This window comes from Anguilla anguilla, chromosome 1 (assembly GCF_013347855.1).
Source record: "Anguilla anguilla isolate fAngAng1 chromosome 1, fAngAng1.pri, whole genome shotgun sequence".
Taxonomy (NCBI): Eukaryota; Metazoa; Chordata; class Actinopteri; order Anguilliformes; family Anguillidae; genus Anguilla; species Anguilla anguilla.
In genome coordinates, this window is record NC_049201.1 from 66,848,566 (window position 1) to 66,992,744 (window position 144,179).

A 144,179-nucleotide genomic window follows, 5' to 3' on the forward strand; every position below is an offset into this window, starting at 1 on the left:
CTTTACCCTATACAGCAAAGTCCCTATACAGCAAATATGAAACTAATCACAGGGGAGAATCTTGTGTAAACACAGAATGCTGTTTGCTCAAATGTGTGTTTGAACGTGGCAAGCCAAGTGTTTTATAGCCAATGTATCACAAAATGTCAGTGGTGACACCATCGAGATAACATAACACAGTTCAGACAGGTTCTCTCACTCAGTTCCTCCCAGTCAATGATTCCACTCTATCTGAAGTCATTTCAAAATGCAGGTCAACCACATGTCAGCTAGACCCAATGCCCACCTCACTAGTCAAATCTTGCCTCCCTGCCCTCCTTCCCCTGTTGCTGGCTATTATCAACTCCTCTCTCACCTCTGGCACTGTACCTAGTAGCCTGAAGGTGGCAGCAGTCACATCTATTCGTAAAAAAACAGGAGCTGACCCTGAAAACCCACACAATTTCAGACCCATTTCAAATTTGCACTTTTTAGTCAAAACACTGGAGCGAATAGTTGCCATTCAGCTTCAGGACCATCGTTCCACCAATCAGTTACTTGAACCTTTTCAATCTGGCTTTCACACAAAACATAGCACAGAGACTGCCTTGGTGAAAGTTATCAATGATCTTCTCTGTGCAGCTGACAACAGACTCTTAAACATCTTAGTGCTACTGGATCTGAGTGCTGCTTTTGACACAGTCTGTCACAAAATTTTGCTTGAACGCTTGGCTAATCTTGGTATCACCCATCTTGCACTTTCCTGGCTGAACTCATACATCTCTGATAGGTAGCAATACATATCTGTAAAGAATCACAGATCTGACTTTGCTTCTGTCACTAAGGGTGTTCCACAGGGTTCGGTGCTGGGTCCTCTCCTCTTCATTATTTATATGCAACCAGGTCATGCGTCGTCATGGTGTTAGTTTTCACTGCTACACTGATCACACATTGCTTTATATAAGTTCCAAACCCTCCTCTGCACTTCCTTCCCCATCTCTCATCAACTGTTTGCAGGACATTAGAATCTGGATGACCCGTAATTTCCTCAAACTTAACGGTGACAAATCTGAAGTAATGCTTATAGGGTCTAAATCCACACTATCCAAAACTCCAAACTTTTCCATTACTATTGACGGTTTCCCCATCCCACTTTCCACTCATGTGAAGAGCCTTGGTGTCATTCTTGACTCCACTCTCTCATTTGAACCTCATGTAAAACACATCACCAGATCTGCCTTTTTCCATCTCCGAAACATATCAAAACTCAGGCCCACCCTGTCCTACTCGACAACAGAAACTCTAATCCATGCCTTTGTAACATCTCGGCTGGATTATTGTAACTCTATTCTCACTGGCATCCCAATCAGATCAATACGCAAACTTCAGTTAGTTCAAAATGCTGCAGCACGAATACTGACCCACACTAAAACATACGATCACATCTCTCCAATCCTGTACAAACTTCATTGGCTGCCAGTAAAATTTTGAATACAATTCAATACCCTCCTGCTAACCTACAGTGCACTTCATGGTTTAGCTCTGGCCTATCTCACTGATCTTCTCCTGGACCACACACCCACTCACTCGCTTCGCTCCTCCTCTGCAAGACTTCTAACTGTCCCCACATCTCGCCACTCCACTCTTGGTGATCGGGCTTTCTCCTGTGCAGCACCCAAACTCTGGAACACACTCCCTCCCCACATCCATAATGCTGAGACTCTCTCCACTTTTAAGAAACATTTAAAAACTCACCTCTTCACACTAGCTTTTGCCTGAACAGGACATAGCTATCCACTCCCCCATGGCACTTGTATTTATTTTATTACTATTATTTTATTTTATTTTATTTTATTATTATTATTATTATTATTATTATTATTATTATTATTATTAATAATAATAATAATAATTATTATTATTATTATTATTTATTTATTTATTTTTTATCTTTTCAAACTGTTTTTAATATCATGTATGTATCTGTAGTATCTTGTCATTCTTCTATCCATTTTAATACCATGTAAGGTGACCTTGAGTGTTAAGAAAGGCGCCTGATAAATAAAATGTATTATTATTATTATTATTATTATTATAACACAATAAAGAATATATAAAAATATATTTTTTAAATAGCATCCATTACTACCATGCAGGTGGGTGTATAGACACTAGGAGTGTGTGAGTCCCAGCAACTTATCCTTTTCTCTAATTCTCCAAATGTAAAAATAATGTGATATTTCAATTAAGGATTCTGATGTCAGATCCTGGTGTGTAGTTGCCTCGATATTAACAGGACTGTAAAAGGAATCATGAATATTCATGTGGCTTTCAACCAGCAGCTGATTGACATGTGGGACAGTTACTAAATCAAGTGATTCAAGATGCCAATTAAGTAATCAAATGCAGAGTTGAAATAAAGAAAAGCTAATACAGCACTGTATTCATAAAGTAGGAGTGCCTATATTGGATCAGTTTCTCCTTTAAGAGCATAATGAAAAAGTCATGGACATGGTCATGAAACATAATCTTTGATCAGCACTGCTACCCTGACACATGTTACGAGTGCAGGCCCAGAAACACATAGATCTCTAATGAATGCCACTGTCAAGTTGTGTAGGGGTTCATACCTGTTTTAAGGCATGCTGTGCTCATGCAGGGTTTTGTGCTGTATCATTAGCATCCCTGGGAACCTCCACTGCTTGTGGCACTATCAGGCAGACAGGGAGGGGTTGTGCATCTTCACTAACACGAGAGAAACTGAGAGGCGAGGGGGAGGGGGTGTCACCCTTCTTCTCTGAAACATGATCCCTGCAGGTTTAAAAATAGCTCATCATTGCTTCCTGAAGGCTATGAGGAGCTCAGTACTATGAATGCAGTATGATGTAAAAATCATTTGATGAGCTTTTTTTTATAAAACAGTCCCCTCTGGACTATAAATTTCCTATGATTGCACTATGCCTTAATTCAAACTTTGTGTCTGTTGGACACACTCATCACTGTTCTAGCATGCAAATGTGAAAGGTGACACAAATGACACAACTCTGTGATAGGATCATAGTCTCTGCACTTTGCTATTAGAGAAAAGAAGGGCGTGGCTCTGTGCAGCTCAGGCCTTGTGTTGGGACTCCTCAGAGAATCTGATGCCTATCCTGTGTCTAGCCATAGCAAAGGCTCTGGAAAATATGGATACGACTTAAATAATATGCAAATTAATACATTTTCTTCTGTATACAGCAGGTCAAAATTTGTGATCAATTCACTATTATGTAATATAATTATATCAGCAGAAAGTATAATCAGATATTATTTGGAAACAGCATACCTAAAATACACAAACTGTAACAAGACCTAATACCGATAGCTTCTGTATTTATCAAATGCTTTTGTTACTACCGGTGATGTCATGTGTGTCTGTAAAGGGTATGAATAGTACAACACTTTTATTTGTCCTGTATTGCGATAGGTCAATATTAATCTGAGAATATTAAAGCCAAACAATGGACAGTTTTCCATATAGCAGGTGTGCTCCACCCAGATGGTGCAGAATGTGGACACAGTAACAAACACATGACTGAGCGCTTTCCAAATGAAGAGGGACAGATGCACACAGAAAGCAGGTGCAAACCTGGTTTGACCCTAACTAACTGCAATTGAATAAGATTGTTAACTATGTACAGTAATATACAGTATTCTTGTCTCTGTAATACATTCAGATTCACTGGCCTTGCATAACCCTAAATGCATTGCCATTGTTTTGTCTTACAAACCATTTTTTCTAACTACAGATCACATGGAGTTGGCTGCATTTCAAGGAAACCAGACAAAAAATATATATGTCTTGAGCCAGAGAAATACTGAAAATCTTTTTAAATTTTGGAAGCAGTGTCAATATGTGAAATTAAACACGCTGAATATTGCATTTTTATCACAAAATCGAACAGACAGAACAGAACAGAACAGATCAATGTAAATTTTCATTTAAACTTAATTAGAATCTTGCTCCAGGTCAGGGTAACTGGACTACAATATGTACAGTTGATCTCCTAATCTGAAGATCTAGCTTGCTCCTGATGGCAGCTGTTCTGGCTCTCCGATTTAGTAAAATAGGCAGAAGCTGAGTGGCTTTGACAAAAATGCTGTCAACTCTGCAGAAGTGAGGGCGTTCCCTGCTTCCCACTCTCTGGATTGGTATTGTGATGTGAATGTAAAGACGGAACACACACACACACATGCTTGTATTTTATCCGATTGAAGATATCAGGACTTGTTGTGTACAAGCCCAATACACTACAATCCACAAAAAATAGATGATGGTGATTTAAAGCAGAGCATCTGTTCTACTTTTATGTGCTGAGTCATGTCATACTTTCTCTTCCAAATTTCCTTGACATGATTTGCAGTCAAGGCAAGACAAACAGGAAAAAAATGATCCAGACCACAATTGTTCATCTGAAGAGCGCAGAAGCAATACTGTATGATATAGTATCTTACATTCAAAGGGCACCTTGCTTCCTCCAGTCTTAAATTTGCTGCTATATAAATTTGTATTACTTACTGGACCATTTAAAATCACAAAAATGAATGGTCTTTGCTACTTGACACTCTCAGCTAAATGTCTGACATTGGTTTTTAATAACTTTCAGTGTTTAATAACTTGTGTTCAAAACCTTGGATTCAGAACCTTCACTCCCACGTGCTTTGGAATGCAGAATTGAGTTCAAGAGAACAGCCAAATAATGACTATTTTTAGATAGATGTTCATGTGAAAGGTGTCTTTGGAATGTGGTAGTAGTTCTGTAAGTGCATTCTTGGGAGTAGGCTTAATTTATTCTTCTCATATACTGTAAAGTCAGCACTAAACTCGTGTTGGTCTTTAATACAGGGCAGCAGGTCCTGGGAAGGGTGTACTGTACACTGAGGGAGACTCATGAACTTTTTTCTTATTTGGCTTCTTTCCTTTAAATTGGGACTGGCCTGCTCTTCCTGTAAATTGTTTATTGGCACAAAAATCCCTTCCTGTCTCATTCAGAGAGAACAGGGCAAAAAGAACACTCATTCTACGCACTCACGGAAAGACAGGTCTTTTCCACAAGGCGGTATTCCGAGCTGCTTAAATGAGACAATTTCACTGATGCACTTTACTCTCTAATGCCATCACAGCTGAGACCAACCACTTCTCTCTGGCAGAGAGAGAGAGAGAGAGAGAGTGAAAGAGAAAGAGAGAGTGAGAAAGAGAGACAGCAGTGTAATCTGTCTGCATCTGACCTCAATATTGATGCTGTTTCCCCGTTGGATTTCACAGGTCTGATGTTTGTTAAGTGTATCCCTTCTTTAATGGTAAGTATTAAAAAAGATGTTTAATACTTTTATAAAGTGTGTGTGAGTGTGTGTGTATATGTAGTTCAGGCTGTAACAGCTTGGCTCGCATGTGTGGGCGAGTCCAGTCTGACTCCTCCCTACCCCTCCCCTCCCTCTCTCTTCTCTCCCTCTCTCCTGAAATACATGAGCTGGGAGAGACTGAAAGGCACTAAGGCAGCCAAAGTAGAGCAGGAGCCAGAGAGGCTGACGAAGGAGAGAAGAGTTTTCACAGGGCGAGGGACACGCTGCAATACTGGGACTCTAAAAGGAGGAGAAAGGTCCAGTAAATTCCAGGAGCTCTGCTTGAGTGCACTGCTAACTCCCAGGAAGACTGTGCCGTTCAACCTGCCACGTACTTTCAGAAGGTAAATGCGTGAATGTTTAACTTCTCTCCTGAACTTGAACTCTTTATCAGATAAAAAAATCTGATGAAAATCATATTTGCTTTCGGTATGCAGTAGAATAGAATAGGAAAGTAACTATTCAAAATTATGCTAAGCAAAAATATACCGTATCTACGTGCTATATTTTTTCTTCAGTGTGGATATTGTTATATTTTGTGATTCTATTTGTGGGTAAAATAAAATGTACTATCAATCAAGGTAATGGAAGACACTGTTAATAAGAAATTATCACAAGATACAGACCTTCTATAGCCTTCAAATAGCTAAAACACAATTTTTAAACCTGCAGCATGTAGCAAATAGTTGGAAGCTCTTGGTAATATAAATCATATTGCATCAGGATTTATGTATAAATTATATCCTCCAAGCCCTGAAATTATTGCTTACTAAGTCCTGAAGAAATATGTTATCATACGACAGGGCTGCCTTTACTAGCTGTCAGTTTTTCTGATGCTTCTCTTGAGGTAAATATTCAGACTTAACCTTCCATCACCACATTGTGTTTTCAGTTTAACTATCTATGATATATGACTATGAACTATGCTCCAGAATGTATTCTACTCATCAGAGGGGTGTCCTCTGACAATGCCAATGATTGCAAGTTTCCAGCTGGAATAGGCTGCTTTATTGTACAAACTTGCGTTTCAAAGGAAACAACGTCCAGTGTGAGATGTACAATAATGTACGACACAACAATCAGTGTGGGATACAGACAACTAGCCCTCATTTGTTCTTATACAGAAGCACACTGTAGAGCAAATTAATTCTAATTAACTATCTCTCTGGCTGGCCAAACAGATGTTAATCACTATCCAATCCGATTAGGGCTGGTCAAGGCACAAATAAATTAGTCTCCATTAGCACATTGCAGCTTGCTGCCATTTTCTCTGTCTGATATTTACTTACTTTTGCAGCAAGTTCAGTGGTCAATTAAATTATCCTCACAAGAAGCCATGGAGACCCCTGGCAAGAAACGAGTGACCAGCAGTGGGGCCGCGTCCGTTTCTCCAACCCGCATCACCCGTCTGCAGGAGAAGGAAGACCTGAGCAACCTCAACGACCGGCTGGCGGTCTACATTGACAAGGTCCGCTCGCTGGAGGTGGAGAACGCCGGACTCCGCCTCCGCATCACCGAGTCGGAGACCGAGGTCAGCCGCGAGCTGTCCGGCCTGAAGGCCGCCTACGAGGCGGAGCTGGCCGACGCCCGAAAGACCCTGGACTCCGTGGCCAAGGAGCGCGCTCGGCTGCAGCTGGAACTTGGCAAGGTGCGCGAGGAATTCAAGGAGCTGAAGACCAGGTAAGACATCTCTGGAGGGGTCAGGACTAGGGGAGGAGAGGGCATCCAAGTAGGACATCACCAGAGGGGGTGTGGCTTATACAGAATCCAATTCCTCGTGTGCTCACCATTTTGCTTCTGCTGTATGTTTGGTTTCTCTCAACGGGCATACATTGAAACCATCTTACTGCTGGTTCATGGTTGGGGGAAATGCATATGCAGATGCATATTTTACTTTGATGTTCTTAGTTTGACTCCCTATGAAGTTTGTAGGTTTTGTTGATTACGATTTTATTTTTTGTCCAGTGGTACTTACACTTTAACCAACACAGCAGCCTATATGTGAATTTCCCCAATTTTGTACAAGTTATCTAAATGGAAAGTCTGAAAAGAATTTATTTAAAATTCCAAAAGAGAGGGCACTGGATTAGACAAAAGTAGACACAGGTGACCTTTCCATATTAAATGGGTCTGACACGATGTGAGTTCATTTGCAGTGCATCTCTCTGTAATACAGAATGTCATGGGAATTGCTTTTCCAGACATAAAGCAGGTGAACAGGTGGTCTGCAAACATTTCTCAGTCCCAGGTGAAAATTCCAGGACACAACCCATCATTGTTAGCATTGGGAGACCTTGAGTCCTGCTCTGCCCTGCTGATAAATATGGGTTGAGTCCTGTGGCTAATAATTGTTCTGTAAACATGTCACCATGATATATTGATTTTGTTTACTTCCACTTGAAGTGTCAGTACACGTATAACTGCAAAGAGATATTTCAGACTGTAATGGAAATTGGTTCTAAATGCCCTTTCTCATATCTAGACCATCAATTTCTCAGGCGTTCTGCTCTCTGTTGCTCTTGAGATATTTTTTTTACATTTACCTCAGCCTAATGCATGCATGCTGATGTGAGGACGTTAATGTGCTTCATGTCTGCACCCTGCTTTAAAGGCAAATTTCACTTTGGCATAACACAAGTAAGTTGGTTGATCTGACCCCATTGTATTTGCGCAGCACGAAGACTAGCTACATCAGATGTCCCTGTTCACCATTAACGCCATCGTTGCTTCTCCCGGTTTTCTGGCTCCCAATTCACTTCCATTCATTTTCAGGACTTCACTGGAATTGAATGGTTTGAAACCACACCTAACTGGGAGGATAATAGATTGATAAAGTAGAGTACTGACGAGTACTGACAATACATGCTCTATGGATTTTTGGCTGTTTTTGGTTTTGGATAGCTATAAATAGAGGAAGAATTGTTGAAGAAATATAAGCCGTTTGATTTGTTTTGACATTATGACCTAAGGCTACTCAACTGATGTGCTTCTTCATGGATTACCAGTATATTCTTTTGTCAAACAATAATTTGAGACGAATATAACATGGTTAAATCAACAGTTTTAAGTAATTTTTAATTAATTAATTTTTTAATTAATTTTGGTGAAGTCAAATGGGAAAATGAATGGGAATGAGTCAGGGGCTCCAGAAATTACTTGGGTTATACCAAGTGAAAGTGAAATATCCCTTGAACTAATTTAAACCTGATGATAAGGGAGGGTGGACTTTGCACTTTAAACAAATCAGGGGATCAGGAGTACTGGTTTGAAGGACTTTGCATTAGAACTTTTTTTTTCAGTTGTATGCAGGAAGTACTAGGGAATGTGCCTAGTCGTGCTGGTGGATGGAAATGTGTGCTCTGCGAAGTTAGTAAGAGCACGAGTGAGACGCCATGCCCTGCCTATGTTTCTGTTTGGGCTTTTGGATTATGGTATGTCTCCCACCCCCTGGGAATTTGCCGTGACTCCATGTGCAAAAGTGTGTTTGCAAGACAACCTGATTTTTTAAGCCGTGGTTTATTTAAAGAGCGGTGCTTGTACAGTAACGTGAAGGCTGCTGCTTCAAATAGATCTCAATGTGTCACATGTAAGCATTCCAGCAAGGGAGTCTTTGAGTAGCAGCACATGGCTAACAGTGAGGACCTCTAGCTTTCATCCCTATAAAAAGTGTTTTTCAATTGGCATACATTCAGTTTACATGAATAATGTGAGTACAAGGCATATAGAGTCTAATTCGCTGTTTCATTGCTTGGTCTGTGGTATTTACATAATTGCAAATCTTGGGTAGGCAATGTAAACAAGACTGTAAAAACAGATTTGAGTATTTTAAAATATTGGACAATAGATTTTTAAACAGTAGAGTTTTTAGACTCATCATTACATTAAAATATAAAAAAATAAGAAAATTACCATTTTAAGGTGGTCTTTGATCCATGTAGGTCTACAAGTATTTGTCTGTATTACACAGAATTAACTGAAAACAAAATAAAGGAACTGAAGAGAGTTTTTAATCCCTAAGAATCTGCAGAGTTTTAATCTAGAGCAGTATAGATCACCCTTATGAGGTAACATACTGGAGTGCAGCACTGTCAGTCACATACTGTGGGAACCTTCCTTGTTTGGGATTGTATCTTTCTGAATAAGAGAAATCTAACTTTGTTTATCTGAAAATATAATTTATCTGAATATATCACTGCTAATATGCATTTCATTATGTCTTGAATTGGTGAAGCTGAATAAACAGTATGTGGGCTTAGGTAGATTTAAACATTGGCTGGATATTATTTTTGTATATTTGTTGCTTTGTCATTGCATTGGTGCAGATAGTGGGATCCATTATCAAAGGAGGACCAGATCATTTCTATTTAAAATGCATTAGCCTGCTCTGAAGAATGTCTCCCTCAGTCACACCCCTCTGACGTTGCGGAAATGCAGCGCACCATTCCGCCACAGCCAGCCTCCTTCTCTTGCTTTGCAGGCTTCATGTTTCTCAGTGTTTGGTTACCATGGCGCCCATGGCAGGGATGTTTGAGAAGGCTGGTTGAGCTCTGACTCACAGAAGGGGGCGGAGGAAACAGCGCCATTTATGCTGGGAAGCTTTAACGGTCATGCGGGAATACATCCTGCTGTCGTTTGCTTTGGTCTGAGGCTACTGAAGGCAGTTTCAGTCCTGTCAGCTTGTTACATAGGCGAGATCTGTTTTTGTATGGACTTCTGTGACAGTGCATAACAGCTGTGGATCAATTGGCTGTAGTAAAATTTCTGTGACACCCATAGAAGAAAAAAACAAAAAAGCTATACAGCTTAACAGTGGCTGTGTCTTCACTAACGTGTGCAGTCACATTGATTGTGTCAACATAATGCACAAATACAATAACTGATCACACAAAATTATATTGAAGTTATCTCTTGTTTATATTATTACATCATGTTCACTATTTTACTAATAGCATGATTGTGCTTGGCTTCTTACCTGAACTAATAATAAAAACCAACTATCATTATCTTTATCATTCGTGCCAATATAACAGAAAGAACTTATTTGAATATATACTATCTAGTCTGTAGGGAATCAGAGCAATAGGGTCAATTTAGTATGTAAAATGTTGGAGTGTTGGCCTGAATGGCCTGTTCTTGTCATTATGTTATGTTATGTTATTTGCATGTGCCCTTATTTTGTGTACAAATATCTTTTTTTCCTCTGACTCGCTGGGCTGTGTTTAGTCTTTGAAAACTCATAGACAGCCCACTAGTAAATACTGCTTGAGAAGTCACATAGGCCCTCATTTTGTGTTGTGTAGTACAGATCATCTGTTAGGTCCTGTAAACACAAGCATGCTGGTTTAGATATCCCTGAGGCAGGCAGAGAGACGGCAGAATGACAGCTGCACACTGGCACACCTGTTGGCAGCAGAGATTACATGGTAATCATGAAGCAAAGCACTGACTGCAGCACACCTGTTCTGACCAAAAGGCACTGCTGGGTTCACAACATAGCAGCCTTTGTGGGAAATGACAACACCACACACATATGGTTCCCTTGGGCAATGAACACAAGCTCCTGCATTTGGCTGAAAATTATGCAGTTTGAAATGCCCATTTCTAGATGTGTTCCCAGTTTGCAGACCTCTGTTCAGTAAGACAATAGCTGGTTCTCTGTGCCAGCAAGTTAGGGAACCAAAATCCTGACAAGAACAAGAGTGTCCTGTTAGGACCTCTTTCTTCGGGAGGAGGATAGTGGGAATTTGTGTGAACTTCTCTAGATATACCTATTTCCCATCACTAACTCCACATTAGTAATGTTTTCTGAAAAGTTTTAAGCTAGGATCACTACACATTTTGTGCCTCAGTCAATACCTAGATCTGAATAGAACTGCTCACCTTTATTTCAATTAGAAGGGCTTAGACATTATTTGAATATATTTATCAGTGATTATTTATTGGTAATTTGACACATAATATCATATCAAATTGCAAATGATTATAAATCTATAGTAAAAATCTATCACCAATTTTAAAAAGTCAGCTCTTAATTGCTGCACTGCTGTCCTTGTATATATTTACTCTAAGCTGTTTTCCATGATTTAGTGCTCATTTGATCTGATGTTGCTACCTACTTGTCCAGCTTATCGTGTTTTTGCACTCATTTTTTCAGTAGTTCAGAAACTCACTTAACCTCCTGAAAAGTTGTGCTTGGTCAGTGTTCCTGCTCAGATGCATTTAGCATCAAGTGAAGGGAATGGCATCTATCTGAGTCCACACCAGGCATGGCACTTATCATATAACTGAAGCATATTTCCTGCCCTTAGGGTGTTCATCCTTACAGCTTCCTCTTCATGAAATGGAATTACAAGTTGGTGTCGTAGATAATGCTTTATCTCCCTTTTATTTATGCAGAGTCCAAAACATTCATAACAGCTTTCATTTTTATTTTAATATTAGTATAAAGTGAATGAGCAAGGTTGGAATATTTACACAGTATGCGATGTTACATACGGCTGAAATAATGTTTGAATATTTTTTATTGTGTTATTTGATAACATTGCTACTTACAATTTTGAACTTTAAATTTTAGTTATAATGAATGCATTTTAGTTATAATGAAATAATTTCCCTTGAAAACATCTAGAAATATTGAATGATCTGGAGATTTATATAAATACTGGCCAAATGTTTATCCTTTATTCATTTAGAATAACAGAAGGACCATACAAGGTAGATATTAAAGTGTGAAAGTTTTAGTCTTATCTTAACTGTAAATATTTTGAATGACAGTCATTCTGGAGTTCAAGGAAGCTATTTTTATCTCAGGAAAATCATATCAATTCAGCAATGTAATATGCTAGCATTATCCCTTTGGCCTACCATTCAGTGAGAAGGCTTTGAGATTCAGGGCAGGCATTACCTTGGCAAGCTCCTTAACTTTTTGCTCTGTTAGCTGTAATTGCTAGCGTGTTATGCTGATATTGGTTATGATTAAAAGGCTTTGACTTTTTAAATTCCAAAACATAAAATGAACAGAAACTGATCACCCCCTGCCAGTCTACGTCTGGTGCATATCTGCTCAAACTCTTCATAGAAAGTCTTTTGCAGTCAAATATTTGACACTCTTTTTCCTCCCCCTCCAATATTTACAATAATAATATGTTTTACAGAACGGTCTCAGAACCTCTTGTATTTTCACTCACACAAGTTAATGAATAAAGAAAGATATTTGTGTTTCTATGATATTGACATGCTCAGTGCCTTCAATGCTTCTTATGGAAATTCCCATAAGACACTTTCTGCAGACTCAGTCATGCTTTACTTGTTCTCATTTGATGTGTCTAAAACAATTCTTATTTAATGTGTCCCTTGGGTGGTTCCTAGAAAAATTACTGTAGTTTCTTACATGGCCAATACTGAGTGGTTTATCTCCTTTGGGTACTGTAGAAGATAGCTTTCAAAGCTTTCAGCTAAATCATATTCAATCACAAAACCAGAAAACTATATTTAACGATCAAATTTACTAAATGTTCTACATTACTTAATATTTAAATTATATGAATCTATAAGCCTTTGCTTGACAAGAAGATCTGTACCATGTCAGTAGAACACATGACAAGAAAGTATTAGTTGCCTCAATTACTATACACGTACTCTGTTCTTAACATTTAATACTTTGTGTGTGTTAGTCAAAATACATGGGTTCAAAGTTTGGCAAAAGAAGGATTACTAAAGCAGTTCCAATGAAATTATGGACATACACTGAGATATAATTCACACTGAAACTGCATAGGCAAATTGTCAACATCTTGCATGAATATATAGGGTGGTGATTGTACTTCTGCATAGCCAGCCAGGGGAAAACACAAACAAGAATGTGAACACTGTCCAGTGTCCACCAATGCATAAATAAAATAAAATAAAATAACAAAAATACAGGGTTTAGAACGTGTGTGCAAAACAGAGTAAATACAGTTTCTGTTCTTGCATGTTTTTGGTCTTTCTAGGCCTTTCTAGGCATGTGACAGTGGCATTCCCAACCCCTGTGTGGCATCAGTGTAAATAATGAGCTCTCACTAGTTTTACTATTCCCCCACTCTGCGAAATCCAAATTACTGAAATGATTATGATTAGTACTTTTTTACAGTGCATTTACAACACCATTTGAGGTGGTAAATGGTGAAAACCCTGCTCCTGGGTTTCCCTGACCAGGACTGCCCTGTCTGATTTGCAGTGGCTCTTAGTTCAGAGCCAGCTATAGGACTTCATATTACATACAGTACTGTATAACTCAACAATGCAGATTATGAGCTTTCAATGTCAAGCTAGGTGAGTTTGAATTGTACATGACATTAATTATGCATGCTTTGATTGCTTATTTTTTGATGGGCACTACTGTTAGCATCAAAATGATCAAGTCCAATCCTGCATACCTCTGTTCTGTGTGAACTTGTACAACTTTTAAAGGAGCTCAGTGTTGACTATAATCAACTTTAAGCACAATTTTTGGATACAGTATGCCTCCAGTAACCACTGATCATGACACAACTCACAATTAGGTCTTCAAACAAAAAAGAAACGTCACAAGACTGAGGAGGTTTACTCTAGAATAGCTTCCTTGTCTACTTGATTGTGTAACCTTGGCTATAATCTTGAATGAATCTGCACTTTAATTCAATTTAGGATGCCTGTGATACTGGGCAGGAGGTCACACAGTATATTCATACTAAAATTAGCAGACTACATCCTTGAAGGTAGTTTTATTTCAGCGTTCACAATGTTAGCAATGTGTAATAGCAGTAATGTAGCAATATAATTTACATTGAATTAAATGGATAAATTATAAGATTGTTATTGTTGTTTTCTTAGGATGTACCCAATTTTAGCAGCAATTTCAGATAATGCAATCTGCCCCTGCTGCCTTGTATGTGTTTATAGTTTGCACAGTCTCACCATTTATGCTACTCACTCTATTCACCCTGCAGGGCTAAAGCAATGGAAAACAGATGTGGAAAAAAAGCTGGAAATAGAAGCTGCTTTGTTGGTTAGAGTGGTATTCCCAGGTTTGGCAAAGAGAGAAAGGTGGTTTGGGCATCACTGGGCTAGAGCTGTGCTCTGCAGTTGTATTGGTGTGACCGATGAAGTGCTCAATGTGTGTGTGGAATAGGACTGGAATCATAGTTTCCATGGCACTTGATTCCTTCCTAGTCAAAGTCAAGCTCCATGACTCACTCATCAGGCAAATTGCTTTAAGATGTAGGAGCCCTAAAACCACAGACAAAAAATCTCATTGGAGGTGGGGCTATGGGTGGAGTTGGCTGGATTGTTATATAACTACCATTTTGCATTTCTCAAAACATTTGAGTTCAATTTTGAATTAAAATTGAATGGCAAGGTTTGAGTCTGTAATGTGGCATGATGACTTTATAATATTATAATATTACAGTACATGCCAAAAGTAGTATACAGTCTAGTAAAAAGGCCCTTTTTTTTGGCCCTTGCAGGCTTCCTTTAATCAATGATTAGTTTATTTGATCAATTTGTTGATTAAACTAATTGTTGATTAAAGGAATGACAGACATGTCATGGTGAGGATTTACTTTTAATTGTATGTTTCCACCCGCACTCCCACAAAGTTTTTCTGCTTTGTTTGAGTCCTGCTAATGTTTTCACACAATGATTCGATATTTTATAGCTACACTGTGAGCATATTCTTTAAATTCAGGATTTAAGTACAGCAAGTATTGCTTCACCATGATTCCTAGACCACTGTAGGTCAATATATAGGTAAGTTTGCTATGATCTTGCTGGGTCACTTGGTGCTTGTAAGAAAGACAAATCAAAGAAAGCATTTAGAAAGCAGGCTTGTCAGCTACCTCAGGGCTTCACTGCTGTCTTATCTGATAAAAATTCACATGTTGCTGTATGAGGAAAATGAATACCCAGTAGTGTATTACAAAGACAGAACTTGAAATCAGCTTGGTCTTGGTGGAAAAGCGTGGTGTCTTTGGTGGGATGCAGTTGTTGGTTTCAGCTAGAGCTTGCATTTGCAAGTGAGCCCCTCCATTATAATTCTCATGTGTACTGTTGATCAGTATAATGAGGTGTAACTTATTTTTCTGTTTTCAGAACTTGCGGTTTTTTGTTCTTGTTCAAGTAACGTACCTCATTAGGGCTGTTTTGACTTTGCTTGCATGACTTAGTTTAATGGTGAATAGTGCTGTTGACAAGTTCCCAGCAAACCTATAAAGAGAAAGTACATCTTGGGACGACGCTTGTGTTTGGATTGTAAATCACACTTGCTCTGGTGTACATACACTCTGAGATGGGGTTGATTTCTTTTCAATATCTTGCTGTGTCATATTGTAGGAACAGCAGTGCAGTGTGTAGAAGCATGTGAGAAACAGCTGTTGTCTTGGGTATGAAAGGACAAGGACCTCTTTCATTTCCTTTCACTGTATTCCTTACACCAAGGAAGTGCTTACCAAGGAAGTGCTCATTCATGACTGTCGAAATTTCTGCCATGAAATACGGATGTCTTTTACTTTCTATGTCTTGGCACTGCTGGCTTTAAGATTGTTAGCCATAATGAAACAAAGTCACTCTTCCTTTGTGTTAGTAGTCCCAAAAACAAAAAGGAAATGCTTCTGTGCAAGACAGTCCAACTTCAATTGTTTTTTAAAATTAATTTAAAAAAATAATTTTAAAAGATCTTTAGATCAATTCATATAGTTTAATTTAAAAATTTGTTTAATTTAGCAATTTGTTTTAACTGGAGAAAATGTCAGGCCTGATTAATCTCTCATTGGCTTTGACTATGTGGTTTGTTTTTAAACTAATGACATATAGTATGTAATATCCTCACAGCCTTTTTGCTGAAATTAAAAAAAAAAAAAACGTTCAATTTGTACTGTTCCTTTAACTGGGGAACACCCTTCAAGGTGTGATTCAGAAGTGAAGGAGTAGTGAATGAGTAGGATATAAATAAGTGTGGAAACAGACAGATTGTTCTCAGAGAAGGTACCCTCCCTGTAGTATCTTTTTAACGGAGATGTCAGAACTTACCCACTTTCGAACTGCGGCCATACAACAGGTGTCCACCAGACAAGTGTCCACCAGGCCTGAAATTTTATGAGTGTAAAAAACATAGCTATAGCCCTAGCTATAGCGAGTGTGTGTGTGTATGTCTGTCTGTGTGCACGTGCATGTGTGTGTGTGTGTATGTGTGTGTGTGTTTTAGACATTAAAAAGTTTTTTTCCCCAGTTGTATCACAGTGTTTCTCATTGGAGTATCTGTTATTTTTTTAAGTCTATACTCTCAGTTTGAAGCTCTAAATTTAAATCAAACTTCTCTAGACTATGTCAAAACTATATAGGGAATACACCTAAAAGGGGACTGGTGACTAACTCTTTCCACTTTTGTCTCATTACAGTTACAGTCAGGGGTAGCAATGATAATTCCACTCTTCAGTTTCAATTATATGGAAAAAAAAAAAAATCATTCATACTCCTTGCAGCCTACAGACTAGACCTCGTTGTCATGGTAGCCCCACAATTAAACAATCAGAACAATCCACTTGCTAGCAGCCTGCTTCTCGCTGTGGTGGACAAAAAAAAGCTATGAGTCACACAAGATTGGAAGCTTAACTGAGACATTCCTCTGTGTTTGTTCTATAGCTATCAGTCCCATCACTGCACATTTCTCTGTTTTTTGTTGTTTAATCTCTAATATAATTCATTTACACATATACATACTTCATTCTGTATCTTCTCTTTAAGTTGTTTATTGCTATACACTCCCAGCACCATCTCTCTTGTGTGTTCACTCAATGAAATGCTCCAGAATCTACGTCTCTCTCTCTCTCTCTCTCTCTCTCTCTCTCTCTCTCTCTCTCTCTCTCTCTCTCTCTCTCTCTCTCTCTCTCTCTCTCTCTCTCTCTCTCTCTCTCTCTCTCTCTCTCTCTTTCTCTCTCTCTCTCTCTCTCTCTCACAGTCACACACACACACTCACTCACAGACCAGTATACAGACAAAGGACGAATTGGATGAAACAAACAATGTGCGCCTTGTAACAACCAGCTTTTGCCTGTTCCCATTCAATGATATTTCCATCCATGGGTTATTGGACCCAATCCACATAGCCTGTCTCCCATTCAAGATCCATACAGTTTTGCTTAGTATGAATGTTTGTATTTCTCATTTAAACAAGGAAAATAGCTCCCCAGCTCCAAATTAAAATAGTTTATTATTCCAAAACAGTCATGCTGTGGGGCTCTTTCCAGCACTTGTGCTTATTTTTAATGCATGTTAGTGCCTCCAAGTTTCATATAATGCAAGTTGTTTACTGTGGAGCTGTTGTATAAGGTTAAGCAAACATGGTGATGCAAAGAGGTGCAATGGTATTTTAAATAAATTCATACTGAGCTGTTGCACTGGTGGCCCGAAAAATGCTACGCATTACAGAAATATTGGAAGTTATGAAATTATTGTTTTTCAAATAGACTGCCGAACTGTCATATTGTTTGTCCAGTTATTCAATAGAATTTTTAGGCCATGTCCAGCTCTGTAACTGCTCAGAGGGGAGTTAGCTAGACGTAGAACAGTGTCCAAATCCGTCCCTTCACGAGGCCTATGTGAGTGACTGTAAATTTGTAAAGAATGTGACTAAACAGCACTGCTGTTGTAACAGAGGACCTGACCGAGAGGGAATTTCACAGCGCTCTCCCAGAAATGCCTTCCCCTCCAAGCCATTAACATAACATTCCACACAGCACCCTCAGCCAGCCTACACATAGCTCTGTTTCTTTGTCAGTTAATCAGAGATTGCCGTAACACCCACAGGTGAACGTGTATGCTATATTTTAGCTTATATTTTATTGGTCAGTTCCATAGAGGCTACTGTTTTTCATGTAATCCCTTAAGTAGATCCATATGTACAGTCAAGGTGAAAAGCACAATGATATATTTTTTATTTGTCTGTCCTGTTTGGCTTTGGTGTCACCTGCAGTGTCTTCCAAACACGTATAGTGGATACGCTGAGATTTTCTCTATGGGTGCGTAATATTAAGTGGCCATGCTACACTGTGCTGCTCTACGGTGAGTTTAAGACTGAAGCAGGCTAAAATGCAGCATTTATTATTGTCATAAATAATTTATGTGCATATTGTCCATTTAAAGACGTGTATGTTTGCAGAAGATCAGGTTATGTACCTGGATGATTAGGTATAACAACAGGACCTCATTCAGAGGTCCAAAACAACCAAAGCAACCTATTTGTTTGATGGGGAGGATATACTGTATACATGCAATGCTGTGTGCTTGTGCTCATGTCCCAGTATTTGTGGGTGCATACGTACAAGAGCAGATGTATCATGTATCTAGCATGGCATTTACAAGTCTGGTTCTGCTGGTGCATGTTAGTTGCACTGGGCACATTTATCTTGATATAACTGGAAGTTGCTGGCAATAGTTGAGGGACAACAAAAGAGATTTTAGAGGTCTGGAAGCCATCTCTGAAACAAGCAGACCTCATTAATGTCAATCCGAATTGGACTGAAAGCAGAATACAAGGAAACATACAGTGTATGCTTCCTGTTCGGCTTTACTTCTTTCCAGACTTCATATAACATAACCAGTTATCATTCTTCTTATTTTAAATATTACTTTTAACTCATGTATTGATCCTTGTTTTCTTCTAAACTACTGGCAGTGAGTTGATACACCGGCAAACTGTACTCACGTATTCACAGGAACACCAGGAAAGAGTCTGAACTGGAGGGGGCATTAGCCCGGCTGAAGGATCTGGAGGCCCTTCTGAACTCTAAGGATGCCTCCCTGACCACCGCTCTGGGGGAGAAGCGCAACCTGGAGGCTGAAGTTCGTGAACTGAAGGCTCAGCTGGCGAAGGTGAGATATCAGCGCGTTAGCACAAGGTAAAATGTACACATATGTGATGCTGGGTGGCACACCCTGTTAAGGCACAGTTCTAATGTGCGGATGGGTTCTTTGTCTTATGCCAGGCTGTTACTGTTTGCGTATATCAGGTGGTTTTCTCTTCACCTGAAAAGACTTGCAAAGCGGAGATATAACTAGAAAACAGATGGCCTTCTGATGTTCAATGATGATTAAGGATTTCACTTTTAGCAGCCATCATACATACACGGTACGTGTATTGTATGGGTACTGCGTGCTCCTGGTTAAATCGGTTATCCATTACAGTATCTCTGCTTCCTGAATATCACGCTGATCAAAAGGCACACCAGGCAACAATTACTTCATTCTGGCTTCTGGCACTAGAAGCATTCTTTCATACCCTGTGGCTGTATCTGATAAACTAGGCAGATACAATTATTTGTGTAATCAAATGGAAAAACAAATATATATATTTGATTAATTAAAAAAAAAAAGAAAAATGGATGGTAGATATTTAAGCTTAAACAGTCTGTTTTACCATGGTTTGATATCTTCCTGTGCTACATAGAACATTTACCCGAATTTAGTACCCTTAAAAATGTGTAAAGCAAACAGAATTTGGTCTGACAGCCTGAGGTCTGACCAGTTGATCATAATCATGTGTGTCAATTGCTCTATTAAAAAATAAATAAAACAATTAATTGGTACCAACTTTCAACTTACAAACATCATTTTGAGGTTTGAGCAAAGTAGTTTTTATTGATATAAGGTGACAGATTAATTCAGAAGGTTTTATAGCACATCCCCTTGAACAGTCTCAATGCATTTGATTGAATATGGCCCATTGTTTCTGCTGGAGACTCAAAGCTCCATCGTGTGGTACTATGAGGAATTACAAAATATTTATTTGGTTTGAATATTTTCTCTGAAACAGCCAGCACGTTCTCATTCTGTGCAGCTGAAGAGCTCTGTAATTACTTTAGTTTACAATAACAAGTGGGTTCAGATCATTAGACGTAATGAAAGATTGTGATTACTGGAGAGAAGAAAGAAATTTTTTCAAAAAACTGAAAAACCAATGCATCTCAGCCATGGATTTATGCCAATCGGCATTTTATTTAACCACAGTTCAACTGTTTAATTCCATAAAAAAAGGAACTGTATGAGCGCACAAACCATGGTTTGTATGTCTGAGCGAGCTTAGCTTGTGTGGGAGAACTAGAGTGGGACAGTTATATGAAAGGTCTGCATGGTGCAATAGGTTTTTTTATGAGGGGCTACACATGAAATTCCCACCATGTGATCTGTGTTTGGGAGGCTTAAGGCATTCAGAGAAGGCCAAGGGAACCCAGCTCACTGCTGCCAGTGTATCCCTCAAGCCCACAGTAGCCGCCATGCAGCGCTGTATTCAGACGTGTGACCCATAGCCTCTGCCTGTATGAAACATGCTGCTCCCTGCCCATGCTGCTGCTCTGTTACCACGCAGCTGGAGGGCAGCCTGGTCGATGCCAAGAAGCAGCTGCAGGATGAGATGCTGCAGAGGGTGGACGCCGAGAACCGCATCCAGACCCTGAAGGAGGAGCTGGAGTTTCAGAAGAGCATCTACAGCGAGGTCAGCACTCCCCTCCAGTCCCACTCCCTGAGGCCCAGGGTTAGGGCAGATTCACACACAGCTCTCAGAGCCCTGTGTGTGTGTGCGTGTGCGTGCGTGCGTGCGTGCGTGTGTTTGTGTGTGTGTATTTCAGAGCCCTGTAGCACTTATAGCCCTGATACACAGTACCTGCCGCTCAGTATACAGCCCCACAAGCAGACACAAGCAGTGGCTGTGAACTCTTCCCAAAACTGATACAGGATGTTTGAGAGAACAGTTGGAACTAATTTTGATGGCATATAAACATGCACTGTAAAGGCCTTATTTTTATGTGAAGAATTATGTTCAGTCAAATTTTAGTGTAGTGGCCTCTTAATTGTATAATTTCTCATGTAAGTGCACCCTGTTACCCATTACTTACTGTATGGAAAACCCTCAGCCATATAATTAGCATACGGTTGTACATGATACTTACCAAACATTACAAACACAAGGACTATATGACATCTAGTGTGACTTCTTTGTGGAAGTAGAATAAAAAATAAAAAAGAAGATGGATAAGACTCTAGCCTAGGCAAAAGAAATTCTAGAGGGGGAGCCCTAGGCAGAAAATCCCATGGGCCCCTTCTGACCGGTTTCCACTGTCATCATGTTTCCCAAAACTCCCAAAAACCCCAGCGCTCAGGGCCACAGGCAGGTGTCTGCCTTGCCTGTTCATAAGATTCACTGTGAGCCCAAGTTATTAGCTCAATGAAGTTAATTAAGGCCTTCAAGGCCCCACTACCATTTATTTTTCCATTCTCAGACATTTTTGTTTATTCGTGTGCTAATTAGCACAACATGACCTTGACGAGGAAACAACAGCGATTTGATTAGTACCTGCCTCGTTTGAGCAGCAGTGTTTCCGAGGCTCTGTCCTGACGCGCGAGTCGCCCGTCTCTCGCAGGAACTGAGGGAAACGAAACGGCGGCACGAGTCGCGCATGGTGGAGATCGACAGCGGGCGGCAGCAGGAGTTCGAGAGCAAGCTAGCCGAGGCACTCACCGAGCTGCGCGCCCAGCACGACCAGCAGCTCAGCATTTACAAGGACGAGATCGAGAAGACCTACAACGCCAAGGTACGGGAGCTCACGGCTAGCGCTGCAAGCGCAACAAGCGCTACGACATCTCGCAATGCAGCGAGATGCCAGTCTGAAGGTATGGAGGGGGTCAGGCTTGCTTTGTGCAGCTTTCATTATTCAGTTAGCTGGTTTCAGGGAAACGGTTACATTCTGAAGCATAATCAATAGTTTACTTAATGATTAGCATTCAACAGGTTTAGATTATTTAAACGTGTCCATTTGACTGGAGCTTGAATTTAATTTTGCAGTTTTTTTCTGGGGCTAAAAGAAAAAAAAAATCAATAAAAAATCTATTCTTTGTAATATGTGTATTTGAAATCCAAGCAAGCACCACAGCCGTTACTAGCCTGATTTATGAATGCTTGGACATGTATTCATGCAAACATATCCCCTGCAATTAATTCTCCAGTGCAACTGCACCAGAAATCTTTTTTAATGCTTCATTAAGTGAGCACTCTACCCAAAACTGTGCCTTGGATTCAATCAACTGTTTGTCCTTAACTTTGACACACAGCACAATTTAGGGGTCCTGTCCTCACCAATGCAAGTGAGTTCAGCAATCACCAAAACTGGAAATTTGAAAAAAATGTAGCAACTGAATTAAATCGCGACTCTAAGTTAAGGACAAATGTTGATTGCATCCCGGCCTGTGTTCTCATTGTACTTCATCCCACTGGAACAGAAGCACAATGAGAACTCATTATGTTTAGCATAAAGCAGCCTATTGTTCTTCAGAGGAGCCAACAGCCAAACAACTTATGTCACATGCGCTCGTCTTGGATACAAGAGAGCATCGTGGGACATGGTTCAGGGAGCTGTCCTAATGCGGTGTTTCCCGAAGGAAAGTTGTGAACGTGTAATGACGTGTGCGTCGCCGAGTGTACTTCAGGTTCCCTGACCCCGCCCCCTGGCTGATGTCACTCTGCTGGTGTGTGCCCGTCAGCTGGAGAACGCGCGGCAGTCTGCCGACAGGAACAGCCACCTGGTGGGGGCGGCCCACGAGGAGCTGCAGCAGACGCGGGTGCGCCTGGAGACGCTCTCTGCCCAACTGAGCCAGCTGCAGAAACAGGTGGGCTGTTAGCCAACGGCACGCTGCTCTACTCAGGCGCAATTACACTGAATCACTGCAGAGTGACATTTCATTTGACATATGCCCTGCCATTTTAGAGAAATATGTACAATGCATTTCTTGTGCTGACAGCTCCTCGGCTAATTAGCTCTTAAGTGATACAGTCTTTTTCCCTCATAATTTTTATCAGACATTATCAACCTATCAGCGTAACATTCACATTTATAGGCTTAGCAGACTCTATTAGCTGGCTGACTTACCTAGCATGCATTTTGTACTACAGGATATTGGCTAAACTGATTCATGGCGAGTGCTCCTCAGAGCATTCAGAAATGCTTATGTTCACCATTGTCTTCTGACACATAACAGTCATCATTCTTTCTGAATGACTTTACATAATCATGATTTTTAATATTATTTTTAAATCAATTATTCGTACCACTTGTCCATCACTAGGCCAATACTCCAATGAAAAAGTGCGCTCATATCTCAATGGGAAAAAAGAAACTGTATGACAGTAATAAGCGTGGTGAGGTTAAGTGTTGAATTACTGGCCCATGCCCCTGCCCCAGCTGGCTGCGCGGGATGCCAAGGTGCGTGAGCTGGAGGAGGCGCTGTCGCGGGAACGGGACGCCATGCGGCGGCGGCTGGAGGTGAAGGAGAGGGAGATGAGCGAGATGCGGCAGCGCATGCAGCAGCAGCTGGACGAGTACCAGGAGCTGCTGGACGTCAAGCTGGCACTGGACATGGAGATCTGTGCCTACAGGAAGCTGCTGGAGGGGGAGGAGGAGAGGTGAGAGGAGCTAACAGACATGTACATGAATACACACACATGCACGTGCACGCACGCACACACATGCACGCACGCACACACACATGCACGCACGCACACACACACACAGGCACACACACACACACCGACATACACGTACACACACACGCACATATTTACATGTAGACAGAGTTGTATGTACACACATGCACATATACTGTACATATACACAAACATACACACACACACACACACACACACATTGTCTACAACTTCAGCTTTCATAATGATATGATTTTGCAGAATGTTATTGCAAAGCCTCACAAGTTTTTTATAAAATCTTCCCCCTCCTGTTGCCAGGCTACGTCTGTCCCCCAGCCCACCCCCCACTCGGGTCGCTGTGACTCGCAGATCGGGTTCGGGCACACAAAGCCGCACCGTCCACACCCACAGCGCCCACAGCTCCTCCGGCAAGAAACGCCGTGTCAATGACAATGACAGTGAGACCTCCAGTCTAGCAGGTGGCGCTGTTGCACGTACCCGAATCGTGCAGCAGGCTTCCGCTAGTGGCCGTGTCACTGTGGATGAGGTCGACCTGGAGGGGAAGTATGTGCGGCTCAGCAACAAAGCTGACCAGGTGAGGAAGGAACGGAGGCAGGGTGTAATGTACTAATACTAAAGTAAATTGTAATACTTAGCATTGCATGTTGGGCAATATATGTATAACCAGTAAGCACCATGCTTTGTCTAATGCCATAACCATAGGATGATATACCTGAGACCAAGGTTTACAGAAGATATATAATAAACAGGGTAATATGATAATGGAAATCGTTCCTCAAAGCTTCAGTGTCATCTGGGCTCAGATACTTGGGTTTATCATGGGTGGATGAATATATGTAATCCGTGTGTGTGATCTCCCTCCCTTCAGGACCAGCCAATGGGCCACTGGCAAGTGAAGAGGCAGGTTGGGTCACAGGAAGCCATAGCCTACAAGTTCCCCCCAAAATTCATCCTGAAGGCTGGACAGGCCGTTACGGTAAGCTGAGTAAATAGCACCATACCAGCTCCCATGGCTGTCACCATAGCGGCGGATGACACTGTGCACTATACAGAGTAATATAACATAAGAAAATGAAAGATATTATACTGCACATTGTGTTATGTGCGGTAAGCCTGTGGAATTAGAAATTAATTTGTACCCATGTATGTGTGGAATTTTTATTTGGATTAGCCGATTAAGCCTGTGTGATAGAATTATACAGAACAGTCAAAGGATTGTACTCAGGGGCATTGCCTGTTTTGATGCCTACTTGTGCCATGCAGATTTGGGCATCAGGGGCAGGGGGCACTCACAACCCCCCCTCTGACCTGGTGTGGAAGACCCAGAACTCCTGGGGCACTGGAGACCAGTTCCAGACCACCCTGGTAAATGCCAATGGAGAGGTGGGTGCCACCAGTATTAACCCTTTGTGTGTGGTTGTGCGTGTGTCGGGTAGGTCATAGACTTCTTGTGTGAACAGAAAGCTGTAGAATTGACATTTTCTCTCTCTCTTTTCAGGAAATGGCAATGAGGAAGGTCACGCGTACACTGTTTCATGATGATGACGATGATGATGACATGGTAAGTGAGATGATGCAACAGACACAGGCTGCTGGGAGAGTGAGTCTGAGGTGGACAGTATGTTCACAGCCTGTAGCACACTTGTATTCCTGTCCTAAAGGGCATATTTATTTTATAAATTCCAAAAAATAATTTGATGGAAAATATATTAGCATCTTACAGACCATGATGCCAACTGTGACATTATTCCAACAGTGGTTCCCAACCCTATTCCTGGAGATCTACTGTCCTGTATGTTTTCGTTTAAACCCTAATTTGACTCACCTGATTCTACGATTCTAGCCATGGAATGAGCGTCGCTTTGTTAGGGTTGGAGTGAAAACCTACAGGACAGCAGACCTCCAGGAACAGGGCTGGGAACCACTGCCATAATGGGAAACTGCTCAACAGCTCATATGTTTCTCACATGTCCCCTCCCCCTTCCCTCCTGTCAGGCCACTCACAGCACCGGTGGAGACAGCGAGTACAACCTGCGCAGCCGCACGGTCATTTGCGGCTCCTGTGGCCAGACGTCCGAGAAGGCCAGCTCGGGGGTGTCGAGCGCCTCCCGCTCCTCCTTCCGCAGCAGCGGAGGAGGTCTCCCTGAGGGAATGGTCCCCCACTCCTTCCTGATGGGCGACAACATGCCCCGACAGGTACAGCAGCGACCGCGCATCGACCTGGTCACTGCGGTCACACCTGCATGAAAACCTGAAAACTCACTGGCCAACACAACTGTGCAGCGACTGTACTACTGAGCATAGTGTATATTTATATGCAGATAGTGTAAAACTGATTCATAATGTAATGTAGTTTTAATCTTCAGAGGGACTGTCTTGAAGCATGACAGAATATATGCATACATCATAATACGTGCAATAATTAAACGTTATAGTCTGCAGCATATTTGCTGCTGTATTCAGTCCTCTTCTAGAACCTACAGAAACATATGCTGTATTTTTGTGTTACAGGCCATGTTTTTATACAGCATGCTGACACATCCAACTTAGTGTTTGTCTGTATGATCCCTCTTTTTCTACTACTTACCGTGTCCTCCAGGGATCCATTTTGGGCCATTTTTGTATTCCTTTGCTGCCAGAAAACTTTCCGGTCTTCTGACCAGAAATTTTTCCAGAACTTTTTCCTGTTACATTTTTACATGATCAGATACTGAGAAACTGGAGATACAGAATCTTAGTGTCATCTTGGACATTTTTTAAAAAACATTTTCGGAAGATAACTCAAGCAGTCTACGAATAAGTAATGAAAATTTCCGCAAATGAGATCACTTATATCCATGTATTAATTCAATGAAGATTAGATTACTGAAATTTCCCCATTCAAACATAGCCAGCCTTTGTTCTGACTGCACCTGGTTCAAAGACATAGCCAGAGAAGCACATAACTCCCAGTCTGACCTCTGGTTAGATGATTTAAGGTTACTTTAAGGTCACTTACTTCGAAAGGTTTACATGGCTTAGCCTCTGCACATCTCACAGAACTGCTTAGCCTGCATCAGACCAAGATAATCTAAAGTTCATGATTAAGTGTCTCCACAAACAAGGGAGTCTTGTTTCTGGAGGGGGAATTTGGGGAATGCCAAACCAGCTCTGCAGACTTTTATTTTGTTATGTTCTTGTTTTCTTGTTTGCTTTTCTTGCTTGATTCTTGATTCTTGCTTTTCAGTATCGCTTGGGGCCCAGCTCTGTATCGAATTTGAAACAGGTCACATAATGCAGCTCCATACAGATGTAACTAACACTGGAAAATATGTGCTACTTTATGTTATCTGAATCCTTGACAGGCAGGCATGTTGCTGAGAATTCCTGCCAACATAGGCTACACCCCTGTCCCTCTTACGCCGTACCTCTCTTTGTACTTCCTCCCCCCTCCCCCTCCACAGAGTGGTCCCAGAGCGGAAAACTGCGCCATCATGTAGACCCCAGGACAACTCCACCGGGAGGAGATGGACTCTCACTCCTGAGGACCGAAAAAAACACATTTTTCTACACATGGAAGGAGCATTTATATTTCTGTCTATATATTTGTGTTTAAGGGACTTTCTATTTAAGTCTTATTTTTTACTGCATAATCTGCAAATATTTTTATATGTACAAGTATTTAGTAGATTATACTTAACTTGCTTACATGCGGCAATAAGCTTTGCACTGTGGCTGTTTACCAAATAAAAAAAAATAAAAAAAATATATATATGGTGGGATATCATGCATGCAGAGGACCCATTAGCCACCTGAGTTCTGTAGATGCTTAAAAAACAGCTTTATTCATGGAGAGAGGGAGAGAGAAGGTACTGCCTTGCACGGCAGTTTGATTCAGCCTGTGGTTTAATGTCTCAGATCTTTGCTGTCATTGCTGATCACGCACAGGTTATACACCCTGAACTGAATCAAACTGCTCTGTGCTTGGAGAAGAGTCTGTCGCCCTGGCATGCTGCATATCTGAGTGAATGTCAACTCTTAAACATAACAACACATACACAACTGTAAAAAAAAAAATGTGGTAGGGATATTTACCTTTTGAGATTCAACCTAAATATCTGTGTTAATTTCCGTCTTTTTAAAGAAAGAGGGAAATTGGAAGAGAATAGATATGATGGCTCTGTGTGGATAACCTTCCTATTGTCATAGGAAGAGTATGACAGAATAAGGAATTTAGCTCTAAAGTGCACAGTTTTCATTTTAGGCCCAAGTACAGTAAGACAGAAATAACAGATTTACAATACAAAAACATAAACAAAGCCCTCAGATCACTTCTCTTTCAGGTTTTAAGATTTCAGGTTCATTTTAAAATTGGATTGGTTTACTGTGGAGTTAATTAATTGAAATTACACTCAGGTTATTCATTAGGTCTTGTTCTCGGGGTAGAGGAATGGTTAATGGATTGGGAGATGTTGGTTGAGTCTAAGATTATGGCAGCTTAAAATATCTGATTTTCCATGTTTTCACACTAAACCTGCAACTTTTTGAGATTGCAAAAATGAAAGAATTAGGACAGCAAATTGAATTGTCTGACACAAATTAATCAAAATAATACAGACAATAATGTATTTCTGTCCTCAGTAGATTAGTACAGCATATTGCTATACCAAAGACATAAGTACTTTCTGTAAGTTTATGAAAGTGCGAATATGACATATCAATTAAACTGATACAGCAATGACATTCCACTTTTGATTTTTGAACCCAACCCACTTCTCCGATGTCAGTGTTGATTGTCAGTGTCGTTCACAATACTCTCTCCCACAGCTGTGGATTGCGAAGTTTAAAAAATGTTCTCAAGCTTCTTGCTTGCTTTGATGTACTGTAAGGTCAGTGGGGGCAAATTAAATTAAGGCACGCCATTTTTTTTTTGTTAAACTGTTCCATTAGGTCAGCGTTTCCCAACCGGTGTACCGCGGCACTCTGGTGTGCCGTCAGGCGAGGTCAGGTGTGCCATATGAAAAATCCTGTAAATTGTAATGTAAAATTTTAATGTTAAAATGAATTTAAAAAAACTTAAATAAACAAATCCCATTCACGAAAGCCAAAATAAATGTCATTAAAATGCATATCGCTTAATTAAAACCCCAAAAGAACATTTAGGCCTACTGTTGGCACGTGTGGAGGGGGCTGCAGGGTGTTTATTTTTTTATGCTTTTGAGAGTGTTGTGCCATGAGATTCTGTAAATTTGGAAAGTGTGCCGCGGAAGGAAAAAGGTTGGGAAACGCTGTGGATATTATTAAACACCAATAATTTCAATCACACAACATGTTTGCATTTAGAAAAAATATTTATACGCCTCTTTAATTGCATATGCAAGTAGCTCAATGGCAAATAGCTTCTGAAAATATTACTTTGGCCTTATGCTCTTGATTCATTTTTGTTTCACTTGTATTACCTTAATATGCTAACAGCTGAAGTCACATTCAACTTTTGAGGATTTGGCCAAACATAAAGAGTCATTGTTTTAGCATAATACAAATCAAACACAATATTTAAGTCCCCATTGTGTGTTTCTTTCCAACATTATTTGCAATTTAACATTTTACATGACAATATCAGAATTTCAGAAAAGGATCATAATATATCCCAAAGAGAGCTTCTGTAAAACCAATAGCACCAGGTACATTTGAAATGTGGAGGTAACATTACATATTGATTCAAGGACTAGCCATGTTTTGCAAGTCTTTGGCATATTCAAGTCTTCTTAGCGAGACACAGTTATATATTCATACAGAAAATGAATTAGAATATCATTCCATCACAAACTAAAACTCCATTTCAGTCTGATAGAACTGTTTTGTGGCTCTTTATGATGGGCCAAAAGTGTACCTTCGCCCGTAAACAAAGAGTATTTCACACAAATTTCCACACACAATGTTATCTTGAGTTTGGGCCAGAATGGAATGAAAAAAACCTGTTTAAGAAAAACGCACACAATTGTTTTTTTCAAAAATATATTTTTTTCCTGATTACTTGAGGTGATGCTTCTTTGTCGAGGCAAATTTCATTAACAACAGCCAGTTTTACAAATTGAAGGATTATAATCAACTGAAATGTGTGTCACCATATTTATTTTAATATCAATTTTAAAATGTCATGTGGCTGTGGTGCTTCACTGTTAGCTCCCAAATTTTAAAGTACAATATGGAATCATTTCAATTTAGTTGATAAAAGCCTAAGAGAGCATCTGTAGAAGTTCTACAGTGCTTGCACTGAAGAGTTCAAGATTTACTAGTACTGTATATTCACTTCATATTTCTAAAAATGGTACCAGTTCCACTGTTAGACAGAAGTTGTTCTTTCCATAAAATTAACCAAAGACAAATGTACTGATTGACATGTTTTGTCTGAAGTAACTGCTTAAATGCTTCCTTTGTTTCATACATTGCATTGAATGGAAAACAAAAAAGAATGAATAAATGCTTTTTCTCACAAATCAAACAGCTTGTATTTAATCAAACACTTACAGGATGTGGCTATTTGCTGTGATATCTTTTTGCATCTTATGAATTTGTGTACCGAAACAACATCTACAAATGAAAGAATTCAAACATTTTATATACATTATTTACAAGGAAAGGGCTGGTTACATTCAGCAAATAACATTCTGACCAAGGGTACAGCTGAAAGAAGAGCAAAACTTTGCCCACTGCTCCACAAATAAGGCTCTGAAAATATGTCCTTCTTTAGGTTGTGTAGGTGTCCTGAAAAAATATGGGACCTACAGCATACCAGGGACTTAACTGTTTAAAGTGATATGAAACCATACAATAAAATATTGTGTTAATTCAACTTGAAAAGTTAATATGAGTTTAAATGTGACCAAAGTACTTTTTCAGTTGATTTAACATGACTGTGCTCTGTAAGGTTACAAACCCACTGTATGATTTCAACTGAAATGCCAAGAGGAGTCCATGCCTCAATTACAAGTAAACTATACATAACATTTTTTGGCTTGGAACAGTTGCCCTATATCTTATTTACAAGTAAATTCAGGTGTTCTTTTTTCTTCACAAACACTTTTTGGCAAGGTAATTTAAGGAGTAAATGTGACCCAAAGTCAAAGAGAAATATTGATTGGATGACTGAATTCGGTTTGTATATACCACTGTATGTCCCAAATCCATGTTAAATGCACTTGGCCCTCTCTGGATCCAAGGTTTTTGTCAACTGATGGCTGAAATCCATCCACCAGGTGGCAGTGTTGCGCTATCAGAGAATCCCACAGTTTTTGGCTTCCTGATCCTTTTTAGTTAAGCATATGCTAGTGGTCTAAGGCAGTAGGTTTCAAGCACAGTCCTGGGGACCCAATGTGTATGCTGGTTTTCCTTCCTACCATAATTACAACCCTGAACAGTAATGAGCTGTTGACTGTTCTTAACTACTTGTTCTTACACAGTGTCTACCAACATAATGTAGGCATGGCTTGTTATTTAACCCTTCATTTTTCACAAAAGGTTTAGTTTAAATGACCAGAAGACCATTCTTTCAGGAACGATTTCCCCTGTGAGTCTACAATTGTATCTATTCAGTAATGGTGCAATAACAGCATATTACAAAAAATTAGAGCATGAATTGATCTGATTGATTAAATGTCCATACAATTGAATAAATATTTATTCTTCATGGCAAACAGCTATTTCTCACATAATGTGACCTAAAGATGGTAAATAAACCTTCAGTAGACATTAATTGCCTAATTAAGAACAATTAACGGCTCTATTACTATTATGAGTTGCAATTGCAGTAAGAAGGAAAACTAGCACCCACAGTGGGACCCACTGGGCGGAATTTGAAGGCCACTGGTCAAGGGAGAGGACTGTCAGTGGGGGGGTCTCCTGGGTGTGGGGGAGGGCGGGCGGCGAACGGGAGGGAGGTCATAGTGGCCAGGGATGTGGCTGTTGACAGGGAGGTCGTAGTGATTCTGGGGCTCCTGCTCAGTGACATTTCCCAAGGTACAGCGTTCTGACAGAAAATCAACGAAAGAAAATGAAATGATAATACGGTTAAAACCAATGAAAGAAAAATGTAGGCACAATCAGTTTTACACGTACGTTTGCAGTAACCGAGTGGAACCGAATCGAGTGCCGATGATTAGGCTACCTATTGGGCATGGATTTTTGCTTAATTTACATCATCAGTCGTACCTCTTTCGCACATGTATGCTGCATCCTCAAAACTCGCCCATGACATCAGCCATTTTTATCATCAGGCTGATGCCGACTAGTTTGTCTAAGTTATTATCGGCCAAAACCTATATGGCCCCGATATCTTAGTGCCTCCCTATAATTAATCTCTCTCCTCTCAAAGCACAACACATCTGGCTCCCTCGTCTCCCCTCCTCATCCTCTGCTATGTCTACATGCATAAGCCTATACGGCCGATCTCAACAGTGCACTGCCTCCCTTTCCCCACTCTCCCCATCCTTACCCATAACCGTGGAGGCAGGGTGTAGGGGCGGCGACCTGATTTCCACATATGACCTCTCGCGCTGGATGGGCGACTTCATCTCCATGTAGCTGCTCTCCAGGGGGCGGGGCTGAGGAATGGGCAGGTCCTTGATGGTGGCGTAGGGGTTCTCACTGTTCAGGGAGCTGCTGCTCACAGCCATGCATGAGTCCTTGGACAGTTCTGTACAGGAGAGGGTGGGCCGCAGTGTTCACCATCAAATAACAAGGAAGCATGCTCACATCCTCATTTTAGTCTATCATTTTATAACCAGCAATCAACATAGAAATGGGGCAACAGTCCTTGAAGCTTGCTTCAAGGAGACACATGGTTCTAATTTTTTTTGATGCCCACACAGTCAGTAACATCCAAGCTAAGAGTAGCTCTTCAGGACAAGACCGACTACACAGCCTCATTATTGCATGCGTCATGTCATAATAACCCAGGATGCAATCATATTCTAAGATAATGGTTACATGCTAGCTCATTATTAGCCATACATTCAAAGGAATTTTAGCATTATGCAGTAAGCCAAAGAAATGAAGCAGAAAGAAAACACAGAGATATTCAGACGATACCTTTGTCGTAATATTTGCCCAGGCTGGCACTGTAGCTATAACTGCGGTCGATTCCGAATGCTCCTGTAATTAGTAATTAGTAAACAATCAATTCAGTGTCATCAAGCTGATTTAGAACTGCAGGAAAAGGGTTTTAATCCATTCTTATAATTTTACATTTCTTCTAATTTGGGACAATGATTTATGACAAATTATTATCTGAAGTAGTCATTCAAATTGGTTAAGCTTAAGACTTTAAATGGTGCTCTGACAGCAATGTAGAGACTGAAGGTAATATTAATAAATCATTCTCTGACTGAAGCATCCTCAATGATGGTAATGAATGGATGCTGACAGAGAGGTTCTTACCACTAATGATAATGAATTGATTTCGTTTAGACATGTCCTTAATGATTTTGTACAGAGAAGTCCACAGTAATAGCAGTGATTGTACAGTATGCCTGATAGGAATGTCCTCCAGCTGACGGGGGCTTGCTCAGTGTGGCAGTGATGTAACTCTGGAAGGAGGGTGGAGGGACATACCCATGTCTTTACGGGGCGGGGTCTCGTGGTGCTTCCAGTCAGCGGGCAGCGAGGCATTGCTCTCCACCCCAAACAGCCCCAGCCTCTCCCTCTCCATGTTCTTCACATTACAGAGGAGCTGATTATTCGTGTTCTGTTCAGGAGACAATCACATCAGTCACATGAACTCATGTTCTTTGTCATTGTCATTGAGTAGTCATTGTGTTCACTAATGGTATCAACAATTCAAATGTCCGTGAGTTCTTAAGTTAACATTAATGGGATTAAACGGATAACTGAATAACCAAAATGAACATAAATTAATATATTATTACTTTACTGTGAGGAAAACATAACACTTCATAGAAAAAAAAACTAAATGCCAGAACCATTATTATGCTGCTGCTCAGTGTTTATTCAGTATCCTTTGCCAATCAAATTAGCGTTGTTCTCCCGAAAACATTTCTGCAAGGCGACACTGAGTCCTGACCTTGTGACCCCTGTTTCATGGTCCTAAATTGTGCATTACTGAAATGATTCCCTTAACTAAATAGAAAGAAATTCAGTAAAAGCTGGCAATATCACTGACAGCATCCAATATTCAACTTGCAAATGACTCAACGGGCTGGATTTGATTTCCTTGAAATGATGTCAGCTTCTGGCAGAGAGAGGAGTGCTGGCTGAAAGGGGACTGGACGACACGTGCGCGCCGAAACAGAGGAACACCTGCCTTAACGTGGGTGACAGAGTGGCCCTGGTTGTTGGGGACGTGGGGAAGAGGAGGTCTGTTCTGGGACAGGGTGTGGTAGCTGGGGTTGGAGTAGAAGTGGTGGTAGTTGAGAGGAACATCTGAAACACATAGTGAGTACATAAGTCAGTGTGACTCATTCCTTACAGATCAACTGTAAAATGCACAATTCCTAGTTAAAAAGCCTGAAATATTCTGCGCACAAACAGAATGTATTTTCAGCACGGTGTCGTTCCACATACTGTAGGTGCTTTATTGGTGGTCATGGTAACTGACCCCACAGGCGCAGGGGGCGGTGCAGTACCTGGCAGGGCGTACTGGGAGTTGACCATGCGGGTGGAGGAGAAGGCCACGGTGGGGGTGCGGCTCTGCTTGTCCTTCTGCCGCCGGCGGTAGAGCAGAAGCAGTCCCAGCAGCAGCACCACCAGAACCACCAGCACGATTATCCCCCCGATCGCCCCCCACGAGTCCTTCTCCACCGGGGACATCGGCACCATCACGCTTATGCCATCCTCTGCCGGGACAGGGACAAAATTTAGCCTCCCCCCTCTCAGGATGCCTCCATTTCACTGTGCTCCCAGTGAATTTTACACTTTCGTTCATTTTGTTCAGTCTGTTAACTAGTCTTATTGTTGGCATGCAGCCAGCTTTTTATACTATTATTTGAACTCAGCAGTAATATGCATTGTCAGCACTTTAAGTAATAACTGTACTATAGTAGAACAGAGGCTGTGTATGTCCCCGCAGTACCTGTTCTGCAGTCAGGTCCCCACCCTGACTCACACACACACGCTCCAGTGTGCGGGTCACAGCTGGCATTAGGGGGACAGGAGCAGCTGTGAGCACAGTCTGGCCCAAACAGGCCGGCCCGGCATTCTGCAGACACAGCAGAGTAGGCATCCATCATTAATGCATCAAATTACATTATTCATATTATCTGTTACAAAATTTTAAAAGAAGAAACTGTGGTTTTTATCGATGGCAGTACAAATATTGGATAGTTCATTACCAGTTCATTAATTAATTCTGGGGGTGAGACTGTGGTACAGTCCATAGGACAGCCTCTCTTGTCCTCAAAACAGATCACACTCATATAGTCAACATCTGACCAAAAACAGTCAACTCCGTAAATAAAAAGCTCAAGATCCTTTGCTTCAAAACAATACATAATACATACTCAATGAATAATTAGACTGTATTACCAACCACTTGCACGAAAGGTGCAGAAAATGAATAGCACTATCGCCAAAATGGTTCTTATTTTTGATGAAACCATAATCTTGACATCTTTATTGTAAAAAAGAATACTTTAATTATTGGAAGTTTGCTCTTGACTAGAATTCAATCAAAGCATAAGGACACAGTTTTGATGTTTCAAACAATTTTGACAGAAAATAATATGATCAATCAGAATTTTCATAAGAACAATGCAGTGCATATGTACAGCTGGCAGGTGGCTCATCTCGCTACAGTAATACACGGAGTTTCTGTGCACTGACAGTCAATGGGGAAGCTGCCATCTGCCAGTGCCAACTGGGCAGAACAAAAATAGTGTCGGTACAAATGGGATGTGAATGAATTCAACTGGCAGTGACTGCTAACAAATAGGAAACATGTTTTCCATGTAAACACAAGACACTTTATTATGCAAAATGTTCTAAATGTGATCATGTGGGTTAAGAAATCCCAATTTGGACTTGCCCCAATTTTTCCCCTTCTCTCCTAGTTTGGAATGTGCAGTATCATACAGCAGTTCTCATAAATGAATTCTCAGCTTAGATTTGGAAGAACAGCCAAGCTCTCCTCCAAAGCACACAGTGTCAAGCACCATTTCTTATTACAACACAGCTTACTGGTTAGACGTGTACACAGATGAGCAGTTCCAGTGTTCCAGTGCACAAACAATGTACAAAAAACGGCAAAGAATTCAGAAGACGACATGAATTTGGATAAGAAATGTGACAAATGCCCTCCCAGTAATCAGTGCCACTGCTCTTTGCTGTGTGTAGCACAGAGACATACTGTAGAGACGGTAAAATGGCCGGTGACTTACTGGACTGGCAGAAGTGGCCTGTGTAGCCTGACGGGCAGACACATGCCCCCGTCACATGATCACAGAGACCTTTGCAAAGGCAGCGCTGGCTGCAACCAGACCCATAAGTCCCTGGGGCGCACCCTGAGAGAGAACCACAAAGGATTGGCTTTCATACCCTGTCAACTGTACCACTGCAGGGGTTGACACTGATACCCAGGGAAGGATTCATCAGCATTGTCCCACATTACTGCCACTGTGTGTGTGTGTGTATGCACACGCGAGTGTGTGTATGCACGTATGTGTGTGGATGTGTGTGTGTGTATGCGTGTGTGTATGTGCATACTTGTGTGTGCGCATGTGGGTATGCGTGTGTGTATGCGCATACCTGTGTGTGTGTGTGTGTGTATGTATGTGCGTGTATGCATGTGTGTGCATGTGTGCGTGTGTGTATGCGTGTACTTGTGTGTGTGTGTGTGTGTATGTGCGTGTATGCGTGTGTGTGCGTGTGTGTATGCGTGTACTTGTGTGTGTGTGTATGTGTATGTGTATATGTGTATGTGTGTGTGTGTGAGAGAGAGAGAGAGAATGAGACTCACGCTGGGAGCAGTCAGGCCCAGTCCAGCCGGGGTTACAGTGGCAGGAGCCATCTTGATGATGGCATGTAGAGTTGTTGGCACAGTGACACACCCCAGCACACTGCCTCCCATGGTGTCCCAGCGGGCATGCTGAGTAACACACATGCAACAACTTTCATATGTCAGCCACAAGCAAAGTTATGGCACTGCAACAACAGCCAAATGAAATATCTGCAATATGAACTCTGATAGAGCATTTTTAACTAACAGAGTACACAGAGTACCCCCTACCAGACTCATAAAAACTCTATTTATCACTATCATTTTTTACTGTGCCTTTATACAAACTACTGTATTTCATATTGACTCCAAAGGAAACATCAAGCCATAATTTCAAGAATATGTAAAAATGTGCTTTATGCTTGTAACACTAGATAAAGACAGCTACAAAAACAAATGAAAAAAGAATACTATCTGGGTAACTGTGGTGCTTACAATATCGTAATGTGAAGAGGTGAAATTAACATATTGGTTTGCTAGTATTTGCTGTTGACTGAAATAACTTTTACATTAACTAGGTCTGATCACCCTGTACCCTGGATCACACACAGTGCTGTGATGTGGTGACTGGGAATAGAGTGGGCACAAGGAGGACAGGCCATACTGAACTGGGCACCGTACATGCCAGCGTTGCAAAGTGCTAGTGTTTTGGGAACTAAAGCAGGACATACGTTACCCCTGAATAATCTATCGGCTTTCAGAAGTCCCTAAACTGTAAATAGACCTCTAACAGGAGGCAATCTATTGCACAACTCCATCAGATCTGAGCAAAGAAAATAGATTTTCAACAGATTTAAATGGGAACACAGCCATCACTAAAATGAGGAAGATAATACTAAGGAAGATGAACAATGCAGAGACCACAACAAACGGTAGTAGAAGAGTATGCTGGAAGAGGAGCAACTGAGCTGCAGCCAGTTGCAAAAACATCCCTGTTAACTAAAGCCCTCGCAACCAGGAGAAAACTGCGCAGACGGAAACGTGTTTACAGTGTGGTGACAGCCCACACTTACTGTGCTGGCACTGCGGACCATGGTATCCAGGACGACACTCGCAAATGCCACTGTCTCGCAGACAGGTGGCGCCGTTTAGGCAGGAGCAGCTTTGGTTGCACTGGCGCCCCCAGAAGCCTTCTGGACAAGGCTGGGTACAGCGGACACCTGGGAAGGAACAGCCATGATTTAGGACAGCATTGGCTCAGAAGCTGGGATGTGCAACAGAGCTCATTTTGAGCAGTTAGCCTTCTTCTAATCTGACAGAAATTTGAGGACGTTACCAGTCCAGCCTGGTAAACACTGGCACTGCCCGCTGGCTCTGTGGCAGCTGTCTGCATGGAGGCAGTCGCACTTCTGCAAGCAGCCTGGTCCGTAGGTGCCCGTCTGTACACAACAGTAACAGAGTCACACAATGTGTCACGTGACATCATACAATGCTTATGCAAATGCAGACAAGCTCAGCCCAGCACGTTTATCTTGTGACAGTCATTTCAGGGAAAATGAATGAGCTTTTATCCTGGCACAATGGTGGCACAAAGAAACATTAAGCACTCATTAAGAACAGAGTCCCTATACAGGTGGGGATGTTCTCTCCAATAGAAACGAGGAGCTTTGTGAAAACACTCAATGATAGGAAGGTGGAAGAAAAAATGAAGTACATGCATACAATGTCACCTCAATGTAACTCACCGGACAAGCTTGGTCACACAGCGCCCCCTGCCAGCCCGCTGAACAAGTGCAGGTTCCATCCACTGGGTTACACGAAGCCCCATTCGCACACTGGCATGTACCGTTGCATCCCGGACCCCACGTCCCAGCAGAGCACGGAATGGAGCAGTCCAAGCCCTTCCACCCTGGACACAAATCAGGCCTTTACATTTCAACGATAGTAAATTATCATTAAAAAATTCAAAATATTATTATACAGTAACACTGTATATCAAAACCCAGATCAGGAGGGAGTCAGCCACGTGAGTGCACAAGCTGCACATGTCATTACCTCAGCGTATTGTAAAGCAACAGCACATCTTATAGCTATAACTGCCTGGGACTGTGTCCAGATGTGAGGCTTTCATGTGACTGCATGCATCTGTGAACATGTGTGAGAGGCTGAATGGGTTCACAGATACAGTGTCTGTCCTGATGTGACTGTGTATGACTATATGTCTGTGATCGAAAGCATCTGCACTTGGGTGTGCTGGTTATTGTATGTTTGTACATGTGTCTGTGTACAGTACTTGCATATGATTGTGTGTCTGTATGAGATTAGAAGTGTCTTTATGACACTGTATCACATCTGAATATGAGTGGGAATGTCTATATATAGCTCTACAAGTCAGTGTATGCATGAGTGTATGACTCTTTGATAGTATGTGCGCCTGTATGTGATTCTGTGCAGATATACCCCATAACTATGTTTGGTTTGATATGGCTGAATGTGTCTGAATGTCATTTGTTCATACAGATGTGACCAAGTGTGTCTACAGATGATATATGCGACTGCATGTCCGTGTGACTGATTGTCTCTACATACCATTTGACTGTGTAAGTATGCATGTCCATGTGACTATGTCCATGAGACAAAGTGTGTCTACATACAATAGGACGGTGTGTTATCATATGTGTCCATATGAAATTGGGTGTGTGTGTGCGTTTCTCACCCTCTTTGCAGAAGCAGGTGCCGTCGATAGGGGAACAGGCCAAGGAGTTCATACAGGTGCAGGACTGTGAGCAGTTCTTACCGAAGAAGCCTTTCTCACAGTGAATCTCACAGTGCGCCCCCTGCAGGACAGACACAAGCACAACCAAACCAATCACCACTGCCATACTCTTCACAGGCTGATCCTATCGCTCAGACCCTTCTGACACAAGCAGAGGCCATCAGAGGGAGCAGACCACAGACAGGGTGGGCTGTACATCCCAAAACACACAGATAAGCTCCCAATCCAAGAAAGGACCTTCAACAGCAGGTCTGAAATATCTCCCTCAGTCAAAGCCTTATCACCATTACTATAACATTCATGGAACATAGATGCTGACATTCAAAGAAATATTGTGAAAATGTAACATAAATCATGATTAAAACTAAAAATCTGAAACATTAAAATATATGTTTTGACCCATGACCCATGACTTGGTGATACCTATTTATTTTAGCGGTGCTCTTTGTAAATCTCATCTGCAAGATGAGTAATTTATAAATGAATATTTAACAAACAATAGGCCTGCATGTTATTATTCTTATACACAAAGGGGTCTCACAGAATAAAAAGAGTAATTCAGAGCGAAGGACTTCCACGCTATACCGGAGATCCTACCCTGCTGATCTCAGGCACTCACCCTGTACCCCGGGGCACACTGGCAGCGCCCGCTCACGCTGTCACAGACACCTCCATTCAGACACAGGCAGGTCTCTAGGCAACCCTGGCCGTAGTAGCCCCATGGGCAGGTCTCATTGCAGTAGAGCCCCGCCCACCCAGGATGACAGGTGCACTCCCCCTTCATTGGGTGACAGCTGGCCAGTTAACAAAGAGACAAAGCCACATGTAAGTTGACATAAATCCAGTTTGGATCTAGATATAGCATATGGTTTAAAAACATTGTGTTGGTGTGTGTCACTGTGTGTGCGTGTGTATGTGTGTGTGTGTGTGTGTGCATGCACTGACCTCCGTGTGTGCGTGTGTGTGTGTGTGTGTGTGTGTGTTATGACTCAGTTGCACTGACCTCTGTGAGTGAGTGTGTGTGTGTGTGCGTGCACTGACCTCTGTGTGTGCGTGTGTGTGCATGTGTGTTATGACTCAGTTGCACTGACCTCCGTGTAAGTGAGTGTGTGTGTGTGTGTGTGTGTGTGCGTGCACTCACCTCTGCGTGTGCGCGCTGTGGCACAGGCACTGCTGGTTGCAGCGCATGCCGTACGTCCCCTCTGGACACATCCTCTCCCTGCAGTGGGGGCCCTTGAACCCCGGTTCACACAGACAGCCCCCGTGGATGTTGTAGCAGCGCGCTCCATTGGCGCAGTCGCACACACCCTGGCAGTCCTGGCCATAGCTGCCCACTGCACACTCCTCACTGCATCTGCAGCAACAACACACAGACCGCGGGCTGGTGTCACACGCAGGCCCAGACATGCACAACTGCAATCACATATCTGAGAATTAAAAAAATAAAACATGCAGGCCATACTGTGAGTACACACAAGTCCATTTCACTCCAGCAGACACTGAAGGTGTCTCTCCCCGTGTCTTCGGTGTCACACACAGGAAATGTAAGTGTTTCTGCAGTTACTGAATGGATACAGACCTGGCCCCTGTGAAGCCTGCTGCACACTGGCAGTGTCCTGTCTCCGGGTCACACTGACCACCATTGTGACACACACACTCCCGAGAGCAGTTCAGCCCAAAGCGGCCCACTGCACAGTGCTCTGTACACACCCTTCCCTGAGAGAGAGAGAGGAGATACAGAGAGTGAGAGAAAGAGAGAGAGAATACTTTTACCTTTGAACAGCATTTGTAGGAAGTGCAGACTTGATTGAATCGAATCACATCATGGCCAACAGGTCAAGTGCTATGGTAACTGCAGCATAGTCCAGAGTATGTCAAAATAGGTTGTGGGTAAACTGCATATAAAAAAATCTATAAATGCAGGAAACCTGTTTGCTCCATCATAGATCAGCAGAACGACAACCAAAATGTCCCTCAAGAAATTCCAGGTATCTCTGGGGACAACATTTAGGCAGCGAGGACGACGTTACCGTCCATCCAGGTCGACAGGCACACACGCCCTCTCCTTGGCAACGGCCTTCGTTCTGACAGGGGCATCTGTGGGGACAGCGTCCCCTGGAACAGGGCTGGTCACAGCTGAGGGAGAGGGACAGAGACAGTTTAGCACAGAGCATCTCCTTATTGTATCTTTTTAGAAGAAGAAAGCAGGAATCTGAACATTGAGTTCTGCTAAAAGAGATGAGACACAAGTGGAAATTCCTCATTGATGCCAGGAAGACATTCCATACCACATTTGATACAGTGATACATTCACTATTGCCACTGAATGATGAGCTAAGATTTGCAGACTGGCCCGGGCTTATCATTATACTTGCCATTGTTCAGTTATTATATTTTTACACGTCTATGTCTGTGGTAAGATAAAGAGGATAGTTTTTAACATTGCATGAGTGCTGAAACCTGACATGCCGTTTCTAGTTCATGGTACCAACTGCATTACTTGCATTGCAAGGCTCACTGTACAGAATAAGCTGCCAAATTAATTTCTTCTTCTTCTTTCATTACATAAATATTTTGTGCAAAAAATTAGACAATGCGCAAGGGTAGCGAACACACTGACACTCACAGTGTTCCAGTGAACCCTTCTCTGCATCGACACTCCCCAGTCTCTGGGTCACAAGAGCCACCGGTTCCACACAGGCACTTTTGCAGACAGCCCTTGCCGAAGGTTCCAGGAGGACAGGGGTCCTCGCAGCGGGCGCCGGTATATCCTCGGCGACACTGACAGGAGCCCGTGAGGGGGTCGCAGTGGCCCCCGTTCTCACACGCACACAGCTGCTTGCAGTCCGGGCCCCAGTGCACCTCATCACAGGCTGAAAGGCAAGGATCACCATGAAACAGGACAACACTTTGTATCTGTCCCTCAGCAACAGAGCATGAAGGGAAGGTAGGTACCAGCTGTCTTTCAGAAGTCACTAAGGGAAGGGGAGGATGTATTGGTCAGGTAATCTAGCTTTTTAACTAAAGCTAACAGGTAACAGACTATAAACCCTAGCCATCAAATATAGCCTCACTTGACTCAGCAAACAGCAGCTGCCATCAAAGGGTAAAGCAAACCACAAGAAAGTCACTCTGCTTAAGGAGTTCTGCTAATTTAAGAAGTCATGAAATATAATAGTGCTTCACTCTCTTGATGGAAATCTCCCATCCCAAAGCACAAACGCAAATGGCTTTCAGCACACAGCGACAAGCATACTATATCTGCACAGGCTTTAGGATATAACATTACATACGGGGATACACAATTGACAGGCCAATTTGCATGGAACTAAAAAGACAGATGAGTTTCTAATGTGGAACTTAACAAGGGGAGCTGTAAGGCTCTGGATCTGTATGAAGCGTAGGATTCACACAGGGCTAAGATTTCACTCCAGCCAGTGACAAAGCTGTCGACTGAAGATGAGGGGGCTCTTTAATGCACTGTGAAGCAGGACATATCATAAATATTCCCTCTGATTCTTCATCCTGACAGGGTCACGCTAAAGCTGTTCAAAAAGGCATGAAAAATAATATACCAGTTTAAATAACAAAAGCTCTCTAACAAAATGTAATATCTTTGCATCTCATGTTTCTTCATTAAAGCCTATCCATACAGAATTCAGGATAAATAATATCATAGCCATGCTAACATTTGAAAACTGCTCATTCTGGAGAACAATGTTTCAAACAAGTGGGTTATAATGAGTTAATTCGTTATTTATCAGTGCATGAGGGTTTAAAGTCTAGTCGCGTGTCAAGTCTATGCTAGTTTATGTGTTAGTAAGTGCTGAGCTTTTTTTTCAGGTTTCTTTTTTTGCCCAAAGGGCCGAGATAGCGATCCAGAGGGGAGGGCTACTACAGTGGAGACTGACAGTTTAAACAGTCCTACACAGAGAAGCTGTCTATTCACAAGTGCACTCGGTGAAAATATGTTGGAACTGGTTGGCTTCGACTGTCTCCAGGGCTGACCCTATCTTTGCAAGTTCACAACCTTTTTATTGTAAATGTGCATCATGGGAAATCGACCCTGAGAATTTCAGCCAACACACGCAATATCATTGTTATATGAGAAAGTGATTGGCCATGTGTCTACCACGGGACTCCACCCAAATCCTCTCCGTCGTTTGTGTTCACATATGAATTACCTCAGTGAACTAAAGTGAAGTAATTCCAATGCCTGTCCATTACACTGGATGAGGCAATCCTCAGGTTCTCAGTATCGGTGGAATGTTCCTGAATGTGGGAAAATTCCAGTACTTCTCTAAATGCGGTGCGCACTGAGGAGCGATGAACATCCTATCCAACATCAGATACTCTCCACTCAGGAGAGCGTACTCCCCACTGTATTAGCTTCAAGCCCTCCCTAGTCCCACAGTTAGCTCAGTAATCAGCCATTCAGGAACCAGCAATTCAGCGGTTCTGCTCCAGCCCCTGGACTCCAGCACCAGCGTAGAGAGCCAAAACTGTCCCAATACCACACCGCAGCCCTCTGCCCTGGGCTGAAGGCTCAATTTTCCATTTCCTGTTCTCGGAACCCCACTCCGAAGGCATCAGGCAGCAGCAGTGGGCTTCAGCGTACTCCAACAAAAACCAGTGACGTCATTCACTGGATCTGGACCGTTTTTTTGCTTGTATAAAAATGAGTATCCAAATGGGAGAGAGGGGGGTGAAAGGGGGCAGTCGCTAACTGGAAACCATTTTAAACCTGGCAGGAGGGTGCTAATGTTGGTCAGGGTGGGTGATAGAGTAACTCACCGCTGGAGCAGTCTTCCCCGTGCCAACCGCCCTCACACTGGCACCGGTCCGGGGCCTGGCATCGCCCGTGGACACACTCCTTCGTACATCGGGCTGTCAAGGGAGGGGCAGAGAGAGAGAAGTTCTGGCACAGTCAAGGGAGCATGCACAGGCATGCTGTGAAAGGCGAACGTTAAACAGTCAGTGCAATTAAAAGCAAATAAAACACAGATGTGCAACACCTTTGTGGGGAGCACGAGCCAGCGTGACGGTAGCAATGGATAACAACAGCACTCTTTAAAGAGAAGAACACCTAGGAGACCTGAGGTAAAACCAACAATGTGTTTTGGCTTTTAAAATTGAGATGGTTTTTCCTTACTCCCGCCACAAGATAGGTTTTCTGAATTCACAGCAGGTTTATGTTAATTGTGTAACCTACGTGTAGCTACATACAAAAGTAACAAATGTTGTAAAATAATACTTACGGACACATTTATTGCTGCTCTCATAATAGCCAGGACAGCACTGGTACCTCCTGCGGTAGGCCATCTTTACAGCCTGTCGATATGCCGTCTTGTAGGTGATCCTGTGACACAAGCACAGTCCCATAAGGCCCTGGGCTGCCAGACAGCAGGTGCCCCAGCCCTGTGTGAGAGAGGTGTACTGACCTGTGACGGGTGCACTTATAGAAACTCCAAGCATCAGAACAGGACTCCTCAGATGGCCAGTCGTATGGGCGGGCATATGATTCCTTGATTGAGGTAGTGTAACTGGAAAAGGACAACACACATGCACACACATGCGCGTACACACACACAAACGCGCACACGCACACACACACACACTATAAATAATAATACAATAATTTCTTATTCACAAGTTAACAGCAGATTGCACTTGAACACATTTAGTAAAAGTGGAAATGCCAAATAAAACTTCTGAACAAAGTGTGCCCTTATGTCTTGCGGTAATCAGATCTTTCTTACAGAATACATGCTGCCTGTCTCACCTCTCCCATTGGCTGCACACATTAGGGTCACCGGGATTCAAGGGCCATGTGAGGTCCAGCAAAGAGCCTAGAAACAGCAGGGTGGCGCATCCTTTTAAAGACCACTCCATCCTATGAGACAAAGGGCGGTAAACCTGACAAAACACACAAAAAATGGTGTGAGGTACTATTATCCTGTTCTTCTATTGGTTCAAGAGCTACTCTTTTATGATGCTGGTAGGATCTTTCAAGAGGAACCACATCTTATTGGAGTATTAAACTGTCACTAGGATACATTTAACCGAAACATTCCCAGTTAAGCTGTACGGAACTTTCCCCATGTGGAACTTCAAACAAAGGAATACGAGATGGAGAAAACAAGAGAGAGCTCTGGATGGGAGAGCAGAGGAACGTGGCTCCAGCTGATCTTGTCCCCTGCCTGGTTTGGCAGCAGCGCAGTCCCCATCCACACGCACGCTACGCGGCCATCTGGTCTCAATCAGCGAGGAGATCATTACGGGAGTGCACAGAGGGGGAGACTCCAGGGGCCCCCAACAAATGCTGTTCCAAGCCCAGCCCTGTTGACGAAGGTCTCCTTTAAACTCCCCCAGACCCTGCCACACAGCCCCACACAGGCCATGTGGCCAATGTGGGAAAACTGTTGCATTTTGCATATGCTATGCCAAGCTGAGGTGCTGGTCAACGCTATTACCTGTTTTAAGTACAGTTTCGGTACCAGTATACTTCATACTGCTAACAAAATCTCCCTTATATACCAAGTACCATCGATAGGAAATTTCTCAAATAACAAATACAAGAACAGCTTTGCAATAGCATTACACCGTATACTTTAAACAATGCATGTAAGCAATTTTTTTTAATGTGTGAGGGAAGTGAAGGAAGATTATGCCAAACAAGTTTGAAGAAAAAATACAATGAAAAAAACAATGACCTCTGTAATCAGCAATGTATACCAATGTAGCAATTCTGTACTTCACAGGCCTACTCTACAGTATATGCTGAGAACACTGACTGCCATCTATGCAGTAGTGCTAATTAAAACAATGACCTTAGTGTTCTGGGAATATCATTATACTTCAATACTCCCTTCTTTAATAAGGAACTAATTTAGAGCCTGGTCCAAGAGTCAGGACGTGAAGTAAAATAAAACAAACACACCTAAATATAATTATAAAGAACCAAGGGAATGTATGGCTTTCATTAAGAGGGGCAATTGACTTTACAAGTGGAGTCATTTGAGTGGAGTAGATATTTTTAATTACTCTTTTTCTCATTTAATTGTGCCTTATTTGAGGAAAAAAAGACTCTTAATGGCCGTAGGATTGGTATGTGATGAGAAACAGCATGTGTTTGAAATGACTGCACGGCCACAAAGAAAAGCCCCAAGGCTGGGAACTGTGCATAGAGTCCGATCTTTTTGTCTAACGTACAGTGGAGCGTGTGGATTTAATACCGCAGTTCTATCTACAGTATAAAGCATACCAGGTGAACAAAATGCACTTCCTATCCTTAATTCAACATATTCTATTTTAGTTTCACCACTGCTCTTTAAGGCTAATTTAATAGTCCTTTGCTGGATTCTGTGCTTCATCAGATTCATTTCTGAGAATATTCATATTTGAAACTTGTAGTGGAACAGACCAGCTGGCAATGTAGAGCATTCTCTTAGACTAATTTGCTTTGTCTTAAAGTAGTGAATTACAAGTAATATGGATTAAACAATGCACACAGAGGCATATTTTTTTAAGTGACTACACCTAACTCATTTACAGTTGTTGTTCTTGTGGTTAAATATCCTTAACCGAGAGGCACCTTTCACCAGCCTATCTGGGGCACTACGAAACTGCACTGCTATAAATAGTACTCACTCCTTATTGTGTTTACACTAACATTAAATCTAAGTACTCTGACCATCAAATTGCGAATGTCCCACTCAATGCATGCTGCATGCTGCCTGTGTCTGGAATTTGTAAGAGTCCAATTACCAGCCAGAGTCAGAGACACACTAATATGTGGTTATGGTACGGTTTCAACTAGCAAATAAGACGATCTCACTCGACCCGCCTTTGATGTGGAACAATTAAACAATGGAGGATTACACATTACAAGGCGCACGGAGACATGCCCAAGCTTTCATCAACGTAGCCTGCAAGTCTTTTCCCAGTCCTGGAACCTCATTTCGCGCACAGGTTTTTGAAGTGGATTAAAATCAGTACCATATGATGGAATGAGTGTGAATGATATTTTTAGCAAATGCAAATAATTAAGTACCGACTTTTTTGTGTCCTAGGATTGTGAATGTGAGCCACTCACGAACCAAATGAATAGCCTACGCACAAGAATATTCTAGTAAGCATGGCCAAGTTTCTAGACTGTATATAATTGTCTAACTAAGGCTCCAGTATCAGTGAAATCAAATGAACAGAAATTCACTTCTTTAGAGTCTGAAATTTAGACACTCAAGCAAATCAAACAAATGTACAGGTTTTGTCCAGAACACAGTTCAAGTGAGTATTTCAATATTACAGATACACTTCATATTTATGTAGGAATTTCATTTTAAACTTAGCTTTGCTATGGCATAATCTTGGAATGAAGTTCAAAAGGAAATTATTGCATGAATATAAAGTGTAACTATAATAAAGGACAATCTTAATTGTAACCAGGCTTTAGTAAGATTAATAATGTTCGCTGTGCCAGATTATCAAATACATGAATCTTTGAAAAATAAAAACAGATATATATTGCTCCAATCATGTTTTAGCAGCAAGAACATGAGAGCATCAGGAAGTGGTTCCCTTCTTTTAAACGTTGACAAATCCAGTACCCAAAGCACATGGCATTGATCATAACATCACTCCTCTTTTTTCTGTCTCTCTCTTTAAATGTTAATTGAGGTAGAAAATATTAGTCATGCTCTGGAAAAAGAGAGAATTTAGGAGAAGGAAAAATAAACGAGGTACCAAAATGGAGTTGAGGGAACAAGAGACCAAGGGACACAGGCTGTAGGGAGTGCAGCTAGAGTTAGGCCTACAGAGCACTGTCATAAAAGGACATAGCCTAACACCTGCCGAAACCCGCCATGACAGTCTGTTAAATTTATGTAAAAAAACGCCCATATTATAGGCAGAGGCCATTTTGAATCGATTACATTGAATCTGTTTTGGAAAAAAAAAAGTTTCAAGTACTATGAAAATGTTATAGCACTGCTCATAAGCCTTAATATCTCTTCTTGACTCACAACAGGAGTTGTCACACTTGTGGTGACATTGTAGGCATAGAGTTTAAGCAAAGTGTTACAGGTTAGTCTTGTGTGTTCATGCTCTAAAAGGATTTCATAAAGCCAGGTGAAAGAGGAAGAACGTGATTACATTATGACTGAAATGCTAAAACAAAAGCAAAACAGAGCTGCAGAAAACTCTGCTTAAACCTAACATGACACTGGATGACTGTTTTCCAATAAAATGCAACTAAGGTCTTTCCATCACAAACTATAAGTGCAGATAGAGGAACCTGTCTAAGCAGTGACCTGGGGAAGTTACTCAGTAGTATCCTTAACACATGTTTCTTATTAAACTTCCTTAATAAAAAAGATGGTGTTGAACAAGAGCCAAATAGTTTCCAAAATCACTGAACTACTGATCACATTTACAAAATAAACCCATAAACATGTCCACCTACAAAGAAAAAGGACAGAATACTTTGGCTTGAAAACTATTTGACTACGTCATGCACTATATAATGTAAAATAAACATCTTCAAAGTGTAGGAGTATCATATCAGATATAGAAAGCTCAGTAAACCCAGCTATAAATGCTTTGTCTTCTTCACACAGTCATGCAGTATGGATCCAGTTAATCCATTAAATAAGTGTCCAACTGACATACGCAGAGTAAAAGATGAAGTAAGAGATATCAGTAATGAGGTAATGGTGCATTTGGAAAAGTCTGGGTCCACCAGGCTCACACTACATAATATGGAAGTCAAAGTCTGGTTTCACAGTTTTGTACAGGATATGTGTTATTCAGCAGAATAAGGCCTCGCTAAAAGCAATAATTCTAGGCTTAGGCCATGGCAGTAATTCAGAATAAAATTAATGATCTTCCAGATGTCAAGAAAACACTTATTACTTTAGGCAACACTGCATTAAAAGACCCACAGACTTACCTTGTTCTGACAATTAGGGAATGTAGGTACAAATCCTCTGCTGAGTTGGAAGTCTACTTAGCATAACACCAAAATCAGATCATCTACCGATTCTCAACTATACATGCTCTACTTTGCAAATTAAATGTATATAAACAGTATGTTATGAATTTAAATAAGCAATGCATCCAAAGAATGTGGTCAGTTAATTTACATTCTGATTACTTCCAAAAGTCCCCTGCAATTAGACGCTCAGGGACATCAACCTGGCCGCTGAAAAGAGGCCAATTACAAATGGCTGGCATAGGAGAAAACACAATGAGTTAACTATGGGACAGACTGCGAGAAGCTGAGATTCACTTTCTGGGCCTGGATTGCAGACTCAAACAAAAAGAAACAAATGCACTTACACAGTAATCCAAAATTAAACAGCTAACATCAATATATGGTGCACAAACAATGTCAAACACATAACTGTGTCAAACAAATTAAATTCAATTAAATAAAAAAATTAAGTTAAGTGAATAAATGAACACCAATTCACACTTATCAATATAATTTCACGCAAGGCTCAATCTGCCAGTTAAATGAAATTTGACCGAGCCCTCCCTGACGCCCCAGCCATGGCCGCACCCCAGCAGAACTTCGGCGAGATTACGTTCCAGTCAACGAGAATGAAACCCAAGATCCCTTGCAGCTGGGAGCTTGTTATTGTTTCACTGGTGCGGGTACACAACCTCAGCTGCTGCAAGTCTGTCAGCTGTGTATAGTCACTAACGCTGTGGCAAAAAGAGACACGTGAGCTACACACTGCCATGTGTAGTTCACCAACCTGAAGACTTGGGCATCTGGGCCAGTTTTCGCAAATAAAACACTGCATGTGAAACCGGCATGATATTGTGCTTTCTGGAGACACAGCTCAGTTGGCTAGCATCACAGCTGGATAAGGACATATTAACAGTAAATATGAAAGTAATAATGATCTTATTGCTCACTGAATTGGTGTTTCCCATACAACGGATTTATTTGTACAGCCTGCCCAAATAGATTTCCCCCTGTCCAAAAATATTTTTTGGTATTTAGTTTATTATGTCTATTTCTACACAGTTGACCTCCACAAATAAAATTCTCAATCTGCAGGAAACACTATTTCATCCAAAGGTCAGAGTGGTATACTGTCTGAACAATGCTGACATATATTTTAAAAAATTTACTTTGTAGTAAATAACAAGTGATGCTATTTCATATCAGTTTTAATTTGCACAAAAAACTATTGAACATTACTCTTCTGACAACTATACCACACTATACATTAATAAATGTGTATTTTACACATTATAGAAGAAAACATTTCCATTAATTATCCAGAAGCAAAACATACATTTTGTTTTGTGTATGGTACTATTGTGTGTGGTATTTACTCACTAGTTTGGAATGGACATGAGACATCATTGTTATTGTTTTGCTTTTTCATCGTCTGTGTGACAGAGTTGTGCAATGGAAAGGAAATGAGTACATTAGCATGTCCTCTATGGAATTCTATGGCAGTCATAGGTCACACTGTTCTCTCCAGTACCAAGGTCATAAAACAGGCCTCTGTGCCACTGGGAGACTTTTTTTTGCCTGTTTTTGGAACAGTTGGGAAATTGCATTAGTCAAACAGGTTGAAGGAAGATGATAAAGAACTGATAGTGACTTCATACTGCTAACCTTGTCAAATTACTCACAGGAAACGTCATTTCCGCAAATCTTTTGCATTAGTCATAAATAGCCAAAACAATAGAATGCATAGTCATAAGTCCCTCAAACACATAATCCTACTGTACTATCACAATATCTCCACTGGCAGGTCTTTACACAAACGCACGCACGCAGAGACACAATTTTCTCTCTCTGATTGAAGGTTCACTGAACCTGAACAGTATAGAAAAGCTCTGAGACCTAAGACTGCAACATGCAGCCAATTTGTGGTAATAAAAGTGACAGAGCCAAATTCTCAGTTAATTCACTTGAGCTGTTGCGATGGACAAAGGTGCAGGACCAGCTCTGCGTCTCTGTATTGGCTGCTTGGCCTTTCAGCCCCGCCCCCCGCCCTGCCTAATAAAACCACAATAACAGGATGCACATCACGCCCGTCCCCCCTTCGCCGGCTGCTGATAGAGGCTCCCGCAGGAACAGAATACGCTCTCCCCGCTCGGCTGCAGCCCCAGTCACCTCCGTTACAGGATCAAACAGGTCCGAGATCCGAAATAAAAACATTGCTGGGCCCCGGGCCCCGGGCGCTAAGCTACACCACACCTTTCTCTGTCTTTTCCAGAAAGCTCTTTCTGTGATAAAACTTGGAGCGAGCTCTGATGTAGGGAAGGGTCTTGTAATGTTGATCATGAGTCTCTGGTGTAGTTAAGTCATACTTCTGGTACTGGAGATAAATTGACTACGGGGGTAGTGAGGCAACATACTCCCACACAATGTGGATGATGTGGATTCCACAGATATGTAGTTATAATCTGACTATTACAGACAGGATTCTGATGACTAAAGGAGGTCAACAATCTGGACCATGCAAGTGCTGACAGTGGCTGGCAGCTCCATAAGGCAGGCGGCATGTAATTGGCGTTTATGGAGCCCAGGGGACAGGAGGGTTCGGTCGGTTAGGGGTCCACATTTCATCACTCTGTAGCACTTCATGGCCACTGGACCGCATGCCAAAGCTGCACATGCTAGCTCTTCCTCTGACTCTGCTCTATGCAAGCTCAGCTGTGGTCAAGCGGTGTGAAAAGAAGCAGGCTGGTGACATCACGTTTTGAGGAGAACCGCAGATGTCTTCATTCTCCTGATTGGACAGTAGGAAGCACTGGACGTGGCTGTGGTACTGGACATTCCAAAAGAGGGTGGGAACTAGACACGTACAGCCTCACATTGGCGCTAATATTAGAAAAAGAGCGCAAAACGTTGACAGTGCGGCACAATTTTCATACATTAGGCCTATGATGTGGTTATGACTGAGGATATAAACAGGCGAGTGGTAGAAAATAAATAACAAACATTGAGTGAATAACAAGTAAATGATGTGGTGTCATTTTAATATATTTATTTGTTTGCATGATTTAATACAGCCATGAGCTTCAAAGGAAGGCCAATGCCCCAGCTATTGCTCAACAGTTTGTTTGAGGCTCTACAGTGTCAACCACTTCTACACTTCAGATCCAGACCACAGACTGAATGATTGTGGCTTCACTGGCCATGATGGCATAGGGTGACCACACACAATAATGCACCCGGGCATGTGGACCTGCACGCATGCACAGACCCGCACACGCATGCACACGTGCAAGCACATCTAAATTCATGCACATGCAAGCACATCTTCGCACATGTAAATTCACACACGTGCACGCATGCAAGCGCGCACTCACACGTGGGAAGTCACAAACACGCCTCGACTCGAACAACAGAGCACTCGACACCACGAGAAAAGCTATGAATCCAAACCAGATGTGCTTAATCGCTTCAGACAGCACAAAAGCACAACAGGCAAGGGCCCTGATTAAGGGTTCAGCGTTTCAAGAGGGCACAAGCAAACAGAGCGGTTATTCCGCTTACAATAAAGAGATGTGGAAAAATATGCCTCCACTCATTTTTGTCCCACACTTTACTTCTGTACTACATTGAGATGCATTTTGCACAACACCACGCTGAAAATGTACACAAAAGTAATGTAATTAAAGATGTGCAATTCCATAATTTGACTGCTTCTGTTTTGTGCTTTTAAGTTAATTTGCAGTTACCGGTAGAAAAATGATTACTGTGATTTAGGTTGCCTCTTCAAACTCAAATTTAGAACTTACATGAGGGTGAGCTTGAGTATTTCGTTTCTCTAATACAGTGTATATATTTTCTGTAAATGGTGAAGCACCCTAAGAAAACTTTCCTGTTACAAACAAAAATAGAGGCAACCTTTACTGTTATATTGCATGTTCCCATCAGTAACCTCACCTGTCATTCCGTGTGAAGCATGCTACATTTCAACACTGAAAATGATCATATTGGTGCTTGATTAAAATTATCTCAGTTCAGCGTTAATCTAGAAAAGCATGGTCCAAAGTGGTCTGGCAAAGCAATAAAAGTATAAGTGAAAATAGATATGAATGAGGTGTCAATTCAAGAGACACTTGGACAGGAATGCTCAGAAGACTACCAATCCAGTTAGGTGATTTCAACCTCCAGAACTACACAAAAACCTCTGAGTCCTATAATGGAAGAGCCAGGGGGTGCAGAATTAATGAAGGTTTACTGGTTTGCCATTGAGCGCATATGAGAACATTAGGGTGTAATAGTTCATAATAGCATTTATATGTATAGATAGTTATTTTGAAACAAATTTCAGTCCAATACTCTAACTCAGACATATAATAATGTACTACTTTTTTCTCCTCAGTTTGTTACAGGCAGTGGTGCATCTCCAGCCACCACTATGCCACCAACACCCATGAAATTAGTATTTCTGGTAAAACACACTCACTCGTGAGCCAGTGAGTTCTCCCCACAGTTTGGAAAACAGTCAGTGTCTCCAAAATTCACTTAAAGCAGCTATTATGCTGAGTCCTCAGGAACAGCTAACACAGTGGGAATCCAAGCCAAATTAAACCATCCTACCCAAGGCAGGATGAAGCCAACTGGGTCCTGTCGTAGCTGGCTCATAACACACCTCAGATTCAAATGTGTAATACTGCAAAAATAATGTCTCAAGGCAGGCTTGTTACTTTGGTAAATAATCTTACAAAATGTAAGTCTCTGGCACTTCTACATCAAAATGGATGAGAAAGAATGAATACTGATCCAAGTAGTCCATCATAATCACACAGCTGTTTATTAAATGAATCTCATATTTAGTTTCATTGTTATTGGTTAGCTGTCCAACTCCCAAATCTCTTCTACTCCATTCACAAACCTGTACATTCCCTGAGTGCTCTCCTCTCTTCATCTCCATCTGAGTCAATGTGTTCTTGACCTCTGCACTTCAGCATATCCTGTGAGAAACTACCCCTTTGACTGGAGAGAGAGAGACCCAGCAGACTCTCACGCTGAAGACCACACAGACACTTTCACACTACGGCTGCCACTCAGTGTGTTTATTCGTGTTCGTTTATTTTCGGTACTGATGCTCCAGTAGCTCGTGAACCATCGGCCCTTCCTTCCTTCCCCACACATACTGCAGCTGGGCTTCCCAGTCCTGGTCCTGGGAACCCATTGTGCATGCTGGTTTGCAATTTCAACTGACTCAAATAGATCTGATTAGGCTGTTCCATGGAATAGGTAGAAAAATTAGCCAAATCAAGATGCAGCAAAAAAAAGTACTTTCCAAAGCTTCTTTAATGAGAATTTAAAAAATGTAAAATTTATTTATTGATATATTAAAGGTATATATCAACATATAAGGTTGCAGGTTCGATTCCTGGGAAGGACACTGCCATTGTGCCCTTGAGCAAGGTGCTTCAGTATATATCTAGCTGTATAAATGGATACAATATAAATGTCATGTATAAAAGTGTAAGTCGTTCTGGATAAGAGTGTCTGCCAAATGCCAGCAATGTAATATATTAAAATGTTCAAAGAGCAAACAAAAATCCCCACATTTCAGAAAAAAGCTGCCTTCATCTTTTTGGAATATGACTGTAATTAAATGAGCTGCAGTAATGTAATAAAGCTGAAGTTGGGCTATTTTTATATTATTTTTGGAGTAATATAGAGTAAACATGCTGTGTTAAGTTTTCTAGCAAAGGGAAATAGATGAGCACAATGGGCCTAGAAAAAGGAAACGCTGAACTGGTGTTTGTGAAGGATAAAATGTCCCTGTCATCAAAAATTCTCCTGTCCCCACTTCCCCTTCACAAGCGTGCCGACAGAGCTGTGGCACACACACTCGCTGCACCTTGGCCCGAGCTCCTGGACACGACACAGAGCTTCAGTTACACTCCACAGGCTGAGCGCTGGGTCAGAGCACATCTGTAGTGACCCAGCACCATGGCCAGACCGTCCTGCACCTGTCACAGGTGCCCCTCTGCACTAAATCTGACACTCTCTGCAGCGCACAATTTACCAGCAGAGGTTCCAGGTTACACTGGCTGAAAGGCGATACGTTTAACATTTTGTTTCACAGACCTGAACTTTCTGATAAAACAATCTGCTGCCAGCAAACATCTGGTCTCAGTCAATAAATGATTTATGCATTTTGCCGGCAAGATTATTTGAAGTTACTGACAAAATGCCGGGACTTATTTAGCCAGGCTGTTATTACTAGAGAGTTCTTGGTGCACTATCCTATTTTAGTGTACCACCTGGGAACTTACCCCACAAGCCCTTGAGTTTAAGAGCAAAGAAATATAGAGGGCTTCATGCATCAACAAGGGTAAATGTACATAAGCACACGTGTTTGTACACTCTCTCACACACACACACACACACACACACAAAAACTGGCTGTTTGAGATATTCTAAAATCACACCCGAGACTGTGCACTTGCCACTTGCATAAAGTAAGCGTAGGTTGATTGGCTTTTCTGTGGTAGTGTGGTGTTGTAAGCGTCCTACAGAATTATATATGTTGGTAAACCCTACACCACAGGGTGTATATGCTGTACTGACCACATGTGGTGGCCATTCTGACCCAATACCCTAAAGTCTCCTTACTCTGGGTTTCCTTTTTTCTTCACTACCTTTATATTTAATTTTGTGAATTATACCGTATATCATTCTGTGGAATACATTGATATAATGGCTTCACCAAAACTCTCCTGGTCAAATAGGGGTGCAGTGCATACTGTACGAGGTTGTATGTGTACATGTGGAATCAGTCTGACTGTCCGGGACAACCAAATCATAGACCGGCCTTTGCCAGTAAATTTCCCCAGTTAAACTTCATGGATTTACTGGCCTCACTTCCCAGTAAACTTGCTTTTCTGGAGGGCGAGGAGGAAATCTGCTCTACATTAGAGAGACCTGTTTATCGTGGTCTGTTAAAGACATAATCTCACCAGATGTGACTTAATCTCGGCATCTGAATGCAATAAAATTGTGGAACGTTTAAAATTGCGTTGTCCACTGCACACAGGAGAGCAAACCCTCAGAACGATGACCGTCACCACATATCAATGTGCCACAGCTGTGCAATTTAGGGATGGGCTGTTTAAAAATCATTAATTGGGTAAACACACAAATCAGCTTCATGCTTGTAATGATAAGTTTCCCTAATAAGGAGATAATGAACACAGGATGTATAACCATTATACTAGTGTTTTGTAGTGTAGGTTGTTGATTCATCCATTAGCCTATATCTAACCTGATTGTTTATGGTCAGGGTCACGGGGGCTGGATCTTAACCCAGCATGCATTGGCTGAGAGGCGGGAATACAGCCTGGACAGGTCGCCAATCCATGGCAGGGCACACACATCATTCTCTCACACATTCATACCACACTGTAGGTCAAGCTTTTTAAACGGTTTACAATGATGTTCAATGGGAATGTGCAAGCAGCACTATGTTTAGGACAAATGTTTTTACATCACAATTACCTGGAAGGAAGAAGAAAGGGGCAACGGTAAAAAGGCTGGATGCTCACAGCCAGGGGCATCCTGGTCTAAACAGGAAAAAGGGCAGCTGGGGTGGGAATGGAGGGGAGCACAGCACTCCATTTGGGAATAGTTTTCCTGCCGCAAGAGTGGGGAGGCCAATCAGAAAAAAGGAAGGAAAAACTTGAAAATTAACTTGAAATTATATTAAATACACTGCATTTACAATATAAAAGCAATATTATTATTATTATTATCATTATTATTATTATTAAGACACCCTGAATGATACTCAAAGTCTCATTAGACTACATATACTAGCCTATATCAAGTCAACACAATTAAGTCTGTTACTGTTGGAAGGCATATTTGCATTTGATACCATATTCCTTCAATTAAACAGACTGACTCTATGGCAATGCAATGTTTTACTAATGAACTTTCACAGCTGTCTGCATGACTTAGCTTGGTATCCTCTATTAACATCACAGAAAGGAATGTGGGAATTATATTTAAACCATTCCTTTTCTGCTAGAAAATTAATTTAGTCTAGAGAATTAATTTTGACCTTAGCTGATTCCAAGCGGAATATTGGGTTTTGCCACAAACAAACCATTTCAGCCTCCCCGTCCCGAATCTCACACTCTCCTTTCCCTCTCAGCTTCCACTCTGCAGTCAGGGGTAATCGACGAGGACAAACAGTAGGAAGCAGGTAGGAAACATCTTGCGTGTAAACCCACCACCACATTCTAACATCCTTTTCCTCTGGGCAGTAAACACTATCATAGGGGAAATGGGCAAAGAGAGAGAGAAAGAGAAACAGCATTTGCCAGAACCTTTCGCCCCGCACTGGTGTTCTGTCCTGCTTTTCCAAAAGGCAGCTCTACAGGGATCCTCTCTGCAGCCTGCGTTTATGTTTTTCCAAGAGCAAAGTTAATGTTCTGGAAAACAGAAACTATGACTTCAGTAACTGTATGGTACAGCGACTGAGCTCCAGTGAGTAATTTCCACTAAGATGTAGGCTAAAGCCTGTAGAATGGATCATGGCTTTTGCACAGACAGTGGATCTTCACCAGTGAGACAGGGAAACAAATCATTCAGTTTTGAAGCTACAGAGCACGAGACTGACTTTTTTCAATATGACGGGAAAAAATTATATATATAACCATCCCAAGACCCATCTCCTCAAGTTTGGTGACAGAGGTTTCTCTGTGGCTGTTCCCTGCCTGTGGTGCCCTCTTCCAGTTAACATCAGGGAAGCAGAGAGTGTAGAGAGCAGTCTCTAATCAAGGCCCACCTCTTATGTGACCTAGCCAATAGCTCCACTATTGTCTTCATCCATATGTTTTTTTGTTTGTGTTTATACTTTATTCTGTATTAGTGTCCTATGTATTGGTTTTGCCTTCTGTACTTAAATGTTTTTTACCCGTTTAACTTTACCAAGAGACTTTGGGCTCTGTAAAGGTGCTATTTAAATAAAATGTATTATTATTATTATTATTATTATTATTCTCCTTATTATTATTATTAGAAAGCAGCATTATACAATCACTCATCCAGTAGTAACCCTAGCAGACTCAGGAATGTAAATGGAACAGCTGGGGTAGAATAGGAATATGTGGTGGCTTTCCAGGGGTCTCTGACAGCAGTGCTATTTGAGTGCTGCAGGAATCCTACCTGTAAGTCACAGACATAGGCCTGGAATGGTGGCTGAAGCCTAGGTTCTACCATAATAACATGATCTTTCTGTTCAATACAAAGTAGAGAATAATAATATTTACTAAGAATAATTCTTCACATTTAATAAAAAAGCGACGTATTCGCAAATTATCAGAGACTATGTCTGTCTTCAGTTTGGTCCCTGGTGGTGTTTTACTAATATGCATTGGCTGGGTTTGTTCTGATACTCTTTGTTTGTGACAGCGTTCCACATAGACCGTACAGAATTGGGGCCTCTAGTCATCAGGCCTTAATTCTGTGTGTCTCCTTTCCCCCCACTCTCACAGACTGACAGTCACTATGGGAGTGGCTACAGCAAAGACCATCACCACAACGCATTATGTGGTCGCTCCCCACCCCCTTATTTACGCGTCTTTGAGCACGCTCACTCCTGCCAGCGCTGACTGCCCATGTTCCATTATGAGAGCCCACCCCCTCACCCTCCCTCCACTAACCGCTGCCTGACTGCAATCGTATCGGGTCCAGTTTTTCTGCCTGCATGGCAGTGTATCTGTTTTTTATTGGCTTATATAAGCCTGTGGTGTACTTAATAAACATCGCTACTTTCCATTAAAGGTGCCTGTCCCAATTTTCTAATGAAACAGCTTACAGGAGTTTCTTATTGTGCATAACAAATCACATCTTACAATTCTAAGATGTTTTCCAACAAATAAGGCAGGACCAACAGAAAATTATATCCCTGGATAGATAGAGTAGATATCAACAGACTCATTCTCAGAACAATGACACCGTGAAGTCAGGACTCTTGACCATGCCTGACTTGACTGTGGCTGACAGTTTTGGCTATAGCATCGCTCCAAACTGCAGTGTTTCAGTTGGCAGGGAATGCTGCACTGTGTCAAACTAAGCCACTGTTTGGCCAGGTCCCTGTAGTCCTAAGTAGTGTCGTCCACCAGTGCAGCGGCTGTGTTTCAGTGGTTGGTGGACTAAAAAATGGCTGCAGGCTATAAGTGTGCCAGTCTGCCAATCTGCAGCCTGCCAATGGGCACAGAAATATGATTAGGCATCCCAAATTTGGATAAATATGAAATAATCAACTGTTCCATAATGTAATATGTTTATGAACTGTGCAATGGGGAATTACCACTCAGGACACTGAATTATGACCAGAACATAACCAGCTTTAATGAAATTATATCTGGAACAATGACGAAGACCACACCTCAAAATCACACACAGAAGGTTTTAAAGTCATGATCAGGACAAACCCAGCCTTGGAGTACAATTACAGCCCACCATTACAAGGATCATATCACAGAGCACTTAGTAAACGTCCCAGGTTTTAGTTATGTAGAATTTATGTTTGTATATTGAGAACACAGGGCCAAAATTCTGTGAATTTTCTGAACTTTTCAGTCATCAACCACAGAACACCTTTGCACACCTGGCCCAGGAAATTCCAGATTTGACTGAAATATTGAAAATCATCCAAATAAGTACAGGCTCATCTTAAACCCACAACTGCAATATACTCTCCTGGTTACATTCACAAAAACAGACCTCAAGTTTGCGAAATACAGTACATTCCATCAAAAGCAAATGGTGTGCCTTGAAACCCTGGAAGACAATCCATCGCAAATTCCTTGATACTCTGGGAATAAGAACAAAAATGCTGCCACGTGGCAGTGAGAAGGACACTGTGTCCCGAGGCCTGGATAAGAACACACCAAATGTGGCAGATCCATAGAGATACTCCAGGGGCACACCCAATATTTACAGTATGAACTAGAGAAGGAAAATGGGTGACAACACAGTCCATCAGTTTGAACGTATCATTGCTCATACTGACGCTGCCTTCACCTGTCGAGAACATAGCCATTAGTCACAAGCCAGGGTAATTCACTCAAGGAAGCGCAAGCTTGATTTTGATCTCGGCATACCCAAATTCCACCTTTCAGTGTGGAGCGACTGCAGCTCCACAACAGAAATGGGGGAAAAACAATATTGCAAGATCCTATCACAGCAGGAAACAGCAGCTGGTACATTGCCATAGGCTTTTTCTGTGGCATGCACCAGGAGGTGATTTGGACATTACAGATCATTGCTAGAGAAACCATTCTATTCCAGATGGCTTCGGTAGAATTGTCATTTCAGAATGGTGAATGCACAGATTTAACTAAGCTTAACCTTAACTAAACTAACACATTTTTTAATAAAATGAATGGCTTCTTTTAAGCAGTACCAGACTGCTCACAATTTTTCATCCAAAGTCAAATAATCGGCTTCCAGGTTCATTTTCTTTCTGCATTCCTCATCGAGCCACAGTGGAAGGTCAGAGCAGCTAAATGAGGTCCAAAGGCTGCACATCAGCTATCCCTGCACTACAGGATCACAGCAGGGTCACATTATCAATATGAAACAGACCAGTTATACATCAGTAGCCTGACTTCTTGCAAACAATGTAAAACATAAGCCTCACATTTCTCTATATACTCAAATAGGTAATTGACTGGCAATGAGCTGACTGGAGTTCAAACCAATGCTGCTTAAAACAGAATTGGATTTTTTAAATCTGACTTAATTGAGCTGGTACTCACACATCGGTTCAGTTCATGTGAACACAGGTTGTTTCATTCATTCTTACTTAAATACAAACCCCTTTCAGCATCATACAAACTTTTCAAAGACATGGGTGAAGAAGGATTTCACATTTCAAAAGTAATAAAGGACCCTGCCTAAGCACTTAAACATAGCCTACTATGGACTACTGCATCTAGCATAGTATATAAACCTTATCTGTTCCTTAACCATTCATTATTATCAGCACTAATGTACATTTCAACTGAACGAGCTAGTAAAGCAGGAGGTGCATGTAATTCAATAATGCATTTTATTTACTGTAAAATTCCAGAAATTATGAAACATTCACTTGATAAATATTTAATTTCAAACAGCCGGAGTAAACGATACATAGTAGTTGGCGTATGTGCAACAAAATAATTCCTGTAAACTTTTCACACAACATAGTTCAGCTGCGAGGTAATCAATACAAAGAAAGTGGGACAGAAAACATTCTTATTCGCTTCCTTAAAACGAACAAAAGGATGGAATTATTTATGTGGTGAATCCTTTTGGAATTTAAAACCTAAAACAAAGCCATATGCGAAACAAAAACGCCCGACACATTAACCCAACATGACTTTTGAATAGGAGTTTTATTTCGTAAAATAATATCTAAAAGTATTGCCTTACCTTGAATCATCAGGTCATTTGCCGACTTTTCGCGAAGATTTGCAAACTATTGTAACACTTTTTAGGAAGCTCACGTCCGTCTTAAAATGTTTTATTTGCAATAAACTAATTGAGACGTACAAATAACGGTATTGCCAGTTTAGTTCCTTCCATCGACGATGCCAACAAAGAAAGACTTATCGAACTAAATTAAAATACATCTGTTCTATGTGACCAAAACCATATATATAAAAAAAAGATTCCAGACGTGGTCCATAAATCGGTGCGCTTTCGCAGCCACTGTGTCGCATCTACCTAGAATTTACTGCATTTCTAGAGCTAGTCTTAGCTCAGTTTAAAACAAACAGTGCGGCTTCTCTCAGTGACAGGAGAATACTTCAGCCCGAGAACGCTCGCCCTCCCTACGTTTCCTATGGCTCAGCTTGCCTAGCATCTCAAGTAAGGGGGGCGTAGGATCTGGCGCGACGCCAAGGAAGATTTGAGAGGAAAACAGGGGGTGATGTATTAGCCTACGAGGGATTAAACTTGTTAAATGAATTTGCGCCCGACCCCAAAAGTTAACCGTGCATTAATACACGCTAATAAAACGTTGTTGATAAAATAAAATTCAGCGACGTGGCCCACACACCATGTAGCCCAATGCAAATCTTTATTTTAGATGTTGATGAAAGTTCTAAAATTTTGTCAAATTGCTTCATGGGCTTAAATATTGATCGTAGGTAGGCTACATGACAGAACAGCATTATTTTCCCATGAAAACAAAAGCATTGCACCTCATGCTGACCTAGGCTACTTCATGTAGGCTACCATCGCATGTAACACTGTATTACTTATAGGCCTATTCAAACGAAATGTTGTCTATGTAGCCACATGCCTACGAAATAGGCTATAGCCTAACTTAGTTCGACGCAAGTTGCAAATGAGTAGTTACCTTTGCTGTGTGCTAGAAACCTTTTGTCCTAGCCTAATATTTGTTTCGCAGCCTCTCCTGAAAATATAACTGTCTCAAGAAAGGATGTTCAGCATGTCTTGCAGAAATATCAGCGTGATTGACGATGGGTATTTTAGGCTCACAATTGTATCTCAGGCCCAAGTAAGTCTTTTTTTTTTTTTTTTTTTTTTTTTTTAAGAATCTAGGGAATGGTTTCCTTAAAAACACTGAGCTGGTAGCGATAAGCGGAATGTCAAGACATCTGTTTTTCCTGTCTGGACATACAATGCTGCCAGGACAGATAAATGAGTTGTCACTACTGCGCATCATGATCTCAGTCGCCCGGTCGTTGCGGCCTATACAGGTTATAGTGCGGAGGCGTTAAAATGTTAAATGCGTTAAAATGTAGCTTGGAGTAGCATCAACACAGTATCAGTATCAGACATAGTCGAATCAAGTTCATATAGAGGAATAAAACGAGTAATTTTTCTCCCTTCAACTCCTTCAGAAACAATGGTCGGACGGCAATTGTGGCTGCCAGTCCAAGTGTTGAGTATTGAGGACCTCTTGTGGTTGAAGATAGCATTTTTTTACGTTAAAAATGTCACTGTTCTTTTACTCGCCGTCTGTCGATCTGTCGATTCAAATGTGTCTGTCATGGTGATTATTGGGTATGTTAATTTGCTTAGTTTATACAGACAAATATACACAAGATAAAAATGGCTACAAACCTGCAAAATAATCGTAGAGTTATACGAGATTACATTGTCAGCATTCTATGGTCTCAAAACCTAACGTGATTGGATACAGATGATGCAAGGGCAAAGTTTGTACTTCTGGTGTCATGTCAGCTTGCATTACCGGCAGCGTGGTCTAGTGCTGCTTTATTACCTGCTCGCATTGCAGTATCTGAATAAAAATATGATCAATAAGATCTTATCAGTTGATTGAAGAGCTGTTCGTAATATCTGAAGGTAAAGTTAATAGAAACCAGTTATAAATCGATGTAAATATGCGAAAAGATAAGTTACCTGGCCACTTTAAACAGGGGTATCCGGCGAAGTGGCGGCTAGCTAATGAAATTGAAATGTATAGTCTTCACACTGTAATACAGCGCATTTGTTATATGTAAACTGATATGTAGCGATTATGTTATATTGTTGGAGTGTCTAGTTAGCTAGCAATTTAAGTGTTAAGATTAGTAACTTGGTGGTTGCAAAAATGAATTTCTCTCACTTCGATTTAGAAATGGCAGGTGCAGTAGAAGAAAAAAGTCGAGGGTTGAAGTTCGCCGAACAACAACTCATTCGACACGGTTGGGAACAAGGTGACATTTATATTAGATTAATCTAAATATTTTGTTAGCCAAGCTTGTCGACTGTCATATTAGCCTAATCGACGTTTGTGAGTAAAATGACGTTCACGCGTTTGCTGCAAAATAACAATGCTTCACTGTAAAATTATTATAACTTTGGATTGGCTCACTGTGACATACTTAGTAAATTATCCAAGTTGTCTAAATACTGGTGCATGTGCACTATATCAGACGAAGTACTCGCCAACACATTTGTGACAAACCTTACTTATAATAAGTAATGCAGTTTTATTTAAGAGTTGTCCATGGAATGTATTGTAACTACAGAACCACACCACTGATCACTTTCAGGAAAAGGTCTTGGCAGGGATGGGAGTGGAATTTCAGAGGCCATCAAAGTCAAAGTAAAATGTGACAAGGGAGGGGTGAGTCTTTTTTTTTTGCTTACATTTTACTCTGAATCAAACCACTGGGTTTGAAGATGGTAAATGTTTTTAAAATACGGGGATATTAAGGACCAAGTGATCTAAATGCTTTTGACCAGTTACCTTAAGCTTTCTCTTTAGTATGTGAAACACATGTTCAGTTGGATTCAGATCAGGTGACTGACTTGGCCAGGCAAGAATTTTCCAGTTTTTAGCTTTGAAAAACTCCTTTGTTGCTTTAGCCATATATATATAATTCTCTTGCTTTTGTATGAAGCACCGTCCAATGAGTTTGGAGGAATTTGCATGAAATTGAGGAAATAGGATGTGTCTGTACACTTCAGAATTCATTCTGCAGCTGCTATCACTGAAGACCATGGCATGAATTTCATAATTCAGCATATTGTTGCTTCTTACATGTAGCCATTCTGGGATTATTGATGTATTTCCTCTACAGGTTGGTCACAGTCAGGGGGAGCAGTTCACCTTCCACTGGTGGGACCACATCTTCAACAAGGCCTCCTCCAACCTGGTCGTGGAGTCCGGCCAGGTCAGTATCATCAAGCAAACTAGTGCAGCTTTGCAGTCTCAGACTTCACAACACAGATCCATGTGGATGTTGCTGCACAGGAAGAGCAGCAGTGCAGACAGGGGGATTTGTGATGGATCTCTTGGGATCAGTGCTTACTGTGGTGCAGTGTTCTCATCATGTTCCCCAACCTCTGGGCCGCATGTGACACGGCCTCTCTTGTGACGTGTGACAGGAGGGCATTAAGGTGAAGAAGGTCACAGGAGAGGAAGAGGAGGGTGTGATATCCAACAAGAAGCCCCGTAAGGCGGAGCTAGCCAAGGCCAAGCTGTACGGACGCTTCGTCAAGGTACTCAACCCATGTTGTAAAGGCTGAAGGCTGGGGATTTGGATGGGTGGCGGTTGTCAAATAACCTGGTCATAGGGTTGTGTATCTAGAGCTGGTTCCGAATGGGAACCGGTTCCAGATTTCCAAGAACTGGGAATCCGTCAAGAAATGTGCGTTTCAAATCTGCTTATAGAGTGCAACAGATTGTTTCCCCCCATTGTGAGAGTGGCCTTCATTGTGTGACAACCCTGTGTCAGTTTTACAATTTTTGATGAGAAAGTAAGGGAGGATATTAATTGAATCACATTACCTGATTAATCATCCAGAAAACAACAGTTTTCCATCCTCTCTTATTTCGTTAAGTTTTATTTGACTCTGTCTAATGCAAATATTAGTAGAACGCAAATGCTCATATTTCAGTGTAGAGAGAGACTGTTATTCAGGTCAAGGAAGGAGCTCATGTTATACTGGGCGACCACTACTTGCATGTTTCTGAAGTTGATCATTCACTCTTTTCCCACCAGTCAGGAACCCTTTGGTCTGGAGAAGAACAAACAGAAAAACAGTCTTCCAGTTCAGAGGACAGCAGCGAATCAGAGGATGAGGACCAAAGACTAGACCTGTCTTCCACCACCAAGTATGAAGAGCTGCTGATTTTGCTGTGTTGATGTTCCTCTGGGTGTGGCAAATGTTTACTGATTCTACCCAGATCAGATCTGTCTGATTTGCGCCATGCTTTCTCTTTGTGAATAGGCTGTCAGACGCAGATCTTGTGAAAGCTTGCGGAGGACGGACTGCACACAAGTAGGATGGCAGCCCGGAATGTTTGAATGATGGGTCATGTGAACACTTGAGCTCTATTTAGTTTACAGTCCTTTATAAAGTATGCAGGGGGGCATACTCTACTAAACCAATGAAGGTAGAAACAAAATGTCTATGAATGGCTGCAGATGGATGCAGTGTTAGCTTTGCTAATTAGTGGTAGACACACACCTTCCAGCATCTCCAAAAGCAGTTATTTACACTTTTATCTTGCTTTTGTACTGGATACACAGGGATGAAATTGATATCAATCTTATCGTCTAACTATGGCTAAGATAGCCAAAAAGAGATTTACCAAAAAAGTTGGACTATCCGTTTAACTACTATTGTAGATCGGAGTACACTTGTGTAGTTTTTTGCATTGTAGACTCACAGTGCACTTAAATATGAGAGCTCATTGTTAATTTTGTTTCTACATTCTCTTTTCAACCAGAGGAGCCAGGCATGGCCTGACCATGTGTGCCAAGCTAGCCAGGCTGGAGCAACAGGAGCTGGAGTTTATGGAGAAGTATGGCAAGAAGAGCCAAACCGCAAAGACCATCAGCACAGAGACGGCCTCCAACTCTGCTGCCCATAGTCCCACGGGAGGAGAGCCTGAGGGGGACGAGGGCAAGGGCAAGAAAACAAAAAAGAAAAAGAAAAAATCGTCTGAGGACAAAGCGGAGAGGATGCTCAAAGAGGACAGGCAAACAGCCCCACTTCCTGAAACGGACGGGCCGCCCATCGTTGCACAAAAGAGGAAGAAACGGTCTAAGGAGACACGCGAGACTGTGGGTGAAGGACCATCGAGCATTCCGAGTTCCCCCCGGAAAAGCTGCAAAAAGAAAAGACGTTCTTTTGAGGAGAAGACGTCAATAGAGGTGAGGGAAAACTGTGGTTCCGAGTACGAGGTAAAAGAGGACTATGTTAAAGAAGGTAGTAAAGGTGGAGAAAAAGCCTTTACAGAGCAGAGAGGGGAACATGCTTTCATTCCAGAGGTAAACCACGACAAAAATGTTCCCAAAAAGAAGAAACGCAGTAAGAACAAAGTCGTGGCATCTGTAGCAACAGAAGGGGACTGCAGCAATGATGCAGAATCGAATATGACTGAGACAGTTCGCAAAAAGAAGAGGAAAGTGAGCAGCGATGCTAGCATCCTACAGCTTGAGCAAGAGGAAGAGCAGAATACACAACAAGCGCAGAAGAAGAAGAAAAAAACACGTAAAGGGCAGGAGAAGGTGGAAGATGAAGGAAGGGATGAAACCAGGGCAGTGAAAAAGAAAAAGAAGAAAAGATCTTGTGAACCTGAACATGATTGACTGAAAAGGAGCCCGGAAATGGGAAGGGAAAAGTGTTTAAAGAATTTTTCGCTCAATTGTAGGAGCATTTAGCTATAAGACAGGCTGTATTACACTGCTATAAGACAGGCTGCCCTAGACTACAGACAGAGCAAAGGCAGTCTTATCAAATGGGTGTTACAGTAACCCCTTACATATCTGAAACACCCAGTCTATCACTTTTGGTTGATTGGAATGCTGTTAAAATGCATCATTAACCCAAGACTAAAGTGAAATGTTTTATGGTCAGTGATTTGCCGACTGAACTGCGTGTTGGTTTCCCCAAGCACAGGGTCAGAGTATAGCAATTTATGCATCACTTTTGTGCCAAAACAGAAGACCAAGTAATTCAAGCAGTCTCTTTATTGCATCATTTAAACTACTCAGAAAATTTTCCAATGCTGTGCAGCACTATGAATTTAGAGTTTTTAAAATTACAGTATTTAATATGACTTCCAGTGAATACAGGTAAGGGCACGCTCATTTGAGTGTCTTGCATATTTTCTGAATCATATTGAAGGATTGTATCTTTCTTTATTCAGACGTTTCATTTTAAATTCTGCCCTATCTTTGCTCCTAACAGTATTGGGCATATTTCAAGTCTGATTACTGTAACAGTTGTGAGTATGTCTAGTAGGATCTTTGCACCATTGACTGCTGTAAAGTAGTGTTTCTGTTCTGTTCACTTATTTCCTCACTGAATACGATTCAGGTTGAGATTAGTCATGGTAATGCTGTATTTATGTATCCCATCTATGAAATAAGACAAGGCCTTCATTAGGCTCTAATGAACTCTGCCTTGACAGCATGGCCTTTGGTAAAAACAATAAAGTGGATTTTTATTAGATGCTTTGTCTTTTTTTTTTTTTTTTTTTGGAGCGACTCGTCTGACATTTTAACGAGGAATCATTTAAATTTTTGTTGTTCTTTAAACATGCACACACACACACACACGCACACACATGCTCACGCACACGCGGGACTGCAGATAAGGGGGGACAACTGGTACACTTTGTCCCGGGTCACAGCTCTGTGTGGCTGTAAAGCTGCCGTCCCCGTCGCACGCAACGAGAGAGCTCACTGTCAGCGCCACTCCGGAAGTATGCACACGCACGGACGCACGCACACATGCACACATGCACACACGCCTGTATTGTTTAAGGAAAATGAGTCCAAGCAGCACTCCTACGATTGTGACGATTTTGCGAGTTTACTTTATTGGACAAGATTATATTTGCATTAATTAATTACTAGATTAATTATATATGTTACCATGCTTTGTGCACTACAGTGCCATCTGCTGGTGGGGCCTGACCCCACAGGTGCCTAATTTTTCTCCTTGTCTAACGGCCAGTTCAAAGGGTTTGGGTGAGTGATTGAGACCAAAAATAAGAGTGTAGTCAGGGACCCTCCCACCTTCCCATCTTCAGGCCAGAAACTTGAACCAGTGTAACAGCGTCGCAAGAATCAGGAAGAGCTCCTTGCATGCAAGACTCTCTGCTAGACACACCCAAGCACTGCAACACACACCCACACTGTCATGTCAAACTGCCAAAACCAAAATTTGTGTAATATTTAAACATTTGAATGTCCAAAGGCAATTCCTTCACTGTTCAGGAGGACACACTTTTCAGTTCATCATAAATAGTAAAATTCTGTAAACAATTGTTTAACCATATTATTGATCCAATTGTTGAATTACAGGCTTGGATGGAAACGACATGAAAAAAAAATGAATAAGCAACTAAAGGATGAAAGTTGCCTGTTCCTGATCCAGAATATCCTCATGCAGATTGAGCTCAAAGCACCTCCCAAAATCAGGCACTAGAGGGAGCAGCAGTGACGAGGGCCTCTGAAGTGTCTGCGTTTATATTCATCCTTCAGTTTTTGCACTACGCCCTGTCTGAAAATGCCATAAAATAATGTTTCATTGTAAAAACATTAAGTGTTGTCACATGAATGTTTAAATAGAAGGCACAACCATATGTGATGCAGAAATATATGTTATGTATTGATATGCATTGATGTGTGCAAAGTACTCATAAGCTTACTAGTGCACTTTTATATTACTTTGAGATGATCAAGTTAAGCTCTTTAAATACACAACCTTCTATAGAATGTCCCTCTCGCTAAGCTGTTTGAGAAAGCTTGAATAATACAAAAAAATATTGGCATATATCTAATGTTCTAAAATAATTTTATTTTATAATATTAGACAGAAAAAAAGAATGGTTTTATTCTTTACATTGTATATCATTATTACAGCATGATTACTTGTCACATATGAAGAAAATTCTGGAATGATGAAAGCCACATTTCAGATGTATATTTTTAGATGATTCTTTTTTAAAATCAGTGCAAAAAAGAAAGAGTGATCACAGCATTCTGCTTACATCCCAGGGCTTGTAGAGTTAACACCAAATGCACATTGCTGGTCACTCCTCCCTATGCCCCTCCACTCCCGCCCCTCTTTTCCTTAACCCTCCCCCTTTTCTGAATCTCAGTATGAAAGGGGTGTTTCTCATAAGCATCTGCACTCCAAGGGGCACTGAGCCGTAGACCACCAGCCCTGCTGACACCCCACACGCCAGTGAGAGAAAGAGAGAGTGGATAGAGACAAACAGAAAGAGAGAGACATTCCTGTAACATGGCGGTCCCAGTGACTCGACAGTTCCGTGGCCACCTCGGGTCAGAGAAGCACCAGATGCTGGATCTCAACAAACGGCTGGAGACGTACCTGAGCCGGGTGAAGCTCCTGGAGGAGGAAAACGAGCTTCTCAAGGAGGAGATCCAGGCACTGAAGGGGAGCAGGAACACCCAGGCTTGGAAGGGAGAGCTGGAGGGCCAACTGAGGAAAGCCAGGGGGGAGGTGGAGGCAGCGTGGATGGAGAGGGACAGGGTGGAGCTGGAGGTGGGGAACCTGAGTGAGGATCTGCAGGCTCTACAGTTCCAGAGGCAGAAGGAGGCCGCCACCCAGGCGGAGGCCAGGAAGAGGATGGTGGAGAGCAAGAAGGAGCTGGAGGAGGAGAGGAGGGCCCAGATCTGGCTGCGGGAGAAGGTGGCCCAGCTGGAGAAGGAGCTGCAGCTCCAGCTGGACATCCACCAGGAGGAGGTGTCCCATCTGCAAGCCAGGCTGAGCCACGCCCGGCCTGTCTTCATGGCCCCTCCGCAGACACAGGTCCTCGACCTTCAGGATCTGGGCCACCAGTATTCACAGAGGGCGACCCGGGCGTGGCAGGAGGCGGCAGCTACATACCAGGACCAAGTGAAGCGACTGGAGGACTCACTATCCCAGGCCAGGGATCATACGGCCCAAGTGACCCAGGAAAAAAGGGAGAGCAGTTTGATGGTGCAGCACCTGGCCAAGGAGCTGGATGGGGCCCAGAACAAGAAGAAGTTGCTGGAGGAGAAAGTTTCACAACAAAGGAACAGAGACCTGAAGGAGCTTGAGCTACTCCAGGTGAGAAGTGGTGTAAAGGTGCTGTCCTTGTTATGGGGAAATTATACACTGATAATCTTGTTTTATAATTGTACTATAATCTACATTTCAGTAACATTTTATTGCAAAAAGATGTCAATTTTGAAGTCCAACAAAATTATTTGAACCACATATAGGCTGTTCCATGAGCTACTGTAAACACTGGTGTTACTCCAGAAGCAGGATTAACTGGGGGAAAAGATGAATATGCAACCTTTTTTTACCTTATATGACCATAATATGCTCTAAACATTCTAGCCTAATCCTGGAATAGCCTTATACATCTTCATATGACAGGAAGTATGATACGACAGGACGTTCTGTGACAATATTCTATGAAATGAACAGGAAGGAGTGATGAGTTTTCAAACCTGAAGTAAGTCAAGCAGCATATGTTCGGTCGTCAGCAATGCTGGATGATGCTTCTTTATAAAGTCGTGCAGTAGGTCTTCTGCCAGGCACAATGACAGTATTGCAGTGGAAAACATATTACCACCTGCCGTACTCAACGCGTGTAAATCCTTTGTATTTGTTTAGAATAAAAATGGCTCCTATGTAGAGGTGAGGTACGTTTGAATGAATTGATCTCAGTTCTTCTGGTTAGATTCCATTAATAAACTACTGATGAGATTGGGTAATCCCAATATATTTGACTGTGGATCTCATCTGTTCTCTGACCAATTTCAGGTAAAGGAACACACAGGTAATGCATACAGCAAGAGAAAACAGAGAAGAGAAAGTAAACATGTCAACTGAAAATTCAGACATTGAAATTCTTCCATTAAACATTTTTAGGTTTTATGTGATTTATTTATATAAGCTAATTTAAAAACTTAAAGTTTATTGGAATGATAAATTAAGTTTGTGTTCTTTTGATCCATTTCAACTTGAGCCAGCTGCAGCAGTTGGAAAAGGCTGATCCCTTCTGAGTTTATCACAATGCAGCCTTAGTTTCTCTGTCTCCCTATTTTGTCTCGGACAGGCCAGTGCATTGTGTACCTTCTCAATGTCCGGCCAACGGTTGGAAAGCATTGTGCAACGCTGCGTTGTCTCTTTAGCTCAAGCCTGTGGACTGCGAGGAAGAAAACTCATTTTAAATGCAAATGATCCCCTTCTTTTTAAAATTCTGGGATACAAGAGTGAGCTGGGTGGGCAGGGTTGGGGAGATATTTGATTATGTGTTGGCAGACAGCAGCCAGGAATTGCTTCCAGGTCACTGAAGTATTAAATGAGTTAAAAAGGTCAACAAATCACATTGCGGCTCCATGAGATTGAGAGCTGCAATTCCTGCAGTTTCAAGCCCCATGTTGGTTTTTTGCACATGCTAAAAAGGTTTTGGCCTTTGATGCTGTCGAAATTCATTACAAGGGCTGCAATTTAGGGTTTATTGGGTTATGAGTCATGTGTTCATATTCGTGTTTCTTTTTTATTATTATTTTATCTTTCCATCTTGTCTTCCTGTTTCTCAGGCCCATCTGGAATCCCTGGAGGGGGAGAAGGCAAACATGAGGGACCAGATTTCTGACATCCTGGATGACAGACACAACCTCATGCAGCTGAAGATGTCTCTGGGGCTGGAGGTGGCCACCTACAGGTACAAGTCTCAGACATTTCCCTGTTCCCATCAATCCCTACACCTAAGTACTAAGGCCTGCTCTGTAACCACCGTAGTATTCATCAGTCAGGGTCGCTCATTATTGTGACTCCTACCAAGGGCATATCCATAGCCAGAGCCATGATCTGAGTGCAAAATGGAATGCTAACCTAATTATATACAGCTCAGTGGCCTCTTTGTCATGTTCTTCATTCACCATCACCTGCCTGTCCTCATAAAACTTCCAACCACGTCATTTTAGTGAAATACAACATAGAGAAACAGAAATGTTCGGGCCTGGGTCAAACATTTTATATTCTTTTTTTCAGCAGCCTGACTATGCTTTGCTATGCTATGCTGGCTATGTTTTAAATCTGGGAAGAGCAAAGCCTAGAATGAAGTTGTCATGAACCTTTGGATTTGTTGCATGAGAAGGAGTAGCTTTCTAAAGAGAGGGTCATTGGACAGATTGGGGCCATTTCTTTCTTGTGCAGAGAAACTTTGGAGCTCATCACTGAAAAGGGACCTTTTCTCTCCTCCCCCAGTATTGACCCAGGTCCATCTGCTGCGGAAAAAAAAAACAGCCACAGCGTTCTGGGAGTATGTGGGAGTAGAGGCAAGGAAACAGACAGGATAAATGGCATCTAAATGATTTTCTTTAGACATATCAATTTCATCCTTGAGGCCAGCAGTCTACAGCAATAATTTCAATCCATTATGTAGCAGAGTTGGTGCACCTACGTGCATCAAAAACATAGAAGTGATGTAAGATGGCATCCCACACTGTGAATTTGACCTAATTATATAAGAGCTTGCCAGTGTTCACTAATTATAATATATAGAAGGCATGGCCATTCAGTCAGATTATTTTGTTCATGTATTGCCTAAACTCTCAAATTATTATATACATTTTAATTATGTATATTGGCTCCAGATGAATCTGAGCGGTCATATTTACAATAATGGCACATCTAAATGATGAAATTGGAGCAGACCTCAGAACGAGGGTAATAATGCTGCTCGGGCTGCTGGGAACTGCTGTGTCTGTCCGCCTGTGTGTCGGTATGTCAGCGAGGCCTTATGAGTCAGAGACCTCATATCTCAGGCATTGCTCGCAAGATAAAGGGAATGACAGCAGTCTACCCCAGATGGCCAGACAATGAGAGAGCTGTCACTGCATTACCATAACAACAGATTCTGCCTGCTGCTTCTGTCTAACAAAAGGCACCACCCACCTGCCTATCGCCTAAAAAGCACCCAGACTAAAAAAAAACAAAAAAAAAAACACGCTGACTAAATTCTCTCAATAGACCAAACAACATCCCAAATGAATTCTTGTCAAGTCATGGCATGTTTGTATGTTTTTTTTATGCTCTTACATTATTACCAGTCATAAATAAATGACACTAAGTCTGAAGAGGCTAAAAGGTTAGATCCACTAAAATATATTTAAATCTGATATCTGATGTAACCTTGCCTATTTCAGTCATAATTAACATTACACTTACTTTCAGTCAGTGTTCCCTTTAAACCTTTAAATGAACACCCTTTAAGTGTTAATTATCTGTCAATTGCTACAGTTTCCACATTGCACTGCTGTACAGATGCATTAGCTGGTTTGTACTGCATGTGTCCTTTACAATCAAGAGTGTTTCACCTAAGCACATCTCTCTGACCATGTCTTTTTTGCAGAGCTTTGTTGGACAATGAGAGTCTGAGAGTCGACAAGCCTTCCATCAACGATCCCTGGGGGTCATTTACAGTTGGTATGTCTCGCAGAAGCATAGATGTATTATACATTAGTGTAATGGAGAGATGTAGAAGATTTTTTACTTCTTTATGCAAAAAATGAATGAATAAAAAAATTTGCTGTTTGAAAAAATCTATGTCAATAAATGTACAAAATATTTTTTTCGCATTTAACAGCAGTACATTGTATTGCAATAACACTGTATAGCCCAAGTCTGAAAGATGATCCTAATTAATTATTTGTAGAGCAATATCCTATTGTGCACTCAGAAAGCTTAGCATGACCCCTTTCTGCACATGCCCACATCGTTCCTAGGATAATGGGTGATGTGATTCTACACTGAATGTGCTTTCTGCTCGGTAATGTGAGCTGCCCATAGTGGTCCCTAAAGGTCATTCAATCACATGACCTTCCTGTAATTTTAACCAGATGGAAGGAAGAGATGATCAATATCTACCCATTAAAACCTATCCTGTCTAATCCCTGTGACTAGGGCATTGGGGTGTGCTTGCCTAGTCTTTATCTAATTCAGAATGCATTCGTTTAATGCACATTTATTCCAAGTAATTTAAAAATATTTTAATTTTATTTGAAATTTTATTTGAAATGTATTTATTTCTTTATTTTTAAATACCAGGGGTTTTACGTTAAGCCAATTTTAGTTTCAGGAAACATTAAATGGTTTGGCTGATGAATTCATTCATCTATACAGGAACATGCATATTTTTATAGAAAATATTAAATATAACAAAATTATATCAACTGTAAACTATGTCCTGAAGTGATTATATATTTTCTTTCCATTTGATGGTCCTTTGTGAGCACACATTGAATGATGATGACTAATTGTCATTGCCTGTGCCTGTACCCATGACCGTTCAACAAGATGTGTCCATTCAAACATATTTTCCTGTGTCATTCGTAGATGGAGGGTCCAGCCATCGAGGTGTTAAGCAAAAGCTCCAGACTACACAAAATGGCAGCCACATCACCACCCCTATTTCCATTAATCTTGGGAAGAGAACTCAAGACATAGCAGTGGCCACGGCAATGAGACCTGTCCAGATCTCACAACAAGATGCCTTTAAGCCCAAGAGTGCTGGGTTTACAGAAGAACGAGGTGGATGGAGTGTGGAATCCTCCCAGCATGCAGTTCAGTCAACACCTTGCCCTGAAGGTGTGTTGAACGGTAATGGTTCAATTGAACACTTCAGGGAGAAGGAGGTCCAGGAAGAGGTTAGTCATGATGCAGCTCTCTCAGCCACAAGATCGCTGGAAGTAGATGCCGCTGGCGCACCAGTGGAGAACTGTAGCATTGATCAGTTTGCCGCGGGAGGCTCAGATGTCAGCATGGATCAAATGGGAGAAAAGGAAGAGCATTCACTCAATGCAGAGCCTGAAAAACACACAGGTCTGAATGGCGCAGAGCCCAACGTGGAGCTACAGTCTACTGCTTGTCACTCAACAGTTTTCAGCGCTGATGTTCCTTCACAGTTCCATCCAGAGATCCCAGCACCTGGTAGCTCCAATGTCACGCTGAATCTCTCAGAGCCTGAACCACATCAATCTTCCAAGGATTGTGAAGACGCGGTGGTGCCAGCGGGAGGGGCCATTGAATCTGAACACGCTCCCTTATATGTCTGGGGAGAAAAGGAAGAAGTGAGAGAAGAGACTGAGCGAGCAGTTGCTAAAGCCTCTGAATTTGAATTAGGATCAGGGTCTGATATTAAAGACATGGATTATGCTTTCGATTCAACAAATGATTATAGCAACCTTGGTGATTTCAATAAATATGTGCAAGCTGCAGAAAAATGCGACTCAATTATGTCATTAAAAGCCACCATGCTATCAGAAGAGGTTTTGAGTCATGAGGGCAAAACAAAAGAAGGTCTAGTTAATGAAAATGAAAATAAGATAAAAGATAAGTGCAATGGAGATGATCTGCCTGATGGGTCTGAGCCTGCAGAGCAAGTGGAAGATGAGTTGGAGTCAGAGAAGGCCAGATTGGATACATGGGATGGAGGCAATGTAAGTGAGACAAAGACTGACAGTACAGACAATAATGAGGAACTGGGCCATGATAATGAATCAGTACAGGGAGAAATGAGAGAGGGAATGGATGATATGATGAATGAAGTGATGGAGAGCAGTCCAATGGAAGAAAATAGACTAGATTTAGACACTGAAATTGCTGTCGTTTCTGCTGATGGAGATCCCGTCTTACAAATAGATGTAAATCCAGGGGACATCCAACAAGAGCAGACATCCTCAGATGCAGAGCAGCTGGACTTCTCTGAGGAGGAGAATGCCTCCCATTCGTGGAGGACTGAGGGTGGAGAGCTGGAGAGCAATGGCAGCTACTCGCTGGAGAACACCCTTGCTGACACACGCCCGCTGATCCGTTACAAGAGCGATGAGGCGGATATGAACACTCAGGCCTCGCAATTGGGGGACAGTGACTTAAGCGAGGATGAAGGTAATGATGACAAAGGATGTTGGGGAGAGGACAGAAGAAGGGTTATCACATCCAAAAGCATAGATTTCATGGAGGACCTGGATGAAGAGCCTGAGAGGGACGCAGCGAAAGAGGAGGCTGCTGGAGAACTCTTCCAAGGAGAAGAGATGGATGCTTCCAGCTGTCCAACGGGGGAAGAAATTATTTTCACAGATGATGAAGAAAGTGAGAAAGTTGTAGAAGAGGGCGTAGCTTTGCAGGATGAAACCAATCATGTGGCAGGGCCCACAGATTTCATGACCGATCCAATGGAAAACAGCAGTGAAGAGGAAAATGGTGGACATAGGCATGTGGTGCAGGAGAGGGATTCACTGTCCCTCTATTCTAATGATGACTTGAAAGGTGAGACAGTAGACAATGAAGCTGCATTGGGACTTCAGACTGAGTACCGTGACAATAAACTAGAGGAAACTGAGACCCTAAAGCCACTGGATTCTGTCAACAGCGGCAGGGAGGTGAGTTCTCAGAGTCATTCAGACACAGAGGAGGAAGTCATAAGATCACATACTGAGTCCTTAGCTGCTGCATTTTTATCTCCTCCAAGTGTACTACAGGAATTATGCGAACAACCACCGTTTAGTAGAACTGTAGAAATAACACCAACACAAAATACAAACTCAGTTGAGGGTCCAGGAGAGGGAGCACACGCTGAGGAAACAGAAGTTCTTACCGACAGGAGAGAAGAAGGACAGAATATGTCTATGCTAACTAATGTGGATTTCACAGATGAGCTTTCCCTGCACAGTGAGTTCAGCAGCACTATGGGAAGTATCGTTAATACTGCCAATTCTGACTTAGATGAATACAGTTCTGAAGATGACTCACCCAATGCCAGTCAGTCGTTGCAGCCCATTAAACAGGAAGAAGTGCCTGTGAATCAGGAGGAATCGGTGGCCAGACTCAGTACAAGCAATCTTTCTGAAGGCCTGGGTGAATCAGCGAGGCATTCCTCAGAAGTCTCTCATCCTCGCCCAGAGAATGTAGCAGAGGAAGTTACTGATGAGAGAACAGAATGGGATGCAGTCCTACAGGACCAAAGGGAGAGCCCAAGTGCAAAGCTATGGGGACATGAATCACTTATTCAAAGTGTTGAGAATGTAGCTGAATGTTCGCAGATGTTTTTACACAATGAGGGTGAGGTTGGCATAGATTGTATTGCTGAAGAGAAGTTGAGGGTTGCCAGCCAGCCCTCTGGAGGTTCTCCTAACATCACATCAGATGAGGAGGATGGTATCTTCAAGGTTAAGGAAACTGAAGCACTACACCAAACCAATGGGAAATGCCATGACCTTCATAACTTACGAAGTACTACTTTACACGAACATGACTGGAGCTCATCAAAGAAGATGGAGGCTGCATATAATCCTCAAGAGAAACTTGCTTTTGGAGTGTCATGGGGAGACATGGAGAACCTCTTGGGGACAAGTGAGCACACTGAAGGAAACATGAAGATGTCCCAGGTCCCATCTCTGACAGAGCAGAAACAAATTCCAGTGCAGGTAAATCAGCTCTCAGGTGGAAAGATGGAGGAAGATGGAAACCATTCAGAAGATTCTCTGGATGAAGGGGATTCCTGGTCCTCCGGGGAAGAATAAAAAGGACTTCTAGAGATCAGGGGAAGTGTTTCATTAGAGAACCGCAGTCCTTCTCTTTTATACTAACAATAATTTTACAACTGAACAGAAGGTGTTTCTTGGTTTGTAATACACCTCCACTGCAACACTAATTGTGTTCTATTTATGAAGTCGAACTCACCAAATTAAGATCCTTTACCATTATGTAACTACAAGCTTGCACATCATTAATTATGCTAAAGTAGGATACTCAGAGGACTGTTGGTATGTGAACACCAAGGCTGTGAATTCAATTAATGGCAACATGTCAAAAATGCCTTAACATAACCTACTCCCTCAAAGGTTCTATTTAACACATTTTCAGTATGTAGCAAACTGTCAGGACTGCCTTTCAATCTGGCCAGCATATAGAAGATGAACATTAAAGCCATTCATGCAAGAAAATGTCCACAATCAAGTCTGGACCAGCATAGGGTCAAACCTGTCATTGATTGCCATGATTGATTTTGCATTTACCAGTAAGAATGAACAAAGTGGAGCAGTGTACTCACCAGCACCTGTGTTGGGCAGTTGGGCTGATCTATTATTTAGGCACACTGGTGACTTCCTTTTCAAAATCTCATTTTGCACTAAGCACTGTCTGCACTGAATTAATTACCATGTTTTACCATAGGGGGAATAATCCACAACTAGGCATTTGTAGTAGAACCCAGGGGCCTGTTTCCAGCTGAATCTAAATCCTGCCTTCACAGACTCCCTCCTAGTTCCCACACAGGTTTTATAAACCTGTGACCAAACAGTTTCACTAGAATACACCGCCAAGGGACTTATTGTGCATGTCTCAAATTATTGTTGTTATTTAACTGCTCCTTCTATTTAAGCTCCTGAAATGTAACCTGATCAGGTTCAAACATATAGGTGGGATTCATTGCAAAACCATGCTCTATAAAATTACAGCCACCTTTTTGACACTTGGTTATGTAAACTCATTAGATATTTTAATTTAAGCAATTGTGATATCACAGGTTTGAATAGTAATAATAATAATATTTAAAAAAACAGATTGTGTTCAGGTTCATGATGACTAACGCGAAGCATGAACAGTACAGTAGGGGTATGCATTTCTGTAATGTGTGGAATTCAGGAATATTCATGCAGTTTCTCCACAAATTTGTGCAATAACACAGGTAGGCCTATTTTAAACTACAATACAGCATAATTTAGCCTAAGATCATTCAGGTGGACATGGCCATACTTGGTAATACAGCAGCTAGGCTTTCCAATAGATACTTGCAAAAGCTACCACTGAATTCACATTCACCTCTCAACATAGTGCCTGCCATATCCACTCAGGTAGAAATGAAACAGCGAGGGTATATGAGGAAGTTTAGGTTGTGTGTTGAAGGATGGGATTGAAGGTTGTCTGTACACCAAGTGTGCACACCAACTATACAGCACTGAACTGTGAACATTGGATGGAAAAAGCTATCCAGTAACAGTGGCACAGACCAGAACTGACTGTTAAGTTCAGAACTGCCTGTTTTAAATCATTAGTTAAAAAGTACAATTCTTTCATGAGATCACATGTTAAAGGTTCCTCTGAGTCTAACTTTTTAGTCTGGCACCAGTACAACTTGATTACCTTTGGTACTTGCATAAAAAATGACATTTCTGGGTCTTTTGTGTTGTTGTATTGCTTTGATTGGATTCTTTGTGAACACCCATGCATGGTGGATTTTCGAAAACCTAACCTTGTAGTATTATGGAAAATAAACTCATTTGAAAGTGGTTTGTAGTGTGTTTCAATCTTTTCAAACTTACCAAATTTCATGGCTCGGAATGTAGGTAAATTTGATCTAGTAAAAAGATCCAAAAATAAGAAACTCTTTAATATAATGGATAATGAAATGAATAAAAGGTAGGTCATTAAGGCACTGTGTAAATTAGAATGAACCAATTTATCCTATATAATGATAACCTTTTAGAGATAAAAGGAAAAAATATATATTGTCCATTCCTGCCTCATCCAAATCCTCTCCCACATAATTTTTTCCTTGAGGTTGAAATAAAATCCTGGTTTTCATACACTGATGAAAGTCACTACCCCTTGCCTGTTTTAGTGGCCATTTTCAAAATCCCACAAAAAATACTGCAAGACACAAAAAGTCAGTGTGGAGACGTTGTTTGTACTTGGCTGTTCCTCAGCATCACTACCCTCATTGCAGGCAAGAAAAACGTCTGTCCTTAAAAGGGAAAAAGGTCTAAAGGAGTTAGGAAAAAAAAAACAAGCAGCCAGGCAGCCATGGACAATAGATGACCTCACCTCCTTCTCTCTCTTCCATCCTCAGCCTTCTTTTCCTGCAACCATTCATTTGTTAATTTTCAGAACAATGGCAGTTATTTTAAGAAGCAATCCCGTCTCTCTCTCTGTCCCTCATTCTCTCTCTCTCTCTATCTCTCTCTCTCTCTCTCTCTCTCTCATAATGGATTGCATAAAGTGAAAATGCAAAGTCCATTCTCCAGCAGCAGCCAATCTAAAAGCCTATTCATAGCAGAAACATTGTCTGCTGTAATGAAATGACTTCAGCTGCCTATAATTTCTCTCCCGATTCCCCCTCCCCTACCCAGCCTTTTCTCTCACTCAGAACTACTAATTTTCATGAGAGTGGTGCATATGAAATTCACTACCAGAGTGACCTTACAAAAAGATGCCTTTTACTAAACACAATTGTGTTTGTTTGACAATTATTAATTGTGACTGAACTAATATTATATTTACTAATTTTATGACAACCATGACATCTGTTTTAAATGTTTAATTTTTAATTATACAGTACTGTGCAAAAGTCTTAGGCACCCTAGATTTTTAAATATAAGATATAGTATATATTTGGTCTTAAATGTTTATTTTTTGTTTTCTGCATTAGTGTGTCAGTAGAAAAGAGCAAATTTGAGATTTCCAAACATGAATTTTCCAAAAAATGAAATTTTACAGATACATTTCTGTATTTTGTTAAATAATGTAATATTTTAGGTAATAGACTACTTTTCAGATAAGAACTTGATCAAGGGTAAGGGTAAGGGTAAGGGTTAGGGTAAGGGTAAGGGTAAGGGTTAAGGTTAGGGTTAGGGTTAGGGTTAGGGTAAGGGTAAGGGTAAGGGTAAGGGTAAGGGTTAGGGTTAGGGTTAGGGTTAGGGTAAGGGTAAGGGTAAGGGTAAGGGTAAGGGTAAGGGTAAAAGGGTAAGGGTAAGGGTAAGGGTAAGGGTAAAAGGGTAAGGGTACGGGTAAGGGTTAGGGTAAGGGTAAGGGTAAGGGTAAGGGTAAGGGTAAAAGGGTAAGGGTAAGGGTAAGGGTAAGGGTAAGGGTAAAAGGGTAAGGGTAAGGGTAAGGGTAAGGGTAAAATGGTAAGGGTAAGGGTAAGGGTTAGGGTAAGGGTAAGGGTAAGGGTAAGGGTAAGGGTTAGGGTTAGGGTTAGGGTTAGGGCGTAGAATATTACAATAGCTCCCCCCATCACAGTACATAGACTGCGTGGTTGGTCGGGGGAGACCAAGGGCATGGCACGGGCCTACGCTTGTCGAGCACAACTCTCCATCTTGGCTATAATCCGGGATGAAGGTTTTTCTAATTTAACGGGAGTATGTTCTGGTGAGGGAGAGAGGAGTCTTTCACCGCGAGATTGCGCTGGCTACTTTCCATTGTCCTAGGAGAACACCCTCGACCAGTCAACCTCCATACTACCGTGTACATGATTTAATGTTTTAACGAGAGGGTGATTATGGTGAGCACAATAGGAATCATGAGCCGCGAGATTGCGTCGGCCACGATCCAGATGTCCAAATAGTTCTCCCAACGAACGCACGGGCCGGCGAAAAATTGCACGACCGCATGGTCAATCTGGCGATTGCACGACCGCATGGTCAATCTGGTAACCAGACGAACGTTTTCAAAAGCCTGGACCGACGAACGAACGGACCGACAATCGAACAGCCCAGCGATCGAATGGAAGTAGGCGAACGGCCGAAGGCACGAACAACCGATCGACCGAACAGGCGGGCAATTGGACGGATGAATGGCCGAGCATGCGACCAGACAAACTGACTCAAAGACACAAACTGACGGACGAACGGACGAACGGATGATCGGACGATCAGACACCTGACTGGACACTGCACTCCACCAGTCAACCTCTATGCTACTGTGTATTCAGTTTTATGACTCCGTTAAATGTTATAGTTTGATTAATAATTTAACCGGAGAATGAACATAGGAAGAGTAAAGAGAGAATGAGCCGCGAGATTGTGCTGGTCATTCTCAATGCCTGAGGGTTAGGGTTAGGGTTAGGGTTAGGGTTAGGGTTAGGGTTAGGGTTAGGGTTAGGGTTAGGGTTAGGGTTAGGGTTAGGGTTAGGGTTAGGGTTAGGGTTAGGGTTAGGGTTAGGGTTAGGGTTAGGGTTAGGGTTAGGGTTAGGGTTAGGGTTAGGGTTAGGGTTAGGGTTAGGGTTAGGGTTAGGGTTAGGGTTAGGGTTAGGGTTAGGGTTAGGGTTAGGGTTAGGGTTAGGGTTAGGGTTAGGGTTAGGGTTAGGGTTAGGGTTAGGGTTAGGGTTAGGGTTAGGGTTAGGGTTAGGGTTAGGGTTAGGGTTAGGGTTAGGGTTAGGGTTAGGGTTAGGGTTAGGGTTAGGGTTAGGGTTAGGGTTAGGGTTAGGGTTAGGGTTAGGGTTAGGGTTAGGGTTAGGGTTAGGGTTAGGGTTAGGGTTAGGGTTAGGGTTAGGGTTAGGGTTAGGGTTAGGGTTAGGGTTAGGGTTAGGGTTAGGGTTAGGGTTAGGGTTAGGGTTAGGGTTAGGGTTAGGGTTAGGGTTAGGGTTAGGGTTAGGGTTAGGGTTAGGGTTAGGGTTAGGGTTAGGGTTAGGGTTAGGGTTAGGGTTAGGGTTAGGGTTAGGGTTAGGGTTAGGGTTAGGGTTAGGGTTAGGGTTAGGGTTAGGGTTAGGGTTAGGGTTAGGGTTAGGGTTAGGGTTAGGGTTAGGGTTAGGGTTAGGGTTAGGGTTAGGGTTAGGGTTAGGGTTAGGGTTAGGGTTAGGGTTAGGGTTAGGGTTAGGGTTAGGGTTAGGGTTAGGGTTAGGGTTAGGGTTAGGGTTAGGGTTAGGGTTAGGGTTAGGGTTAGGGTTAGGGTTAGGGTTAGGGTTAGGGTTAGGGTTAGGGTTAGGGTTAGGGTTAGGGTTAGGGTTAGGGTTAGGGTTAGGGTTAGGGTTAGGGTTAGGGTTAGGGTTAGGGTTAGGGTTAGGGTTAGGGTTAGGGTTAGGGTTAGGGTTAGGGTTAGGGTTAGGGTTAGGGTTAGGGTTAGGGTTAGGGTTAGGGTTAGGGTTAGGGTTAGGGTTAGGGTTAGGGTTAGGGTTAGGGTTAGGGTTAGGGTTAGGGTTAGGGTTAGGGTTAGGGTTAGGGTTAGGGTTAGGGTTAGGGTTAGGGTTAGGGTTAGGGTTAGGGTTAGGGTTAGGGTTAGGGTTAGGGTTAGGGTTAGGGTTAGGGTTAGGGTTAGGGTTAGGGTTAGGGTTAGGGTTAGGGTTAGGGTTAGGGTTAGGGTTAGGGTTAGGGTTAGGGTTAGGGTTAGGGTTAGGGTTAGGGTTAGGGTTAGGGTTAGGGTTAGGGTTAGGGTTAGGGTTAGGGCTAGGGTTAGGGTTAGGGTTAGGGTTAGGGTTAGGGTTAGGGTTAGGGTTAGGGTTAGGGTTAGGGTTAGGGTTAGGGTTAGGGTTAGGGTTAGGGTTAGGGTTAGGGTTAGGGTTAGGGTTAGGGTTAGGGTTAGGGTTAGGGTTAGGGTTAGGGTTAGGGTTAGGGTTAGGGTTAGGGTTAGGGTTAGGGTTAGGGTTAGGGTTAGGGTTAGGGTTAGGGTTAGGGTTAGGGTTAGGGTTAGGGTTAGGGTTAGGGTTAGGGTTAGGGTTAGGGTTAGGGTTAGGGTTAGGGTTAGGGTTAGGGTTAGGGTTAGGGTTAGGGTTAGGGTTAGGGTTAGGGTTAGGGTTAGGGTTAGGGTTAGGGTTAGGGTTAGGGTTAGGGTTAGGGTTAGGGTTAGGGTTAGGGTTAGGGTTAGGGTTAGGGTTAGGGTTAGGGTTAGGGTTAGGGTTAGGGTTAGGGTTAGGGTTAGGGTTAGGGTTAGGGTTAGGGTTAGGGTTAGGGTTAGGGTTAGGGTTAGGGTTAGGGTTAGGGTTAGGGTTAGGGTTAGGGTTAGGGTTAGGGTTAGGGTTAGGGTTAGGGTTAGGGTTAGGGTTAGGGTTAGGGTTAGGGTTAGGGTTAGGGTTAGGGTTAGGGTTAGGGTTAGGGTTAGGGTTAGGGTTAGGGTTAGGGTTAGGGTTAGGGTTAGGGTTAGGGTTAGGGTTAGGGTTAGGGTTAGGGTTAGGGTTAGGGTTAGGGTTAGGGTTAGGGTTAGGGTTAGGGTTAGGGTTAGGGTTAGGGTTAGGGTTAGGCTTAGGCTTAGGCTTAGGCTTAGGCTTAGGCTTAGGCTTAGGCTTAGGCTTAGGCTTAGGCTTAGGCTTAGGCTTAGGCTTAGGCTTAGGTTTAGGCTTAGGCTTAGGCTTAGGCTTAGGCTTAGGCTTAGGCTTAGGCTTAGGCTTAGGCTTAGGTTTAGGCTTAGGCTTAGGCTTAGGCTTGAGTCCTCCAAAATGCTTGGAACAACCTACCAGCCGATTTTCTTATAAACCTGCTGGCCAGTGTACTTAAGAGAATTGATGTAGTTTTAATGGCGACGGGTAGTCACATCAAACATTGATTTTATTTAGTTTTTATCTATTTACTGCTCTTTATATTATTTTAATTGATATTTATAACCTTTCATTTCATTATTTTTGAAAACATCTTAGCTGTACAGCATTTTTTTTTTTTACAGGTGCCTAAGACTTTTGCACAGTACTTTATATTTACTATTTTTTGTTTAGACAGTGTGGAGTAGGTTGTGCAGAAAATAATATTTTTACAAGCCAGTCATTTTAAAAAATAGAAATGGCTTGTAAAATGTTTTGTTACATTTTTACAAGCCATATCTATTAAAATGAAAAGGAATCATTGAAGTACATTGAATTCTAATTCATAATTATAATGTGATTATTGGATGTAATAGTCCGCTGCTACTAAACTGCTACTACTCCACAACTGTGAATCAATTTGACCATCTTTGTAGGCTTCTAAGGTCACTGGGACACAGTATGACAAAGATTTATTTATATAAAACTATGAATGTGCGGAAAGGTTTTTGCTGTATCACTAGGACACCTGTTTTCTCATGTGAATTGTGGTCACTTCCATTGTGGTCTCATGATGAGTCCCCAGGGTGGCCAAGGCTGATGAAACTGCCTGCAAGTCTTATATTAGTCGAGCCAGTTGCATTCTGGGAGTGCTATTTTAGAAGCAGCTGATATGGTGTCTAATCCAGGGATTCTATACCCGCAAAACCCCCCCCATCCACCCCCACAGGAGGATGTGGAGCCTCCAAAGGCAGAGAACATTAAAGTGTCCTGATTCTCTGGAGTGTAATACACTGCCCCGAAAGCCATCTGTTCCTCTGGAATCCATTTAAACCACTATATATGACCATACTGGCGGGTTGATCATCTGAAGAATAGGTCATATGCATAAGTGCCATGAGGTGGGGGCTGGAGGACACCTGTATCTACGATTGCCATTAAATGAACCTGGTCAATTTTACATCAGTACAGACCACAATGCGATATCATGCTGCAACGTTTTCAAAAACGCTCCACCATGACTTCCAGGTTACATGAACTTTGTTAAAAATCAGTCCGCCTCATATTTCTAATTTTGCCCCTACTGGGAGACAAATACAATCAAACATTCAGAATTTGTTAAAAATAATTTCATGGTGTAAGTCATAATTTTAAATGGGCTTTAATAGCAAACACTAATTAGACAGAATTCATTAGAGGATGTGGATGCCGTGATCCCATAGAAGGTTTTATCCCTATTTACTGATTGATGCATGTCCATAGAAAAATATATTTATATTTTAACTAAATTGATTTAATGTTTTTTTTCCCTTTAACAGAAAAACACATTTCCACCTTCAAGCAACAGTGGTATCTTTTGGTGGCTTGGACGAAACACTTGGCTTCTTATAAAGAATGAACATATTTAGCCTGACCATAAGTGAACCAAATTGCCATTCGGATGGTTTGGATGATAAACAAAGCAACTGATAATGAAAAAGTAAATATACATTACAATTTGACAACAAACTATTTCAAAAATAGAAGCCTGTATTAGGTCACTTACTGATGCTGAAAACCTCTATTTTTAAGATGAAACCTCTCAGCATTACAGACTTGTTCTCTTTTGTAGCAAAGTGCTTATTGGCCACTTACTGGCAGTGGGTTGATTATACGGTGTGACAGACATCACTGTGGGCATTGGTCTAGTCAAATTTAATAAAGCCACTTACTGTAAGTGATTAGCAGTGAGTCAGCCAGTGACAGTGAGATGAAAGGATTGACTGTGGTTCTCCTGAACAGTCATGCAGGGCTTCAGCATGCCAAACCCAGTATGCCAATGGCCCCATTCCTCTGGTCACAGCTGTTAAAATGCCCTCAATAGGGAAACAATGCAGCTGCTGAGAGGCTTGTATGAATCAGTCTTGGATTTAAATTCTTTTCTTCATTTACAATCAGCCAACAACCAAGGGGGCAAAAGCCAAAATCTAGACGTCTAGAGGGGCGCAAATCTATGTTCAGAGACGTTTTAACATGAACAGACTAGGTTAACCCCAATATAGCTCATGTTTTGTCTGAATATAGCCTGGCTACGTCCTAATCGGCTATAAAACATTCACTTTTTAATCAAATGTAGCCGGGTTTTCATGGCTTCAAATTATTACCACAAAAATGTTCATCGGGAAATATTTACTCAAATATTTCTTAGTTAAAAATAAGCAACAAAACATGAACAGCTATGATTACAACATGATTACTAATGGATTAGATTAGACTTTTTTAGAATGAAAAATATTCAAATTGCATCAAATATAACTTCTATCTGAGCCCAGAAGATGGAATATTTAAAAAAATTGTGCAAATTTTCAAAAACTTTGGCAATACTATGACAGTGAAAAGTAAAACATTAGAGAACTCCTCCATCAATTTGTGGATCTTGAAGCTTGGTACTGATTATTTAAATACATCCATCAATTGAGGAGATAATTAATGCTTAAAATGTAAGGTCAAGGGCAATTAAAAACAAAGCCGGCAATCACAATTTACTAAATATGGATCATTTGAAATGAAAACTTTGTTCTGTGTACCCAGATATAAAACGGTAAATTACTTTATGTGACAGCAAGGACAATAGAGCTGGATTTAGCCCTGTCCACAGTGCGATGGCATGGGGGATGCAGAGGGCAGGGGCGGAGTCTCCGGCCAGAAGTCTCCCGCCCTGTCGGAGACATGAGCTGAGCGGCTGTCCAGGACAAAGGCAGCTGACCAGCGCAGCTGACGCTGTGGTCAAAAGCCTGTTAGAGCGCAGCATTTGTCTAATCAGACTGCCAGGGTATTCGAGGGAAAGTCAGTTGACATCACAGGAAAGACCTTGGTTCTTTTTTTTTTTTTTTTTTTTTTGATGTAGTTCAGATTCTGGGAATGGTTATAAATGTCATCACTGTAAGCCTCTCTGAAGACACATTTCCTCTGAAGAGCAGTACCTCGGATGAACCCTCTCACCTGCTGCCCTCCACAGCAGTGCTTCCTCCTCCGTGTCCATCGGTTCCTCCTCTCTGATGCCCTCCAGTAAAGGACTCACCTGACCACTGTGCCTGCAGCATGTCCCCCTGCCTCCCATATGAGATTACTCCTCACTCTGAGATTATAGCCTCCTCCATCAGGATGCTACACTAGTCAATCAGGTTCCAGATTAATTACATCCTATTAATCCCATTACCCCTCACAATTTACCTTACATATTTTTAAATTGTTATTATCTTTCTTCTTGTTTTACATACTTTTATTTGCATTTAGCTTTTAGCATTTTACAAATTGCATATTATAATTAGTTTGTGATACATTTGGCTCCAGCATGGAATATCCACACATGTATCGAAAAAGAGAAATGCATTGAACAGAAAGCAGGGAAAATGTGCAAAAGATATGTGAAAGAATAACAGTAAAGTGTAATTCCTCAGGTCCAGCCAACATGTTGTCCAAGAGTTCCAATTTATGGGATTCACCACTATATCAGCTTTAAGACCTATGTGATGCTGTACTATGAAATCTGTCAATACATTATAAATTGAGAAGCTCTATAGCACCACCATGTGCTTCGACTTTGCCAATACTTTGATATATATTTGAATATATCTACCAAATGTCATCAATTTTGGTTAAGCCATTAGCGATTTATAAGACTTTTTGCTAAAGATATAGTGGAGAAGTCAGTGGAATGCAATCTAGGCATTCAATTGAAATCCTGGCTACATTTGGTTGAAAAGTAAAAGTTCTTTAGCCAACTAGGACATAGCCAAATTTTATCCAGGTAAAATCTGTGTAGTTATATTGGGGTTAGTCTATGTCAAATTGTCTCTCACCCTAGATTTCCACCACTCTAGACAGCTAATTAATAGCTTTTGCTCACTGTGAAAATATATTGACCTGAAATTTATTCCATTAGTAGTCATGTTGTATTCATAGCTGTCGATGTCATTATATTTTATTTATATAGACTATCTATCTATTTGAACCAGTCGTTGGTTAAAAAAAAATGTGGCACACTGAAAACCTTTTGCAAACAGACTTTTACCAATACAGCACATAAAACTGGAGAAAAACCAGGCAATGCTATCAAGAGCCAAGCACGGATGAAAAAATGAAAAAGAACTATCACATGGGCTTTAAAGCCAAAGCAAATCTCAAATTTAACATATTAAGTACTATTCATTAATTTACATAATCCAAAATGTAAATGCATATCAATGCACATATTTGTAGTTGATTAGTGGACAGGTTTTCAAAAGAAACCAAAACCAACAGTTGTGAAGGGGACATGACAATACTGACGCTACGTTTGAATGTGGCAGGCACAGGTCTACACATGGGCTGCCATCTGGTGGACACGGTTGGCAGTCTGCGTCTGCACTGACAAAGCAGACTCCGTATGGACTGCTGACGTTACTGAATGTAAGCCTTCTGAATCCAGGGAAACCGTCCAGCATAAACCATGACACAGAGTGCAGAATTTTACCAACTGCCTCCCTGTAAGACATAACAGACGTGCTGGTCTCCTTTCAGCCACATGCATAGGCTGTGCACTGTAACTGAACACAGACAAACCAGGAAGAATAAAGACAAATGATCCATACCTCTTTTTAGGTCAACTTGTCTATTTAATATATAAAATACGGTAAAACATACGCAAAAAGGGGTAGGTATCAAGGGACAAATGGATACTTTGGTACAATAACAAACACTTTTTTGTAAAAGCAGTATAGAATTTTTAATAACATATCAGTGCATACTTTGTTTATGAAAATATACACAAATTGTATATCATTCTCCAAAAACAACAGAAAAAACATCTTTTTACAACAAAACTCAAAGCAGACTAGCCGAACACAATATATTAGCTATAATTTCTTTTAAACTTTTCCTCAGGTACTTTTTTTGTGGTTTATATTCTTGTTGATAATACATTTCATTAAAAAAAAAATTATATAACATGATTAATTCTTTGCTTGTTTTAATCCCATGCATTTCCACTGAAATTGTCTGTGCCTGGAAATAAATTAAATCTGCTTTTTCCCCACCTAATTATGTCAGATTTTTGACATTTGACTAAAAATTGCAGCATTGTACTGGTAATTTCATTCAGTTTGTGTTATTCACTTTTCTCCTCCATTACTTTATATATACTAATATTACTACAATATTTTTAATAAACCTTGCAATATTAACAGCACCCCTTTTGAAGAAAGAAAAATAAAATGAAAACAAAAAATATATATTTATATAGTATTTATATAGAATAAAATAAAACCAAATAAAGATGGCTATACTACACAACGGCAGAAAATTAAAATGGCTTTTCTTTATTTTTATTATTATTATCATTCATAGTAATAACAAAAATAATAGCAATAATAACATTAATTAAAAAAGACAATTGTCACCAGCACAAATTAACACCAGAAAAAAGTGATATTTTTAAAAACTTCATTGGAAATAAGGGGTGTAGGTTTATTCTTTTTCTTAGAAGATTGTCATTTTGATTACACTGACAGACAGGGTCCTGGCTGAGATCCGTGACAGCGTTTGTACGACTGGCCAATGGCAGCGCGTGAAGCCGGGCACACGGGCAGCAGACAGGGCGGCTTCATGCAGCGCTGCCCACCCAGCGTCCAAATCCAACCGCATTCAGAAAACAGCGTACAGACGCACGCGCTCACATGACCAGCTCATGTGACCAGCTCATGACCGTTCTGCCCGTCCCACATGCGGTACGTGATGATGAAACTGAGCCACCGCACCTCACGCTTTTCCCCGCTATCGATCTCATCGCTCTATTGTCCCCAGAAATGGCAACAGACCTCATCACCACTGGTCATGCCAAAGCGATAGCTTTGTACCTTGTATGCAAGTGATTCATGTGATCTCACCTCACCCAATGGATTAAATGCTACACAAAAGCCTTGTCGCCGAGACAACTTTCAAAATCATCATCTCTTTCAGCAGCCTAGAGCTTTCACTTCAACTCCCGCACAACATCCAGCACTGAGGCAGTCACAGAGAGGGATGGACTAAGCAACCCTGACCACAGAACTCAGGACCAAAGTGAAACATTGCATCTACAGCAACAGACCATGGGGTTCTCTCCTCCTGAGTGACAGACCAGAATGAAACTCTCAAGGGCAGAACATCGGAACGGGGACACGGGGCCTTATGAGATTCTTGAGGGGGGAAAAAGTTTCCGGGTAGTTGAAGTTTCTAAGACAACCAGGCAAATTGTAATTTCATTGTACATGCAAAAACAAATTTAGCTTTTGGTAAAATTGCATTCAGGCAAATTCACTCTGAAGAGAGGAACCTGAACTCCACTAGAGAGCGAATCTTCATCCAATGGCATTCATTTTGGTAGGAGGAGTGGTTTGAAATTTGGCCCTGTCAAATAACAATGGGTCATTGGTTGTTGGGCTGTGGATATAATAAATATATCAAGCTCATCTCAAAGCTCTCGTTTGTGACAATCATCTACAGCACTACTGGTACCACCAGCTTCCTATTGCATCAGCCTGTATTCTCTGCAATTCTGCAAATGCAATTCAGCAATAGTTTTTTGGAGACGGGACAGCTGCCACACCCCTTAAATTAATTGCAACCCAAATGAGGATCCTGTTTAACAATTAACAGGGAAAATAATAGGCCCAAAACCTAGCCTGCCAAACTTAAAAAAATATTTAATCTTTTATCACTCAGATACAATAAATCCACTATAAAACATTCAATATACGTGGCAAATTGGACATCATTTTACAATACTGCAAAACTGCAGCATGTGTCAGAAAATGTACAAGTAAATTCACTTGAAAGAAGTTGCCCAACGCGTTACATATCCTCTGCTACCTAGTGTCAGAAGTGCAAATGTTCACGAGACAGCAATTCCTCTTAGAACTGTACACTAGCGTTTGAAGGGTCGTCGAAGGAGCCTGCTTTTGGTATTACTGAGAGTTTTATCCGAGCAGAGGAACGTAGCTAAGCATTAGCACAGGCGTGAATGACTGATTTCATAGTCCTTGGCCTACAGCCGGCTTCCTGACCACCGGATATGAGGACACCTCCACTGAGGAGTGTGCCACTGCACAAGGAACATAGTCTGAGAGGAGAGCTGGACAGGAAATGGATATCACATGAAATGCATCAGAGAAATTTATATGTATAAGAAACAAGGTGAGGCAGGGTGCAGAACCACCTCACATGAAGCATGAAGTAATAGGAAGTGATGCAAAGTGTGCGCAGATGTGTATATATATATATATATATATATATATATATATATATATATATATATATATAAAGAAGCATAAATATAAACATGTATTTAGTGAAGCGCCATGCTGACATCGCTGAGGGCTAGGGTCTGGAATATAAAGTGCATTCCATTAAATTAATTGTCACAGATCACTCAAAAAGTCAACTTCCCTGCTGCCTCCCTGACTGCCCCCTCCAGCATTCTTAGCTTACAACATATTACATTTACATATACATAAATATATAGACAGATCCACTGAGAATCTACACATTTGTTTTAGGGATATCCTGCAAAATATATGTGAATATATATTTATATACACAATCCCTATTGTCTATCATTTCATCCACGTTATATGCAAGTTTCCTTTTAAAATGCATGTCGTTTCACTGCCGTCTAAAGTCGTTTAAATACATATGCCACCATTTGCCTTCAAACAACGTCCTTTGCTATTCGAGAACCAAAGTTGGCTGTAAAGGAACATCAAAAAACATCTGTGTATATATACATGGTTCTTCATTTTTTTTTTCTTTTACAAACCCTTAGTCTGAACCCTCTGAAATTCAAGCCTTTTGTCATTTCATTTTTTGTTTTTTTTAATGGCAAGAGTACTTTGACTGAACCAAGCGGTATCCCCTGAAATAAGCAGGCAGAAGCCAGAGACCAGTAAAGAAATGCACTGTGATCAGACCTGGCAGAAATATTGCGCCTGAAGCTCATGTAAACGGATGATTATGAAAAAAGACCCGACCACTTGCGTTTTCTCTTGCGTTTGTTGCGGAGAATGAAAACCTCTTGCCCATGACCATGTGTGTGAGCTTCGATTCGTACAGCATACAATTATTTTTAAATGAAAGAAAATAAAAGAGGTCTGTTGATAACCTCGTCATTTGACACACTGTGGAAAATCCCAACTACCCAGATATGGACAATGCGCATTAGAATGATGGGCGTGGCGAGGGTTGGGATGGGAGGAAAGCGTTCGGAAAAACGGCGATCTCAAAGCGCTGACTCGGCGTCCCTTTCGCCCAGCCGAGGGCCCTGGCCTTCGGTGACGCAGTCTTCCAGAAGGTTCTGGGCGGCTCTCGGGCGCGTTCCGCTGAAGCCGGGCTGTGTAGTGCACGTCCTTTAGATGCGACTCGTACGCAGTGTTTTTACGACCGAGCTGCTGCAGCCCCCGCTCTGTTTTCAAATTTGAGTCACTTTGTAAGTCTGAAGAAACAGGGAAAAAACAAACCCAGAAGAGCCCGTGCCGCCGAACTGCCGCTTTCCGAAAAGGAGACTGGCTTCAGCTTCTCCAGAGTTTAGGGAGGGGACGATGGGGAATGGTCAGCAGTACAACAGAGTGTATAACTGCCCAGGAAAGGGACTATATGGAGCAGTTACCTGCCTAACACTCAGGCATGACAATCAGAGCCTGCGTTAGGCCGCTACAATGAATGGACAGTTTGCTTGTCAGTCCGTAAATACAGAACAGTGCGGCTGAACGATGCCCCGAGAAAAGATTGAGTGAAGTCCAGAAGATCTTTAGTCATGGATATACAGATCTGACTGAAAACCAAACCGCTTACAGCACACTGTTCTCACGCTGCGACATCCACAGCATTGCTTTCTCTTTCATCTTAACACCACCCACAGCCCCCCTCCCCCCCTGCACATGAGGATGAACACAGATGTAAAAAAACAAACTTAAACTCCCCCCCTCCCACCCTCCCCCCCCCCCCCCAACCCCCAACCCCCAACCCCCAACCCCTAATTCCACCCCACTCACTGAATTAACAGCTAATCCCTGGTTTGGTGACTCGGCCCATGAAAGCAGTGTGTTTGCGCGAGCGTGTGTGTGTTTGCGTGTGTTTGTACGTGCGTGTGTGTGTGTGCCTCTGTGTATGTTTGTCCACATGTGCGTGGGGTTGTGGGGTTGTGTGTGTGTGTGTGTGTGTGTGTGTGTGTGCGTGTATGTGTGAGGTGTTATGTGTGTGTGTGTGTGCGTGTATGTTTGTTCATGCGTGTGTGTGAGTGAGCATGGGGTTGTGTGTGTGTGTGTATGTTGGGTGTGGTTGTGTGTGTGTGCGTGTATGTTTGTTCATGCGTGTGTGTGAGTGAGCATGGGGTTGTGTGTGTGTGTGATGTTGTGCATGTGGGGTTGCGTGTGTGTGCGTGTATGTTTGTTCATGCGTGTGTGTGAGTGAGTATGGGGTTGTGTGTGTGTGTGTATGTTGGGTGTGGTTGTGTGTGTGGTAGTGAATGAAAGGTGGAGGTGAGGGCTTAGGGAACCGCTGCTAGGCGTTCCTACGTGGCTCAGGTGTCCAATCTCATGCGTTTGACGTTGGCGCCCTCCTGCTCGGCCTCGGCCGAGGGCCTGAGGAGCCCCACGTGGAAGGCGTAGTCGGGCGGGCGGGGCTGGGCGCCGTCGTCGCGGTCGCTGCCCTCGTAGGAGCTGCCGTTGCTGCTCAGGCTGTCCACGGGGGAGCGGCCGGTGAGCTCCAGACGCAGCGCCCCGGGGTACTGCTGCGCCACCGCCAGCACCGCCCCCGCCGACGAGCACGCCGTGCTCCGCTCCCGCCCGGGCGACACCGGCTCCGACTTGATGCTCACGTTGGGGGCGGTGTTCACCGTCAGCATGGCGCCCTGAGGTATATGACCCACGGGCCTGAGGGGGACAGAGGGGACAAGGAGACGGGGTGAGTCACCACTTCCCTACTTCCCGTTTGCTCCTGAAGCACTGTAAGGTAAACCTGGCTTATGCAGGGAGGCAGAAGCACACAAACGCCCCAATTAAAGCAAGACACAGTGGGGAGAAAATGGTACACGGATGTCTATTTGCTACACCAGGTTAGAAAGCCTCTAAGGTCTTTACTGCATGAATACATCTCAACAATGACTGGCTAGGTACACTTATGCTACAGTAACAAGGACCCCTGGGATTTGGAGTCCTGCCATGGAAGGAAGTCTTGCTACCAGTTTAACAGCCAGGCCTCAATCAGACACCCAACACTGACAAGGTTCTCTCAGTAATGTCTGTTTCAAACTGCACAAACCATTTTTCCCGTTCATTAAATTTACAAATGCCCATTGAATGGTCAGTCACCATCTTTCAAATGAAGGAACTCGACACAAATATAAACAGGTATACATAATTAATATTGAGCACACTACATCCTATGTCCAAAAAATATCTATCCCAGTGAGATGAAATTAAATATACAGAAGATAAAGTGAACAAAGTGGTAGATAAAGTACACAAAATGCTAGTTTTGGGGTTACCTGACCTCTGAGAATGAGAGAAAGCTTAACATCTATGCCAGTGAGTATAAAGAAATGAGAAAGGCCTCTCTTTGAGGATGGTGTGCTCTTATAAGTACGTTTGGAAAGTAGTGTACAGATGAGAAGGTAAGGCTCCACCAAAGTCCAGTTACGTGACTGTCCAGCGTAAGACATATGCATACAAGCAATTCACACATCAAAAAGGAAATAGTACTGAAGCAAATAAAAATGGTTGTGGGTCCATACCTCCGAATCAGCACACAAATACATGTGCAACTGAAGAGGCATAAGCAACAAAAACCAGCAGAACAGTGTGGGGACCACTGTATAAGGATGGTTCATTTAAACCAGCCCACAGGAATGTGCATTATCCTTCCTATGGAAACTCCACTTAAACCAGCCCACAGAATGAATCCAAGTGTACAGTTCCAGAGCCCATGAGCCCATGTAAAGCCCAGAGTGACTGTATATACAACGCCAGGCAACATCTGCATAACACACATGAATCTTAAAATGTGTTATGAAAACACAATCATGTCAGTTTGATCTTCTATTTACCCTTTAATAATCTACAAATATATTTCTATTAAATGTCTGGCAGACATACCATATCAAACTGTGTCGTATTATTCCAAATTTTCCAGTGTTTAAAGTCTACACATTGCCATCTACTGACCAAATTTTGGAGGAGGCAAACAACTCCAATACTCTTGCTTGTAAAATGACGGGACAACGATTCTTTGTGTGATCTCTCATTTACTTAACCAAAAAACAAATCTGTGCACATCCAATGAAACAGATATTTAGTGAGGCAAATGAATGTCCATGGACACATATGCCATTTCCAATAATCACATTCTCATAAGTAGTAGAAAATCAATGGATGATTTAAAAAAACAAAAACAAAGGACTATGGAGAGAAAGAGAGGAAAATGAGGGATATGGAGAGAGAAAGGTAAAGAGAACAGTGATATCACAGTATAAACCATAAGGGACTCCTTTACTGTTCTATACAGTTAAAAACAAAATAAATGAATAAAATCGCCAGCACTAAGACATCAAAGTAACTAAAAACCAGTTCAGCTGACAAAATAACAATCCTGCCTGTACATAATCTGTCTTGACAACCATCCAGGCCTGAGGAATCCCAAATTCCAGCCCCAGCTAATTTGTGCCTGATGTTTTAGGTGCTTCTGACACCTGAGTCCAGTGGAAGCCTGTTTCACTGTCGAAGTCATCAGGGGGCTGGAGCCTGAGACGTGTCCTGATTAAATAAGAGTGATCCTTCAGAAGCAGGACTGAAATAAAGCTGACATATAGCAGTAAAAAAAAAAAAAGGTTTCATTTCATTTACATTTATATTGGCAGGTGGTCAACAGGCGAGAGAGCCTATTCCAACAGCCCTCTCTGGGAAAACAGACTATTCATTCCCACTGCTCTCTTACAATGTGTCCCTCTAATGCTGACCGTGAATGTGACACGAAGCAGCTTCCTCATGCTCCCAATGCTGGGCGCCATTCTATGGAAATGACATGGTGACACAGTATGAAAACAATATATGTTTTGGAGCGCATGGGAAATAAGGGTGGAATAACTGCCCCTTTGTTCAGCACCATACCGCAGACGTCTTGCTTGACTTGTATACAGTACAGCACAGCAAACAGAGTTATTAAAATGCAAATCAAGCGCTGTGGCACCTGTTTGCTGATGGACATTAAAACACTCTGCATGCTCCGACAACAATGGATGGCTGCCCGGCGACAGGGTGATTTGAATGACAGATGCTCATTTAAGCCATACATTAATTAGAATGACTTTTTTACATTTATTTATTTGTTTTTCTAAAAATCAACACCGTAATATCTCCCTGGCGTCAGACATTTTGAGAAGGAAATTCAATTTGGGCCTTCTTCAGAAGGTCAGTCTGTGCAGATGAGAGAGAGAGGGAGGGAGGGTGAGGCGTTTAACTGGCTGGCCATCGGAAGCAGGTACGGGATCACCGGCGCGCTCGGGTGGGTGAAATGGAAACCCGGGACCCGCGGGCCGGGGGTTTTGCCGTTTAAAAACGGCAGCCCCGCCCCCGCGGGCCACGCGGACTCAAACAGTGACAGACAGGGGCACAATCACCTCAGGTTCGCGGCGAAACTGGAGGCGCAGTTAGACGCGTCGCCGCCGTGCTTGTCCGCGCCCCACATACTGCGGACAGAAGAGGACACACGCCGTTACACACCGCCTCCCCCACCCAATCACACCCCCCAATCCCCCTCCCCCGCAGTCACGTGACCTGTGTTTACCGTAAACACGCAGCTCTGCTTCGGACGGCTCTGCAACATGGTGGTTATTACTGGAGCATGCCTTCAACATCTATGACTCACCCAGGATCAGCAGCTTGCTCCCCCCCCCCCACACACACACACACTGGAAATGCTAAATGGGACCGTGGCAGTTATTCAGGTCAAGAGCTCAGTGAACGCACAAGCAGCGCGCTGAGTGCAGTTCCGGCGTGTTCCGCTGATTCCTGCAGCTGCGGTGTCGTGTGAGACGCTGGTTGCGTTCTCACATCTTAAGACCTTAAGTCTCGCTGCTTCACGCTGCGTCACGGATGTGTCCTTCGCTGTTTTGCGCAGCGTTTCTATGCTCTTGTTCTATGCAAGCTTTTACACTTGCCCTACACACTGAAAAAATGTTTTAAGTTACTTTTTACTTGACAAGCGAAATTGTTTTACCCCGCTGGCAAATCTTGAAACGAGTAAAACCGTCTCACCTAATTGGCAATCTTTTTGTCTTATTTAGCAAGGAGTAATAGAAATAAGAGCTTATTATAAAACTCTAAATATAAGACCAAAATACTTTTTTTTTTTGTTGCTTTTGCTACAGTGGCCTTTGATCTGGATCATCTGCCAAATGAATGAATAAAGAAACCTTAATCTAACGCTCAGATCAGAATCAGTTTATATAAAGACAAGTCTTTCTATTTCCCATTATATTTCAGTTCTTCCCTCTTCGAGTTTCAAAGCAGTTTCAGTGGAAACAAAATTTACGTTGTCAAATTGTGCCAATTAAATTGTGACGTAGTGCAGAAAAGGATAGAAACTTCAGGTTGCTGAGTGTGTAGGCCTAGACGTAACCTAACAAAACAAGCAGTCAGTTCTTTTAGTCTTTTCAAAATGTTCCCACAACCTGCCAATCTAGACCACTGATCCTACAGTGCCATGAGAAAAAGGAAAATGGTGAAAGAAAGGAGGCGTGTCTCACTCATATTTCATTGGATGAGATGTTAAGGGGGTGGGGTGACCGGACGTGCAATTCTGCAAGAGTGCTGAAAGGGGGTCCCGTGACACGGCAACGAGAAGGATACTCACACTAAGTTACCGAGCGATGCCAAGCTCAGCTGCTGCTGCTGCTGTTGATGGGATATAGTAGTCTGCTGCTGCTGCTGCTGTTGCTGCTGCTGCTGCTGCTGCTGCTGATGCTGCTGTTGCTGCTGCTGTTGCCAAGTGGACATGTTTCCTAGCGACAGGCCACCCGGCGACGCGAAAGCCTGGAGCGCTGTCAGATCTGCACTTGTCAGCTGATAGTCTGAGACAAAGAGAGGGAGAGGGATGCATTCCACACATGCGTATACTGCGCATAAATATTTAACCCAGAAAATTCATAATTAATGCAGATTGAGTGTTTTTCTGGTTTATTTACCCACTAAAGAAAGCGATGACTGTATGCTCGCTCCTGTAATATAAATGGGCTGAATGTCACGGCATGAGACTCCTTTCTTTCTGAGAAGGATGTGGCCATAAAAAAGTGAAACGCAGTAGTGGGGGTAGTGAAATGAGAGGAAAGAGAAGTGGCTCACTGGTGATGTAACGCAGTGCGCATCCAGTACTGGTTAAAGTACTGGTAAATCATCTACAAAAAAAAAAAGGTCAACAGCGAATCTACCGTTTGAGTTTGCGGTCACAGTGAACTCCTTTGCCGTTGTGACGCTGTTAAAGACGGGGCCCCACAGTGTGGCCCACGCGGCACACAGACTCTCGCCCTCCATTACATTACATTACATTACAGGCATTTAGCAGACGCTCTTATCCAGAGCGACTTACACAACTTTTCACATAGCATTTTTACATTGTATCCATTTATACAGCTGGATATATACTGAAGCAATGCAGGTTAAGTACCTTGCTCAAGGGTACAACGGCAGTGTCCTTACCCGGGAATCGAACCTGCGACCTTTCGGTTACAAGCCCAGTTCCTTACCCACTGTGCTACACTCCGTCCTCCGCCCTCCGGGTCTCACCTGTGTTGTAGGCTGTTGGCATGGCGGAGAAGGGCAACCCCTGCGTCAGGAGGCTGGGCGTCGCCACGGAGACCACCGGCGTGGTGAGTGGCTGTGTCACCTGAGAGGCGCCTAACCGCTGAGCATTCTGGGAAGGGAGGGCAAAAACAAGAGTTGAAGGAGTAGCACAACCCTTGTTTTTGTCATGTTCGAGATGCACACAAATCAAACCACACTCAACAGTTCTCTTAATCTCTCTTAACCCTGTTTGGATGGAAAAATGTATACTTCTGCACATAACTTCTTCAAAATTACACGAAGTATAGGGAGAAGGCTGGGTGTTACAATATAACAGAATTTACTGTGTGGTATGCATTATATGGATACTGTATGCCGATAATATACCCCATTAGAATAAAACCACAATTTATAAGCTTATTCGGCATTCTAATGTAGTTTAATACTACATAATCCCTGGACATTGTTGAAAACCATTACCCTTTTTATAGAATACAATTTTACTATACTCATTACTTCTATGGTCAAGCACGAAATACAGTATGCTCTAAAGACATACATGGTGCACTTTTGATACTTAATGGCTGTTTTACATTGATTCTCCAGTGAGTCAATTTCTGGCTTTGGGCTGATTTCTAGGCAGAGCGAATAATGATTTTCAAGTTAGCCTTCATTTAAACAGAGCGCACAGCTGACAGAGAAGACTGCCATTGATGAAGAGGGTGTGCTTGATGAACAGATAACCAGAGCGCACATTCTGTATTCATTCGCATGTCGGAGAAAGGCTTCAAGCAAGGGCGGGGGAACAAAAGAGGGAATGTGGGTGGAGTCAGGCAGAATCCATCAATGACAAATCCCACCACCGACTCAACACCGTGCCCTCCGCTCAAGGCCTCGCCACTGTTCCTATGGGAGGCAGATGGCAGGAGATGCCCTTTCCTGCACTGATGTTGAGATGGGAGGGAGGTCACTCGCCACAGCTTGAGAGCAGGATGCTCACATTATTATTGCATAACTACTGCATTAAATCTGCCTGTGTGTCTCCTTGTACAGAGAAACCTAGAAGACGCTCGCGTATGGAAAGCTCTTATGTAGGCCAAGCTGACCCCACTCATGATCCTTCCCATCGTTAATGTTCTTAAACTTAGGGGTCGTGTGCAGAACAAGTCCTTTGTACACCAGTAATTACTATTGGAAGAGAGTATTTTTGGATTTAAAAAATCATGGAAATCTCTAGAATGCATACCATACAAACGGTGAGGGATTAAGAGTGCCCTTATACTGATAAATAGGTGTACTTCTACTAATTAAAACATGAAGTTACTCTACCTTAATTTAGTCCACACGTTGAAGAAACCCAGTTAGAGAAAAGGGGTTATTCACCATATTGCTCCATTACTTGAGCTTATGAATTAATCTGATATCCCATTCAGGCACTTTATCACACACATTGCATTGTACCACACACGTTGCATTTCTTAGCTAGGCAAGAAACCACAATAAACAAACACCTCCCTCTGAACTGGACAGAGAATAAGCTGTTGTGTACGTGGACGTGAACATTTCAAATACACCGCTGCACCGCTCAATGAAATGTTGGCAAGGCAACCGTATCTCAGAAACGCGTCCGTGTTTAATTAGCGGTGTAGAGGTTCCATTCCGAAATCAGGCAGGACAATCAAGCACCAAAAGCATGCAGTGAAAACCAACTCAGGCCACGGATGTGAAATCAAACACACGTAACACAAACAAACAGAGAGTTTCTGTGTATCTGAACCAACGGCTCTGATAATGAATACACTGTAAAAAAACAACAAAAAAAAAAAAGTCAATCTTAACAAGGATTTTAGTCTTACATTAAGATTTTTTCTATTACTTTTTAAAAATTATTACTTCTAATTAAGAGAAAAAGATTGCCAATGAGGTGTGACAGTTTTTATTCATTTCAAAATTTTCCAATGGGGCAAGACGATTTCACTTGTTAAGCAAGAAGTAACTTAAAACAAGATAATATTGTCAAGTCGAGAGAGAGAAAAAAATATGACATCAAGCCTCATTATAAGACCGAAACACTTGTTAAGACAGATGTTTTTTGCATTGTGCATATGTTCAGTTGCGCCCACTACCTCTAATGAGGATAAGTGCTGGATCGACTCAAGATATTCTTTAACAGTGGGACCATCCAGACTCCTATGTTTACTACCTCGTAGTGTAGAATACCAGAGCAAACAAGTAAAAAAATGTCATGCTAATCGTCTTAGATTTGATTAAACTACTTCAAAGAGCACAGCATATGGGACCAGATACACAAGAGAGCTGAGTGTGGGCTGTTTTGCTGCTAACATCTACATTTACATACGCTCGGCATATGTCCGCTTTCTTACTCACACCTACTTAACATGCACGATTTTCAACCATAGTTAGATTTTAAAATCCATTGTGATCTAAATACTGTGGCGACTATGTGAAATCCCTCCATGTTAAAGATGTGCTGGCCGGATGTGCATATGCAGTGGAACATGCATCTTTTCCAGTGTTACAGGTAGAAGCGCCCGTGAGGCACACTGCAGCTCTGCAGTCCGCACTGACTCCTTCAGCACGCAGCCTCATGTGTTAGCACTGGCCCAGCTCCAGCTCTCTGTGGGCCCTAGCCCTGGGATGAGTACTGTAGGCACTAAGCGCGACTGAGTCCTGGACCCACTCCCGTCAGAAAGCGCAGCTCGAGGACTCCGCGGTCAGCTGACCGGAAGAACGGCGGCGCGTACGCCTTCCCACTCCTGCTCTTCCTCAGGGAGCTCCCGGGGAAGACACGGGGCTCGTCATTTAAGCATACGTCTGCGCTCAGATCTTCAACCGTTTGTGCACGTGACTTCATCCCAGCGCTAGGCTTACCACAGTAAGCGAGAGCGTGTGTGTGTGCGCGCGTGAGAGAGCATGCCTATTAGACAATAAACACAGTTTGAACAACACATGAGTCACGAGGGTAATTCACCTCACTCACCAACTCCAGTTCCTCATCCGTCTGCATGGAGGGGGGGGGAACAAAAGGGCGGGGTTAACCCTCCATTCTAACCTATCAGTGCACAGTTCTCATCCGTAACCCGCGGCTCCACATTGTGCCGTCGATGCTGCCGTGTCTTTATTTCTAACAAACCGTCAACATCAGCATTGCTCAACACGGTAGCACAATGGCTGTGTGTGGGGACTACTTAAGCATTAAAAGCCAGCAGACCAGGCACAATATCATTTGAGCTGGCACAACCCAGGAAACGTCTGTGGAAGGTCCTTCCCAACACGTTAAAGGGAAAACCGTCTGAGAGCTGCAGCAGTCATGAACTCCTGCGCTCGCGTGCGTCATGCTAACAGAACCAGTGCTCTGTATTACGCTCTTTTAAGGCTCAAATGAGAATCAGTCAGGACGGCCTGCTCTAAGCGGTCTGGCTGCACTCACCAGCTGCATCAGGCTTTTGCCACTCTGTGAAGTGATGACCCGGAGGTCCGGCTTGCGGCTGTTCACCATCTGAGGGCTGGGCGGAGGTGGAGATTTGGCCGGGACTACTTTCGCCAAGCTGTTGCCATTAGAGACAGAGAGCAGGCCTGGGGAGGCCCTGGCGCTGATGTACCCATTTGCTGAAACAGTGAAACAGTGACGGGTTAATGCTTTAACAGGAATGCAAATACAACAAGCTCTACACCTAATGAATCCTTTAGAACATTAGAATGCTTGTTTTAGTCGACAAAGTCCAAAAAAGCCACTAAGCAGTGACAAAGGAAAACAATGTCATGATTACCATTCACGAAAAAGCTAAATTCTCATACAAAATCCCCCTATTTATCAAACAATGTACACACGCACACACATGCACACACCTATGTATATATATATATATATATATATATATATATATATATATATATATAAAACACGTTGGTAATAATACACCAGTAACACAGACAGAACATGATAAATGAAGTGAAGTGGAGCTGTGGTCCTGGCTCTATTCACTGGGACCTTCCCAGAACTATCCCCTTCCCAGTGAATGTGTTCCACAGGGTGACCTTTTCACCACACTGCTCTCAAACGATACTGTCCCTCAGCACTGGCAAAGAGAGAATGGACTGAGAATGCAGATAATGGCTGAGAGTGAGACAAAACCTACAGGAACGTTACCAGGTGGAGCTGACCTATCGCAGTAAGCGGTCGATTTGATTGACAGGAACACCTGATTGTCTCAACCCCCACTGACAGACAGACACACAGAAAGACAGACTTGCCCAACTGGTGAGACCTGACAGTAGAACCTGCCAGCACATTCTAGCAAGCCCAGAAAACAAAAAGGTCTACGACAATATACTTCAAAGAGAGGAAGTGGCCATTTTCCAGCCACGAAAACTGCACACTCAGTGTGACCCGACAATATTACGCAGGGTTTCTTTCTCATATTCATGTTTGTTTGGCTCATTGAAAATGCTGGTCACCCACTGTGGGCAGCGAGCACATGTTGAGATCACAACAGCACATCTGAGGGTAGGGGAGCTGTGACAGAGAAGGACACTCCTTAAATCTTCTCTCAGAGACCGAGTGCAAGCGGGAGGAAGAAGGGAGATGTCGAGGGGGGAGACGTGTGTGGGTGTGTGGGAGAGCGAGAGAGAGAGAGAGAGAGAGAGAGAGTGTGTGTGTGCGTGTGCGTGTGAGAGTGTGTGACAGTGTGTGTGCGCAAGTGTGTCTGCGTGTGAGTGTGTGTGTCTGTGTGTGTACGCAAGTGTGTCTTGGAGTGTGAGAGAGTGTGTCCATGTGTGTGAGAGAGAGAGAGCGTGTTTGGGTGTGAGAGTGTGTGTTTGGTGTATGTGTGTGCGTGCGTGTGTGTGTGTGTGTGTGTGTGTGAGTGTATATGCGTGTGTATACATGTGTGCTATAGGCAGCAGGCTCTAGGATGACTGTCCCCTCCCTCTGGGCCTGTGTCTGAGCCTCCTGTTCTCTCCCATGCAGCCCACAGCTCCTATTACCCTGGGCCAGGCGTGGGAATGCAAGGAATGCTGGGTGACGTCAATAGTGACATTCCCAGAGCCTGGGCCTTCGTGCAACAGCTGAGAACCCAGGGAGGGGGAGGGAGGGGGAGGGAGAGGGAGAAGGTGGAGGGAGAGGGAGAGGGTGGGAGGAGGCAATCTTTTTGGAATACATCTCTCACTGCCTCTTGTTTAGATTAAGAACAGTTCAGCTCAAAACGGGGATATCAACATTACTGCAGTGTTCTCTGGGGCTCGCCGTAGGGCTTGTTAAATTTCCAAGAATGCATTTGTGATTGTATTGTCCCTAAAGCTGGCAGTTTTGGGCGTGAACGGGGAAAGTGGGCAGGGCAGTGACGCTGAGAAGCCCAGTGATTGCACTGTGGCCACACATGAGGAAGAATGGCGGCCCTATCAATCACACAATGACTGCCTCAGTTTGACTTGAAAAAGTCCATATATGGAGCTCTGGCAGCTTTCAAAGGCACCTTTAAGGAGAGCGGCCGGCCAGGCCGGGCGACAGTCAGAGGCCAGGGCTTTCTGGGTGGAACAGGCAGTCAGCGGCGGAGATGTGGGGCAACAGCTGCGAGGGTAGATGAGATGGGTGAAGGGCGGAGGTGATGGAGGTGTTAGCCTGGGCCATTCATGCGCACGTCCCGCCCCCCCCCCCCCCTTCTCATCTCCACCGGGCTGTTTACACCACACTGGGTCTGTCCTGTGACCCTCAGCTGTCCCCAACAAACAGGTGGTGTGACAGTGTGCAGTGTGGGGGGGAAGGGGGGGGGGTCAGTGTAACTCGCCATTGACAAGCAACAGTGACTTCTCCTGTCACAAAGGACAGTCATGTTTAGAAGCTGACTCCTCAGAGGTAAAATGTCCATGTCCTTTGATGGTACTCATTTAAAAATTGTTTTTTTGGTACTTCTGTCATATCGCGGGTCTAAATGATCGCAACATGAGTTAATCCACAGTCACAAGGCAAAACAACGCTATGCTACAACTACATCATCTGCAGCACAGGAAAATGAGAATGCTAACTGCGCACTGCAAAAAAAAAAAATGCCTCCTGACCTGTAAAAGCCCTGATTCATTACAGCTGCCAACTGCCCACAAAAAATGTGGACAAAAGAACAAAAAAGTGCTAAAGTGCAAAAATGAAAAGAAAAAAAAAAATGGAGAAAAAGGAACAAACGTTTCAGCCGCAGACCTTCATCAGTGCTGAAAAGCTCAGCAGTCACCAGCATTTAAACAAAGGATTAAATTTTGGCATCGTCTCAAACTAGAAGACAATCATTTTCTAAGCAGACATTAAACAATTTAAGATTTAATATAACTGGCAACTGCTAATAGGCGACAAGGCAATTAGAGATAATCACACCATCATGAATGGCCAATTGTCAAATTCTAAATAGGTTAATTGCCAGTTGCATCAAATTGCTTAGAATGCACCATAGGACATATAGATAAAATTACTGACAAATGTATCCATACGCAGTTGAATAAGACACAGCCAGGACAGAGCAGAACAGAAAAGAAAGATACAGATAAAAGCATAACAAAATTATAAACTAAAATAAACAAGATATAAAATATTCTAACAAATAATACAAAATTGTGTGACTGATATGTTCTCCAGTAAAGACTGATTACCCAAAGACTACGCTAAATAAATGTATAGGAAACACAACAAATTACGATCCACATTCATCCCCCAAGGAAAAAAACGAAAAATGCAGAAAGTTTCCCGTTGGAACAACCGGTCATCAGGGGCAGAACTGTCTGAATGGCACATACAAATCTGCAACACTCTGATTTGCCTGTCTGAAGTGGCTAAATGCAGGAGATTTTTTGTCTTGTTGAGTTACGGCACTGCGATGCTCAATAATTCTCTTCTGTGAAGGGCGGGATGTTTGATCAAGGCCAGCCAATGACATGAGTTACACGGGGAGATCTACATGCTATCGACAGCTGAATCTCATATTGCTTTAATTTATTGTATGGGATGAGTAAAATGTCTGTATGGTCCGCAGTAGGGACAAACAGAACATCTAAGATGTGAGAAGTTGCCAGTGGCATGACCAAGGCTGCCAGTACAGCATGTGCCTTCCCTAAAATGTGTCAGCATGAACCAATTTACCCCTGAGGGTCTGACCCCCGGAATAAACAAGAACGGGACGATCTCGAAGAACATCTGTAGGCTGACTATCACTCTTCAATACATGCCAGTGTTTTAACACAATATCTCTATGGTGCCACTCTAAGGAGAAAACGTAGTCTTAAAAATGACTGAAAGAGGTTTCTTATCTCTATGGTCAGGTGTTTGCACAGTGGCATTATGGGCTCGTCGGACAGCAGCCCCCTGTGTGGGCAACCAAGAGCCAGAAAATCTTTGAACTTGCATCTAGACTGAGCATGAAAATCATCAATGTCAGAAGAAATGCGTTGGAGGTGTAGGAATTGACCATAGAGAAGTACCCGTTTGAGGGGGATGGGATGAAACCTTGTGGCATGCAGGAAACTATGCCTGTCTGTCTCACTTTGGTGTGTAGAGATGTAGTTATTATCCCATCATGCACTGAAACCACAGTGTCCAAAAAAACTGCCCTGAGAGGAATCAACATGAAATGTGAAATCAATAGACTCTCTCCAACAGCGACATATGCCGCAAACAAGTCAAAATCTGCCCTGGAACCTTAAAAAAGAACAAAACAATCACAGTATCTTCGACACAGAAGCAATTGATCTGAGAAAGGACTGTTATTGCAGATATGAAGGTGTTTGAGGTGCACTAGATCTAAATTGGCATAGTCAGGTGCCACTGTGGCTCCCATATCTGCAGTAGCACAGCAGATGCAGTTCTGATCCCGATGAAGACTCTCCTATAGGGGCTTGCTTCCTAAACAGCAGGTGGGAGATTTGGCTGGGTAAACCATATATTCTGACCATGGCCGCTAGCTGCTTTAATTACTAAGGAAATTAAAAGATACCTGTGCCCATGTGTATCGAAGCATTTCTATGAGTTATTACTGCTTTAGAAAAGGACCGGTTTTCCAGTTAGCAAGCAGGGTAGCTCCTAAAGTGATGAAAAACAAAAAACAAAAGACAGCATGACCATGTGGTGAATTCATTTAACCATCCAATTTCGACAAAAGCCGGATGTATCAAACACATTATAAATATACATGAAAATAAACAGGATTTAGGAGATGATCTTTCCCAGAGATCTTTACACTGATTAATTAATTAATTAATTTACAATTCATTAAATTAGACTATACACCGCTCAAGGTCACAACAGCAGCACCCCAGCCGGGAATCAAACCCACAGACTCATCAGAAGAGCGGATGACTAATCAGCATCCTACATCGCTGCCAAATATCACTAATCACACTAATCGTTCGAATTGCCTTGAACCGCATTGGAGATAAATGGCTGTGCAGTTCTGCATGCAGCTTTTGCGTATTGTTAACCAGTAGTATTTTTATTATACTTTTTACAGCAAGATAGGTATTAAGAATATATAAGTAATGAGGTTTCTTTTAGCCCTACGAAGTTTCACACAATAATCTCACTTTCAAAACAAACTGCCCGTGTTAAATTCATAAATATATAAAAGCCTGTTTATTTACTGAGTCGACTTTCCCAGGTCTGTAATAAGCAGGTGGAATCAATGTCTCTACTTGGAACTACAGTTAGAAACTGGCCTGGAGTAAGTTAACCCCCCTCCCCACGCACAGCCTGTCTGGGAGGGGGGTTCTCCAAAGTCACTCTGAATGGGAATGCATCGTCTTATTAATCCGCACGACTCACACAAGTTAGCAATCTATCTGCTACACCGAAAATCTATCATGACCAAATTGCATGTTTTTCGTCGATGAATACATAATTTAATGTTTTCCGAAACATTTACATCTGCTGAATGAAATGTGCTCCCTGGGGCTGTTTTTGGCAAGTTCCTAAAATGAGAGCTGAAGTATGGAAAAATAAATCTGGGTATTTCACTTCAAATTGATATTACTGGCTTTCATCATCCCTCTCTGGAATGAGCATCAATCCACCAACAACTGAACATGTTGGCCGTGCTGGCCTTCTCTTTGTGGTAGGCCCGGGCAACGTGAGCACTCCCAACTCAAATCAAATCTGACAGGGAGACCGCTATGCCATTCTGCACTGAGCTCCAACAACAACAGAACGCCAAACTTCTCTTCCAACAAAGCGCGTTAAAATCAGCCCGTCTTTCTTCAGCCAACCATCATACAAATCAGGTTGACTACTTCACTTAACTACTTGAAATGCAAGAAACAGCTTGCACCGTTTGCCATTTTAAGGTGGACAATGCTGAGACTATCAGGCAAACTACTATAAAACACTAATAGTAATTAAGTCTTGCAGGACAAACAGACACAGGCCTTCAGAGAATACTATGAAGGGCACTACAGCTCGCTGCCTATTAAAATCACTGCAAACAACGCTGTGTGTGTGTGGAAGAGCACCTCTGAGAAAGAGAGTGTCTGTGCCGAGACGGGGGCGCACTGGCTCCTTCCACTCACCGACTGGACTTGGACACGCTCCGTTCGAGTTGTTCAGGTCACCTCCTAAAAGTGCACCTGCGGAGGGCACACGAGCATATGGAGTCAGGGAGTCACAGAGTGAGTCAGGGAGTCACAGAGTGAGGGGGGGAAGACGAGCATATGGAGTCAGAGAGCCACAGAGCGAGTCAGAGAGTCATAGAGTGAGGGGTGGGGGGGGGGGCGGCACATGAGCATATGGAGTCAGAGAGCCACAGAGTGAGCCAGAGAGTCACAGAGTGGGGGGGCACAAGCATATGGAGTCAGAGAGTCAGGCAGCACAGCCCCATCAGCTGGTGTTAAAGCAAATACTCGCCTGAGGACCCAAAAATGGCAACACTGCACAAATTAGACTCAGAGAACGCCTTCTCATAGGTTCTGTTCCTTTCGCCCATTCAAATACAGTTTTATAATATTTTTAATCACACCTGGCTCACTAACAGCTAAATATCCTAAAATAAATAAGCACACTGCTTAGGTGTGCCATGTAAAATTAAATTACACCACTCAACTACAAAGACAGTAATAATGCTCTAAATGGAACAGACTGAGGGAAATTAGTAATAGAGCCCCATTTAGGACACTGCGGTAGGAAAAAAACAATTATGAACATGCAGGGATGCAAATAGTTTTCAGTATAATTGCACCTATAAATAACTTGCACGACTGTGCTGACATTTCAGTCTGGCATATAAATACAATTTGGAACAAATGCATCCACTAGAAGGAATATGTCACATGGGAAATATATGGCATAATCTTTACAGAACAGAGCTTAATATCATGAAACGGGGTCTACTACAATTTGTAATTCAATATTAAGGCTATGATAGACATGATAGAAATCATTTTATATGACAGTAATCATTCATTTTTGAGAAGGAATATGACCAGCAAGCGTAGGGAAGAGCAAACAAGTCACAATGTCTCTCTGCAGCTAATTGAGGCTCTCCATCTTCACAGGGATGAATATCTTAGCAATCTTGCCACCTCACTCACCTGCACTGGCCGGTCTCTGCGGTAACCCTGGAGACACCGTGTTCCTCTGGAGGGCTGGTTGCTGTGGCGACAGGAGGCGGGGATCTGTGAGTGATGATGTCACAAAGGAAGTGGTAACCAGGGCACTGCCGGGGTTGCTGAATTGTAGTGCGTTCTGATTGGACACGGGGACTGTGACTGGCATGGAGAAAGTAGGGGGCGGGACAGCAGACTGAAGGAGAAAAGGAGAGAAGACTCTTACAGAGATGCACAGGCACATACACACAAGAGTGCATTTACTTACTGTTGGCAGATCACATGCAATATTGATCTAATTATACCACACCGACAGAAGTTCATTGTTAGAGATCACAAACAAATCATTATTGGTAAAATTCAATTGTTACATTGTTATGTAACTCAATGGCCAAAATGTTATTTAACTGAAGCAACTTCCCAAGCTAAAAGCTATGTCATCAAGTTAATAATGTATAATGAGAACATTTACATTCATAAGCACATATGAATCACAAAGTTTACACATGAACAACAATAACCTTTGAAGAGTGTAGGGTGAAACAGTAAAAGTGAAGGAAAGAAAAAAGCACCATTTTGGATCAAAAAAGGACTTGGACACTATTAATCGGGTAGGTACCTGAGAGGCATATTTCCCAACATTATCACTCATTTTCCCGCCTCGGGTATAGTCCTGTCACTCACTCTAGTCTCATGTGCAACTCCAGACATAAACCGCACAACCATACATATGATATCACCTTGATTTTCTTCAACTTCTTTCCAAATTGTTTGGGTTTATTTGAGGTTTGTCTGATTTGGTGTCCCAGTGTTCCATCTTCTGATTTCATAAATTTTTTTAAATAGTTTGGTGTTTAGGTAAAATTATTTTACAGGGAAATCGCTAAAGACTTTCCGCAAATGGGTATTAGGACACTAACTACTTAATTAAAAGATCCTCTGTCATTACCTGTTGCCAGTTTGTTTAGTACGGCTGGCTCATAAAGCCACTGTGGTCAGAATGTAACATGGCCAACATTTTACTCTGGGACAAAGATGCTCATAGCTGTGAGGAATCAGCACATACTCTAGAATATGACCAACTCCAGTCCAAGTTTAGAATGCATTTTGGTGAGCTTCAGAAGGGATGTGAAGCTCTGACTGAAAAAGACTCATATGAACTGCGAACAGGAGCTAAATCGTAAAGTGATTCCCTATGCTCCAAAAACCTTTTAAGAATTAAACCTGTCACAATTGGAAAATATACTGTTTTGAAAATGTGCGCATTATAAAAAAACATATAATGAATGCAAAACTCTTGTTCTTTGTGGTCTGACAGATGAAGTGAAGTCTTTGTTATGCATACTGCATGACTAAGATGATTTGACAATTACATTTTTTTTGTTTAGGCAACATAAAAACAAAAATGTAAACTACTGAAACAATAATTGAGGGCTCCTTTTATCATTTTCTAATTTTTACAAAGTGAAGTGTGAAGTTGGTGTCTTAAGGATGGGAGTCCGAATTAAATTAATGGCATAATAGCACACAACAGAATGCACATTAATTTGCAACTAAGTGCTATAAGAGGTTTACAAGAGGCCAATGCTTTAACATTATGAATATTCAACAGGTCTGAATCAGCACAGTTGTGTCTGACTCACAAAGCTTGGTTTTACATTAAGGGCCAATCCACCGGGGAACTTGGAATACAGCCTTCTTACAGCAACCCACTTTCCCCTGTTTGTCGGCAAAAACAGGGCCCCTATATTTAAAATGTGGGACAGACATGGCCCCATGTGTCCTGAATGGAACCCAGTTTAAATGAGTTGCAATGTTACCCTTTGTCTCTCCCAGAATCTCGTCTTCCCTATCTCTGAGCTGATTGGATTTTCTCTTCTTTTTTTGTACAGTTAATAAATCAGACCAGAAGGGGCCAGGGCAAGATGGCAGTTCAACAATGAGCATGCAGGCCATTACACATAAGGACTATACACCCCTTTACAATGCCTTGAGAACATTACAGATGGTATCAACAACCTATTAAAAGCCATAAGCCATCAAGTAATCTGCATTTGACACTGAAGATAAGCCCACTTAACTGTGTGTGGGAACACAACTACACTCGCTGTTCCTTAACTGTGGTACTGCTCATCACACTGGTTCTAGGGTAATCAAAGAAGACAAAAACTCAGCCTGGATGGAGACGTACAAAACTGGAGCTCACCCTCACAAAGGCAAAGGTCCAGGTTGAGAACCAGAATGGCTACTGAGGAGAAGTTTCCAAGGGAAAAAAAACCCAGCATCTGGCTCCAACTTTAAATAACATACCAACAAATTGAGTGTTCATTACAGACATGGCTACTTCTCCCAGCATGAGCCCTAAATGAGTAATTAGACCCATTACCTGCAGTCCAGAAAGAGTGATAAAACTGTGATGTAAGTTTGTGGTTTACCCACACGAAAGCTCATCCATTGCAACTCAAGCGCAAGATGCTCTGCTGTTTGTGGTTTGGTAGAAAGGACTCATTGTCATATGTTGGGTGTCATGTTTTAACTTGTACGGTGCGTGCTGTGTGGTAGTGCACAAGCCTACTCGATAAGGCCTGATGCTGCCACTTGTTCTGACTGAGCTCAAATTAGATGAGTTCAGCTGAGCCTCCTACTGAACAGTGAATTGGGAGTAAAGCCCCTCGTATGTACCGTCAGTCCTGCAGGAAATGAATGCATTGTCTGACTGCAGCGTTTGTGAAAGACAGCGCGCAACGGCTTTGGTGTCGTACGTTAGCATATCACTGACATTTTCTGGCAGTGAAGCCCTAATGGAGACCTGCGGATGCGTGTGCGCGCACGGGTGACCCACACACAGGCATGCTGGCGGCCACAGCACTGTGTTACATCACCGCACACGGGCCGGGCAGGGCGGGTTAGTGTCAGTGAGGACCCGGCTGGGAAACTGTAGCATACAGCACGTCATAGTAAAATGGTGGAACTTGATCCTTGGAGCCTGCAGCTTTCCTACTACCAACAGCTGTATCTATGACCACGAGTCACATGACATTCGGCGTTTACGTCCGAGTGCCAATCATAAACGCTGGTCACTGCTGCGCAAAATTAAACTGGGATTTCGGAGGGACTTGGGTTTCAGGTTTTGAAGACAGATACTTATTTAAATGAAAAAATGGGCCTTTCCATACAGTTTATACTGTATATATACAGTATCAAATTTGAAAGCTTTATGACATATTTGCCACCTTACACCACTCATCAACAGCATACAATTGTTGTGTAATGTAAAACTGAACATGTATTCAATTTCACTTGAATCTCAAGAGTACTTCCCTAAATCTTATAAAGCTTTTAAAATCAAATCAAGCATTTTGCATACAGATACAGAGTGATATTGCAGGGAGTGACATAACAATGAGTCTGAGGAGTCGGTTTTTCTCCGAATGCCAGTCATAAACACTGCCTTCAGAAATATCTCAACCAGACTTTTTTTATTTCTATTTCAGAAATCATTTGCCACCTAGTTTGAGCTCTAAAGATGCCATCACAAGGGTCCCAAACTGCTCTCCAATAGAAATGGAAGGTGTACAAAAAAAAAATAATGATTTCATTCACGGAGTACTTGATCTTTCAGTTCCAAGGGAAAATTTTAATTGGAATTTGATCGTAATAAAACTGCAATATGGTTAGTCTAACTGCAGATAAGTACTGACACACACAATCAATAATTACCTTCAGATAGCCTTTATTTATATACTGCAATAATGAACTTTTTAGTCTGTAAAATTATACACTGACATGAACGTTGGGACCTTGGCAAGGCCATTTGGGGCTTGTTAATGTGAATGCAGCTTCTAAACAAAAACAATGATTACCTTGTACAATGCTTTATTACCTTTCCATAAAAGCACTGCGTAGCACAATAAAACGGTAACTGTAATAAACGTATAAAAGCGAAGCGGCAAGAAAGCAGTAAGGTATACTGACCGTGCCTCAGAAGAATACTTTTCTACCAATTTATTTCCAGTTAAACGCATTAAATTCCTGTCATTCTCTGGGCTCAGAAGAGTGGGTGGCCGCAGTGAGTTAAACAGAGATTATAATGGATTCAATTACATGGTTAAGTGCTTAGGTGGAAGGACGGCCACGTGAAACAAGATCAGGGACACAGATTAAGTGGTTTGATGTTGTGACAGTGATCACACTGGAACGAAAACCAGGAAGTATGAGTTAATGCTCTACTGCCTCTCATTATATTCTCTATAATCATATTTTTATCTCTATTGAGCAAATTGCTAGCAGGCATCTGGTCTTCTGTATTCACCAGAATATGAACTAATGAAAACGTGATTACATGCAAGCCTGTTAACAGTGCGCTACAATACTCTTTTACATTTTTTCTACACGATACTTGTTTTGATATTTGATAAACGGTGCCCAAACCATGACTTCAAAATCATTACATTCAACATGTCCTAAAATGAATGTCTTCCATGAATCAACATATAAATGGAACAGGACATACTTGAACAGAATTGCTGATTGCCCGGACCCTGTTCATTCTTCCTGGGTCTACCCCTGTGTTTTTCTGATTCAGCCAATCCTGAATCACATCCAGCTGTCAGGAGTTAAGCCCCGCCCCTCAGTAACCGGCCAGCGACGGCACTAACCCGTTTTCCCCCGCTGAACTCTCCTCTGGAGGTTTTCCTCAATGCCAGGGCATCAGCCCGCATTAAAGCCATGGCCTACTTTTGCTCCCTCCATCTGTCCCAGAGTCCCTGAAAGTTCCCCGCTAACTTCAGGAACGTTTTGTTCCGTTCGCTACTGGACCACGTCTAGTGCTGGCTCAGCAAGAAAAATAAAAAGGTCTTTGAAGGTCTTTCAAGGTCATTTAGAATGTTCATAGCAACAGAGCTGGCCTCAATACTACTGCACGACTACATGGGTACTGACGTATAAAGAGGATAGTTTCTTGAATTAATTTCTCTCATAATCGTGCAGACCATGTCTGCCAGATATTAATAATCTATTTAAAAAAAGGTTTGGGGCTGCTTTCATTAAAATCATAATGCAAGTCAGCTAATGTCAGAACCACTCAACCAAGGACAAGGATAAATAAAGACTGACACAAACAAATATTTCGGCAGCAAAGGGGATAGTTTGATGCATTTAAAAATTCACTGGTTTCACACTTTCTGTTTTCCAAACTCCCTTGCTGAGGAATCTGCCTGCCCAGCCAAACACACTTAAAGAGATTGGAGAACAAGCAGGATTAGTCTAGCATATCCCAGCCTGTGGGTGCCATGTTGGGATTATAATTCTGCCTGAAAGATTGGTGCTGTATGCTGTAGCTTTCTCTCGCCTGGGAGAGGTGTGCTGGGCAAGGTGGGGGAGGGGGCGTGTGAGAACCTCAGAGCTGCTCTCCAGTCCAGACTGTCCCCTGTTCCAAACACACTGATCCCCTATTCTAAAAACACTGATCTCCAATTCTAAAAACACTGACCCTCTGTTCAAAACACACTGATCCCCTATTATAAAAACACTGACCCTCTGTTCCAAACACATTGATACCCTATTCTAAAAACACTGACCCTCAGTTCTAAAAACACTGATCCCCTGTCCTAAACACACTTAACCCCTGTTCCAAACACACTGATCCCCTGTTTCAAACACACTGATCCCTCGTTTCAAACACACTGATCCCTGTGCCAAACATACTTATCCCCTGTCCTAAACACACTGATCCCCTGTTCTGAACACACTGACCCTCTGTTCCAAACACACTGATCCCCTGTTGTAAACAAACGTATCCCCTGTCCTAGCTGTTCAGTCTGATCTCAGCCAAAGAATGCCTTCTGCCTGACAGGAGGCAACCGCAGTGCGATTAACAGGAACTGAGTTACACGGGTGCAAATGGCGTTTCAAGTTTTATTTGTTACGGTTGTCATGGTAAAGTGTACTGTACACTGTCTGCAGCTTTCAACTGCTTGCGTGGGTGTGTAGGCGTAAAGCAATAACTGAAATTCATATTATAAGGAAATATCAAGCTGTTTTTAATGCTTGAGGTTGTTTACCTAAATAGATGTAAAAAAAAAAAAAAAATTATTTGCTGATAATTTTTTCCCCTGTAAATACACAGGAGTCTCAATGTTTGGGTAGGAGCTGTGCTTAATGTAGCGAAAGACATATATTAGCCTAATTCCAAATTATTCCAGTGCTCTTACTGTCGACTACTTATGATGTTCATTAGCATTTGATCTATCCTATTTAAACCAGCGCAACTATGAAAACGTTTCACTAGTAAATTAAGCAAATGGGCGGAGCCTGTGTAACACCTTGCTAAAGCAGAAAGCCAATCACATGCGCTGCTCTGGGTGTTGTGACGCCACCGCTAACCCCAGGTCCCATCACATGCACAGCCAGGCATTTCTCTAGCACCGCCCCCCCCCCCCCCCCAACGTGAGGACCGTGGGCTAACACCGGGGAAGGACTGGCCGGCATGCCCACTGGGATGGCAACAGACTCGGAGTCTGACAGAGACTTTAAAGGCACAGGAGAGAGAGGGAGGAAAAGGAAAGGAATTTGACGAGGAAGGGACACCAATTCGGACGCGGTGCGAAAAATCGCCCAGACCCGGCGGACGGAGACGAACAGCGCTCTCGCGCGGCTTTCCCTTCGCTGAGATTCCCGTGCCTTTAAGAGCCTCCGGACCCCACCCCCCCTCGCCCAATCGCACGCTCGGAGGCGACCCAGCGGAGGGAGACGTGGAGGATAGAGGGGGGTGGGGGGGGGGTGCGGTTTGTGGGGTCGGGGGGGGAGGGGGGTAGTGCTCTGTGAGTTGCCGTCCGGGCCCTACGGAGGCCGTTCCTGTACTCACTGACAGCCTATAGCTCTGCATCATTTTATCAAACTCCTCGTCAATTTTTTTGTATTTCTCCTCGGTGCGGGGGGTGAGGGAGAAGGACTCCTCAGGGTCAGGGCTCTCTGAGTCCCGGTGCTCTTTCTTGTTCAGAGCCTTCGAGTCAGGAAAACGAGAGACAGAGAGAAAGAGAAAGAGAGAGAGAGAGAGAGAGAGACAGAGACAAAGAGAAAGAGAGGGGAGGTTAGAGGAGGAGAGGAACAGGGCAGCAGGTACTCACTCCGTATCTTTTGAAGAGGATGTCCAGGTCATCGTTGGTCTTGCGGTACTTGTCCTCGCTCAGGGGACTTTGGTCGATAGAGTCCTCCCCGTCAGGCTCTGGACTGTTGCAGCCATTAAAGCCTTTCTTTCGCAACGTCTGAACAGTTTTTGAAGAGCAGGAGGAGGGAGGAAGAGGAGGAGGAAGGAGAGGGGTAGAACAGGTTTACAGAACAGCTGCTGGCTTTCTAGCAGATTTTCAGCACCTGTTCACCATCCCCAGCTACCCAGCCGAGAGTCCCTCAGATAACTCCAACTACAAAATTCACCGCTCTTCCTCAAACCAGCAAAGCACCATGGCCAAAGCCTTAAGAGTCTGTGGCAAAGTGTGGTGAAAATGCCGCCATTCGCTTAACTGATACACAAGGCGATTACATTGCCCATTAAGCACAAGACCATGTTCTCCAAAAGAAAATCCGTATTTACAGCCCAGAAAAATGTGTTGGCAATGAAGAGGCATTGATAGCCTCCTCTTCCATCTATGCCAGGCCCAGAGCAGGAGACACACTGGGCTTAGGCACTGAAGAGTATGGGCTGGATTCCATCTCTCCAATGCTACAGCTCAGCTCCACTGGTACTGCGCAGCTCTACCCGGTCTGTACAAACCCAGTGCAGCCTACCGAAGCTGTTCATTCCCCCTCTCTCCTCTTTTCTGCAGCAACAACAACAAAAACAACCATTTCTGTGACACCCCTTGCCTCGTTCAAACACTTTCAATCAGGAGATGTGGTTACGTAGCTGCCCTCTTTCACACTAGCAGCCACACTATAAATAACAGCTACGAGCTGCAAATACCAAAAAGTAACATCTAAATCTACTTTCCCCGGCAGGTCTGGTACCAGCAACACTTCACCTGAAGAGGGGCCAAAGCTGTCAGCCATACAAAACGCACACGCACATGTACAAGCACACGCATCGGGAAAGAGACGTGTGCAACACAGAGGACTCTCTCCGAAGGTGTTACGCAGCTTCTCAAAGCTGAGCTAAGGGATTTTTTTGGAGGTTACATAGCGTTCCCGTCTCGTTTTCAGAGGAACTGGGGAGTCAGGTGTTACCAATAATTAGCTCTGCTGGTGGGAACCTAATCAAACAGTAAGCCAGACTCCATCCAGGAGAACGTGTCACTTCCTTTCACTATAAATAGATGAGCGCTCATCAGAAGGAATAGCACAGGAGGACCACCGAAGCCATCTCATGCACTTCCTCTGAGGTCAAATGTTCCGGTTAAGGTTACAGACTTGAGCTGGTGGTAGAAAATGACACCAGCACACAGTAAAAACATCAGCGCTCGGCCCTGTGTCTCAAAGTCGTGAGTCCCCATGTCCCTAGCCCGCAGGCGTCGGTCTAAAGGACAAAGGTGTTAACAGCATTACATTCTCTGCCATGAAGGGGATATGCACACATCTAAGAGCCTTTATTCTTCATAAGCTCTGCGCTGGTGAGATGTGTGATCCGGGGCGGCCATGTTGGCTCAATCGCAGGCAGCTGTCGGTCAGGCTGGCTTTCAGTGAGCCGCGTATGTGCAGCTGGCTCGGCGCACCTCTCTCCCGCGGGCCAGCCCTTGCAAGCGCAGGCTCTATTGTGTTGCCAGGGTAAGATTCCCCTGCAGAACAGCACAGATTGTGACTGGCTGGCTCTGTTCTCCATCCAGACCCACCCCTCCTCCCTCCCTCCCTCCCTCCCTCCCGCACACTCGCTCGCTCGCTCGCTCTTCCCCTCCCACGCCCGCCGCATCTCCATCCCTCCCTCTCATGCCTCTCTCCCTCCTTCCTCTCTCTTTCTCAAACCTTCTTTTTTCATCTCTCTCTCCCTGCCCCACTTTCTCCCTCTGTCTGTAGCGCAGTAAGCGTTGAGTTGCGATGAGCCATGTGTGCAGGACCAGCGAGGCTCCACTGAACGCGGGAGCAGAATGTGGTGTCGCGTCCCACTTGCTGTGCGCGGTGGCCCCAGGGCATCCTGGGAGAACGGCGCCAGGGCCGCTGCTTACGCACACCGCCGAGCGATGGAGCACCAGGGCGACGACGGAGCACGGGATCGGCTGAACGCACAGCAGCCACAGCTCCTTCCCCACAAGCCCCTCAACAGCCCTTCACCGGCCCCACAGCAAGCCCTGCATGACTTACACATGCCTCTAATGGCCTTCCTCCATCCTCCAACAGCCTGGAAGACAAGCCTCTCCAGCCTTGCCCAGCAGAGCAGATTATCAGCTCTCCACCAGCACCAAACACACGCGGAGCGCATGTAACGTCTCATAACCTTCAAAACTCATGTACGCGTGTGCATTGTGGGAGATCAAGGTCGCGCATTAAGCTGCATCCCATAGAATGGCCTTCCTCTGTTCTCAATCAATATCGTATTACCTAACAGGCGGGACGGCCAGGTCTGATTCTGAAGCAGACGATCGGGCCGGTTTGCGAGGTCCCGCAGGAAGTGTGGGCGACCCGGGCGCTGTGCCCTGCGCGCAGAGGACCCCCTCCTGTCTCAGCCCGCCCCCGGGGCCCGACGGCTCTTCGCGGGGCGTGAGTAACGAACGTGACGTCGGCCAACGGCCTCGGCACCCCGGGAGCATCGCCAGGGGTTCTCCGAAGGGGGCTCCTCTCCTCAGGAGACCTCGGTGTCCCGCGTGGAGCTGCATCCCCACGGGGCCCTCCGCTGCCAGGGCGCAGCCGCTACTGAGGCCTGATTGGTCGGGACGCTGTAACGCACCCGGCCTGCCCAGCGATGCCACTCAAGCGTGACACCCGAGCGCATCCGGGCTATGACAAAGCACTTAAGCTCCCCCCCCCCCAAGGCTGCTTAAGAAAAGGGCATCCCTTCTTCTTTCCCTCTCTTTCCCCATCCATCTCCCTTCCCTCTCCCTCTCTCTCTCTCGCTTGCTCTCACACTCCCCCTCCCTCCCTCCCTCCCTCCCTCTCTCTCATGATTGGGATCTGCAGTCGAGCGGATTAACACATTCTGGCAGGAGAAGCAGGCTGCCTGCTCTCTCAGCACGTGCAGAAGTAACACAGGGAGAGAGCATGTGTGTGTGTGTGTGTGTGTGGAGGGGGGATTGGGTGGTTCGGTGTGTGTGTGTGTGTGTGTGTGTGTGTGTGAAGGGGGGGTTGGGTGGATCGGTGTGTGCATGTGTGTGTGTGTGTGTGTGTGTGTGTATGTGGGAGGGGGGGGATGGGGGTGGAGGAGGCACTTGCTTGGACAAACCCATCAGCTGGCAGCACAGCAAAGCCATGAATTTTGTGTGCATGCATGTGAACATCTTTTTCTGCTCCCTCCCTGTGAAACACGGCGATTTCGCCAGTCGGCTTCTCAGAGAGGCTCTCTGGGGGAGCGCTGCCTCTGAAAGAGCGTGTCAGACCCCATCAGGCCGGGGCCAGGCCAGCCTCCCTAACCCTGGACCCGATCTGAGGGGAAGTCCCTGCGCGGAGCGCGGCTGGGCCGGGCCCGGAGCCATCCGCGGCGTCCCTGAATACTGCATGAGCCCCGCGCTCGCGCTCCCACCCGCTCGGGCTTGCGCTGATGCAGCCCGGAGCGGCCCGGAGCGGCCCCACGCGGCCCCACGCCCCTGCGCACCGCCAGCCAGCGCGTCCACTCAGGAGCCATCTGCAGCTCCGGCCTGCGCTCTCCCCGCCCGCTTCCGCACAGGGGGAAAAAAAGAGCTGCTGGTCTCTCGCCATCGCGAGCTCTCTCATCCCCACACCAGAGCTGCGCTTCTGCGCCTGCTGGTCCGGTGCGTGCGCTCACGTGCAATTTCAGACTCCTGCACAGGACTGATTCTTCTGGAATGTTTTTGCAAAATTCCTATTCAGTGTTCTAGAACTCCGTTGGTTTCATTTATCAGTAGCGACTGTGACATCAGCATTAGAATGTTCAGTTTAAACTATTCTAATCACCTGTTTGTGATCTTACACCTTTTAACCCTTTCATGGCTGTGATCACACCGGATGCGCTTCGTAGGTTTGAAAACACTAGGCGCACTAGCAGTCTTGATTTTATGAAGCCTACCCAGTAAAAAGCAACGGAGGAGTTTTTTCTGCTGTTGCTAGGCAATCGCACTCTGCTCCAATCACTTGGCGTACTTTGTTAGCATCGTTAACGCAATTAGCAAACTAATTCTACTGGAAAGTTTAATTTTTCATTTGTTTTTTTAAACAATGGATAACCAGAGAGCACTTGCATTCACTCTTTTAGAGAGCGAGTTACAAAATGAGTTGAAAAAGAACTTTTGTGAAATCGTATAACTGGGTGGGTCGAAATGGCAAGAACATATTCTCAATAAAATTACCAGGTTGCAAAAAATACTGGTTGAACATTACTGTGTAACAGAAGGTACCAGGAATGATTATCCCTTACTGTAGATGATACTGAAGAATAGCATTACTGTGTGGAAGAAACCAGTGAACAGTATTATTATGTTGCACACGGTACCAGCTGAAAGTATGGCTATGTTGCAGCAGGTGTCAGTGGAGAGCATTACTCTGCTGTAGCAAGTCTCAGTGGAGAGCATTACTCTGCTGTAGCAAGTCTCAGTGGAGGGTGTTACTGTGCAGTAGAAAGTCTCAGTGGAGGGTGTTACTGTGCTGTAGCAGGTCTCAGTGGAGAGCATTACTATGCTGTAGAAAGTCTCAGTGGAGAGCATTACTATGCTGTAGAAAGTCTCAGTGGAGGGTGTTACTGTGCTGTAGAAAGTCTCAGTGGAAAGCATTTCTGTGCTGTAGAAAGTCTCAGTGGAGAGCATTACTATGCTGTAGAAAGTCTCAGTGGAGGGTGTTACTGTGCTGTAGAAAGTCTCAGTGGAGAGCATTACTATGCTGTAGAAAGTCTCAGTGGAGAGCATTACTATGCTGTAGAAAGTCTCAGTGGAGAGCATTACTATGCTGTAGAAAGTCTCAGTGGAGAGCATTACTATGCTGTAGAAAGTCTCAGTGGAGGGTGTTACTGTGCTGTAGAAAGTCTCAGTGGAGAGCATTACTATGCTGTAGAAAGTCTCAGTGGAGAGCATTACTATGCTGTAGAAAGTCTCAGTGGAGAGCATTACTATGCTGTAGAAAGTCTCAGTGGACAGCATTACTATGCTGTAGAAAGTCTCAGTGGAGAGCATTACTATGCTGTAGAAAGTTTCAGTGGAGGGTGTTACTGTGCTGTAGAAAGTCTCAGTGGAGGGTGTTACTGTGCTGTAAAAAGTCTCAGTGGAGAGCATTACTATGCTGTAGAAAGTCTCAGTGGACAGCATTACTATGCTGTAGAAAGTCTCAGTGGAGAGTGTTACTGTGCTGTAGCAGGTCTCAGTGGAGGGCTGGGCCAGCAAGGTGGCAGCAGGTCCAGCTGTCCCTACTGTTTCCATCCCACTGTCCTACAGGCGCCCGTCCAATCGCAGGAGGGGACTGGTAAGTCTCTAATCTCCCCAAACCAGAAGGGAAATGCCTGTCCTGGCTTTGGGGGGGGGGGGGGGATGCTCATATGCAGAATGATCACAGGCAGGGGCAGCTATCCCAGCCCCCGTGGGTCAGCAGCACCCATCTGGCCCCAGTAGCAGGGCCACACTGCTCACACCCCCCACAGGAGCCCCAAAGTGTTGAATCAGGGGCCAGAGCCGCGCTGAAGACGCCGCTCCAGATACACCGTTACAGCAGGATCCCATCACGGCCGCGCCGACGGAGGCACGGAATCAGACGCTTCGCCCGTTTAATCACACGCTGCCTCCGAGACAGCGCGGCCCGTGGACGTATGGAACCCACCAGGGCTCCGTCAGCCCGCAGAGGCAAAACACCCCACGCAAAAACACACCACCGCAAAGCAGAACTCCTAAAACAGGCCGGCGCCCGTGTGTACACGGTAACCACAAAACCAGCAGCCGGTAACCCAAAACACCCCACGCAAAAACGCACCACCGCAAAGCAAAACTCCTAAAGCAGGCCGGCGCTCGTGTGTACACGGTAACCACAAAACCAGCAGCCGGGGAAGAGGGGCTCCCAAAAGCCGCCCTACGCCTCCCTCCCTCCCTCCCTCCCTCCCGCTGGGGCCCGAGCCACCGCCGCCGGCCCTTTAAGACGTACCTCGATGATGTCGGCGTTGGTCCGGCTCTCGTGCGGCTCGTTGTACTCGGTGTACTTGAGCAGCACCTTGTCCATGTCGGTGCTGGCGTACTGGAACAGCTTGTTGGAGTGGTTGAAGATGATGAGGGCGATCTCGCAGTCGCAGAGCACGCTCAGCTCGTACGCCTTCTTCATCAGGCCGAACTTGCGCTTGGTGAAGGTCACCTACAGAGGCGTGGGGGGTGGGGGGGGGGGGGGGGAGAGGCATATAATTCAGTGGAATGATTAAAATAGGGGGGGCGTGGAACCGAAAGGGTGAATGAAAGGGTGAGGGTGAAAGAGAAGAGGTTGTGAGAGCGGTGAGAGAGAGAAGTGGGGAAGCGCACAAGAAAAACAGGGAATAAGATATGGGGGTTGAGCAGAGGAGAATAACAGGAAGGGAAGGAGAGACAGGAAAGTGCAGGACAGAGAGGCGAGGGAGATGAAAGGGAGAAGGCGGAAGAAAGAACGATAAGGTCAAAGAACAGAAAGCTGGACAAATACCACACACGAGCCGGCACAATCAACTGAGGAAAAACAAGGAGAAAGTCACCTCACACAAGTCAATGACTGAGACGGCACTCGCACTAATACAGCGGGGGAAGTGCACTACGCTCACCTGAGCACAGAATCTCACACAGATCAAAGGGGGGCAAGGCAGATTTTCTGGAGGGGAACATAAAATGGGAGTTTTGCCTTTTCGTGCACGGTGCGTTTCAGAGAGGAGACGCGTGTAAAAGGGGGGCCTGACGCAGGGAGCCAGAGAGAAAGAGCGCGGGATGAGCCGGAGAGAAAGAGCGCGGATGAGACGGAGAGAAAGAGCGCGGGATGAGACGGAGAGAAAGAGCGCGGGATGAGACGGAGAGAAAGAGCGCGGGATGAGACGGAGAGAAAGAGCGCGGGATGAGACGGAGAGAAAGAGCGCGGGATGAGACGGAGAGAAAGAGCGCGGGATTCTTCGGCTGTGTGACATGCGAGACCTCCGGTCTCCCCCTCCATCGCTCTGCTCTGGCACTAATTGCTTCAGCGCTCGTCGTGTCACACAGATGCAGCTCTCTGGAGCAGGAGACAGCTCGCTCGCTCGCTCGCCCTCCCTCCCTCCCTCCCTCCCTCCCTCTCTCTCTGCTCTCTTCCTCTCCCTCTCTCGCTCCCCCTCTCTTCTCCTCCATGTCTCTCTCACACTCTCCGCTCCCTGCCGCCACAAATCAAATTATTTCGGGGTCGTTTCCATGGGCAACCGCCTTCTAGACCACCCCCCCCTCCCACACACACACACACACAGGAAAGCAGGGCAAGTGTGCAGCAATCTCAGAGGAAATGAAAAATGATGGCAAACGACAAAATGAATGGAGTTGATAGAACGGATTCATACATAACTGTCAGAAATATTACATTTTCGATTGCAGGGCTCTATGTATAAAATAAACACTTCCTCTGACAATGCTCCTGATGAATAATCCGGCCAATGACAGCAAATGTGACAGCGGGTAATAATAAACTGTGAAGTATCAACAGTTAGAGCGGCACTGTGGCTTCCCTACACATGGATGTCGGCGCTAAGAAGAGCTTTGATGCTAACATAAGGATTGTGAGACTCTGGTGCTTAAACACGTCGCCAAAGCCCAGCCTCCTCCTGAGGAGCACAGGGGCTTTCACCTCATGAGCCTGGGTAACCGTGGCGATGAGAGGAGAACCCATTGCTTAACGGCATTTACTGCTCAGCCTGGTCTCCCCCTGTTCTGGGATCAGTCCTCGTTAAGCCATCTCTGAGCAGGACTAAAGCCTTTGTGCCTGGCGTGCGTGTGGCACCGGGACAATGCATTACAAATGACCGGCAGAAACTCCAAAGGGAGGAATGGAGGTTCTGTGAAAAACTACAATATTAGTGATATTACTACTGCTCCTGCTACCTATAGCAATTAATAAGAACTACAATGACAACAATCCACATCATTTTGGCAATTGAGACAGCACAGATGAGTCTAGTCAATCTGATCTTTACTGGTCTCCTCTGACTGGCACGGGAATGCCCCGGATGTGGAGAGGCGAGATTCGCAGCGGGATTGTGCTGCACAGCCGGGCACGTCCTCCAAAGGGCAGACACTAACGGGCCCCCGCTGCGCTACGGGTCTGATGCTAAGCTAACTCCAGGCCCTAAGCTGACGCAGCCCTGAATACGGGCAGAGCGGCGAATTGAAGTCCTGTCGGGTCATGTTTCAAAAGACGACCGTCTTCATATCGGCGCAGACACCCCCGGAGACGCCTTTCGTTCCGTTCCCCACCTTCCGCCACCTGTCTCCCCGCAGATTCACTCATCTGATCAACTTTTCTCGCGGCTGTCAACGCCGCTCGCTGATGAAGTCATCCTTGATCGAGGTGGAAAATGTTCATTTCATACACTTCCGTGGGATTTTGTCATTCCGTTTGTTTTCAGGAGCAGCTCTAGTGCAGCTCGTTGAACATGGGGGGAACAGAAACAGGACGGGGCGCACAGGAGGAGTGCGTACTCTGCTACGAATTCAGGAGCCAGGGGAACAGGGAGAACATCCTCAGCTTCTCATCTTAAGAGGATTTGTGCTGCTGCTGCTTGTGTTTTTAAAAAAAGTTTTTTTCCTTTTCTTCATGGTTGTTCGTTGTGTCAGCAAGCAGCACCTACACCCCCTTACAAATGTCAGATGGAGTAACATGGCCCAGGAAGACTCCTTCGAACAGTGGCAAGCCACTAACATTAATTCTGGCATTAGAAGTTAGCTCCGCTACCCAAAAAGCAGGCCTATAACATAACTGGTGTCGGGGCCGATTCTCATGGAACTGCCATGCTTGGGGGACGTATCTCACCCCGTTCATCTGAACAACTGCTGTGTTAAAGCATGCCTTTTACAAGGACTCTACATCATTTGCTTCTTATTTTGGCTTATCCTGCTTCTGCTACCCACTGACAGAAAGGACAGAGCTCCTGTAGAAAAGCGCGCAGAAGACTCACCTGTCTGTTCCTCTCATCTGTGATTCTCTGTATCTGGATCTTTTTTCTCCCCATGGTTCCGGTGTGGCGGTGGGAGAGGCGGGGCAGTCAGCGGGCGGAAGGTGGGCGTGGCCGTCTGGAGGGGAGGGGCTGTGGCGCTGGTCACTGGGCGCTGGTCTGGAGACTGCGGCAGCCGGGCCTGGAGGGTAAAGAAATGCAGAAACGCAGGGCCTGGAGGAGGGGCCTTCAGTTCATCGTCCTGGAAACGGGGCCGGTCATCCAGGTGTCCCGCCTCGGGATCCTCTCCCCCAATCAACTGCAGGCGTTCGGTGCGTGTCACTCCTGGAAAGAAAAGGCAGGGTAATGTATTTGTTTAATCAATGTCCATATGTGTAGCAATCTTTCATCGCTTTCACTTGTTATGAGGAAATGCGGATGTATTGGAAAGCAACTTTTCCATCCCTATGGAATTGTCCTGAACAAAGACACTGATCAAAACTGATGAGACATCGATCGGCAAAGGAACATTAAATCAATGATATTTTATTTGAAACAACCCTAATGCACTTCGTAACAACCGAGCACAGGAAGTGCAGCGGTGACACACCGCGAGGGAACCCTTCTCCCAGGGTTTGTTTTCCCCGGGGGAGGGGTGAGGGTGCTGCGCGCTACAGAACCTTCAGGGCAGCCGGAGAGAGGCTGTGCTGTGTCAGCTTCACTGGAGACATCACCTCCACACCACTGATCTCCACAGGCCCCCGGCCAAAGCCTGCCTGCCTGCCTGCCTGCCTGCCCAATGTGACGCAGAGCATGTGAATGCACTAGCCACACACGTCCCTCTTACGAAGGAAAAATCCAGAATAAATCAAACCTGGAGGCAATTAACTGAAAAACAAAACCTACTTGAGTTTAGCACTAGGGTTGCAAAATTCCAGGAATATTCAGGGGTTGAAACTTTCCCTGGGAATTAACGGGAAAATACGGGAGTTAATGAGGATACATGGGAATTACCAGGAATGAAAGGAAAATTGTGGGGGCTATTTGCACAGGCTGCATTTACCATCGCCATATGCTTATGGAAACATAAACATTTTACCTTATAAGACGACATAATCGCAAAACCTACTAGTAGAAATAAACTATAAACTAAAAATAAACTATTTAGTTTTTGGTTGAACATTGATTAAATTAATTTTATTTTTACATGGGATTCTTTCACTGAACAATAACTTTCACTTTCACTCCCTCTGACAGAGGAAACCCCTGTGGTTGCATTTCCACTGAATTCCCATTAAAAGGAATGCTGACAATTATCTGTGCATAAAATGAAAGTGAAACCAAAACATGTCACAGTGAACTCCCATTTTATGTTCATTTTCCACAAAGAAACAATTCACTAGTATAAGCTGACATTTCATATTCAAACTCAGCAAAAAATTCTTAACTTCCCATGTAAAGTTTCCAGAAAGATTCCAGGAATTTACCAGAAATCTTCTGAGCTTTAGCGACCCTATTTAGAACTGAGGCATTATTTAAGGGGATAATTAAAAAAAAAAAAAAAAAAAAAAGCACTTCACAAGGACTCGCTGCTGACGACTGTGAGGAGAAGTCAAATCCAGATCGGCCCTAAACGGCCCGCTCAGCGCCAGTTCGCACAGAGCTGGGCTGAGAGGCAGAGCGGCACGCACAGTGAGTCACTGGGCCAGGGCCTGGGGAGGCCACAGCTCAGAGCGCCGCTCGCCGCTCCACTTCCTCAGCTCGCCGCTCGCTGCTCCACTTCCCCAGCTCGCCACGGAGACCCGGGGGCTGCTTCTGGGGGCGGAGCTGTGACATCACCCACTTTACAGCATCCTTTCGACATCAACGTGCCTTATGGGTCTGAACAATGCCGGAAGAGCAACGCGCTCGAGTTTGCCCACTTTGGCCTCGTATTGGCCTAACGCACGAACACAGAGAAAATCTAAATGGGAATAAATGAATAAATCCATGAAATAATTATCTGAATCCCAGAATCATGAATTTATTCATGAAATCATTTGCTTTGCTCATTTTTATGCAGGCTATGTTTCCCTCCACACTGTTACATAACAGATCCATGTTGAAATGAACTAACCGATCAAACCTTAAGGTGAAAAAGAAGCGGTCTGCTTCCTGAACCACCTGTGTGTGTGTCTTTAAACAGCGCTCGGTTACAGTACATACACTACAACTAGAACATATCTTATTTATATGTTATAAACACGAACGTGGTAATGCGTCAGATCAATGGCACTGGAGTTGAATGCATCCCTAACACTGAAAGAAGAGAGAGGCTGAATGTTGGTCCACAACAATCTCGGCATAGTAATCTTTCTACAGTATTAGAATCCCAATTATAAATCAGAGCTATCAGCAATAAGCCAGTATCACGTCCCATCATAACAGAAAATTCTAAATAAGAATGAAGCCATGAGAAAACCGGGTTACAGGCCGCAGGGAAACCACCAATCAAAAGGCAGCGATCCACTTCATGCGATACTCAGCGGAGCAGCGTGAGCGGTGCTGATTGGAGGATTCTCTCTGGGCTATCCGGAGCACAGCCTGCAGCTCAAGGGCAGGGGGGCCGCGTGCTGTGTTCTGGCTGCGAGGTCAGCTGACGTGAAAAGGCTTCTTTATCCGCCGGGCCGCTCGGAAACCAGCCGCCCGCCCTTCATGCTCCGAGAGGCCCAGTCCCAGGCCCAGCTCTGGATCACACCAGCACCCTCAATCGCACTCACACTGGGCCATATCGGCCTACAGGAGGCCTCCAGCGTTTCAGGCTCAGGTCCGACCTGAAGAAAATGCCACGAAGCCCTTCTCAATAACACCTTTACACAGACGTGCTCACGGCTAATCATCGTCATTATGGGAGGTGGCCTCAGAGTGAACCCAGAGGTATGACGATACAAAAAAACTTCCAGCTTAAAGCAGTATTACAAAGGCAAGGTATCTGGGGCTGGATGTGGGCCTTTCATCCCTCAGTGAACATCTGACTTCACCTTAACTGATCCTCTTCTCGAGAGCCGCGATTTGACTGAGGCGTCCTATCGTGGAAAGGATCTGGAGCCACAGCTGACACATGCACAACAGGGAAGGCACACATGCAAACAAAAGAGCCACACACACAAACAAACAAGCATGACAACGACAACTCAGAAATTTAAGGGGGGATTTCCAATGCCATCCTCAAAAGCAGGTGTAGGCCAGTAAATCCAGCCCCCGAAGCAGGGTTCCTTACGTCCGAAGCCCGTCAGAGTAAACGTTTCCGCTCTTTATGTAGAACCCCACTGAAACGGAAAATGAGAACGGAGGTGTGAAAATTAGGGGCAAAACTGGATCCTTGTTCATCCAGCTGTGTGATTCTTATTTTACAGTGGAGAGACGGGTCTCCAGGGTGACCCAAATACACAATGCAAATGCACACAAACACGTGCACATCCACACATGCTGATACTCACACGCACATACGCACAACCACACACGCACGCGCACACACACACACATTTTTCAAGAGTCCTATCGTTGCTTATTCTGTAAAATGAGCCTTGTTGATTGACACTAATTGAGATAACTTTACCGAATGAAGACAATTGTGACTTCAGTCTTAATGAAAAATTCAGTTTATTTCGGGACTCAAACAAGTCGAATGAGTGCGGGGGGGGGGGGGGGGGGGGCTGCGGGGGACTAGCTGTGTTGTAAGTCATTGTGAGGCAGCCTGGGGCTCTGAGATTACAGCCTGTACCCTGGGGGTGGGGGGGGGGGGGGGGGTCTGGAGCTCGGCCAAAAGAGCGCAGAGAAATCCATCACCTTTCCCACTCCACACTGGCCCGTCACCGCCAGCCTGCTGCTTAATCAAAGCGTCTCCAGCACGAGCCAATCACACAAAACAATCAGACGCAGCTCTCCTGCAGCTCCAAGCCCCTACCCCGCCTCTCCCCAAACCCGCTTACCATTCCAGGCCTTAGAAGCCAAAGACCTCAGGCGACGCTGCAGCGTTAGCATCGCAATGCTAACCAAGGACTAAAAACTGCGCGGCTACCCAAAAGGGCGCGCTGTGAAACTGAGTGTGAAGGAACGCGCCGAGCCGTCTGTCGAGCGTGGCAGCGGGGTTCAGCGTCAGGGGAATCCGTCACATCGGTCACATGACGTACATCGTCAACATCCAGTTAATCACACCGATCTGGGGTGATGCGAACGAGGCCAGGAAGCAAAAGAAGATGAATAATTCCCATTGGGAAGTTGCCTCAATACAGTGCCTTCCATCAGTTTGGAAGTGGATTAGGGCGAAGGTGCGGACATGGTTGACGCACGGCTCGGTTGGCCTCTGCCAGCATGTTCAGCACACATCAGCACAGGTGGAGAGAGAGAGAGGGGCTACTGGCAGCTAAACCGGGGGATGATCAGATGGAGAAACTGAGAGAGCGGGGGGTGAGGAATTCTGCCAGGACCCTGGAGAACCCCCTCGGTTTGGCACAGGCAGCCAGGGGATCCTAACGAGCGCGGTCAGTCAGGACCTTGTGAGGCGTCGACGGACAGCCGTCCGCTAGCAGGCCTAAATTTACCAGGGTTAGTCACGGTCAGTGAGGGAGAGGAGCACGTGGTCTGAGGGCGTAATGTAGGGTTGTGAAACAGCGCAGATGACAGCCTGACACACGCGGGTACGCTTATGAGGCGCGGAGGGAGCAGCGGACACCGGGCCTGGCGAGGGCTCCCATGGCCCGAGCCCCCACGCCGCCCCACGCCGCCCCACACCACCCCGCCCGCTTGGCTGGGCTGCGCTGGGCTGGGCTGTACCAGGCTGCAGCTGTCCTGTTCATGGCCAAGTCACAGAGGACTCCAGCCCTGCCTGTGATTCCAGCAGGTCAGCAGCCCCGCCCACGCGGGCGCTAAGTGGGACAGCGCTAGCTCCGCGCGCCGCTCTGGGACCGCCGAGGGCTCGCCGCGCCGGCCAGCGCCGGCCAGTGTCGGCCCGCCGCCTCCATCGCATAGACGGGAGCGACCGCTAGCCCCTGCGCTACCGCGAGTTAGCTTTCCGCCAGCGTAGCCGAGAGCCTGCGAGGGACCCGGCAGCAATGCGGCGTGGGATAGCTGGAGGCCCTGGCTGAGCGGAACCCGATCCGCTGACCGCAGGGTGTGGAGATGCAAGGACAGCACTTCTCTGTGGGGGAGGGAGAGGGATCAGTGTTCCTCAGCTCGTCAATCACGCTCCTCAGAATTCACACACACCCTTACATAAGCACTCCCGCTGAAGTACACACTCACACACGCACTAACACACACCCTTACATAAGCACTCTCGCTAAAGTACACACTCAAACACACACACATGCACTAACACACACCCTTACATAAGCACTCCCGCTGAAGTACACACTCACACACGCACTAACACACACCCTTACATAAGCACTCCCGCTGAAGTACACACTCACACATGCACTAACACACACCCTTACCTAAGCACTCTCGCTAAAGTACACACTCAAACACACACACATGCACTAACACACACCCTTACATAAGCACTCTTGCTAAAGTACGCACTCACGCACACGCACATGCACTAACACACACCCTTACATAAGCACTCTCACTAAAGTACACACTCACACACGCACTAACACACACCCTTACATAAGCACTCTCGCTGAAGTACACACTCACACACGCACTAACACACACCCTTACATAAGCACTCTCACTAAAGTACACACTCACACACGCACTAACACACACCCTTACATAAGCACTCTCACTAAAGTACACACTCACACACGCACTAACACACACCCTTACATAAGCACTCTCGCTGAAGTACGCACTCACGCACACACACATGCACTAACACACACCCTTACATAAGCACTCTCGCTAAAGTACGCACTCACGCACACACACATGCACTAACACACACCCTTACATAAGCACATTCGCTAAACTATACACAGACGCACCCTTACACAAGCACTCTGACTAAACCACACACACACACACACACACACACACACACACACACGCGCGCGCCCCCACGCAGTGGCACTGCACGCCCCTCTCCAGCGGAACATGGTCACAGGGCAGGCGGCAGGCGGCGAGGTGTGGATGATGACCCGCAGCTCCAGCATTGCTGACATTTGAAATGAACTCCGATACACCCTGACAATCAACAGCGGCAACGCTGCCCAACCTGTACGGCAACAACCCGCCAGAGACGCCACCCAGGCTTCCGCCTGCCGCCGCCCTGCCCCGCGCCCCGCGCCCTGCGCTCCCATACGCAGCACCTGCCTGCGGCCCGCATACCACCTCGGGCCAAGATGCGAGATAAAGGCCTTTGGAGGACGCGCCCTGTTGCCACGGCGATGACATGCATGCGACAACATTGTGGCGGGGGTGGGGGGGTGGGGGGGGGAGGATCTCCATGACTAACGTGTTCTCCTCAATGGAAGGCTGCCACCGCCAGACAAAAAAGGTCAGCTGTTCTATTTCCAGACGCTCGACGAGTTTCCAAAAATAACCGCTCAAAACAGACGCAGTGTTTGAGGCCCGAGTCGTCGGCGTGGTCGCGGCCGGCGTGCTCCGCTGCTCCGAATGCCGCCGCGGCGAAGGCTCCGTTTCTCACTTCCCCTTCCACCGCACGCCGGACCAACCGGCCGACGTGCTGACGCACAAGCCGGACTTAAGAAAAGCAAGATGGCCCCTGTGTTCATCAAGGTTCCTACTCAAATGGATGAAAATAATGTCTAACACTTTTTGCAGGGACATTTTAAATAAAAATTCATTTACTTCACTTCCTGGCAGATAGGCTAGATCGCAGGAGAAAACCGATTTTGAGACATTATCTCATTATAAAGGTTTCAAGTGTTGGGACAGCACAAACACACTCCGCACATGCTCTCAGCACAGAATAGCGCTCGTGTATTTCTTCTTGGTTGCAAATGCCGCCAGGCAAGCGACTGACTGACAAAAACAGACGTGTTTTCCTTGCATAACGGAAGACGTAAGAAGACTGAAGGACGAGGGGTACTTCGTTACTGCATTCCTTCCTCTTTTCTCAGACGTGTCCCTGTGGTGCAAACACTGCAGCCACCGTTCATTTCCGTCCTCCCCGGCTTCACAATGAGTCATGCCCTAGAATCTTTCTTCTTTCCCAAAAAAAAATTGCATTTTCCGCATCTCCAACGGTTCGCTCTAGGCTAGCGCGTCTTTCAACTTAGTTCAGTGTTTCCATACTGTAACGAGCAGGCCTAGAAACATCTCACATCTTCTCTTCACCATCCTACTAGCACAACTTGGGAGGAAAAATATCCTCACGGGAGGATGATTATCTAATATAAAATGGCAGGACAAAACAAATATGTTTTTTTATGGCTTGGTTGTGTAGACAGGAATGCATTTCAAATCAATAAAATGCACTGCACCCACGGTAGAGAACAGGCCGTGCACAACTGTGGTCTGATTGTTTCCACCATTATTAGCACACTCCTATTCCTCCTGCTCAACATCAGCACAATGATTGCAATTGTTTTGTCGGCGGTTTAACTATTTTATGTGTATCACAGTCATTATTAAACCTGCCAAAAGTTCTTTCTGATAGTACAAACTGTTTTAGTCTGAGAAAAATATTTGTGGAATTTCAAAGGCAAAAAAAAAAAAAACCTTAGTTTCCAAAAAAACGACTGGCACTTCCCAGGGATTCGTTCTGGGCTGTATCATGGTGACTCAGCTTACATCGGTTAATTTAATGCTATGAATGTGTCTTTGATGGCAATGCAAATCTGTTGCTGCATTGAGCAGCAGCTCAAAGCGATGGCAGCCCTGACCGTGCACTTCCTCTTCCTCTGTGGGCAGCAGACAGGTAACGGCCGTGGACGGGAACAGGTAATCATTAACAGTGCATCAGGAGCACAATCAATCTGCCCGCTCTTCCCCTCGCTCTCTCTCTCTCTCTCCCTCTCTCTCAGTGCCTCCTGTCCCTGCTGTTGTCAAACTACCAATAATTCTTCAAGAGGAAAAAAGAAAAAAAAAAAAGAAATTAGATTTGCAGAGCACACTATCTCTGAGGAAGCCTGAGCATGCGCATGCATTTGTGTGCGCATTTCTGCGTGTGTGTGTGTGTGTGTGCGTGTGCGTGTTCGGGCATGTAAAATGCTGCGTAGATTCATATAAATTAACAACCAATAATTAAACAGGTAAATGATCTGGAACTCATTATAAAATTATTCTTTTTTTCCCCTCTAGGACTCCAAAACCACACCTCTTCAGTGACTGTCGTCCGGGACCTCGTGTTCTATTCTGTTCTCTCCCTTCTTCACGTCACGTATTTGTTGACTTTCTCACTCTATTTTTAGCACTAGTGCTAAAACATGCACCTTCATCAATTTTAATTGCATTCATATCGAAAGAAAGTGCGACTCGTTTCCATTTAATGCTCAGATCTTTTTGCACAGGTGATGGTAATGAGCTGGATAAGCAGTAATCCCAAGCCTGCGTCCGGTTTCTCATCCCCTGGTTAAGCAGACGGGTTTGCCACTGAGCACAGCAAACACATTAAACAATGCTGCAGAGAAAATGTTCCTGTTTCGTTCAATAAAGCTCCGAGCTTACACCCCACGCACACAGATCATGTCACTGAAACAGACCCCTCTGAGACCACTCAGGTGGAGCTGAAACATCCCATGGCTTACCTATCATTTAAAGGCAAAGCAATGGCAAGGCAAATTTCCTTTGCTTTGTCAGAAAGACTGTTATAGTAACTTCTTGCATGTACGGACAGACTTTACCATATAGCCTCACACATACCTTTACCAAAGCACTGCAGGGGGTGTGTAAAATGGCTATGGAATTAACCAGAAATTAGCCAAGTGGCACCAAGTTGCCCACAAGGATCACTTAATCTTCCCACATGTGTATCATAGCTTATAGCAATAATGCTTCACAGAATGCTTCTTTATGTTCACTGCGGTGAAAAAATGTGCTAGGTGTATTTTCTGTGATATAGCCTAACTGACAGAAAACACAGACCCGTATCATAACAGTCACTGTGTACAGGCAGCTAAAGCCACTGGGAGAACAGAATCACTTCAATCATTAGAGTCCCACTAATCAAGATGAGACAAGCCAGCTGAACCTGGTGCTTTTGTCATATTAGTATCACAATTACTCACCAGCTCAGGGAAACTCACGTAATTAATGCATCTGTGAACTCACTGCATTTCCATCAAGCCTTTCATTTAATCTCATAGCACTTTTCCAGAGAGAAAGGAGGAATGTCACCTCCACCACCACTGGCTAGTGTGAGCCTCCAGAGTGGGCATTAACCCTGAGTGAGTATTAACCCACAGAAAAGCCACTGCACTCTACAGCACAAATATGAACCCAGAGCACAGTTAAGCCACTGCATTCAACTACATGAACATTAACCCTGAGCACAGTTAAGCCACTGCACCCCACCTCATATATATTAAACCTGAGCGCAGTTAAGCCACTGCATGTAGCTGTACAGTCATCAGCAGTCCACAGCCACTGGCCACCTACACCAGCAAAAACACACAAACAGCAAAAAATACAGAGCCAGAGGTACAGAGCTTCATTTGGTAAATTCTGGTTTAGGCCCAAGATTTTGTTTCCTTTTGATTTGTGCAAAGCAAGAGACATGCATTAGCCCAAGGAACTAAAAAGTAGGCAGAAGTGCTAGTTCACAAACCGAGTGTCAACCATTCGAACAAAATACCTTTCTCTCTTTAGCCATAGACATGTAAAGTGAAACATGACCACCAAAATAAAGGTCCTTTCCCAAATTAAGGACCGAAAGGGTTAAAAACTCTGAAGCAGCCGGCTAACATCTCTTCTGTCTCCAGGCCTAAAGAGAAGCCTGCTACACAGAGCAACGTAACAGCAACGGCCCTTACCCTCGGACTACTCCTGCAGTCGGGACGGGCGGAAGCGACGCGCGCGGGGTTCTGCCAAGCGGTACGGAAAAGAGCAGAGCTGAACGCGCGCTGAATCCCAGCGAAGCGCAGGACACGGTCGCACGCCCAGCAGTCCCGGGGCCGAGGTGAGCCTCTGCACGAGCGAAAGGACGCTTCGGGGGGAACAGCTCCTGTCCTGGGACCGCCTGAGAGAGGAGTGACCGTTCCGCAAATGACCCCCCGCGGAGTCTCCTTCCTGTGTTGCCTCTTCCTTCGGCTCTGACCCCCGCACCCGTCCCTCCTTCCAGCCCCCGGCAACTGCCACGCATTCATGGCTGCCCTTAGCGGTAATTGAGAGGACGGTGAGAGCTAGGAGCTGTCAGAGGGCTGGGGGGAGTGGGGGGGGGGGGGGGGGGGTTAGGCTGTAGTAAAGCTGTTTGTCAGCCCGTCGTTACCCCCCCCCCCCCACCCCCCGCACCCCCGCGCACATGGTGTGCAAATTCTCTCCTCGGATTTGCGGGTCTCGGTAAACGCAGCCGCAGCTGCTCTCTCACCTTTTGTGTGACCCCCCCCCCCCCCCCCCTCCTCCCTCTGCCCTCACCCTCACAGCTGTCCGCCGGCGTGGACCGCGTGCATGTGGTCCGGCGTGAACGCACGCTCCCAGGCTTCGTCACGTAGGACACGCCAGGTTTCTACGCAGAAATGGCCGCCCCGAGGTGGCTGTTCTTGTGGAATGGACTGGGCCCGTTTCCACGGACCGTGTGTTCCCAGGCAGGGCGGGGTGTGAGTTATAGGTTGGGTGAGGTCACTGCTTTAGGAGTTTCATGTGCTGGAACGGAGGGACTCGGTGAGATTCCACCGGCTTGGGTAACAGTTGCATCATTCAGCTTCGAGGGAAAAAAAAATGAACAGAGTGGAAAAGATCTGCAGTGAGAAGCTCTTTGGTGCTCTCGCTCGCGTGGGTCAAGCAACAGCTAGGCTAAATTCTAAAGGGGAATCACATTTTAACACAGCAACGTTTGGGGAAACTTTGTGCCCTTTTGTTTCAAGAAGCCCATCTGTACACTAAAGTAAAAAAAAAAACACGTAGGCTACATGGACCTTAAAGGGCCCAAAAGCAAAGTAACACGTTTTTATGACAGCCGTATGAAAGCCAAGTGAATGGACATGAACAGGAGCCGTTTCCCCCCAGAACAGCCCAGCCGTCCCCAGGGGTCTCCGCGCAGCGCGGGTCCAGCTGGCGCGCGGCCTAATAAGGGGATTTGTGCGCCCGTGCGCCCCGCTCTTCCCGCGGCGGCGGCGGCGGCGCTGGCCGCATGGACTCCAGCGGGAGAGCGAGAGGGAGACGCGGGAGTCGCCGAAGGAGCGAGCAGCGAGCGCGTCGTCCTCCCCGGCATCCAATCGGATTCTTAAGATTCAGAAAACAACGGCGAGGACGCGATGGAGGACAGGCACGTGCAGCGGGGATCAGCCCAGGCTGCCAGGGGGCCTGGAGCTCTGCAGTAGAGCCACAACGGCCTCCTTATTCCTGCCCGCTGCGTTCATCTCCAAGGGCCCTCGCTAAGGCTACCTGAAGCACGTTCAGGTGCGTATCACCTGTGTGTTCAGTACAGCGTCTCTACAGGTGTCCCTGGAGCCAGCTCCTCCATACAGGCTTTAGCACAGGTTGCAATGTACAGAGACACTGCTGAAGCCTGGTATATTGTCTGGTTTCACAACTGACAGCCGTAACAACTGAGTTTTCAAATATCAGGCTGGGCCGTGTGACTGCTGTTACGGCAAATGTGTTAGCCATGTTCTCCCGTCTATACTGGATTCTTTCCTTGTGACGTATAAAGCAAAACGCAAGCGTGCGCTAGCAACTACGGCCAAAATTCGACACGGATTTTAGCTAATGGACGTTAGCCATCTGAGCCCCTGACAGAACAGGCCTGTGAACTGCCTTCTCACACATTTAAAGACCGGCACGGCTTCCCTTTTTTTCCAGTTTTGACCAAAGGAAGAGCAGCCTGCTTGTTTTGTTAGTTACTATGGGAACGCTACCGCGATTCGCTGGAAAAAAAGCATAAGCAGAACGGTGCAGCTCACAGCGAAGCAAAACATAAACTCCCAGAACGTTTGGAGAGGTTCCAGGCTGGAGTCCTGCCTCAGAAGAGCCTTGTGAAACTGGCCTAACAGAACCCTCTAAACTAGCCGTTTTACAGAGTCCAGTACTGCGCCTCACCCAGGCTCACATGGATGGGTGCGGAGGTCTAAATTTACTGCTGCTCCTCACATTGGGTCCTTATTCACAGATCTGGCAGTATTAAAGGCCATAAGTATCACACAGAGAAATCCACTCTAATGCCTTATTTGACTGTTAACCAGCTACAGTGAAACAAAGTGAGGAAAGCTGGTGTGAACGCTCTGCGGTGCTACAAAGCTGTCGTGTACAGCCGACCGTTTGTGAAACACGTCGCATCAGCAAGTATTCTGATGAAACAGACAACTTACGAATCAAGTGGCCTAATCCCTCTCTTCTTTCACTGATACAATATCAGCATAAAACTGAAGGATGCCATGCTAACAAACATACATACTATCTCTGTGATGGTAAGCCCCTTTCACACCTGTATTTTAACCCACAAATGTCCCAGCAATTTTCTGTGTCGGTTCCATGTGTGAACAGCTGATTTTCCGTTCCTCCAATTCACCAAGTCAGAACCTAGTAAGATTTACGCAACTCTTTCACCACACCACATTCCCAGATAAAGCACACAAAAGGCTACGACCTTCCTAAGTAAATCCTTTTTGTGGAACATTTGTGGAACACATTTTTGTGATTTTGAGAGGGAAATTTGAACATTTAGCCTTTTTAGGATTGGAAAAACTGCTGCTGTCCTTGCTCGACTTGGCTTTGTCTACTGCAAGAACACCAGTGTCATTGTTGCCACAAGAACTGTGCACTATGCAATACTTCTCTCTGGTAAGCATCTGTGTTAATCTCTTCCAGTTTTAAGTTGCTTTGCCCAATGTAGCAAGCTGGCAAGTGCTAATATCAATGGCAGATAGCTAGCTATACCTATCTAACTTGGTTAACATAATTACATTTGTTGCATTTTACTGAAAACAATTCCACATACAAATATCGATTTTTTTGGCTCATAAACCATGTTTCCATTTAATTATCCAACATTAGCAATTTTTGATCATATAGCTAAGCTATATAGGCTACAGATGTTACCATAAGTTATCTTGAAATGATCACACATCAAATGTGTTCTTTTGCTAGGGTTTACATCTCTACCAGAACTTTTCTAAATATCTGGTTATTTTAAAGATGAATTAACGTAAAGTTAATATTTGTCAAGCATTGCTTCGGAGGGTAGACATACTGCCCAGCCTGATCCATCCACATGATGACAGATTTAACACAGAATGTTTCCCAATAGGATACTGTGGGAGAATGGGGAAAACCACAGACTAACTCAGATAAGTGAACCCGGCAATGTGGTGGGTTCCATGTGCAAAAGGGGCTTTTGTTCACAACAGTTACTAAACTCCCTGATCTGAATTAAGTGTAAACTGAAACAACAAATTAATAATATATGAACTAGCTAGCATATTTTACAATGAAATCTTACTACACTGTTTCACATCTAGGACATTTAACTAACTAGGCTAATAGCCTACTCTTCTGTACAAAACATAAAAAAGCAAAAGTCACCATCCTATGCTCTGCCTTGTTAATACCAATATTAAAGACGATTTTACTGGGCAGATAGCAATAATCATGACTGCACATTCAAGTTCCATAATTAAATGAATAAATGTTCATATTATTGTCCTTCCAAGGTCCTTCCAAACTGTGCTATTCCATTTTTTTCTCCCGTGAACCACATCTCCCTTCCCATCTCAGTGATGGTTTTATTCGGCGTTCACTGATAAAGTGAACGCCGAATAAAACAAATTGATTAAATGAACGGTTGAACGGATCTATTCACCCCTGCAACGGGAGGAGGCCGTATCCGAAGAGCCCCCAGGCCTGGACGGGAACCCGGGGCCTGAGTCACCCGGTTCGTTCGGTTAGCACAATCACAGGCATCTCAGCGAGGACAGCTGCGGAGCGCTCTCCCGACACGAAGGCCCACCGTCGAGCGCTGCGGCTCCAACAGCTGTGCTCCCCCGCCCGTTAAAGACAAGACGCGGGAGTCCCCGCCCGCCTCGGCGGACACATCAAACGGGGCCCCCGGAACACAGACACACACGGGCCCTCCCGCAAATCGAGCCGACGCTTAGCGCGCGCACAGCGCTCGGTCAGCCCCGGCCTCGCAGAGTCGCCCCGGGGGAGAACAGAAACCGGCGCAGTGTAAACAAGCAGGCTCGATTACTCACAGTTTAGCTCTGCGCGGGACGGATCGGTGACCTATTTTACACGCGCAGCACCCCGAAAATACGACTGGCTTGATCACAGCACAAAACACGTTTGTTTTTAGCGTGGAGAATACAAAGGCTTCCCCACAGGAACACACATTGCTACCAGGCTTTCCGCACAAAAAAAAAAACGTATTTACACATTTGCCATTTTGAAATCGTTGCTCGCTCGGTTTTTTGTCTTGGGTCTCTGATTCCCACCGGACGTAAGGCAGAGTGGCTTCGGTGCCCTGCGACAGCTGCGACGCTGCGTGTGAAGGAACGGGGGCTGTCCAAACGCACCGCCGGTCAGACCTTACGGACGGGAGGCAGGAAGCTCCTGTCCCCCCCCCCCCCCCCCCCCCGCCGAGCCAAGTGCCCGTCTCGCGCTGCCAGTCCCTGGACGTTGGCAGAGGGCACGCCGCGGCCCAGGCGCTGTTTAAAGGGCAGAGGTGAGGGGGGACTCGGGCGAAAGCCAACAGACGGCCCTGTTCTCGCCCGGGCTCCCTCGCTCCGCACGCCAACCTGGCCGTGTCCGTCAGGAGCCCCAACCCCCCGCCCACCTCTCACATGAAACGCCGTGAGCCCCTGAGCAGTGCTGCGAATGACGGGGGGGTGCAGAGCGGGGCAGATCGGGGCAGAGCAAGGGACACGGCGGGGGGTCCCCGTGAGGACACCACCACGCCGCCTTCCTGAAGACAGCCCCAGCGGTGTGGGGAGCTGTGGGTTCACTGGAAAGGCCGGGAACCGCCGTTTTCCCATTTTTCGGCCAGGCTGGCACGCTGAGCCACCAAAGCGAACGTGAACATGGAGAAAGACAGAGGAGCGAGCGGGCACACGCCCTCAGAAATGCACCGGCTTACTGTACGTCCTCCCCTGAAATATGTCACAAGGTGAACCTGGAAACACATTCTGCTACCAACTGCCAGCTTCCAAACAATGAGGACACAACAGCTGGCTTAACCAGGCTTAAACATTCATTTTAAATGTTTAAAGTGTTTATTTGAGCAGGGCGTTATATTCAAGTCCAATAAATCACAAAAAAACAACACACTGCAGTAACGGTCAGCTGTCAGCTGCCTGTGCCGTGAACATCCTGTCCCTCTGTGTGACACAGGCCAGGGTGCACAGGACAGACCCCACAGAGCACAGCAGCTGCCTGTGCTGCTGTAGGTGACTTCAATAATGAAGCTGGAGTAGAGGAGTAGAGATGTAGAGGAGTATAGGAATAGAGGAGAAGAGAAGTAGATGAATAAAGGAGTAGAGCAGTAGAGGAGTAGAAGAGAAGAGCAGTAGAGGAGTAGAGGAACAGAGGAGTAGAGTACAGGAATAGAGGAGCAGAGGAATAGAGGAGTTTAGCAGAGGAATAGAGGAGTAGAGGAGTAGAGGTTATGAAAGGAGCTCAGCACGCCTCAGCTGTCACAGAACACAATGCAGGGGGCCTGACTGCTGCCCGTAAATAAATTCCCACAGGCTACCAGGCATTTAATGTGCAGTGGAGCAGCACACACATATGCATTCACACACTCACTCACGCACACACACACACTCACGCACATATGCACATGCAGTCATACACACACACGTATACACACGTGAGTGCACACGCATGCACGCACACACACACACGTACGCACACACACGCATACTCACAGAAACACACACAGGGCCTCCTCCAACTGCCCTTGCACTGTCTCTCCCTCTATTGCGTACACACACACACACACACACACACATACACATGCATCAAGTCGTCTGCTCAGAAACAGCTGACGTTTTTTTAACAGACTCTCAACAGCTGACAGGCTACAGGTGGGGGTGTGGGGGGGGGGGGTGGGGGCTATTTAACGCCCATTCCCCGCCCCAGCCCCCAGCCTACACCTGTTAATGCTCTACAGGATCAGCTGCCTGTGGAGACCCTCCCGTAAACGGAGCTTTTTCTTCCCTGTTTGTCCTCCTGTTTTTTCCCCCCTCCACAGTTTATGACCTGACAGCAAGTGTTTAAGATCCGACGGCTGTCAGGGAAACATGCTGGATTTGTACAATAGCAGAGCAAAGAACAGCTATATTGGTTTGAGGCTCAGTGCAGACCCAGATTCCTTCCAGCTGCAACGCATGCTGCCCTTAACTGAGGAACAAATTTAATTTAAATAGCCTACTACTTCTCTCCATTCCATTCTAAGACAGCATCCAATACATTCAAAACTCATTCATTTCCCTGGTAGGCAAATGTAGGCTATACTGCGGTTTAAGCATCAAAAAAATATAACAACTTCTCACGAAGACCACAGTACATCACCATTAGAGTAAATCGAGGCTGTAGTCTTTTCTTTCAGTCAAATTATTGGCCAGGAGAACAAAAACGATGAATTCAATTAAGTTCTCTCAAAGTCTGGTGAAACATCTTGGGATTGCCACAAGAAACAGGCCAACTGAACAATCAAGCTGGGAGCAAATAGGATTTGCAACTACTGATAGGAAGTGTTGATTATCAGGCAGAACTTTTAATTGCGAAGCTCACAGAGGCGATGCGATTAATGGTGACTTGACTTAACCTACAATTAGGCCTAAGTACAAATGAGATACCAGAGATTTCAATTCAGCAAACAATGTCAAACAAACATTTTCAGATACTTTGTCGGTGTAAGAACTTGTATCAAGTGAAGTTTCAATTTAAGGTTATTAGAAATTTAGGAGAAAAGAAAATTATATGCAAGGGTACCTACAGTAAACGAAGAGAATTTAAGACGTAGGCTATACAAGCTTACGCTCCAAAACCTCATCAGATCTCGGTTCCATGGTTAGACCCACAGTTTCAAAAGCTTAGAGGTGAGTCCCTTGACAAGGAATAACAGGTGTGTCAAGTGCTGTGAAAATATTTATGCTATACAGAAAACCCAGTTCAGTATATAATCTTCTCAAGATAGCATCTCAAAGAGATCTCATC

General features: G+C 43.9%; 5 protein-coding genes across 12 annotated transcripts in view; 3 read left to right on the forward strand and 2 right to left on the reverse strand.

Moving 5' to 3' along the window:
• Nucleotides 1-4,961: 4,961 nt before the first annotated feature.
• On the forward strand, nt 4,962-28,594 carry LOC118227370 (lamin-A-like). Its single transcript, XM_035417754.1, has 14 exons — nt 4,962-5,319; nt 5,490-5,705; nt 6,659-7,041; nt 19,095-19,251; nt 20,744-20,869; nt 21,795-21,965; nt 22,912-23,037; nt 23,610-23,830; nt 24,170-24,446; nt 24,741-24,848; nt 25,136-25,255; nt 25,371-25,433; nt 25,868-26,068; nt 27,316-28,594. Exons 3-14 carry the CDS (start codon nt 6,698-6,700, stop codon nt 27,349-27,351), a joined length of 1,950 nt encoding a protein of 649 aa, XP_035273645.1. The 5' UTR covers nt 4,962-5,319; nt 5,490-5,705; nt 6,659-6,697; the 3' UTR covers nt 27,352-28,594.
• A 594-nt stretch (nt 28,595-29,188) lies between these two features.
• On the reverse strand, nt 29,189-63,076 carry LOC118211108 (platelet endothelial aggregation receptor 1-like). Of its 2 annotated transcripts, none has more exons than XM_035387973.1 (23): nt 62,937-63,076; nt 45,359-45,492; nt 45,018-45,119; nt 44,835-44,935; nt 44,371-44,463; nt 42,203-42,449; nt 41,607-41,712; nt 41,156-41,292; nt 40,718-40,930; nt 40,196-40,370; nt 39,517-39,637; nt 38,546-38,709; nt 38,137-38,239; nt 37,874-38,020; nt 36,822-36,950; nt 36,244-36,366; nt 34,941-35,066; nt 34,495-34,704; nt 34,173-34,291; nt 33,464-33,596; nt 32,942-33,004; nt 32,346-32,546; nt 29,189-31,880 (listed from the first exon to the last, which is right to left on the reverse strand). In XM_035387973.1, the coding sequence occupies exons 2-23, from the start codon at nt 45,466-45,468 to the stop codon at nt 31,738-31,740; spliced, it is 3,066 nt and encodes a 1,021-aa protein (XP_035243864.1). In that variant the 5' UTR covers nt 45,469-45,492; nt 62,937-63,076; the 3' UTR covers nt 29,189-31,737. The 2 variants fall into 2 exon arrangements, with proteins under 2 accessions (XP_035243864.1, XP_035243855.1); XM_035387964.1 differs by lacking the exon at nt 62,937-63,076 and adding an exon at nt 62,006-62,816.
• A 680-nt stretch (nt 63,077-63,756) lies between these two features.
• Nucleotides 63,757-68,518, forward strand: gpatch4 (G patch domain containing 4). Its single transcript, XM_035430592.1, has 8 exons — nt 63,757-63,910; nt 64,183-64,263; nt 64,603-64,676; nt 65,134-65,226; nt 65,441-65,554; nt 66,058-66,170; nt 66,287-66,337; nt 66,789-68,518. Exons 2-8 carry the CDS (start codon nt 64,185-64,187, stop codon nt 67,651-67,653), a joined length of 1,389 nt encoding a protein of 462 aa, XP_035286483.1. The 5' UTR covers nt 63,757-63,910; nt 64,183-64,184; the 3' UTR covers nt 67,654-68,518.
• Nucleotides 68,519-70,166: 1,648 nt separating this feature from the next.
• On the forward strand, nt 70,167-80,370 carry nes (nestin). 2 transcript variants are annotated; one of them, XM_035405742.1, is made up of 5 exons: nt 70,167-71,131; nt 72,619-72,743; nt 74,436-74,509; nt 75,419-75,829; nt 75,860-80,370. In XM_035405742.1, the coding sequence occupies exons 1-5, from the start codon at nt 70,319-70,321 to the stop codon at nt 78,601-78,603; spliced, it is 4,167 nt and encodes a 1,388-aa protein (XP_035261633.1). In that variant the 5' UTR covers nt 70,167-70,318; the 3' UTR covers nt 78,604-80,370. The 2 variants fall into 2 exon arrangements, with proteins under 2 accessions (XP_035261633.1, XP_035261623.1); XM_035405732.1 differs by having other exon boundaries at nt 75,419-80,370.
• Nucleotides 80,371-94,699: 14,329 nt separating this feature from the next.
• mef2d (myocyte enhancer factor 2d) overlaps nt 94,700-144,179 on the reverse strand; it is a 63,725-nt gene continuing 14,245 nt past the window's right edge. Inside the window, exons 1-12 of one of the 6 annotated variants that reach the window (XM_035379534.1) lie at nt 136,841-137,147; nt 126,939-127,259; nt 123,938-124,141; nt 117,850-117,987; nt 110,708-110,918; nt 109,691-109,747; nt 103,584-103,762; nt 103,125-103,154; nt 100,136-100,262; nt 99,207-99,423; nt 97,972-98,040; nt 94,700-95,230 (exon numbers count right to left, since the gene is read on the reverse strand). In XM_035379534.1, the coding sequence (XP_035235425.1) occupies nt 94,879-95,230; nt 97,972-98,040; nt 99,207-99,423; nt 100,136-100,262; nt 103,125-103,154; nt 103,584-103,762; nt 109,691-109,747; nt 110,708-110,918; nt 117,850-117,987; nt 123,938-124,141; nt 126,939-126,992 (1,638 nt within the window). In that variant the 5' untranslated portion in view covers nt 126,993-127,259; nt 136,841-137,147 and the 3' untranslated portion in view covers nt 94,700-94,878. Of the gene's footprint in view, nt 95,231-97,971; nt 98,041-99,206; nt 99,424-100,135; nt 100,263-103,124; nt 103,155-103,583; nt 103,763-109,690; nt 109,748-110,707; nt 110,919-117,849; nt 117,988-123,937; nt 124,142-126,938; nt 127,260-136,840; nt 137,148-144,179 lie in introns of those variants that run through there. The other 5 variants (XM_035379542.1, XM_035379524.1, XM_035379552.1 and 2 more) reach the window with 5 other exon arrangements.

Excerpts from the sequence above, each read along its gene's own strand:
- LOC118227370 (XM_035417754.1), top strand. The coding sequence starts at position 6,698 with ATGGAGACCCCTGGCAAGAAACGAGTGACCAGCAGTGGGGCCGCGTCC. Across the intron at positions 25,256-25,370 it reads TGGTAAATGCCAATGGAGAG|GAAATGGCAATGAGGAAGGT; the intron begins GTGGGTGCCACC and ends CTCTCTTTTCAG. Across the intron at positions 26,069-27,315 it reads GCGACAACATGCCCCGACAG|AGTGGTCCCAGAGCGGAAAA; the intron begins GTACAGCAGCGA and ends CCCCCTCCACAG.
- LOC118211108 (XM_035387973.1), bottom strand. The coding sequence starts at position 45,468 with ATGGAGTGGTCTTTAAAAGGATGCGCCACCCTGCTGTTTCTAGGCTCT. Across the intron at positions 38,240-38,545 it reads TGTGTGACCAAGCTTGTCCG|ACGGGCACCTACGGACCAGG; the intron begins GTGAGTTACATT and ends TGTTGTGTACAG. Across the intron at positions 31,881-32,345 it reads CCCTGCCTCCACGGTTATGG|AACGCTGTACCTTGGGAAAT; the intron begins GTAAGGATGGGG and ends ATTTTCTGTCAG.
- gpatch4 (XM_035430592.1), top strand. The coding sequence starts at position 64,185 with ATGGCAGGTGCAGTAGAAGAAAAAAGTCGAGGGTTGAAGTTCGCCGAA. Across the intron at positions 64,677-65,133 it reads TAAAATGTGACAAGGGAGGG|GTTGGTCACAGTCAGGGGGA; the intron begins GTGAGTCTTTTT and ends TTTCCTCTACAG. Across the intron at positions 65,227-65,440 it reads TGGTCGTGGAGTCCGGCCAG|GAGGGCATTAAGGTGAAGAA; the intron begins GTCAGTATCATC and ends GACGTGTGACAG.
- nes (XM_035405732.1), top strand. The coding sequence starts at position 70,319 with ATGGCGGTCCCAGTGACTCGACAGTTCCGTGGCCACCTCGGGTCAGAG. Across the intron at positions 71,132-72,618 it reads AGGAGCTTGAGCTACTCCAG|GCCCATCTGGAATCCCTGGA; the intron begins GTGAGAAGTGGT and ends CCTGTTTCTCAG. Across the intron at positions 72,744-74,435 it reads CTGGAGGTGGCCACCTACAG|AGCTTTGTTGGACAATGAGA; the intron begins GTACAAGTCTCA and ends TCTTTTTTGCAG.